The sequence below is a fragment of the Triturus cristatus genome, chromosome 6, assembly GCF_964204655.1.
Source record: "Triturus cristatus chromosome 6, aTriCri1.1, whole genome shotgun sequence".
Classification (NCBI taxonomy): Eukaryota; Metazoa; Chordata; class Amphibia; order Caudata; family Salamandridae; genus Triturus; species Triturus cristatus.
Window position 1 is genome coordinate 1,551,758,526 of NC_140589.1, and position 144,179 is coordinate 1,551,902,704.

Below are 144,179 nucleotides of genomic sequence, written 5' to 3' on the forward strand. Positions count from 1 at the left end.
TGGATGTCATTGAACCACCCCAGGCAAGAGCCTTATATATCCAATTTAGGTATGGTTCATTGCCTCTAAATTCAAGAAGAAGTATCTGGGAAAACGCATCCATATTGTCAGTATGTCCCATGTGTCAAGATTCCCCTGAGACCCTTATACATTTTTTATTCTTTTGCCCGTCTTATGTTGATCATCGGAAAAAATAGATTTTGCCTGTATGTCGCTCCTTAAGCTTCACACGCTCAAATGATGCACTAAGAATTTTTGTGTCTGAGTCCACTAGTTGGTTGGTCTTTGCAATTTCAAGATACTTATTGTTTGCTTGGTGGAAAAGATCCAAACTAATCAAAAATGCATCCGTGATCAACTTACAACCTTAACAAACGATTTTTATTGAATTGTCCTATGAATTGTTTTTAATATGGCAAAATATTCACTGTTTTTACAAAAAGCTATAATGCTGCTATCTATGTTACGGGATGCTTTAAATCAATTTTATTTTAAAAATGATGTATTGTACTGTAATTTTAATTGTTTTACTCATATGATGTGTTTTGATTTTACGATATAAATGATCATACATTTGATCGAAATAAAATATATATATATATATATTCACTGAAAAAACCATAGGTTTCAGGCATGTTATAGTTAGGAATTAGCATTTAAAAAAATTTAGAAATTCACTGAAAAAACCATAGGTTTCAGGGGTGTTATAGTTAGCTGGACTTTTCACTCATACAAAACTATTGAAATTCCCCCGTTATAGTTAGTTCAGCTAACTATAACTCGCGCGCCCGCAATGCACTGCTGATGACGTCACATATTACATCACTCATGACATGATCAGTGACATCACTCATGACATCACTGATGACATCTCAAATGACATCACTGATGACATCATCCAGTGAATGTGTGTTTTTCTGAAAATTACATATGTTATATATATATATATCTCAAGGTCGATGGAAGAATAAATGGGTATATAAGTGTCGAAATGGATGATTTGTTTTTTAAGAATTGATTGTATAACTGAATGATTAAGTGTATCTTAGTGAATACATGGCTTAGTGAGTAATGTTTAAATATCTAAATATCTGTATCAGTCTCTCACTTTGTGTATAAGTGACTGCATGGGTTGGTGAGTAGCTACATGAGTGTCTATATAGGTTATTAGTTGGTTTTTTGAGTATCAGTATGAGTGTCTGAGTGTCTGTATGGTTCGGTGGGGGGTATTACGTAGTGCATAGGTGCATGAATGAGTGACTCACTGTGTGTATGTGTTGAAGACAGCATGTGTGCAGGACTGTATGGGTGGATGAGTGTGTGCATGGGCGTGTTAGTGAGTGAATGACTGTCTCAATAGTGTCTTTATGAGTAACTACATATGTTTTAAACTAGTATATGTGACTATTGGTGTATATAAGTGAGTATATGTGAGAGTGAGAGATTGAAAGAGTTCCTGTATGAATAAGTATGTATTTCTATAAGTGATTGTTTAAAAGACTAAGTATGTGTAAGTTTCTGTAGAAGTAAGTGTGGTGGTGTGTGTATAACTGTATATGCAAGTAAATGTATGTTTGATTCTTTATTAGCATGAGTGACTATGTGTGTGAGTAACTCTATGGATGAGTGGCGTTGTGTAACAGGATGTATAGGTGTATGAGTACATATGATGAGTGAGTACATGTATGAGTGACTGTATAGGACTGTTGGTGAATGAGTGGATGTGTATGTGGATCTTAGAATTACTGAATAGGTTGTTGTAACTGATATTGGTATGTCCATTGTTTTGAAAATTTTAGTTTCTATTTTTTGAATGTGTGTATCAAAGGTTATATTAGGGGGAGAGGAGGTCTGCCACTCTATCACAAGGATGATGTCATCAGTGATGTCATTTGAGATGTCATCAGTGATGTCATGAGTGATGTGAGGAAATACCACCCAGCGATATGGATGTGCCAGCTGTTAACCTGAGGGCAAAAATTCAATCGACGATACGGGTCAAGAGATTCCCGGAAAAAAATATCGAAGGAGGAATATTAAAGGAAAAAGTTGAGCTTAAGGAAAAGAAAAACAAAGAAACGGCAGCCCTGGCGAGAAAAGTAGACAAGACCCGACATGGCGATGAAGTGACTGGTAAAGAAATGACTCTACGTCAGCCTACCTTGCAGGAATCTTTCGCTTCAACCCCAGCTCCGATGTCAACTCCGAGCCAGGGACTGATGTTACAGAAGCCTCATACAACTATCCCTGAAGAGACTGTTGGCGCGCGTGAGCAACGAATAGGCGAGATAATGATTGGAAGGTCAGACTCACAGGATGGGAGGCGCGAGACGCAGGCCACGGAGGAGAGCGAGGAGAGCGCGGCAAGCCGGATCCTGGATGGAGAAGCGGACGTGGGATTGAGCAAGGGTGCAATGGAGACACACCTAAAGGACCTTGCGGAGCCGACTCACTTGCAGAGCACGCTGCAGGCACAGTGGCAAGTAGCACAAAAAACGCAAGCACAGCAGATGATGCAGCAACCCACTAAATATTTCAAGGTATGCATAAATAATAGATCTGACACGGGCGAACATGATACTGCAATGGGAAGTAAAAATCATGGGGATGCTGTGCTGTCGGTGTCTACAGATTGTGAGATCAGAACAGAAAGCAGACTTGGAAATAATCATGGGCTAAGTAACAAGAATAAAGTGATTAACCGTAATGTAATTCATCGGGAGGGGGAGAGTGACGTGATGAATCTACAGATGAATTTGAATCTTGGTATGGCACAGCCTTTAGGGAATGAGCCAGTGACAATTGAAGGAACTAATATGAATCGTCTTAACCCAGGATCACCAAATGATGAGTGCTTCTTTTCAGTGAACGACGAGGAAGAAGAAGATGAAGAGGGTGATTTAGATATTAATCTGGACTCTGAGGTGGGCTCGCTTTCATCGACCTCGGAAAGTTGTATAGAGGATTCAGAGCCAGGATCTGAGACTTCGGAAATACCAGAGGTAGATGATAATACAGTAAATAAGAGACACTCACGAAGAAAGTTAAAGAGGGTGAAGAAAAGAACATGTACCAGTTCTGATCAAGTCTTACAAATCTCACACCCGGAGATTGTGAAGAAGCTGGACTGGGACTACTCTGCTACCTCACAGCTTTATCAAGAAGCAGAGGGAAGTGACCCTCTACAATCACCACAACTATATCAATCTCATCCCCAAGCTCAAATACAGACTCAACCCCAAGCTCAGAGTGAAGCTCGGACTGAAAGCCGTAGGGCCAGACTAAAAAGATACAGGGGTCACTCCGGAAGGTTAATAAACTCTATGCGGAAATGACTGGCAGGATCTCTGAGGTCGAGGAAAGAACTGGAAAACTTGAAGATGAGGTCGCCAAATGGAAAGACGACAGGCTTGTGCAGGAGAAAACAACAGTAGACGCTTTATGGAAGCTGGAAGATCTGGAAAATAGACAGAGACGGAATAACATTAGACTTTTGGGGATTGAGGAGGGGAGAGAAGGACAAGATGTTAGAGCATTTGTGGTTGAATTGCTTAGAGGGGGGGTTTCCAGAAATAACCAGATGGGATTGGGAGCATGAAATATATCGGGCCCATCGATACCCGGTGTTTCATAAGAAGGGGACTACAGTAGCTAAGCCGAGGGCAATATTGATAAATGTAGGGAACTTCTTATTAAGAGAAGAGATCATGAGCAAAGCAAAGCCAGACTCTAAACGTGTATATAAAGATATATCTTTCTTTGCTCGCCCGGATTTCTGCCACGCTACCGTTGAAAGGAGGTGGCGGATGAGGCAGTTAATTACACCATTTCATAACTTAGGCTGTGAGGCTTATCTGATGTTCCCATCCCGATTGAAAATAGTGGTAAACAATCAGGTTAAGGTATTTTATTCAGAAATAAAAGCCCAAGAGTTCCTCAATGAGATAAAGAAGTCCAAGGGGTAAGGGGTCAGGATCTCGCTAACTAGTGAGGAAACAAGGAATAATGGATAACAAGGCATTAACCCCTTGGATGCTCATGACGGAGCGGTTCCGTCATGAGCATCGGTTGGGCTGTGCTCATGACGGAACCGCTCCGTCATGAGGACAGCCCCTGGGGGAAGCGCTGGCGCTCCCCCCCTGGGGCATCGATCGTGCCCCCACAGACGGGGATGGCAGCGGAAGAGTTTCCGCTGCCACCCCCGAAACCCCCCACGCTTCCTGGTGACGTCAGCGCGCACAGCGCACGCCGGCGTCATCAGGAAGCGCTCGGACGCCTGGAAGCCATTTGCTTCCAGGCGTCCACAGAGGCAGGGTGAGTGTTGTTTGCTCCGGTGGGGCGGCGGGGGCCTTTTGGAGTGTATTGAGGCATCGGGGGAGAGGAAAAAGTATTTCCTCTCCCCTGATGTCTCAATACAGGGCATTCCTGCTCCACGATCGCGCACAGCGTCACGATCGTGGAGCAGGGATGCCCCACTAGACACCAGGGATGTGTGTTTTTTTTATTTTGGAAGCGACCCCTTGGGTAAGGGTCGCTTCCTGGGGCCATAAATTATTTGAAGACTTTTCTGCCCCCTCTGGGGGCAGATCGGTGTTTTCTTTTCGCCGTTTCTGCTCCCAGGGGGGGCAGAAAAGCCCACTTGACACCAGGGATATACATATTATTGTAGGAAGCGACCCCTTGGGCAAGGGTCGCTTCCTTTGGCCCATAAATTATTTGAAGACTTTTCTGCCCGGGGGCAGAACGGTGTTATTTTTTTGCCATTTCTGCTCCCAGGGGGGGGCAGAAAAGCCCACTAGACACCAGGGATATAAGTATTATTGTAGGAAGCGACCCCTTGTGCAAGGGTCGCTTCCTTGGGCCCCTAAATTTTTTGAAGACTTTTCTGCCCCCTCTGGGGGCAGATCGGTGTTATTTGTTTGCCGTTTCTGCTCCCAGGGGGGGCAGAAAAGCCCACTAGACACCAGGGATCTAATTATTATTGTAGGAAGCGACCCCTTGGGCAAGGGTCGCTTCCTTTGGCCCATAAATTATTTGAAGACTTTTCTGCCCCCTCTGGGGGCAGATCGGTGTTATCTTTTCGCCATTTCTGCTCCCGGGGGGGGCAGAAAAGCCCACTAGACACCAGGGATATAAATATTATTGTAGGAAGCGACCCCTTGGGCAAGGGTCGCTTCCTTGGGCCCCTAAATTTTTTGAAGACTTTTCTGCCCCCTCTGGGGGCAGATCGGTGTTATTTTTTTGCCGTTTCTGCTCCCAGGGGGGGGGGGCAGAAAAGCCCACTAGACACCAGGGATCTAATTATTATTGTAGGAAGCGACCCCTTGGGCAAGGGTCGCTTCCTTGGGCCCCTAATTTCTTTGTAGACTTTTCTGCCCCCGGGCAGATCGGTTTTATTTTTTCGCCGTTTCTGCTCCCAGGGGGGGCAGAAAAGCCCACTAGACACCAGGGAATTAGTTCAATTAAAAATAGAAGTGACCCCTCGCTTCCAGGGTGCAATTTGTTTTCTGCCCCACCTGGCACACAACCCGATTGACCATTTGGGTAGTGACATAGCATGTTATAATGTTTATTGTTATATTTTTTGTGAATTGCAATTGTAATGTTTTTTTTTTTTACTTTTTTGTTCTAGGTGAAGGCTTTTCCTCTTTTCACGTTGCCGTTTTGTTACTGGTGGTTCTGCTGTTTGTGTAGTTTGGTAAGAGACTTTTTTTTGCACAATGTAAATGTGTTTGATTTCTCTGCCTGTTTTTTTTTTGCAAATGGTGTAATAATAGCAGTATGTTTGGTTTTTGAGTGTCAAAAACTTTTTGCATTGGTGCTCGATGTGTATTTTGTTGTCTTGTGAGTAATTTGTTTTTTTTTCTTCTTTCTAGTTTGATATCGTTGGTTTTTGCTGTGTCACTGCAGAGTTGGTTTCTGGTGAGTGCAGCTGTCTCTTGTAATTGGATTGTATAGTTTTTGAGTACATTGATCTTTGTGATAAAGGTACACATTTCTTTACTTACTTGGTTTGCACATTGTTGGCTGTTGTTGACTTGTTTGTGCAGTCTTCTATCTTAGTAAGTATAATGGCTAGCCGCAGGATTACTGCTCAGCAGGTTGTTGGTTTGCTGTTTGAGTCTTCCTCTGACCATGGTTCAGAGACTGACTCTGCATCTGAGGGAGAGGAGGCAGGGGACGATTCTGGCAGTGAGTTGTCTCTCCGTATGGAGTCATCGGATGATGAAGATACTCTTAGTGCGGATGAAGTGCCTGTGTTAGAGGAGGAGACTGATGTGCCGATAGTGCGGCAAGAGGCATCTGGGCTGCAGCCTGGTGCTGCAAGGCTTCCCGTTGGTGTAGTGCGGCAAGAGGCTTCTGGGCTGCAGCCTGCGGCTGCAAGGCTTCCCGTTGGTGTAGTGCGGCAAGAGGCATCTGGGCTGCAGGCTGGGGCTGCAAGGCTTCCCGTTGAAAGTGATGACCTCTGGGTTGCCCCTGGCATGGTGCAGCCGGCATTGCCAGAGTTTACTGGTGTTCCAGGGTCTAGAGTGAATACTGAAAACTTTTTGCCGGGAAATTTTTTTCAGTTGTTTATGGACGATGTGTTTTTGGCAGAGATTGTTGAGCAGACTAATTTGTATGCCGAACAGTTTTTGAGGGACAACAGTGCCAGTCTTAAGCCACACTCTAGAGCTACCCGGTGGACTCCCACAAATGTTGAAGAGATGAAGAAGTTCTTGGGTTTAACTTTTTTGATGGGCTTGCTAAGGAAGCCATCAATGTCTTCATATTGGTCTAGCAGTCCCTTGATGGCAACGTCTATTTTTCCGGCAGTCATGAGTCGTGACAGGTATTTGCTTCTGCTTCGGATGATGCACTTTGTTGATAATGGTTTAGCGTTGCCACGAGATCACCCTGACTGTGACAGTCTTTTTAAGATTAGGCCTGTCCTTGATCACTTTGTTGATCGATTTTCTGAGATTTATGCCCCTGGTAGAGAAATTGCAGTGGATGAGTCTTTGGTGTTGTTCAAGGGCCGCTTGGTTTTTAGGCAATACATTCCTAGTAAGAGGGCACGCTATGGAATAAAGCTGTATATGCTGTGTGACAGTAGGACTGGATATGTCTCTAATTTCAGGGTGTACACCGGTAAGGAATCTAGGTTTAACCTCCCTGGTTGTCCGTCCACTTTTGGAGTGACTGAGAAAATTGTTTGGGAACTTGGTAGAGGATTTTTTTAAAAAGGCCACCATTTATATGTAGATAACTTCTACACTGGTGTGCGGTTGTTCACGGAATTGGCCAAAGTGGACACTGTTGCTTGTGGCACAATCCGCTCTAACCGTAAAGGTTTCCCGAAAGAACTTGTTTGTCAAAAGCTTGTGCGGGGACAGTGCAGTGCGTTGCGTTGCCAGGAGCTTCTTGCTGTGAAGTTTACAGACAGGAGAGATGTCTACATGCTGACTACCATCCATGATGAAAGCACTGCACCTGTGACTGTTTGGGGTCAGGTCGCTGAAGCGCGCAAACCTGTGTGCATTTTAGACTATAATAGGCACATGGGTGGTGTTGACAGAGTAGATCAGAGGTTGGAACCTTACACTGCTCTTCGTAAGGCTTACATTTGGTACAAGAAGTTGGCTATCCATCTTTTCCACTTGGCAATGTTTAATGCTTTTGTTGTGTTCCAGGATTCTTGCCCTGAGTCAAAGATGACTTTTGCTAAGTTTCAGGAGTCTGTAATAGGCAGCCTTGTTGTAGTGGAACAGGCAAGTGTTCCTAGAGTTGGAGTGGTGGAGGATGTTGCTAGATTGAAAGAACGCCACTTTCCAGATCACATTCCTCCCACACCCGCAAAAGATTTTCCCAGTAGGAGATGTAGAGTCTGTTGGCGAAGAGGTTCGCGGAAGGAGAGTCGTATGTACTGCCCCGACTGTCCCTCTCATCCTGCACTGTGTCTCCCTGCTTGTTTCAGAGCGTACCATACGCAAAAAAATTTTTGGGAGCATTCATGAGTGGTAAAGTGAACTGCCTGGTCTGTATTCTTTGGGAAATTTGATTCTGTTTCAAGGTTGGTGTTAGTGCAATGTATTTAGTTGCTGATTTTCTGTTAGAAGATTTGTATCTATTTGCAATTTGTTTGTGTTTTTATTTTTTTCTAAAAAAATCCTAAATGTGATGGCGGTGTGTGTAGGCTTGCGCTTGGCTGTTGGTGTGTGTGGACTGGCACTTGGTTGGTGGTGTGCGTGGAATGGTGCTTGGCTGGCGGTGTGCGTGGACTGGCGGTGTGCATGGACTGGCGGTGTGCGTGGACTGGTGCGTGGCTGGTGGTGTGCGTGGACTGGAGCTTGGCTGGCGGTGTGCGTGGAATGGTGCTTGGCTGGCGGTGTGTGTGGACTGGTACTTGGCTGGCGGTGTGCGTGGACTGGTGGTGTGTGCGGACTGGTGTTTGGCTGGTGGTGTCCGTGGACTGGAGCTTGGCTGGTGGTGTGCGTGGACTGGAGCTTGGCTGGCGGTGTGCGTGGAATGGTGCTTGGCTGGTGGTGTGCGTGGACTGTTACTTGGCTGGCGGTGTGCGCGGACTGGTGGTGTGTGCGGACTGGTGCTTGGCTGGTGGTGTCCGTGGACTGGAGCTTGGCTGGCGGTGTAGGTGGATTGGCGATTGGCTGCCGATGGGCCTGGACTGGCGATTGGCTGGCGGTGTGCCTGGACTGGCGATTGGCTGGCGGTGTGCCTGGACTGGCGCTTGGCTAGCGGTGTGCGTGGACTGGCGTTTGGCTAGCGGTGTGTGTGGACTGGTGCTCGGCTGGCTGTGTGTGAGTAGTGACTTTCTGCTGGTCACTACACACACTGCTAGCTGAGTGCCACTCCACGCAATCCATCAGCCTGTGTAGTTGCTGTGTCTGGATTGTGGGCGTGTGAAAGTGATGGGCCCTTGAATGGTGCTGTGTGCTGGTGTGAGTTTTGTTATGTGATGGGCCCGCGGCTGGCGGTGTGAATGGTTTTGTATGTCTCACACGTATGAAAGGTGTATGAATGGCCTGTAAAGAGGTTGGTGCCTTGTCGTGGCTTTACAGCTCACGAGCTGTGAGTCAATGTTTCAGTTTCTCGCCTTTTCAATTATTGCCAGTGCATTTCATTTCTGTGAAATCACTTGCTAATACAATTGTATCTACTGAACCATCACTCACCCTCGTGCCAAATCCAACCAGTATGTGTGTGTGCTTGCGGATTAGATGGCTGTGCAGTAATATTTGTCTTTCTGAAGCAGGGTGTACCTTGTCCCTTTTTGGTGAATTATGAAATGTGTTGCTTTTGTGCCTGGTGGTGCGAATTGGTCTTGTTTGTATCACGTATGAAAGGTGTGTGAATGGCCTGTAAAGGGGTTGGTGCCTTGACGTGGCTTTACAGCTCACGAGCTGCGAGTCATTGGTTTGGTTTTTTGTGAATTTAATTATTGACAGTGCATTTCATTTTTGTGAAATCTCTTGTTAATAAAATTTAATACACTGAACCATGACTCGCCCTCGTGCCAAATCCAACCAGTATGTGTGTGTGTTTGAGGAATAGATGGTTGTGCAGGAATCTTTGTCTTTAGTTTCTCTGCCAAGGTACACTTTCCATGCAAGAATAACCCACCAACTGTAGATATTGTCGAAAACCCATGGGAGTTCATGGTGATGTCTCTCTTGTGAATTGAAAAATATTTTTTATCCCCAATGTCCTGTAAACCTCAAAATGTCTGCCACATTTTCTTTGCAATATTATTCCAAATTTCTCACGCTGTAGTAACAATAGTTAATCTGGTTTTGCAAGGGGGGTCACTTTTTTCACACATTTTGGGGTGGGAAAGTTGTGGCATCACTGGGCTCACACAAATTTACCACCACCCAGCATTCCCCCAGGTCTCCCGGTAAAAATGGTGCCTCACTTGTGTGGGAGGCCCAAGTACCCGCGGCAGGCAAGGGCCCAAAACGTAGTGAGGCGACATCAAAATGGCCTATCGCCTCACTAGGTTTTTGGCCCTTGCCTGCTGCTGGTACTTGGGCCTCCCACACAAGTGAGGCACCATTTTTACCGGGAGACCTGGGGGAACGCTGGGTGGTGGTAAATTTGTGTGAGCCCGGTGATGCCACAACTTTCCCACCCCAAAATGTGTGAAAAAAAGTGATTTTTTCAGCTAAAAATGAGGTTTGCAGGGGATTCTGGGTAAGGAAACGTTGGGGGATCCACGCGAGCCATACCTCCCTGGAAGCGGCCGGGTGTCTAGTTTTCAGAAATGCATGGGTGTGGTAGGTTTCCCTAGATGGCCGCCGAGCACCGGTTCAAAAACCAAAGTGACCCCCCTTGCAAAACCAGGTGGTTTTGCGATAGGCCATTTTGATGTCGCCTCACTACGTTTTGGGCCCTTGCCTGCCGCGGGTACTTGGGCCTCCCACACAAGTGAGGCACCATTTTTACCGGGAGACCTGGGGGAACGCTGGGTGGTGGTAAATTTGTGTGAGCCCGGTGATGCCACAACTTTCCCACCCCAAAATGTGTGAAAAAAGTGTTTTTTTCAGCAAAAATTGAGGTTTGCAGGGGATTCTGGGTAAGGAAACGTTGGGGGATCCACGCAAGCCATACCTCCCTGGAAGCGGCCGGGTGTCTATTTTTCAGAAATGCGTGGGTTTGGTAGGTTTCCCTAGATGGCCGCCGAGCACTGGGTCAAAAACCAAAGTGACCCCCCTTGCAAAACCAGGTGGTTTTGCGATAGGCCATTTTGATGTCGCCTCACTACGTTTTGGGCCCTTGCCTGCCGCGGGTACTTGGGCCTCCCACACAAGTGAGGCACCATTTTTACCGGGAGACCTGGGGGAACGCTGGGTGGTGGTAAATTTGTGTGAGCCCGGTGATGCCACAACTTTCCCACCCCAAAATGTGTGAAAAAAGTGATTTTTTTCAGCAAAAATTGAGGTTTGCAGGGGATTCTGGGTAAGGAAACGTTGGGGGATCCACGCAAGCCATACCTCCCTGGAAGCGGCCGGGTGTCTAGTTTTCAGAAATGCATGGGTTTGGTAGGTTTCCCTAGATGGCCGCCGAGCACCGGGTCAAAAACCAAAGTGACCCCCCTTGCAAAACCAGGTGGCTTTGCGATAGGCCATTTTGATGTCGCCTCACTACATTTTGGGCCCTTGCCTGCCGCGGGTACTTGGGCCTCCCACACAAGTGAGGCACCATTTTTACCGGGAGACCTGGGGGAACGCTGGGTGGTGGTAAATTTGTGTGAGCCCGGTGATGCCACAACTTTCCCACCCCAAAATGTGTGAAAAAAGTGATTTTTTTCAGCAAAAATTAAGGTTTGCAGGGGATTCTGGGTAAGGAAACGTTGGGGGATCCATGAAAGCCATACCTCCCTGGAAGCGGCCGGGTGTCTAGTTTTCAGAAATGCGTGGGTTTGGTAGGTTTCCCTAGATGGCCGCCGAGCACCGGGTCAAAAACCAAAGTGACCCCCCTTGCAAAACCAGGTGGTTTTGCGATAGGCCATTTTGATGTCGCCTCACTACGTTTTGGGCCCTTGCCTGCCGCGGGTACTTGGGCCTCCCACACAAGTGAGGCACCATTTTTACCGGGAGACCTGGGGGAACGCTGGGTGGTGGTAAATTTGTGTGAGCCCGGTGATGCCACAACTTTCCCACCCCAAAATGTGTGAAAAAAGTGATTTTTTCAGCAAAAATTGAGGTTTGCAGGGGATTCTGGGTAAGGAAACGTTGGGGGATCCACGCAAGCCATACCTCGCTGGAAGCGGCCGGGTGTCTAGTTTTCAGAATTGCATGGGTTTGGTAGGTTTCCCTAGATGGCCGCCGAGCACCGGGTCAAAAACCAAAGTGACCCCTCTTGCAAAACCAGGTGGTTTTGCGATAGGCCATTTTGATGTCGCCTCACTACGTTTTGGGCCCTTGCCTGCCGCGGGTACTTGGGCCTCCCACACAAGTGAGGCACCATTTTTACCGGGAGACCTGGGGGAACGCTGGGTGGTGGTAAATTTGTGTGAGCCCGGTGATGCCACAACTTTCCCACCCCAAAATGTGTGAAAAAAGTGATTTTTTTCAGCAAAAATTGAGGTTTGCAGGGGATTCTGGGTAAGGAAACGTTGGGGGATCCACGCAAGCCATACCTCCCTGGAAGCGGCCGGGTGTCTAGTTTTCAGAAATGCGTGGGTTTGGTAGGTTTCCCTAGATGGCCGCCGAGCACCGGGTCAAAAACCAAAGTGAACCCCCTTGCAAAACCAGGTGGCTTTGCGATAGGCCATTTTGATGTCGCCTCACTACATTTTGGGCCCTTGCCTGCCGCGGGTACTTGGGCCTCCCACACAAGTGAGGCACCATTTTTACCGGGAGACCTGGGGGAACGCTGGGTGGTGGTAAATTTGTGTGAGCCCGGTGATGCCACAACTTTCCCACCCCAAAATGTGTGAAAAAAGTGATTTTTTTCAGCAAAAATTAAGGTTTGCAGGGGATTCTGGGTAAGGAAACGTTGGGGGATCCATGCAAGCCATACCTCCCTGGAAGCGGCCGGGTGTCTAGTTTTCAGAAATGCGTGGGTTTGGTAGGTTTCCCTAGATGGCCGCCGAGCACCGGGTCAAAAACCAAAGTGACCCCCCTTGCAAAACCAGGTGGTTTTGCGATAGGCCATTTTGATGTCGCCTCACTACGTTTTGGGCCCTTGCCTGCCGCGGGTACTTGGGCCTCCCACACAAGTGAGGCACCATTTTTACCGGGAGACCTGGGGGAACGCTGGGTGGTGGTAAATTTGTGTGAGCCCGGTGATGCCACAACTTTCCCACCCCAAAATGTGTGAAAAAAGTGATTTTTTCAGCAAAAATTGAGGTTTGCAGGGGATTCTGGGTAAGGAAACGTTGGGGGATCCACGCAAGCCATACCTCCCTGGAAGCGGCCGGGTGTCTAGTTTTCAGAATTGCATGGGTTTGGTAGGTTTCCCTAGATGGCCGCCGAGCACCGGGTCAAAAACCAAAGTGACCCCCCTTGCAAAACCAGGTGGTTTTGCGATAGGCCATTTTGATGTCGCATCACTACGTTTTGGGCCCTTGCCTGCCGCGGGTACTTGGGCCTCCCGCACAAGTGAGGCCCCATTTTTACCGGGAGACCTGGGGGAACGCTGGGTGGTGGTAAATTTGTGTGAGCCCGGTGATGCCACAACTTTCCCACCCCAAAATGTGTGAAAAAAGTGTTTTTTTCAGCAAAAATTGAGGTTTGCAGGGGATTCTGGGTAAGGAAACGTTGGGGGATCCACGCAAGCCATACCTCCCTGGAAGCGGCCGGGTGTCTAGTTTTCAGAAATGCATGGGTTTGGTAGGTTTCCCTAGATGGCCGCCGAGCACCGGGTCAAAAACCAAAGTGACCCCCTTGCAAAACCAGGTGGTTTTGCGATAGGCCATTTTGATGTCGCCTCACTACGTTTTGGGCCCTTGCCTGCCACGGGTACTTGGGCCTCCCACACAAGTGAGGCACCATTTTTACCGGGAGACCTGGGGGAACGCTGGGTGGTGGTAAATTTGAGTGAGCCCGGTGATGCCACAACTTTCCCACCACAAAATGTGTGAAAAAAGTGATTTTTTTCAGCAAAAATTGAGGTTTGCAGGGGATTCTGGGTAAGGAAACGTTGGGGGATCCACGCAAGCCATACCTCCCTGGAAGCGGCGGGGTGTCTAGTTTTCAGAAATGCGTGGGTTTGGTAGGTTTCCCTAGATGGCCGCCGAGCACCGGGTCAAAAACCAAAGTGACCCCCCTTGCAAAACCAGGTGGCTTTGCGATAGGCCATTTTGATGTCGCCTCACTACATTTTGGGCCCTTGCCTGCCGCGGGTACTTGGGCCTCCCACACAAGTGAGGCACCATTTTTACCGGGAGACCTGGGGGAACGCTGGGTGGTGGTAAATTTGTGTGAGCCCGGTGATGCCACAACTTTCCCACCCCAAAATGTGTGAAAAAAGTGATTTTTTTCAGCAAAAATTAAGGTTTGCAGGGGATTCTGGGTAAGGAAACGTTGGGGGATCCACGCAAGCCATACCTCCCTGGAAGCGGCCGGGTGTCTAGTTTTCAGAAATGCGTGGGTTTGGTAGGTTTCCCTAGATGGCCGCCGAGCACCGGGTCAAAAACCAAAGTGACCCCCCTTGCAAAACCAGGTGGTTTTGCGATAGGCCATTTTGATGTCGCCTCACTACGTTTTGGGCCCTTGCCTGCCGCGGGTACTTGGGCCTCCCACACAAGTGAGGCACCATTTTTACCGGGAGACCTGGGGGAACGCTGGGTGGTGGTAAATTTGTGTGAGCCCGGTGATGCCACAACTTTCCCACCCCAAAATGTGTGAAAAAAGGGATTTTTTCAGCAAAAATTGAGGTTTGCAGGGGATTCTGGGTAAGGAAACGTTGGGGGATCCACGCAAGCCATACCTCCCTGGAAGCGGCCGGGTGTCTAGTTTTCAGAATTGCATGGGTTTGGTAGGTTTCCCTAGATGGCCGCCGAGCACCGGGTCAAAAACCAAAGTGACCCCCCTTGCAAAACCAGGTGGTTTTGCGATAGGCCATTTTGATGTCGCCTCACTACGTTTTGGGCCCTTGCCTGCCACGGGTACTTGGGCCTCCCACACAAGTGAGGCACCATTTTTACCGGGAGACATGGGGGAACGCTGGGTGGTGGTAAATTTGTGTGAGCCCGGTGATGCCACAACTTTCCCACCCCAAAATGTGTGAAAAAAGTGATTTTTTCAGCAAAAATTGAGGTTTGCAGGGGATTCTGGGTAAGGAAACGTTGGGGGATCCACGCAAGCCATACCTCCCTGGAAGCGGCCGGGTGTCTAGTTTTCAGAAATGCATGGGTTTGGTAGGTTTCCCTAGATGGCCGTGGAACACCGGGTCAAAAACCAAAGTGACCCCCTTTGCAAAACCAGGTGGTTTTGCGATAGGCCATTTTGATGTCGCCTCACTACGTATTGGGCCCTTGCCTGCCGCGGGTACTTGGGCCTCCCACACAAGTGAGGCCCCATTTTTACCGGGAGACCTGGGGGAACGCTGGGTGGTGGTAAATTTGTGTGAGCCCGGTGATGCCACAACTTTCCCACCCCAAAATGTGTGAAAAAAGTGTTTTTTTCATCAAAAATTGAGGTTTGCAGGGGATTCTGGGTAAGGAAACGTTGGGGGATCCACGCAAGACATACCTCCCTGGAAGCGGCCGGGTATCTAGTTTTCAGAAATGCGTGGGTTTGGTAGGTTTCCCTAGATGGCCGCCGAGCACCGGGTCAAAAACCAAAGTGACCCCCCTTGCAAAACCAGGTGGTTTTGCGATAGGCCATTTTGATGTCGCCTCACTACGTTTTGGGCCCTTGCCTGCCGCGGGTACTTGGGCCTCCCACACAAGTGAGGCACCATTTTTACCGGGAGACCTGGGGGAACGCTGGGTGGTGGTAAATTTGTGTGAGCCCGGTGATGCCACAACTTTCCCACCCCAAAATGTATGAAAAAAGTGATTTTTTCAGCAAAAATTGAGGTTTGCAGGGGATTCTGGGTAAGGAAACGTTGGGGGATCCATGCAATCCATACCTCCCTGGAAGCGGCCGGGTGTCTAGTTTTCAGAAATGCGTGGGTTTGGTAGGTTTCCCTAGATGGCCGCCGAGCACCGGGTCAAAAACCAAAGTGACCCCCCTTGCAAAACCAGGTGGTTTTGCGATAGGCCATTTTGATGTCGCCTCACTACGTTTTGGGCCCTTGCCTGCCGCGGGTACTTGGGCCTCCCACACAAGTGAGGCACCATTTTTACCGGGAGACCTGGGGGAACGCTGGGTGGTGGTAAATTTGTGTGAGCCCGGTGATGCCACAACTTTCCCACCCCAAAATGTGTGAAAAAAGTGATTTTTTCAGCAAAAAATGAGGTTTGCAGGGGATTCAGGGTAAGGAAACGTTGGGGGATCCACGCAAGCCATACCTCCCTGGAAGCCGCCGGGTTTCTAGTTTTCAGAAATGTGTGGGTTTGGTAGGTTTCCCTAGGTGCCGGCAGGGCTAGGGTTCAAAAACTACAGCTAGTCACTTTGCCAAAAAAGGGTCATTTTTCACTGCAAAATTGAGGTGTGACCACGTTGCGTTTTGCGCCGTTTCCTGTCGCGGGCACTAGGCCGACCCGCACAAGTGAGGTACCATTTTTCTCGTAGGACTTTGGGGAATGCGGGGTGGGTGGAAATTTGTGGATCCACGCAGATTCCAGAACTTTCCATCACAGAAATGTGGGGAAAATGTGTTTTTTTTGTCAATTGTTTACGTTTGCAAGAGATTCTGGGTAACAGACCATGGTGGGAGGCAGTCAAGTCACCCCATCCTGGATTCCCCTGGGTGTCTAGTTTTCAAAAATGTATAGGTTTGCTAGGTTTCCCTAGGTGCCGGCAGGGCTAGGGTTCAAAATCTACAGCTAGTCACTTTGCCAAAAAAGGGTCATTTTTCACTGCAAAACCACGTTGCGGTTTGCACCGTTTCCTGTCGCGGGCACTAGGCCGACCCGCACAAGTGAGGTACCATTTTTCTCGTAGGACTTTGGGGAACGCGGGGTGGGTGGAAATTTGTGGATCCACGCAGATTCCAGAACTTTCCATCACAGAAATGTGGGGAAAATGTGTTTTTTTTGTCAATTTTTTACGTTTGCAAGGGATTCTGGGTAACAGACCATGGTGGGAGGCAGTCAAGTCACCCCATCCTGGATTCCCTTGGGTGTCTAGTTTTCAAAAATGTATAGGTTTGCTAGGTTTCCCTAGGTGCCGGCAGGGCTAGGGTTCAAAATCTACAGCTAGTCACTTTGCCAAAAAAAGGGTCATTTTTTACTGCAAAACCACGTTGCGTTTTGCGCCGTTTCCTGTCGCGGGCACTAGGCCGACCCGCACAAGTGAGGTACCATTTTTCTCGTAGGACTTTGGGGAACGCGGGGTGGGTGGAAATTTGTGGATCCACGCAGATTCCAGAACTTTCCATCATAGAAATGTGGGGAAAATGTGTTTTTTTTGTCAAATTTTTTACGTTTGCAAGGGATTCTGGGTAACAGACCATGGTGGGAGGCAGTCAAGTCACCCCATCCTGGATTCCCCTGGGTGTCTAGTTTTCAAAAATGTATAGGTTTGCTAGGTTTCCCTAGGTGCCGGCAGGGCTAGGGTTCAAAATCTACAGCTAGTCACTTTGCCAAAACAAGGGTCATTTTTCACTGCAAAACCACGTTGCGTTTTGCGCCGTTTCCTGTCGCGGGCACTAGGCCGACCCGCACAAGTGAGGTACCATTTTTCTCGTAGGACTTTGGGGAACGCGGGGTGGGTAGAAATTTGTGGATCCATGCAGATTCCAGAACTTTCCATCACAGAAATGTGGGGAAAATGTGTTTTTTTTTGTCAATTGTTTACGTTTGCAAGGGATTCTGGGTAACAGACCATGGTGGGAGGCAGTCAAGTCACCCCATCCTGGATTCCCCTGGGTGTCTAGTTTTCAAAAATGTATAGGTTTGCTAGGTTTCCCTAGGTGCCGGCAGGGCTAGGGTTCAAAATCTACAGCTAGTCACTTTGCCAAAAAAAGGGTCATTGTTAACTGCAAAACCACGTTGCGTTTTGCACCGTTTCCTGTCGCGGGCACTAGGCCGACACGCACAAGTGAGGTACCATTTTTCTCGTAGGACTTTGGGGAACGCGGGGTGGGTGGAAATTTGTGGATCCACGCAGATTCCAGAACTTTCCATCACAGAAATGTGGGGAAAATGTGTTTTTTTTGTCAATTTTTTACGTTTGCAAGGGATTCTGGGTAACAGACCATGGTGGGAGGCAGTCAAGTCACCCCATCCTGGATTCCCCTGGGTGTCTAGTTTTCAAAAATGTATAGGTTTGCTAGGTTTCCCTAGGTGCCGGCAGGGCTAGGGTTCAAAATCTACAGCTAGTCACTTTGCCAAAAAAAGGGTCATTTTTCACTGCAAAACCACGTTGCGTTTTGCGCCGTTTCCTGTCGCGGGCACTAGGCCGACCCGCACAAGTGAGGTACCATTTTTCTCGTAGGACTTTGGGGAACGCGGGGTGGGTGGAAATTTGTGGATCCACGCAGATTCCAGAACTTTCCATTACAGAAATGTGGGGAAAATGTGTTGTTTTTGTCAATTTTTTACGTTTGCTAGGGATTCTGGGTAACAGACCATGGTGGGAGGCAGTCAAGTCACCCTATCCTGGATTCCCCTGGGTGTCTAGTTTTCAAAAATGTATAGGTTTGCTAGGTTTCCCTAGGTGCCGGCAGGGCTAGGGTTCAAAATCTACAGCTAGTCACTTTGCCAAAAAAAGGGTCATTTTTCACTGCAAAACCACGTTGCGTTTTGCGCCGTTTCCTGTCGCGGGCACTAGGCCGACCCGCACAAGTGAGGTACCATTTTTCTCGTAGGACTTTGGGGAACGCGGGGTGGGTGGAAATTTGTGGATCCACGCAGATTCCAGAACTTTCCATCACAGAAATGTGGGGAAAATGTGTTTTTTTTGTCAATTTTTTACGTTTGCAAGGGATTCTGGGTAACAGACCATGGTGGGAGGCAGTCAAGTCACCCCATCCTGGATTCCCCTGGGTGTCTAGTTTTCAAAAATGTATAGGTTTGCTAGGTTTCCCTAGGTGCCGGCAGGGCTAGGGTTCAAAATCTACAGCTAGTCACTTTGCCAAAAAAAGGGTCATTTTTAACTGCAAAGCCACGTTGCGTTTTGCGCCGTTTCCTGTCGCGGGCACTAGGCCGACCCGCACAAGTGAGGTACCATTTTTCTCGTAGGACTTTGGGGAACGCGGGGTGGGTGGAAATTTGTGGATCCACGCAGATTCCAGGACTTTCCATCACAGAAATGTGGGGAAAATGTGTTTTTTTTGTCAATTTTTTACGTTTGCAAGGGATTCTGGGTAACAGACCATGGTGGGAGGCAGTCAAGTCACCCCATCCTGGATTCCCCTGGGTGTCTAGTTTTAAAAAATGTATAGGTTTGCTAGGTTTCCCTAGGTGCCGGCAGGGCTAGGGTTCAAAAACTACAGCTAGACTCTTCGCAAAAAAAGTGTAAATTTTCAGTGTGAAAATGTGGTGCGTTCACCTTAGGTTTTGAGCCACTTCCTGTCGTGGGCACTATGCCTACCCACACAAGTGAGGTACCATTTTTATCGGGAGACTTAGGGTAGTTCAGATTTGTAAAGCAACTGTTATTACCTATTGATTTTTGATGCATTTCTCCCTTCCAAATGAAAGACATTGTGTAAAAAAAAAGTCATTTTGAAAAATGACCAATAATTGTCATGCAAATATGAGTATTCCCAATTTCGAAAATGTGCAAATATGCACTGTTTCTAAACTCTGTAATTTGTTCCCATTTCAGAAATACATAGGTGTCTTTCATACCGATTTTTCCATGTATACATTTTCCCACAATAATTGCTATATACCCGGAACAAAAAAAAAAACATTACAAAATGCTGCTCAGTTTTCTACTCTGGGTTCGTTGGGCTCTTGGTGAACCTACAAGTCCTATATGTCCCCACAACCAGGAAGGTCCACCGGATGTAACGGTACATTGCTTTCAAAGAGATGTCATAATTCGAAGAAGTTACAGGTGAAAACGTTGACTCAAAAGGCTGCTTTTTTCCAACAAATTTTTAATTTTTCCTATATTTACCTGTAAGTTTCTATAAAGAAACCTTGATGGATCTACACAAATGACCCCTTGCTGAATTCAGAATTTTGTCTACTTTTCAAAAATGTATAGCTTTCCAGGATCCATTTTTGTTTTTGTACCCATTTCTACCATTAACTGGAAGGAGGTTGAAAGCACAAAAAATAGCAAAAATAGGGTATGTCCCAGAAAAATGCCAAAACTGTGTAAAAAATGTTGGTTTTCTAACAAAATTCTGTCATTCCCTAAAAGCTGGAGAAATGGTGATTTCAGCCCCACAAACCCTTTTTTGATACCATTCGCAGAGAAAAACCCAGAAGCATTCATTTGCAGCCCTTTTTTCCCATTTTTCATAAAAAAAACAAAATTTTGCTGTATTTTGACTAATTTCTGGGAACCCTCTAGGAGAATCCACAAACCCTGGGTACCTTTAGAATCCCCAAGATGTTGGAAGAAAAGGACGCAAATTTGGCGTGGATACCTAATGTGGTCAAAAAGTTACAGGGGCCTAAGCGCGCACTACCCCAAATAGCCCAAAAAAAGCTTAGCACAGGAGGGGAAAAGGCCTAGCAGCGAAGGGGTTAATTAAAGTATTAATTAAGTAAATTAAAGTATATTGATAGGCATAGGTTTAATACCTGGGTTTAATTGGGATCAAATGAGTAGCAAAGACTGGCAGAGTCAATGAGGAGAGACAAAAAATAAAAAAAATAGAAAGGGGGAGAGAGGGGGGAAGGGGGGGGGCAACCTGGGGTGTAGGCAGTCACACATAGGTCAGGATTGACCTATTTGCCAGTAAGGGGGGGGGGGGGCTCTCAGGGAGGGACTCTTGGGGGAGGGGTGGGGAAGGGAGGGGGGCACAGGACACGGCATATCTAGGAGAGGCACAACTACCACATTAAGGAAAGAAGGTGTGGAATGTACAACAGGAATGATACTATGCAGGAGCAAGAAGGTAGTTGGGATCAGTAAGGAAAGGAGCAGAGAGAGGAAAAAAGTGCAAAAAACTTGTAGGATTTTCTGGTATGGTCACACAATGGATATGGGATAATGGGCACTCGAGTGGTTACCTGGAATGTTTGTGGACTAAATGATAACCGGAAAAGGCAGTCAGTTTCTTTAGCGCAAAAAAAATGAATGTGGATTTTGTTATACTACAAGAAACACATATTATGGGGACACAAGGATATCTTTTGGATCAGTTAGGGTATCAGGTATTAGTATACACTAAACAGGGACCTAAAAACAGAGGAGTGGCTATACTAGCTAAAAATAAAAATGTCGTTACAAGGAGAAAACTGATAGACAAGAGGGGCAGATGGGCATTGGTCGAGTGCCTCATTAGCAGGGAGTGGATTACCCTTGGGGCCATTTATGGATCAACTGAAGATGACCCAGAGATCTTTGACTACCTGGATCTTGAACTAGCTACATGGCCCCCTCGTATTATACTTGCAGGGGATTTTAACATAGACGGTGCTAATGGATTGGGATTAATGAGTCATGGAGGGTATCAAGGCCGTAAAAAAAAGGTTTGTAAGGCGGTACTTAGTCTGGCAAGAAATAATGCTTTAACAGATGTTTGGGGGAGTATGAGACCAGAAGACAAGGGATATACATACTATTCAGCTCCTCATAGGATATATGTAAGACTGGATTATTTCTTTGTATCTAATTCATTAATGTGTAACTTAAAAATTGAAAGACTACCCAGAGTGTTCTCTGACCATAACCCCCTGATTTTGACTTTAGCCACAGCAATATCGGCAAGGAATGAGAGGGTGTGGACGTTTGAGAGAGGCCTACTAAGTGATGAACAAGCATATGACACAATGGATAGAGATTTTCTTTGAGATTAATAGAGGGACTGCGGCGACAGGTGTTGTCTGGGATGCCTTTAAGGCAGGCGTTCGAGGGGAAACGCTCAGTTATAGCTCTTTTAAAAGGAAGCAAGATCGGCTGAAAGATATGGAATTAACCAAGGTATTGGTTGGGGCTGAGGAGGAATTAGCACAAAGTATACTACAAGGGACATCGGTTGAACAGGTCTTAGTTAAGGTAGCAAAGGCAAAACTGCCGGCTGAAGAGAGTGTTGCAAATAAGGCTGCTAAGATATTCTTAACTAATAAAGAAAAATGCTACGAGTTCAATGAGACAGTGGGACGCACACTTGCCATCCGTACTAGGGAGAAGATAGCTGCAGGGGAAGGTAGGGAAATTAGGGATATTAGGGGCATGACCCATAAAGACCCAGAAGGGATTAGGGAAGTATTTAGGCAGTTTTATGTTAATTTATATGATGAGCAACAAAGGAAAGAACCGGTCTCAATTAACGCATACTTGCAGGAGGTACCAATTACAACCCTAAGTGATGAGGATGCGGAAATGCTAGAGACTTGCTTAGATATAAGCGAAGTCAAAGCTGCGATCTTGAATCTCCCTTCGGGTAAGGCAGCAGGACCAGACCAAATCCCGATGGAATTCTATAAAATGTTTTGGATTATAAATAGTAAGGATCTTATTAATACATTGCAGCAGGCGTAGTTAGGCATCTCGATACCACAATCTTGAGGTGGCGCCGATATTGTTATAATATTAAAAAAAGGGAAACCACCTGTCGAACCTGGATCTTATCGACCAATAGCCCTAATGAATGCTGACACAAAAGTTTATTCAAAGGTGCTGGCAACAAGATTTGCCAGTGTAATACACAAACTTGTCAGCAATAATCAGCATGGCTTTATTCCCGGTAGGGGTACTACACATCATACACGGAAGGTTATCACACTTTTCGACGCTGGAGAAGTCTCAGGAGATCCGACAGCGGTAATGCTTCTAGATGCAGAAAAAGCTTTCGATCGGGTCTCCTGGGAATATCTCTGGCATATTTTAGGGCGAGCAGGATTAAAAGGAGGATATGTCAAGGCATTACAGACCCTATATATTGCCCCGGTGGCAGTTATTCGAGTAAATACAGGCTCCACTCCCCCAGTAAAAATAAAAAGGGGAACACGGCAGGGTTGCCCCTGCTCCCCGCTTCTATTTGCAATGTATATGGACCCATTAATTCGCAGAATGGAGATGAATGAAAGGATTATCCCAATGACTACACATCTGGGGCATTGTAAGATACTTGCATATGCGGATGATGTTGCGGTCTTAACACCAAACCCAGCGGAGGCGATAGAACAGGTGGAGATGGAGGCCTTGAAATTCGGCCAAATCTCTGGATATGCTTTGAATGTCTCTAAGACACAAATAATAAAGAATAGGTACGTAAATTGTATGGATCAGCGAGTGGTGCACTCTGGAGTCTATTTAGGGGTTACCATCACACCAGTGTTAGAAACTTTAGTTGAAGTAAACATCGCACCAATAATCGCCAAAGTGAAGAAGGATTTAGATAGACTGCAGAATCTGCACCTTTCTATAATGGGACGTACAAATATTATAAAAATGTTAATACTTCCAAAATTTTTATATATATTCAGGGCAATTCCCCTCTTGTTTGAAGATAAGTGGTTTAAAATATTAGAGAATATGGTCAATAGATTTGTCTGGGCTAAAGGTAAAACGAGGAGAGCCTTGAGATTTATGGCACTCCCAAGAGATAGAGGGGGATGGGCGCTCCCGGATTTGAAGCTGTACTACTGGGCGGCTGCCTTACAGTATATGGTAGGAGTAATGGGGGGAGCAGAAGCAGAAGGACAAGGAGTGTTCAGTACAACAGCAATTTAAGGCCTACTTTTAGGCGTAGAAGCTGAGAATATATGTTTGAAACGGATGGATTCAAGTTACTTTAAACGGACTCGCTTTAAGACAATTATGGCAGTTTACAGTATTTGGAAGGCGTTCACGAAAAAATTCGGCCTTGGTAGATATAATCGTTATACTAGAATGAGCGATAACCCCTCCTTCCCTCAGGATATTACTTCTGGCTCTGTCTTTAAAGAATGGAAGAGGAAGGGGATAAAGAAGATCGGAGATATTATGGATATGCAGGGAATTATGCAGTTTTCAGATACCCAAAAAGTGTATGGTTAGATAAAAAACACTTCTTTAAGTATTTACAGCTGAGAAGCTTTATTGCGGCAAAGACGGGAGGGCGGATAGGATTCGAAGAAAATGCAATTATGGATATTATTCAGGAGGGATCTGATTGTACGATCAAGAGATTCTATTCTGAACTGATAAAGGTTAAGCCAGATGATCTGGAAAAAGGAGCGGACAGATGGGCCCAAAAGCTGGATATAGGAAAAGAAAGTTTTTATCTATCCTTAGATATGGGGCAAACTATATTGTGTTCTGCAGCTCTTCAAGCGCAACATTACAAAACCTTGTATAGGTTATACTATACCCCTGCTAGAATTGCGCGATGGGGAGGCACGACAGGAATTACTTGCCCAAGGTGTGGAAATTTGGAGGCTGATATAGTTCATATTTTTGCAACTTGTTCACAATTACAAGCTATAAAAAAAGACATTGAGGTTTTTTTTTCTAGATCGTTGGGAATTAACCTTATCTTATCGCCAGCAATAATACTATTAGGGGTGAATAACGATGATAGACGAATGAAATATGGTTATCTGGTCTTTGTTGCTATGGCAGTATTAAGATTATGTATAGCTTCGGATTGGCTGGAACATCTACCCCCAACCTTCCATCGCTGGCTAGCTAAATTAACAGCAATTTATAACTTAGAGATGGCGATCTATGCAAGAAAGGGGAAAAAAGGAAGGAAGTTGGGCATACAAATATGGGAATTAATAACTAGGTGGAAAGAGGAAGTTGTATAATCTATACTGTATATTACTAAACATCTTATTGTGTATTGCTTAGTATTGTACTCTATCTATATGCTCCTTAGATCGAGTCGGATATAATTTCTTGGTTTATTGTCTGCTGGATTAACTCTTGCTTACTGTATATACATATGCTGTGTCATGTGCAAATTTAAAGGGAAAAATACCTAATAAAAAAATTTAAAAAAAAGGAGTGATGTGGAAATAACTAATCAACCTTATTAATGAAAGAAATACATGTGGGATTTGCATCTGCATGGCCTAATTAATGACGTGAACTAAATTTCGTACGCATATTAATGATAGATAATTAGAACATTGCATGATATGTCGCTTTGGTGATGAAATTGTGATTCGTGCTTTATTTAGTAAGTATAAACCGCATTGAGTGTTGCTTTTGGCTGGATAAATACACACACATATGGATATTAGCGAGGGAATAACATTTAATTAGTCATTTCTATGTATTAATTACGTTTTTGTGTTTCTTTGAGAGTTGACTATTCTGGCCTATCAAATGATGGCTGCTTTTGGTGCCTAACCCAACTGCCGATGCTGAACCAGGCTTGCGCTAAAAGATGAGCAACAATGACCCTGTCTTGACCCCAGGCAAGCTGTACTTATCAAGGCCACTGGGAAAGGTGCCAGCGCTACAGACACAAGGCTTTATTAAAGAACCGGAACCAGCAAGTATGCTGACAACATGGACTAAACCTTATGGGAACGTAGAGGTTGACCCCTGATCAGCCAATCAGAACAATTTAAAACTCAATATTGTTACATTTTGCTATTGAAATTATTATAAAACCCATAGAATAGAGAGGTTGGAGGGTCGCTCCTTTGATTTCCTGATGATATGCTGACGAAGAGGACGGTGACACTGCAGGACAGCTGTTAGCCTGAATCTTTGACGGACTGAATTAATGCCCAAAATCCTGATGAACTTAACCTGCTAAATTGATGGGCATAGATTTGCGAGATTGCCAGATTTGACATAGAGGACGACTTTAGCCAGAATAGGTAAATATGAATGGCAACTTGATCAAATGAATGATTTAATCTGCAATATTAATATAAATTTGGATTTGAACATCTACAGAAATGAGTTGGGTTGTTTATTCATTGAAATGTGTTAATGAAAAGGTTAATTAGAGTATTAGAAATTTACTTAAATCAACAATTAACAGATCCATCCCGGTCATGAGGGGAATACCAAATGTAGAATCTAGGGCCTAATGAGTATAAGAAGGGTTTGTAGGTTTGTTGCTCATTAGGGTAAAGTGGTATCTTCCTCCCTCATTATCCAGCACTTGGAAGGATAATCGCCTCTCGTACGGACTGATGGTGAGTGTGTGTTGGTGTTATGGGCCCCACCAGCGAATGTATGGATAGTGTGCGTGTGTGAGATCTTTTGGTCCGCAACGGTAGGGAGGGATTTTGCACTCCGCGCTGAAGCACTGCCACTGCCCTCCATTTAGCATGATGTACCAGTCCACTCCTCCTGCCCTCCATTGCCCAATTCTATGGCCCATCATTGACCTCCTGATTAACCTCTGTGCTTAGCTTGCTGCCCCTATTCTCCTTCCCCCTGCCCTCCGATGTCTTTGTGCATGCCCCTGCTCCATCCTTTTTTGCCCACCATGTTCCATGGACCTGTCACTCCTACCTACTTTGAGTGTTCTGTTGACCTGCCACTCCCCTCCCACCTGCCTAGCATTGTCAGATGACTGTAACCTGTCCCTGCCACCTCCACCCTGCCTGTCCACATGCCATGCCCCTATCCCCTTCCTCCTGTCCTCCATGGTCCATTTTACTGCCACACCCTTCTGCCCTCCCTTGTCTGTTGTGCTGCAACTGCTCCTCCTGCCTGCCCGCGCGGTCTGTTGTGAGGCCCCTTCCCCTGAACTCTCTTGTCTGTGCCCAGGTCCTGACCCTCCCTTCTATCCTCCATGGTCCTTTGTGCATGCCCCTGCACACTCCTTCTTGCCCATCTTAGCCATTGTGCTGCCACTAACCCTCCTGCTTGCCATGCATGGTCTTCTGTGCTGCCATGGCCCCTCCCACCTTCCCTGTGTGGTCAGCTAGCTGCCCCTGACCCCCTCCCACCTTCCCTCTATGGTCTGTGTGTATGCCATCATAGTCTCATTGTTGCTCTCCACGGTGTGTTTTGTTTCTAGTGTCCAACCTGCCTGACCTCCATGGTCATCTTGCTGCTCCTGCCTTGCCCCCTTGCCCCCAGCCCTCTGTTTCCATGTGCAGACCCCTATTCCCTCCCTCCTGGCTTGTCTGTTCCATTGTAATGCCCCTGATCCGTCCCTCCTGCCCTTTATGGTCTGTTATGCTGCAGCTTTCTCTCCTGTCTGCCCATTATGGTCAGCTAGCTACCATTGCCTCTTTCCCCTCTGTTCTCTGTTGTCCATGTGCATGGCCCTGTCCCCTCCCTATTGCTTTCTATTGATTGTTGTGCTGCACTCCTGTCCCGCATGCGCTGTGTGGTGTATTGTGCTGCTGCAAACCCTGATGCCTGCCCTGTAGGGTCAGTTTGGTGCACCTCTCCATGTCCCTCCTGTCCTCTGTTATCCGAGTCCATGTCCCTACCCCAATTCCTCCTGCCTACCATGATCCAATGTACCATACTTGCGAACATTTTGAACTTGGTAAGAGGGAGATTTTGAAAAAAACTGGGGTATTGAATTTCCCCTTTGAGTTACATTGAAAAAGAGGAGATTGTAGACAGGAGAGAGATCAAATAAAGCCCATTTGAGCTTAAAAACATTGGACGTTTCCTAGCTGAAACGGGTCTGTTGGCATGTATGGTTGTACTACCACTGCCTCTTCCTTATGCCCACAATGGTGTATTATATTGCCACAGCCTCTCTTGCCAGTCCTGTATTGTTGGTTTGTTGCCCCTGCCCCCCTTTCCACTGCCCTCAATAGTCTGTTGTGCTGCCACTGCCCTTCCTGCCTGCCCAGTGTGGTCAAATTGTTGCATCTGCACTCTCTTACCTGCCTTCAGTTTTCAGAGTGCGTGCCCCTGGCCTCTGCCTCTCAACAGTATCCCAATGAACAACTAGATTGCTAACATTCGATATTTATTACAAAAGTGTGGAACGCCTGACGTCATCTTGATGTAATCCAAACTGTAATACCTAGAGTATTTCCTTTAGAAATTACATATATGAGAGGGTCTTATTTGCATCAAAATTATGGTTAGTGCTCTAAAAAACTAAAATGAGGACATATTTTCTGAGTTTTCAAATAGCGACAAAGAACTTTTACATTATTTGTATTCTTTATGTTTTTTTATCCAGTTGACCACTTGATTAAATGTTGCACCTAGGGGAGAGGATGTGGTGTGACTTCCAGAGCTGCAGACTTTGCAACTGGGGAACCAGGTTGGAGTTTCTGCCTCAGCTCAACATTCTGCGATTCTGGTCAAATCACTTAATCTCCCCATGTCTACAACCAAAATGAATTTGGTCTTGTGTGATGTAACCAATGCTCATGTAAAGCACTCCAATACCTGACAAGTCTGCACTATATAAAACTGCAAATACTCAAAAAATAAGTGTTTTGCACACTTCTGTCATTGGGCTACATGTGGGCTACATCTGGGTGATATTTGTGCTGCATTTGGGCTCTTTTGTCTCTGGTGGCCATCTTGGGAGATTTATTTGTTATGAAGTTTCCTAATTTCCTCATTTACTGCAGTCTCCTCAGTGGGAATACTTTCAGTTTTTTATTTTGGTTCAATCAAGAAGGCATTCAGATGTGTCACACATTTGCCATAAATTCTGAATGTTAGCACTCTAGTTGCTTATTAGATCACTGTAGTAAAACTACTGCTCACCAGGGAAGTCTGCTGCTGGTATTCAAAGTGCATGTTTCAGTCTGCATGTCAGAATTTTTTTATGAAATAGAAGAGGATTTGAGAAGTCAAAATGTGCCCTAATTTTTCTTTCTACAGCACTAATCATAATTTCTATGGCAAAATGAACCCTCTCATGGTGTTCCTTTGTAAATTAAATGTTTTAAGTGTTACCACTTTATTCCAATCAAGATGGCTTCAGGTGTGCCATACTTTTGTCTTAAGTAAGACTGTTAGCGCTCTAGTTGTTCGTTAGAACACTCTGGGACATTCTGTCATTGGGCTATACTTGGGCTACATCTGGGTGATATTTGGGCTACATTTGGGCTCTTTTGTCTCTGGTGGCCATTTTGGGAGACTTATTTGTTATGATGTTTCCTAATTTCCTCATTTACTACAGTCTCCTCAGTAGGAAATACTTTCAGTTTTTTACTTTGATTCCATCAAGAAGGCATTCAGATGTGTCACACATTTGCCATAAATTCAGAATGTTAGCACTCTAGTTGCTTATTAGATCACTGTAGTAAAGCTACTGCTCACCAGGGAAGTCTGCTGCTGGTATTGAAAGTGCATGTTTCAGTCTGCATGTCAGAATTTTTTAATGAAATAGAAGAGGATTTGAGAAGTCACTCAAAATGTGCCCTAATTTTTCTTTCTGCAGCACTAATCATACTTTCTATGGCAAAATGAACCTCCTCATTTTGTTCCTTTTTAAATTAAATGTTTTAAGAGTTACCACTTTATGCCAACCAAGATGGCTTCAGGTGTGCTATACGTTTGTCATAAGTAGGACTGTTAGCGCTCTAGTTGTTCTTTAGAATACTCTGGGAAGCTGCAGTAGAACACAAAAGAATCAACTGACAGTCTCTGCCCTTGTTGGATGTACATGTTTTACTGAGAATGTCAGACTTCATTCTCACATGACTGAGAAAGATAATGTGAATTTACAGAAAATATGCTCTCAGATTATCTTATAGATCACCTTCCAAACCTCTGTGGGAAAAGCATGAGAAAATAGTTTTCTCTCAAACATGATTCATGATATCACAGCAGAAGGCTTTTTCACATGGTAAAATCACCTTAGAACACACCACAATTCCTAAAATGAGTATGGTACCATCAACAAATGGTTTATAATGTAACTAAAGTCTTAAAACCTTCTATTAACTGCAATGCTTATAATGAGGTGCTATCATGTATATTGGTCCCAAGATGGCTGCCAACACTTCTTGGATGAAGTGCTGACAGCCAAACCGATCTCATGATGAGATGAGTGGTTAGGCTCCGCCCAGATATATATGTGAATTTACTTTTGATTTTCTCAGGAACTACTGAACGGATTTACACCATATATGTAAAAGGCACATGCCTGACCTGAGGACTACCTCTTTGCCAAATTTCAAGTAATTCTGTTCAGCCGTTCGGGCTGTACCTTCGACTAAAGGTCCTATGGGGAAATGCATGGGGAAAACGCGTTTTGGGACCCCCCTTTTTTCTCGGCCCCCGCTTGACAAATCACCCCGAGACTTTCAGGGTAGGAGCTGAGCGGAGCACCCCATTAGTTTTGAAAATTTCACGAAGATAAGTCAACCGGCGCCAAAGTTATTCAAAATAGAATTTTCAGATTTCCTATGGGAATTCAGTCCTAACTATAACTATCTACTGGCGACCGCCAGTAGATAATAAAAATATGTTGTGCAAAACGCCCTTGCGCTCGATCATGCACTCGACGCTGTGCTTCCCTTGCGGGCTTGATTAGTCTTGCTGCAGCTCGCTGTTTCTCCGTCCCAATATTTTCCTAATCCCGACGCGTTTCGAGACCACACGTCTCTTAGTCATGGGCAACGAACAGAGGCACAGGAAAGATTACCTGATAGTTTCATTCACTTTATTACGCAGAATCGCCATTAGTGGGCGTGCCTTGTAGTACAATGCATGATGGTCCTTGTAGTGAATCAGGTAAGTTTAGTGTTCTTCCTCTAATAGGCTCCGTGCCCCTGTTTGGTTTTTCCAGCTTTAATTTTTCTAAAGTAGGAGGACATCAAGAGTTGCAAGCTTATTGTGCATAAGCTCTACGTGCTTATAGGAGCAGTCAGTCAACATTTAATCAAGTGGTCAACTGGATAAAAAAACTAAGATTACAAATAATTTAAAAGTTCTTTGTCGCTATTTGAAAACTCAGAAAATATGTCCTCATTTTAGTTTTTTAGAGCACTAACAATAATTTTGATGCAAATAAAACCATCTCATATATGTAATTTCTCAAGGAAATGCTCTAGGCATTACAGTTTTGATTACATCAAGATGACGTCAGGCGTTCCACACTTTTGTAATAAATATAGAATGTTAGCAATCTAGTTGTTCATTGGGATACTGTTGAGAGGCAGAGGCCAGGGGCACGGACTCTGAAAATTGAAGGCAAGTAGGAGAGTGCAGAGGCAACAATTTGACCACACTAGGCAGGCAGGAAAGGCAGTGGCAGCACAACAGACTATGGAGGGCAGTGGAAAGGGGGGCAGGGGCTACAAACCAACAATACAGGACTGGCAAGAGAGGCTGTGGTGATGTAATAGACCATTGTGGGCAGAAGGAAGAGGCAGTGGTCATACAACCATACATGCCAACAGACCCGTTTCAGCCAGGAAACGTCCAATGTTTTTAAGCTCAAATGGGCTTTACTTGATCTGGTTCCTGTCTACAATCTTCTCTTTTTCAATGTAACTCAAAGGGGAAAATCAATACCCCAGATTTATTTCAAAATCTCCCTCTTACCAAGTTCAAAATGTCGCAAGTATGGTACATTGGATCATGGTAGGCAGGAGGAATTGGGGTAGGGACATGGACTCGGATAACAGAGGACAGGAGGGACATTGAGAGGTGCACCAAACTGACCCTACAGGGCAGGCATCAGGGTTTGCAGCAGCACAATACACCACACAGGGCATGCGGGACGGGAGTGCAGCACAACAATCCATAGAAAGCAATAGGGAGGGGACAGGACCATGCACATGGACAACAGACAACAGAGGGGAAAGAGGCAATGGTAGCTAGCTGACCATGATGAACAGACAGGAGAGAAAGCTGCAGCATAACAGACCATAAAGGGCAGGAGGGACGGATCAGGGGCATTACAATGGAACCGACAAGCCAGGAAGGAGGGAATAGAGGTCTGCACATGGAAACAGAGGGCTGGGGGCAAGGGGGCAGGGTAGGAGCAGCAAGATGACCATGGAGGTCAGGCAGGATGGGCACTAGAAACAAGACACACCATGGAGAGCAACAGTGAGACTGATGGCATACACACAGACCATGGAGGGAAGGTGGGAGGGGGTCAGGAGCAGCTAGCTGACCACACAGGGAAGGTGGGAGAGGCCATGTCAGCACAGAAAACCATGCATGGCAAGCGTGAGGGTTAGTGGCAGCACAATGGCTATGATGGGCAAGAAGGAGGGTGCAGGGACATGCACAAAGGACCATGGAGGATAGAAGGGGGGGTCAGGACCTGGCCACAGACAAGAGAGTTCAGGGGAAGGGGCCTCACAACAGACCGCGCGGGGCAGGCAGGAGGAGCAGTTGCAGCACAACAGACCAGGGAGGGCAGAAGGGTGTGGCAGTAAAATGGACCATGAAGGACAGGAGGAAGGGGATAGGGGCATGGCATGTGGACAGGCAGGGTGGACGTGGCAGGGACAGGTTACAGTCATCTGACAATGCTAGGCAGGTGGGAGGGGAGTGGCAGCTCAACAGAACACTCAGAGTAGATAGGAGTGGCAGGTCCATGGAACATGGTGGTCAATAGGGATGGAGCAGGGGCATGCACAAAGACATCGGAGGGCAGGGGGAAGGAGAATAGGGGCAGCAAGCTAAGCACAGAGGCTAAGCAGGAGGTCAATGATTGCCCATAGAATTGGGCAATGGAGGGCAGGAGGAGTGGACTGGTACATCATACTAAATGGAGGGCAGTGGCAGCACATCAGACCATGCATGGCAGAAGGGAGGAGGCTAGTCCATGGATTCACACAACAGAGGATAGGGAGGAGGTGGATGGGGCAGCAAGCTAACTGTTCATAGAAGGTGGGTATTAGGAACTTTATTGTTTTTAAAATGTGTGTCTGTGCGAACTACTTAAAATATGAACAAGTATGCAGCATAATCTCACTTTTATTCAGGAAGAAGAGGACGTTTGGGACTGTGACTCCGGGCTCACTTGGCAGAAACATCCCCTGACCTTCCACCCCCCATTGCAAAATGTAATGCCCGTGAAAAGGGTAGGTGGACGCAGTGTTATATAGAACATAGTCCTGAGAGCACGATTGAAAATGAAAACTAGATATAGTATATGGTATAAACTATGCACCAAAAAGTGTGATATAAGATGAACCGGGGCGTGAAATATAATATGCAATACATTGTGCGCAATGACAGATTCATTGGAGAGCGCGAGATAGCACAGGCACTAGCGCTTGCCTTGTGATATGCGCCTTGGAGTGTAATATGCACAGGGCAGTGTTGTGTAACCTAAGTAGTCTCTAAAGTTGTAATATAAAATATGTGCTGGGTAGTGTAACATTGCATATGCACTGTGACAAAGATATGGATCCCAGATTGTAATAAGTATGGCATAGCGCTGTGCTTTATAACATAGGCATCGAGGAAGGCACGTTAGATGAGGCAATATAACCCGTGCGAAGGCAAGTGTGGCATGACATATTCACGGGGTGGTGTTACAGTGCACATGGGCTAGAGAGTGTCATAGCATAAGGACTAGATGGTGGAATACAACACAGAGGTGTGTGGCACTCGGCAGGCAATGGTGGGTGTAACACAGCATTGGGCTCAGCCAGGAGCACGCTGTGACTCTCAAGTGAGGTTTGTCTCCTTTCCAGAGAGTAAAATAAAAAGTATTACACATCCGGCGGTGGATGTGTGTTTTATTAACCGTGAGGGGGTTTCTTGCATAGTTTGGTCGAATTTTTGTCAAATCCCCTTTGAATGGCTTGGTGTGCATGTGTATTAAATGTGCCTGTCAATAGCTACCCATGTTTGTATAAATAAACGACAAGGGTGTCTACTTGGAGAGTACCCACCAGCGGGGGCGCCGGGATTAGGCACGGTAGGGTGTCAGACATGTCAGAGCTTCACTAGCAGTGTGAATACATTCTACGTGGATTCATTGTATGCATAGTCGCCTTTTAATGAATATCACGCAAATCGTCATGGTGATAGGTACATACGGTTTGTCAGCAACACAGCCCCCCTCTGAAAGAATAAAAAAAAAAAAAAAAAAAAAAAAGCCCATGACCCGGGGGTTGGGGTCCCCGGGGCCGATTAAGGTCTTGGGAGGGCCAAATGAATTTTTTTCAAGAAAAAAATTAGGGTGCAGGCCCTGGGGGATGGGGTCCCCAGGGCTAATAAATTAGAAAAAGAAAGGGGGCCACACAACCCTCCTTCTTAAAAATAAATAAATAAAAGACCGGCATCGCGCCGGAGGCTATGCCCCCTTCTTGTAGCACTCTGCAAACGCGCCCCCTGGCCAGTTGTAAGTTGAGGAATTAATTCCCCTTCAATACTGAGGGTCCCTGAGGGCCAACTAGCCCAACAGGTATCTCCAGTATGCGCCAGGGAGCTGCGTTGCAGACAGGTGTTCTGAGGCCACTCCACTTTTTACACCTCCATGCAACGCAGCTCTGTGGCGCTTACTGGAGGTACCTAGTGGGCTAGTTTGACCCTAGGGACCCTTAGGATTCAAGGGGACTTAATCTCTCAACTCAGAACGGCCACAGGGCGCGTTTACACAGTGGTGAAGGGAGGGGACGGGGCCTGAGGTGACGTGTGCAAACACGCCCTGTGGCACGTTTTTAAGTTGGGGAAATAATTCCCTTTCAATCCTGAGGGACCCTGGGGTCCAACTAGCCCACCAGGTGCTACCAGTAAGCACCATTGGTCTGCGTTGCAGAGAGGTGGTGCAGGCCGTGCCACTTTTTACACCTCTCTGCAACGCAGCTCTGTGGCGCTTACTGGAGGTACCTAGTGGTCTAGTTGGACCCTAGGGACCCTCAGGATTCAAGGGGACTTAATCTCCCAACTTAAAATGGCTACAGGGTGTGTTTACACAGTGGGGAAGGGAGGGGACGGGGCATGAGGTGACGTGTTCAAACACGCCCTGTGGTGCGTTTTAAGAGGTAGTTTTAATCCCCTGCCCTATTATATACTAGGGGCTTACAGAGGAGGTCATGCTAATCACAGGGGGACCCCAACGCATAGTGTGCCCTAGTGTATGTAGGTGTTTTCACTGTATTCTAAGTGCCTTTTAACATAGCACTGGCTCTAGGACTGCTTAGGCAGACTCAGTTACCACCAGTATCCGTCTGAAAAAGTTGAGGGTACAGGATGATTTTGCAACAAGGCTTCTTTCTGCTCTTCTGTTTGTTCTTTCTGCACGTTATATTTCTTCCTGCACTTTTCTTCGTCTTTAAGGACTTCTGTTGCTTCTTTCTGCATTTCTTTTTTTTCTTTCTGTGCGTTTTTCCTTCTTTCTTCACATGTCCTATCTCTGTAGGCATAGTTAGAAATTAGCATTTAAAAAACCTTTGAAATTCACTGAAAAAACCATAGGTTTCAGGCCCGTTATAGCTAGGAATTAGCATTTAAAAAACCTTAGAAATTCACTGAAAAAACCATAGGTTTCAGGGGCGATATAGTTAGCTGGACTTTTCACTCGTACAAAACCATAGAAATTCCCCCGTTATAGTTAGTTCAGCTAACTATAACTCGCGCGCCCGCAATGCACTGCTGATGACGTCACATATTACATCACTCATGACATGGTCAGTGACATCACTCATGACATCCCTGATGACATCATCCTTGTGATAGAGTGGCAGACCTCCTCTCCCCCTAATATAACCTTTCATACACACATTCAAAACACCTATACTTTCTGTTACACAACGCCACTAATCCATAAAGTTACTCACACACGTAGTCACTCATGCTAATAAAGAATCAAACATCCGTTTACCTGCATATTCAGTTATACACACACCACCACACTTACTTCTACAGAAACTTACACATACTTAGTCTTTTAAACAATCACTTATAGAAACACATACTTATTCATACAGGAACTCTTTCAATCTCTCACTCTCACATATACTCACTTATATACACCAATAGTCACATATACTAGTTTAAAACACATGTAGTTACTCATAGAGGCACTATTGAGACAGTCATTCACTCACTAACACAATCATGCACACACTCATCCACCCATACAGTCCTGCACACATGCTGTCTTCAACACATACAAACAGTGAGTCACTCATTCATGCACCTATGCACTACGTAATACCCCCCACCGAACCATACAGACATCAGACACTCATACTGATACTCAAAAAATCAACTAATAACCTATATAGACACTCATGTAGCTACTCACCAACCCATTCAGCCACTTATACACAAAGTGAGAGACTGATACAGATATTTACATATTTAAACATTACTCACTAAGATACACTTAATCAGTCAGTAATACAATCAATTTTTCAAAAAACAAATCATCCATTTAGACATTTATATACCCATTTATTCTTCCATCGACCTTGAGATATACATATATAAAACATATATAATTTTCAGAAAAACACACATTCACTGGATGATGTCATCAGTGATGTCATTTGAGATGTCATCAGTGATGTCATGAGTGATGTCACTGACCATGTCATGAGTGATGTAATATGTGACGTCATCAGCAGTGCATTGCAGGCGCGCGAGTTATAGTTAGCTGAACTAACTATAACGGGGGAATTTCTATGGTTTTGTACGAGTGAAAAGTCCAGCTAACTATATCGCCCCTGAAACCTATGGTTTTTTCAGTGAATATACATATATATATATATTTATTGTCAAAACATAGAAAGCAGCTAGTCACCTTGCAGGACTGACCTGGCTGGAGGTGAAAGGTCAGAGATATCATGCATGTGATTTTGTTGCAGGAACTGCTGCCCAGCATCATCACAGACCCCATTCCACTGTGACACAAGGATGCAACCATTAAAACTAGACAGACCACAGTGTTCCTGTACTAGGAAAGGACAGGAATGCACCGCAAAGGTTGAAGACGATGCATTCCTTCCCTTTTACTTTGGCACAGCAAGGTGATTTGCTGTGTGTAATAATAATAAGTGTAACACTTGTTATATATATAACAGCCTTGCCACACAGACATACCTGATACCATGTGCAACGTGAATGGTGATATGTAATGTGAATGTCGCCGTAGTGCCAGTTTGTCTAACATAGTGTGCAGTTTTAGCGTCACCTGAGTGAGCCAAAACAGCAAGACATCGCAGCACAGCAAGTCACCTTGCTGTGCTGTGCTGCGTTACAGGGAAAGGGCTGGCAATGTGCCATATTTATCATAATATGGCACATTCCTGCCATTTCCCAGCACTGGTGCACAATGTGCAGACACCCTTGCACCATGGTGCAATGGTGCCTGAATTGCAAGCAGGATTGTTTTTGTGCAGGAAGGGGCACCTTCCTTCACAAAAATAATTCTCTGAGTCTGTTTCCTCTTTCTCTGTGTGCTGCAGAATGCCAATACATTCATCAGTGCAGGTTATTAGTAAATAGTGACCATCAATTGGGGAAAGGGCTGATTGGCATCACTGGCCCCCATGAGTGCTTGCTCCAAATAACGCAACACAGCAATTATGCCAGGTGTGCTGCTTTGTGTGACCATTTAATACATCGACCACTTGATGTCACTCTCTCTTTCCTTGTGTGTCACATGGCAGCCACACATTGCAGCTACATTTTGTGGTTAAAATTTAGCATAACTAATATAGCAACATTACTACAACCTGATGGTACATAAATACATACCTGCAGGCTCTCCAACCTCCAAACCCAGAAGGTCCACCATATCTGCCTCATGGGATATAACATTAGATCAACGATGTTTCAGCTGGGAAACAGTCTGGTCTTCATGGAACAACTGGGCCATGTGCCACCTCACCCGCTCCCATTGGACATTGCGATCTGTGGCAGGTAGTGCGTGGCCATCCAGATCAATGCACTGACCTCTCCCTCGGAATAGCTCTTCCATTTACCCTTCCCAGGCATGGCCCTATCTCTCCTTACAACCCTAAACAAAAAATATCACCCCTTAAACTCCAGACTATGCCTAGCTTACAAATATTCCAAATAGAACAAACACCTGACAATACAAAGTAAAAGACAAATACAATTGCAAATACAACACTAAGACACAAAAAGTACACAATATATAGGTTACAGGGACAGACCAGACACAGACTACTCCAAAAACAGCCAATATCTCTTCAAAACTCTCTCTCCGCTCGAACAACAACCAGCACCAACCAACAGCCACTGACAGAAAGTGAAACTAACTTTTACACTTCCTCGTAGGCAGCCTGCCACACCCATTACATCCTTTACTCGATGTAATCAGGATGTTCTTGACATTTACGTCAATTTTTGACATGCCTTGCCATGGAAATGTACATTGTGTGATGCACCGCTCAGTTGCACTTCTGCTGCATTGCTAAGGGCCACACAATGGCGGCGATGCATCGATTTTGAGCGCGCTACAGGGGCAATATGCCAGTTCCGACCAGAACAACAAAGGCAATGCACTGGTTATGACCCATGCAACAGAGGCAATGCGCTAGTTCTTGCCCGCACACCAGACGCAATACACCAGATGTACAGAAGATGCATGGCTTCTGCTGGAGCAAACACTTTAGGCCCACTTCCATGGGTCCAGGACTGGGGTGGCACCACTTTGCAGGGGGTACCAACAGATGGTAGAGTCCAGGTGTTGAAATATGTGGTTGGAAGTCTTTTATGTTCATAACAGGAGAACACGCAGATTGCTCTTGGAGTCACTCTGGATTCAAGGGATGCATGTGCAGTCTTTATCACCCAGCCAGGGGAACATCACGCAGCATGGAAGCACAGCAAGGCAGGAATCCAAAGCTGATTGCTCCCACATCAAGATTCATGAGTTACTAGGGTACACATCTGGATGTCAACCACAGTCAAATTTGCATTAAAAGTTTGATCCTGGGCCCTCTGTCCCGCTCTTTTCCCTATCCAGCCCAATCTTTCTCTTCTTGAGGTGTGTCCAGTCCCCTTTCTTGAAATGCTTTACTGATTTAACACAAACTTAGGGAAGCACAGAGACAGGCTGACTCTCCTATACTCAAGTGTATGTCCCACCCAGTTTGCAGCTTTGCTGGACTAAAAGAATCAGTCTCGTGGGATTCCTCTACTCCTCATGTTTTCACCAGGCAGCCGTGACCTAACCCACAAAGGAACCCACGTTCCTCCATGCAATGTATTAGTGCAGGCACTTCTGTGCTTAGGGAAATATATATGAAAGAGTGGTGCAGTAGAGAAAGTCACCTCTCTGCGCTGTATCACTCGGAGGGGTCAGGAATGCGCTGCAGTGAAGGCATATGGCGCATTCCTGACTTTTCCCCCTGGGCTTGTGCACAATTGGCTGCCTAGTGCCAATGTGCCTGCATTGCATGCAGGATTGTTTTGTGCAGGGCGGGACACCTTCCTGTACAAAAACAATCTTGAGAGGCATATTTGAATGATGTGATCAGCTAACTGAGATTTGCACTCAATATGTATGTAAAGTATGATACTTCTGATCAGATCATCTTCCATACATTGGAGCCTATGTAGATAGGTACAGTGCCAACATATTCGACACTCACACATAAATGTGTGCTTATATCACCTATGATGTCCTTGCTTGCCCACGTAACAGTTGGACAGCCTTAGATTAGTGTACATATATTAGAATGGGTATTTTCTTAGTAAATGTTACAAATTTTCAACATGTGACATGCATATTTTACTTTTCTTTATCAATACATCAGCTAATGCTTTTTGTATGGCAAGTTATCTACTAATCTTATATTGACACACAGGTATGGCAATGTAGCTCTTTTTCGTATAGGAAAACATGTTGTAGATACAAGTGACTTTAGACTACAGATCTGTAGGCAACATTTTCTGTCTTCCCATGTTTGTATGTTTGCCTTGCCGGTGAATCTGTACTTATATGCCTTGATTCTGACATCATTTATTTGGCATGAGAGGGTTCAAAATTGCATTATGTGTAGACTGTGATACCCCACCTTTTATGCATTTTACGTAGGTCATTTAGTAGTGTATGACACCTTTCACAGCCTATTTATTGACTGTGTCAGTTTTACATTGCTAGATTGAGGTACAGGAAATGTAGTCAACTTGAGGCACTTCTTTGTTCATCTATCACATTGATGCAGTCTGTCAATACGGCTGCTTATCTATGAGTATGTTTGGAAGTAGAATGTTGGAATGCCTGAAAATAGGTGAGCTTTGTATTTTTGGTATTACTGTGCACCTGGAGTTGACATCTACACAATATGTGATGCTAAACTTTCAGTGCATGACAAATGTGGAATTTAGAAGTGCTTATTCCATTTGTGCTTCTGATACTTTGATCAGCCTAAGGATATACTGGCATGTGTGGCACATGCTTAGAATCACATGATTTGTTAAAGGGCTGTTATTTTAGTGGAACTGTTAGACGTGTCCTCCTTAAGGTGGTCTTCCCCCAACTTTTTGCCTACTTATCTCCACTCTTTGCTGTATCTTTTTGTTGACCTTAAGACTCTGAGCACTTTACCACTGCTAACCAGTGCTAAAGTGAGTGTGCTTCTCCCATAAACATGGTGACATTGGTGTATACATGATTGGCATATTTAGTTTACCTGTAAGTCCTTGTAAAGTGGTATACCATGTACCCAGGGCCTGTAACCTAAATGCTACTAGTGGGCCTGCAGCACTAGTTTTGCCACCCACAGAAGTAGCCTTTCCATCCTGTCTCAGATTGCCATTGCAGGGCGTATGTGTGCCACTTGGACTTGGCATTTAAAACCACTTTGCCAAGCCTTAATCTCCCCTTTTTTGCACATAAGTCACCACTAAGGTAGGTCCTATGTAGCCCTAAGGGCAGGGTGCTGAGTACCTAAAAGGTAGGACATGTACTCTTATGTTTTACATGTCCTGGTAGTGACAAACAGCTGAATTAGTTTTCGCTACTGTGAGGCCTACTCCTCTCATAAACTAGCATTGGGAATTCCTTAAAACACCTTTAAGCTGCAATTCCTGATTAGAAAAGAGTTGCTAACGCATATTTCATATCGTTGCCTTGGTAATGATAAATCCTCTTCAGTGGTAAAGTTGGATTTAACATTAGTATGTTAGAAATGCCAATTTTAGAAAGCGAACATTTCTCTGTTCTTACTGCTCAGTGTGCCTTGCAGTCTGGTTCCAATACAAGTCTGTGGTGGGTGACAGCTACACTTTGTGCCTTTCCTCTAGATAGCCGCAAACACAGGAAGGTTGGATGTGACAGAGGACTCATCTGCATTCCTCTGCATTCAGATAGCCTTCCTGGGCAGGAAGGGGGAGAGGGAGTTGAGACTTACATCTGAATAGCCCACTCAAAGGGCTGATTACCCCCCACAGACATCCTGCCAGACAGGGCTGGAATGAAAGCAAACCTGTGCACTTCAAGTGTGTGCTTTGAAGTCACCCCCACTTCAAAGGTACATTTGGGTATAAGTACTGGGACTCTGACCCAACCAAGACAGTACACTACTGGACCTGTGAAGAACTCTGCTGGGAGTAAGGACTTTTGTCCTCTAGGATTGCCACTCTGCATGACTGACTGTTCTCAAGGAACTGCTTGACTACTGTGCTGAGCTACCATGCTGCCTGCTGATCTCTGCCCTACTGAGGACAAGGACTGGGTCCATCTCACTTGAACCCAAAGTGAATCTAAGGATTTGCTGGCTGGCTTCCTGTTTCTGAAGACCTAGGGTCATCAAAGACTTCCTACAACCCTGCTGGTGCTGCTGGAATCTGCCATCTGTGAGTCCTATCCTTGCGTGTGGGTCTGACTCCAAGCCTGGGCCTCAGAAGTGGGTTCTAGGGCATGGCTTGGCGCCGAACGAACATGACCACTTAGCTTGAGAGCTCAGTCAGACAGGCAGCCCATAAACCAAAACCTGTAGCTTTCTCCGAATCCCCACAGCGGACTAAAGAGTGGAAGCGAGTAGCCCTATGTGGAGGGATCATCCGGCACTTACTACGAGGTGCCGAGGGAGCCGGACGGACACAGCATCGATTGAACAGAAGGAAAGAAGGAGGTGTGTCATACCTAGGGCCGCGGCGAGCCCAGCCATAGCCGAGGTCCTGGTGAGAGGAAGAATGGTAGAGACACACTGATTGCAGAGGCGATGGTGATTAGTGAATTTGGAACCCGAAAGCGGTGTTAAAACCCACCGAGACATGAAAGAGACAACCGAGTCACTTCGGAACACTGTGGATAGTGGCCATCTTTGTGGAATTCCGCTGAAGTGACTTAAGACACCGAGACGAGTGCAGAAAAGCCTGGTGCTGAGGGTGGTCTTGAGTGGCCGACGCTGGAAGGAGAGTCTGGGCTGGAAGGGACCGGTCCCCTTAGGCTTTGTAAACGGCCTGAACAAATAACCCTGACTTGTTGACAGAAGGAGGGCCTGGGTGCAGAGAAGCACAGAAAGTGATGGCGGGTCAGTTCCTGCTCGGTACAACCAGTGGACCTAATCTCCGGAGCCGAGGCCGGGAGGGGGGACCCAGCAATCTGTATCTGAGGAACTACTGTTCCGGTCAGGAAACCAAAGGCAAATTCAGAACTGGAGATAGACTAGGGGAAGGCCTGTGAGTTAAACTCCTGGGGCAGGGAGGCTGGCTCAGAGGACTCAAGAGGACAGGCCCAAAGTGATTGAGGGTTTACCGGCCTCTATGTGCAGCAGAAACTGTGAGTAGTGAACTCCCCCTGCCCCCCTCGATGCAATAAGAGAAATTAGGGCCAAAGTGGTGGGTTGCCAGGTGGTCCTACAAGAGGCTCACCCCCTTCAAAATAGAACCGGGTCATACTGGTGTTGAGAAACAGAACGTAGGCTTAGCATCGTGAACCCCCTCCCCCTCCAGGCCCATGAAGGAGTACTTGATAAGGGGTCAAGTAGGGAGGAGAAGATGAAGCCCAAAGGGAACCCACAGCCGCAATGTAATAAGATAGTGAAATATGAGGTTCCCAGGTCCCATCATGAAGAGGACGCAGGAGCTACGGGACCAGCACCCGCAGAAGAACCCACCTTGGGCGCAATAATGGCCATGATTAAAACCCTCCAGTCCTCCGTAGAGCCCAAAATTGGCTCAGTAACAACAGAGGTGGGCCTCCTGCACACAGATTTCCAGATGATGTCTGAAAAAGTGCACACGGTGGAGGTGGATATCAGAGAGCTCCAGTCCACGTCAAAATCAGTGGAAGAACAGCTGCGTCAGTTAACTAAGCGGCAGAAGGTGTTGGAAGCAAGGGTGGAGGATCAACAAGGAAGATCTAGGCATAAGAACTTGCGCATAGTAGGGGTTCTGGAGGGGGTAGAAGCCCAAAGCGTGGACCTTTTCATGGAGGACTCAATCGTTACTCACCTAAAACCCAAATGCTTGTCAACATTTTTCTCAGTTGAATGGGCCCACAGGGCCCCAGTTCCACCTCCCACATCGGGGGCCCCACCGGGCACCATCATAGCCCAGTGGCTGAACTTTAGAGACCGGGACGTCAATCTACAGGCAGCAAGGTCCCAGGGAGATCTTAAATACGAGAATACAACAATCCGCTTCTTCCCTGTCTTTCCTGTCTTTCTATATCAGGTCCAAAAGCAACAGAGGGGATTTGAGGACGTAAAGAGGACCCTGAGGGAGAAAGATATTAAATATATGATGTTGTGCTAAGCATAAAATTATAGCGGATGGGAAGTTCTGGTTTTTTACTACACTAGAAGAAGCAAAAGACTTGCTGGAAGGATGGCGAGTGCAAGGATCCAAACAGAAAGGTCCAAGGAGGATTCATCCCAGCGTCCCAGCCGAGGGAGGCTCTCAGGCGAACGGTAATGAAAGGCGAAGTAGAGAGAGGTCTTAGACCGAGAACGTAACGAAGGTGAATAGGCCGATGCTCGAGGTCCCACACATCATGCTGTGGACATATGGATATAGTTGGGCGGCTATGAGAGGAAGTGACGACGCCAGTCAAATGGTGGGACTGCAGTGATAATTGGGAGTACAGAGACTCGAGAAGGAGGTACTAATCCGGCACTGACTGCCCAATGTGGGTACTGAGCACTGTCTGGGAGAGGGGAGGAGGGCAAGGAGAAGGGAAGCGGGAAGCTGTGAGGATATCTCAGACAAGAGTCTGGTAGTATTTGTGGGTCGCATAAGCACACGGAGCAAGGACGCTGGAGATGTTTATTGTGCAGTTTGGGGCTACAGGTGCTCTGCAAATTGGGGTAGTGGGAAGTTCGAATCATTGATCAAGACGTGGTGGGACACATGGGGGATGAGGCGATAGCCGCGGTATTCACAGATTGTTATGAGGAGGTATATACCCCCCGGTCCACTAGGTCTAGTGAAGAATGTGCAGGACTTCGAGCACTCGGAGATGCTAGAGAGCGACATTACAGTGGAGGAAATAGCGGGAGCCCTGGGTGATCTCCAATCAGGCAAGGCTGCGGGCCCAAATGGTCTACCAATAGAACTGTTCAAGAAAACAACTCAAATTGTGGCACCCCAACTACTCAATATGTTTTTAGAGGCTAAGGAGATAGGACAATTACCAGAAGATCAAAGAACCGCCACTATAGCCGTGATCCCAAAAAAAGGGAAGCCCCAGAAGGAGTGCTCATTATACAGGCCCATATCTCTGCTTAATGTAAAACCTAAAATATTAGCCAAGGTCCTTGCAAACAGGTTAGCAGGAGTACAACCTTCACTGATCCACCTGGACCGGTCAGGCTTTAACCCAAAGCGTAGTACACACTTAAATTTGAGAAGATTATATGGGGTGCTGCACCTGACAAAGGAGTAAGGGGCGAAGGATGTGGCAGTTCTGTCCCTAGATGCACAGATGGATTTTGATAGTGTGGGATGGAATTACCTGTTTATCCTTCTGTCACGATTAGGCTTCGGCCCCAACTTTTGTGCTTGGATACGTTTGCTATATCAGTATCCGAGAGCCAGGGTAAGGGTAAATGGTTGTGTTTCACAAGCAATAGACCTGCAGAGACGAATGAGACAGGGTTGTCCTTTGCCCCCAATGATTTTTGCTTTAGCCCTGGAACCGTTGGCGACCTGGGTTTGCAAGGGACCCACTTATCCGGGAATATTAGTGGATGATTATTGGGAGGAAAAATATTGTTGTACTCAGGCGACATCCTACTGTATGTAAGCAAACCCTGTACGTCCATTCCAAGAATTCTACATATCTTTGATCTCTTTGGTAGCTACACGGGGTACCAAATTAACTGGGATAAGTCCCTGATTTTCCAGTTGGTCCAGAGCCCCATATCTCTGCCGAATAGGTGTTCAGCCCCAGTGGGCACAGACGGATTCAAATATTTAGGAATTGAGATAACCAGACAGGAAGACCAATTTTTGGTGCACAATATTGTCCCCCAGATAGATCGTTTTCAAACAGATGCAAGCCACTGGCGTACACTCCCACTCTCGCTGATAGGGAGAGCGGTCCTCTCCAAAATGATGGTCCTCCCGTGAATCCTATATATATTCCAAAACACACCATTTAAAATTCCTGAGTTCCATATGCGGAGACTCGATGGTATCCTGAGGACCTTGCTGTGGGATGGTGGAGCAGAACAAATTCCGCTAGCAAAACTACAGCGGGGATTCTACGATGGGGGCTTGGCAGTTCCTAACCCCAGAGCCTACTACTGGGCGGCACAACTAGTGGTGGTGAATGAATGGGTGTTTGGGGAGAGACATGAACTGGTGTATAGAGTAGACCACTTGGCCATGGGAAGCAGAGATTACCCGGCACCCCTTTATGGCAGGAAAGGCAGGGACCAACTCCCACCCCACACATTGGCAGTGCTACAAGTTTGGAAGGCAGCCAACAGATGTCTAGGATGGGATGGGAAGCTTATAGCGGAAACCCCATTATGGGATAGTGACCTGTTAAGTGAAGTCAGGAAACTGAGAGCAAACACGAAGTGGCATATGATAGGAATTGAGAAGCTCGGGATATTTGGAGGCCAGGCACATTGGTTACTTTTGAGATGTTAGCAACTGAATTTGACCTGGCACCGTCAGAAATATTCTGATATCGACAGCCACAACACACCCTGAAAAGCTACCTTCCTGAGAAGGAGTAGATTCCAGACTACTCTACCCTTGAAGACAGACTGCTACTGGACCTGATGTCCCTTAAGGCAGTGTCCCTAACATATAAAAATATTATCAATAATATGACTGACAATCTCAGCAAGATTCGAGATGCATGGTCAGCCGATCTGGGTGAAATAGACGAGGAAAAATGGAGCAAAGCACTTCAGAGTCCGAGAGAAATAGCGATAAGGATTAGGTTTCGGTTAGTGCAACTACGAATACTACACAGGGCTTATTTGTTCAGGACAAGAGTGTTTAAAATGGGTCGGATGAATTCGGCCAACTGCCCCGGGGATGTAGGGAGCTGGGTAAATTTTTCCATACCCTATGGTCTTGTCCAGTCATACAGCAGTATTAGACCAAAACAATAGCAGTAATGAGAGAAGTGACGGGAGTACAAGTACCACTAGAAGCTAAGTGGCTACTATTGGGAATGTCAGTAGAGGAAAAATGGCCGAGACATGTTGGCACCTGGTTAGTAGTGGCGGTTGTGGTGGCAAAGCGTAGCATAGCTAGGCTGTGGGGAACAGGCAGATCCCCAACCATAAAAGATTGGAAGGAGGACCTGGACTGATGCCAACAAGCGAAACAGACAATTTATAGGGCCAGATGGAGTCCACGTAAATTTCAGAAAATATGGGCCTTTGGATGCAATACCGAAGGGTGCTTAATTCAATAGAGGAATGGGTGGGAGGTGTGCTTGAGGCTCTGGGAGGGAGGTAAGGGAGGGTATGAAGTTGGCCATTATCGTGGATCTTATCAAGAGTTAAATACGCTAGAACTGATGATGTACATACGATTTAGCCCCCTGCAATAGGGTTGGATAAGGAAATGTGTGCTATAACATTGCTATGTGTCTTGAATCAACTACAAATAAAAAGATGTTTTAAAAAAAAAGAAGTGGGTTCTAAAGCTGTTTTTAAACCTCAACGTTGATACAGGAACGATTTTACACTGATCAAAACTGACACATCATCGCACTCCGAAGCCGCTGCTGGACGACGACAGCATGTGCGGGTCTATCATGACACAGTGTCTACATCGCAAAAGGGTTCCATGATGAAGCTTCCATCGATGGCGTGGATCGACACTGATGCTCGCCTCCATTCATGGATCGACGATGATGCTACGATTCCTCGCAACAAATCTTCGACGTCGCCGCTTTGCTCCATGCACAATATTTTGTCAGTGGGACCTGTCTGAATCTTGTAACCGGCCTTCTCTTCATTGCGGCTGGCCTGTACTTTGGATTTTGCCTGGTCTAGCTTGACCTCGAGTAACCTTTTAGCGCTATTGACTTCTGAGCACTATTTTTGGTTTATTCTTCGAAAGTTCATATTTCCTGTTCTACTTATTGGATTTTTTCATTTTTGTCTTGATTTTTTCCTAAAATTATTCTTTATATTTCGAACCTGTGTAGAGTGTTTTTGCAGTGTCTACATTGTGTTACTGTGTGTGTGTGTTGCCCAAATATTTTACATCTTGCCTCTTTAGATAATCCTGACTGCTCTGTGCCAAGCTACCTGGGGCTGACCTCAGGTTATCTTTTAGTGTCTATCTAGCTTTCCCTGACTAGGATTGTGATCCCTACTTGGACAGGGTGCAAACCTCTGCCAACTAAAGACCCAGTTTCTAACAGAAGAATTGACAATTGAACCAAACATGCACCACCATTGCAAATACACACAACTCAAACTTTGCTAAGATTTATCCTTTCTATTCATATTGTATTTAATTGTGGACAGCATGAATTGTCTTTTAATTTGTTCAAAATTGCAGAACTTATGGCTCTCTGCTCACACGCTGTGGGATGACACAATACTTCTCAAATTGGGATTTTTGCTGCTTCCATTGTAGGATGAGAGAGGGAATCATGCAATGGAACATCATTGACTACTTGTAGGAGAAAGTTAATCCCACTATGTGCATGTGATAAGAGATCCGGACACAAACACAGAGATGGTTATTATGTCATACATTACAACTTCTTAGTTCGTATAATGTATATATGTGCTTTCCTTACCAATGAGTAGGCCATTCCCATATGTGCCATCCTGAAACTGCTCATTGATGGTACTGTGGAGGAAGATGTACACATCATGTGAACTTCCAAGAATTGATGAACATTTGCAGATGGTCCACTATCGCCTGGACAGTGATGGAGTAGGTGTGCTTGTGGTTTCTGTACAGGTGTGATGTTACTATAAGGGGCTCAAAGTGGACATGTGTGCAATCTATGAATCCAATCACATATGGAAATCCAGAAATGGGGAAGAAGCCTTGCTTGGTATCCAGTTGTTATTGGTTAGCTTTTTGGAAAAGAAGGTAGAGGGTGTGAGCTTTCATGATGGTGTCCAACACAGATGGGTGAAAAGAAGAAAATGCTTCCTGTGAAATGACTGCCATTCTGGCCATTGTGGTTTGGAAGGATCCTGAAGCCAACATGTGCAGTACAGCTATCAATTTCACATGTGGTGGGATTGCATTGGTCCTTGCATTTGCTGCCTGGAGACTTGGCACTATCTTCTCCAGCAATTCCATGATTGACTCCCTCTTCAGTCTGTAAAACTGTTTGACCTTCTCCTTCCTGAGGTGAACGAAGAATATGTGCTGGTGGAAAACACTCTCCTTTCTTCTTCACAGTCTACGTGGTTGTCTCCTAGTTATTTCTAGTTGCAGTGTAACGACCTGGGTTGCAGTTGTGCAGCAATTCTGGCACATATCTAGCTTTGTGTGGCGATTATACACAATGTGCGACACAGTGCTACACTTATAAATACCACTGCGTTAGGGTTGCATTTGATTTTGCAAAGGAACTCCTATATTGCATATATTAATTTCTTGCTTGAAAATTAATTTACCTTGAAAAAACAAATACAAGAGGTGTTTAGCAAAACAGGAACAGTTGGGTTAATCAAACACTGCGGCCGGGAGTACAGCATTCAGAAATTGATCTGAGGACTTACTCAAAGCACAATCGTTTTGAGCACCTTTATATACATTTCGTTGAGCATCATAAAACAATCCATATATCCTGTTTAGGGAGAGGAATATGGGCTTAGTCATGGAGTTATAAATGACTCCCACCTGATGACAAATGCAGGTGGGTCTCGATTTTGTGTGGACACAATGAGGGCCAGTGGGTAATGTGTCCAGATGTCTGGCATGGGGAACACTTGACCACTGCATGTACTGTGTGTGCTGTGTCCTGATTGGCTGAGTGCTCCTAACTTCACGTGACATCTACCTTTATGATGTTTTGGGAACACGCTGCCCTCCAGCCATGTGCATTTATTGGGGTCAGTCTCCACGGACCATTGTGGTGTCACTGTCTATCTGTGGGACTAATCTGGGGTTTTCCTGTTTGCGCATTTTTTCTGCTGTTTACGTGTCAATCAGTTGCCTCAGGCCTCGGTTACAGGGCCTGCCTGACCATGTATTTCTTACTCTGGGTTGATGAAGAGATCATCTCGGGTGATTTCGACAACAGTGATTCAATTTCGTTTTTCTGTACATATGTATCATTGCGTACATCAGCACCAACATGAACAAATTCCACCGTGACACAGCAGGATTCATGGCAGCTTTTGCACCGTGCGATCCTTAAAAAATGACATATTTGTGTAGATGCATCGTTTTTAAATATGACTTCCGGCTTGCGTCAGCTTTGCGTCACACTATGTGATGCAAGACCGGCGCAAACTTTTGATAAATATTGCCCTCAATTATGATCCCATCCATGTGAAAGTGAGCAGATTTTACCATGGCTATTCACAAATCTGCAAGGAAATTATATGAAGCCAAGGATGCCCTTAGAGGTGAACAATAAAATTATAGAGGCCTGGATTAACTGAGGCTTAGCCCTGGCACAGAGGTGCGAAGTGATACAGTGTCATAAGGGTATTTACTATGCAGCGCAAAGGGTATCTGACTCTAGAAATTGAGTGAAATTAAATCTGGCCTGTGGTGTCACACCCATCGAAACCAAAAATAATTGTCAATGAGAAGGGTGCTCATTGAAACTAAAAATAATTGCTTGCTCCTATCAGGCTGTGTAGGAGCTCCCGTCTGTAGTGTTGCGCTCTAGTGTTCCTACCGTGACGTGGCAGGGAACACTGGGAGCGCGGACGCCATGTTGGGGAGAGAGTGAAAATACCTGGTGGCAAGCGCACGCTGTTCCTGGCGCTCCAGCGATATATATAATAAATACTTCGCAAGAACGTACCGTGTCCGCCTCTCATTCCCCAAGCGCCTCTCTACAAATTGGCGTCGAGGCTGGGGGAGGAGGTCACGGCTGAATTGACTCCCGTTTCGCCGTCCATTCCCAAAACGGACCGCGTTACAGATAATTGCTGGAGCGTGGCAGAGGAGCGGCCGCGGAGCCCCGCCCACCGAACCCGGCACAAAGACAGCGCGGTACATCAGCGCTGGAAAAGGCTGGCAGATGCAGTGCACCCAACCAGCTGGAAGGTCGACCTCATGCACAGTGAGCGAAGCAGTGCCCCTCCCCCCTCCAGTGCAGGACTGGGTACCCACGAGTGAGAGGGCAGGCACAAGCACAGCAGATTGTTCCTCATCAAGCCACCACCTCACAGAGCGCCCCAGTACCCACTGCTCCTGAGCCCTACAGCGCCCATCTCAGCACCAAAGCACCAGGAGGGGACCAGAACAGAGCACGTTGCTGCAAGTCAATCCCAAGAGGATACAGTGAGCACTGCGATCAGCATCTTCTCACATTCCCAGAGTTCCCACAAGGGGCCACACACACACACCTCACGTAGCGCCACACGAGCTGGCGACTGGAGGAGCTGCACGCCTAAGGGGAAGAGTGATCCTGGCGCACCAAGGACAAGCCAAGGGTGGAGAGGACTTTGCGTCTCCGGCGAGGTCTGCGAGCTCGAGCGAGCATAGTGCACCAGGGAGCCCACCACCCCGCACGGATGAGGTGCCAAAGAGACGGCAGGCAGCCATGTGCGCCCAAGCCTTCTCCCTCCCGAATCCGGTTTCCCTTCTTACCGAAACCAGGAGAACCAGCCATGAGATGGGAAGACTGGAAAGATTACTTCCTGAACTACCTGTCAGCGCTGGAAGACGAAAGGGACGAGGTCTTTCCGAGCAAGCGGAAAAAGAAGATCCTGCTACACAATTTAGGCCCAGAAGGCATCAGGGTGTACATGAATCTAGTAAAAAAGACGAGGCCCGCAGACGACGACAACATATTTGAACATGCCATAGAAGACCTGGATAGCCACTATCAACCAGTGGTGTGTACAGCGATCGATCGATTCAATTTCTACCAGCGGAAACAGAATGTGGGTGAATCGGTAGATGATTACGTAGCGGCGCTGAAGAAGTTGGAGACCACGTGTAAGTTTGGGGGACTCCATGATGACCTAATAAGAGACCAAATCATCATCCACACGGTGAATACGTCCATACAGGAGAAGTTGTGGGTCAGCGGTGACGCACCGCTCAAGGAGATAGTAGCGATGGTCAAAAAAGCAGAACTTTCAAAGAGGTGCGCGGAGGCCGCTAAAAAGGATAGTGCCAGTAGAGCCACAGTAAGCAAAGTGACAGACACCGGCGCCCAAGAGCGGAGGCAGTCAACACAGGGAGGATCCAAACAGCCCCAGAAAAATACCACTAGAACGGCCACAAACCCAAGAACCCAAGGAGAAGACAAGAAAAGTTGCTACAGGTGCGGAAGCTGGGCACACGCTGCCAACGACTAACGGTGTCCAGCTTTCAGAGCCAAATGTCTATGCTGTGGAGTAATGGGGCACTTCGAGAAAGTGTGTAGGCGCAAACCCCGGAAGACGGTGGTCAAATACATGGCACCAGACTCAGAGATGGAGGAAGGTGGGGGCGAAGAGGACGAAGACAGTGTCCTCTGCATCAATGACCAAGTCTTAGGTATCAACTGCGTTAGGGCATGCAAACCGGTATGTGAGCTGTCCATTGGAGGTGTTCAGGTCTCCATGGTTGCCGACTCGGGGTCCCCATACACCATCATACAATGCAGCATTTGGGACAGAGACTTTGCGAAAATCATAGACACACCTTCTTCCTTCAGACATTCATCCCGTCACCTTCACAGGAGAACCTATCCCCATGGTGGGGTATTGCCGCTACAGTTCAAATTCAAAGGGCGCTTAACAGATGGAAAACTATACGTGGCAGAGAAGGGACCTTCAGTATTAGGGTGGGTAGATCAAGGAGAACTAGGGATCCAACTCAACCCAGGAGGCATAACGCCAGTGTTGATGACAGACCACCCACGAACGAATGAAAGCGACAAGTGGAAGACAAGCTTCCCAATGGTCTTTGGAGGCACCATCGGCTAGTTGACAAAGTTCACTCACAGAATATGCCTCAAGGAGGGTGCCCAGCCAGTAAGCCACAAAGTGTGGAATATACCGTTCTACTGTAGGGAGGCAGTGCAACAAGAACTGCAGCGCCTGGAGGACAATGGGGTAATTGAACCCATAGAGAGCGCGGAATGGTTGGCTCCACTGGTCGTAGCCCGGAAACCTAATGGGAAGGTGCATCTATTTATAGACTTGAGGGAGCTCAACAAAAACATAATAATTGATAAGTTCCCGCTGCCCAGGATAAATGAAATGTTGGCCCTCACGAAAGGCGTCAAATGGTTTTCCACCATAGACTTGACCTCAGCCTACCACCAAATTGCACTACACCCTACGTGCAAGAAACTAACATCGTTCATTACGCCGTTTGGGTGCTACCGATTCTGACGCATGCCCTTTGGTCTGGCCTCCGCGGCGGCAGTATTCCAAAAGTTGATGCACAAACTCTTCAAGGGCATGGAAGGAGTACAATATTTCCAAGACGACATCCTGGTCATGGGGAAAACAAAATCAGACCATGATGCCAAGCTAAACAAGGTCCTGCACATTGTGGCTAGGAATGGGTTCATAGCGGAATGGGACAAGTGCAGGTTCGGAGTGACATCAGTCACATACTTGGGCCATGAGATTAGCGACAAAGGAGTCACACCCAAACAAGCGAACGCCACAGCGATAAGGGAAGCTCCCACACCGAGAAGCAAGGACGATGTCCGCTCCTTCCTTGGAATGGCAGAATTTTATAGCAAATTCGTGCCTCACTTTGCCACAAAAATGCACAACATGCGGCAACTACTGAAGGAAAAGACTACTTTTGCATGGTCAGAAGCATCTGAGGAAGAATTCCAACAGATCAAGGAAGATATCTGTGACACGATGTCGCTACATGGTTTCGATCAACAAGCTCTGTCCATCCTCACCACAGACGCAAGTGACAGAGGGTTAGGAGCGGTACTGATGCAGCGGTCGGAAGAGGGCGAAATGTCGACAGTCAGCTTTGCGTCTCGTTCCCTGAACGAAGAAAAGTTTAGCGTGATAGAAAAAGAGATGCTGGCGGCGATCTGGGCAATGGAACGCTTCTGCCAATTTCTTTGGGGATCCAAGTTCCTACTTAGGACAGATCACAAGCCCCTAATGAAGGTCTTCACGTCCAGCGGACATGCGAATGCCACGCCTCGCATTGCGAAAATGACCTTGAGGTTGCTGGACTATGTGTACAACGTCGAAAACATCCCGGGTTCTAAGAATAAGGTGGGGGATTACCTCAGTCGGGCAGCGGCTATGGAAGAGGCGCCGACACCTACGGACGAGGATGATTACACCATAGCCTTCACAGATGACCAGAAAGCGGTCATAAGTGCACAAGAGTGGAAGGAGGCATATGACAACGACGTAGTCCTCACCACCTTCAAACGGTTCATAATTGCGGGATGGCCAGAGAAGAAAAAATTGGGGACAGAACACCGCAAATTCTATGAAGTTCGAGAGGAACTGTCAATCGGGGACAACAATGTATTCATACTGAGAGGAGACAAAGTGGTTCCACCCAGTCAGTTGGTGAAACGATTGCTCACAATACTGCATGAGGGACATCTGGGCATAGTAAAAACCAAGCAGAGAGCTAAGAAGGCATACTGGTGGCCGGCTCTAGACAACCAAGTGTAGAAGCACGTCAGGGAGTGTGTCCGGTGCAGCAATGCAGTTAAGACGCAGACCACTCTGCGACCTCCACTGGGGAAATTTGCCAATCTGGTAAATCCTTGGGAAGAGTTAGCCGTGGACATACTAGGCCCCATTCTGGATGAACAGAGCATACCCAAATATGCGATTGTACTCGTAGACAGGTACTCAGAGTGGCCGGAAGTAGAGGTGTGTGAAACCGTGGACACAGAAGTGGTTCTGGCATTCCTCACGGCCACGTTCATGAGAGAAGGGATACCAAGAGTCATAACCTGTGATAATGGGCCTCAATTTACGTCAGACAAGTGGAATGCATTCATGGAGAGGAACGGGATATAGATCAAGCACACCCCGGTATATCATCCGGCTGGGAACGGCCTAGCAGAAAGATTTAACCAAGTTATTATGGGGTCGGTACAGGCAGCGATCAATACTGGGAAGAACTGGAAAGCTGAACTCAAAAGTACCGTCTGGGCGTACCGAATCACGCCCACCAAGACAGGATACAGCCCGTTCAAAATACTAAGAGGCCGGGATCCCTTCACAAGAGACAATGTAGCATGGAAGCGATGAACGGTGCAGAGTAAATGGTCCCCAGCGGTGGTGCGGAGTAATTTGGATAGGGCGCAAAGGATCTACACTGACAACTACAACAAGCGACATAACGTCCAGGAGACATCACTGGAAAAGGGGGAATGGGTCAGAGTAAAGTTAGCTCAGCTGAGAAGAAAAGGCGACCGCAAGTATAGCACACATTTGCAAGTGCATGAAGTATATCTGAGAACAGCCCGTTTAAGCGACGGAAAAATATGGTCTTTGGACAGAATGGCACGGTGCAATAAGGTTCTTAATTGGACCCGGGTAGGAGACACGCAACCAGAAAGAGAAATTGAGGAGGACTTGGAGGGGGAAGAAATAACTACAGAAAGGGAAACAACCAACAACGACCTGAGGAGCACCAACGTAGAGGAGAATAACACCAATAGTACACCAAGGACTGTGGAGGACAAAAGTATAAGGGCGCAACGAGAAGTCCAAGGAGAAAGTGCAAGGGCAAGGGAAGACCAATCACAAGAGACACAATACCACACCATACCCAGCAGTGGCGGAGATACCAGAGTAGGCACGCCGGTGAGACACACTCGTGCTGGCAGGACAGTGGTGCTTCCCAAAAGGTATCAAGAGTTCGACATGAAGATATGATCACACGTTGCTGGAACTATTTTAGACACTGCAGTGTTTGGTTTGTTGTTTGTGCAGTGTTTATAAAGGGGGTAGATATGTAGTGTTGCGCTCTAGTGTTCCTGCCGTGACGTGAAAGGGAACACTGGGAGCGCGGACGCCATGTTGGGGAGAGAGTGAAAATACCTGGTGGCGAGCGCACGCTGTTCCCGACGCTCCAGCGATATATATAATAAATACTTAGCAAGAACGTACCGTGTCTGCCTCTCATTTCCAAGCGCCTCTGAACCCGGTCATGCTCCACAGCTGAATCCGCTTCCAGGTGAGGACGCACTCTGGGGCGGTCACACTCCCGATGCCGAGGAGCTGCTCCATGCCGTGAAAGCTACTGAGGCAGATGGATTGCGTAAAGTGCTGAGGTCGGGACAGTCAGGGTGTGCAGTGTGAGGCCCAAGTCTCTGATGCCCTGTCAAAGAGACATAGACAAAGGAAGCGGCTGCCTAATGGAGATCGCCGGACCTTCAACTTGCAGTCAGTGCTCCCCCTCGCCTCCTCCTCCTCTCTTCAGCCGGGCAGCCTAGCTGGTGTATTCTCTGATTTTCTGGTCTGAGACTGGGTTTGTGTGGTGTACGGTGCTGCTCTGTGTGGGCCAAGGGAAGCTTGTTCCTCACGGGCTGGAGTCTGAGGAGTCTGTGTTATCCGGCACATGAGTACGGAATCCCAGTACTCGGCCCAACGCGCAGAAATGTCATTTGAAAGGCCATTTACTAGTTGCCTTTAGATGCGTAAAACCAAGAAGGTGCTACCTGCAGTGACACCCTAGTTGTCTTTGCAGGGGGGTAGTAGCTGGCAAGATTACAGAAGTGGCCTGTTTAGTGCAGAGGCAGCATGCGGTCTTTCCTTACGAGTACCCAGCTCAAAGGCCTTTTGGCTAAATATACAAAGAAAATTACAAAGGGAATTCCAAAAAATGGAAAACCGAAGAAGAAGACAAAACATTTTTATAAGAAAGCTTCAATGAAACGCATTTCATGTGACACATCCATGAAAACACGCACTGCAAAGAGCTCAAAAGCTGGCAAGATTCGGGGGTCACTTGCTCCAGTTAGAACGACTGTCTCCCCTCTGGCAGGCATGCAGCAACCCTCGATATTGGAAGAACCATCTCAATCTGCATCCCTGCTATTAAGCTCTTTAAATGAGTCAATCGTGAGCCTCGATGACACGGAAGGTTTTCAGATGAGAAGCGATGCGCAACTCTCTCAATTGCTTGCTCATGTTGCAAATGTCCCTCAAGAACAAGAAAATAAGAACGTAACTGCTGCGAAGTCGGTGAAAGACTCATACCCCTTGTTTTTTACAGCCGGGCCTAAGGTGATCTAGAAAGAGCAGGACAATTATTCGCTAGGAGCTATGCAGGCTGACAGCGCAAGGACAGTGCGGATGTTGCTGTTTCACCAAGCGAAAACCCCAGGCAGGTAAATGCAACACCTAATATTTCTTTAAGCTCTCATGACAAGGCATCATCTTTATCGTATCCAGCAACTCTTGAAACAACTCAAAATGTAATCTTGAGTGAAATTCTCAAGATTAAACTTTCTCAGGAAGATGCTGGCAGGAAAAATAGCCAACAGCTGAGCCAAATTTCTGACAGTCTACAACTACTCACCTCGGGTATGACGATGGTGGAGCAGAGAGTAGCCATTCTGGAAGTCTTAAGTAACAATCAAGCAGGAAACATCTCAAAAGTACAATCTGATCTAGAGGAATTGCAACTAAAGGTGGATGATGCTGAAAATAGATCCAGATAGGCAAATCTAAGATTTATTGGAATTCTGGAGGATAGAGAGGCTGGCCGATCTGTCACTACGCTTATTTCAGAGTTGATTTCTAAGCATGTCCTCACGGATAAAGAATCACAAGGAATATATTTAACTATCATCCAGGCCCATTGGGTACCTGCTATTTGCCCTGCCAATTCCAAATACCCCAGAACGATTTTATATAACTTTGGAGACTTACGTATAAAAGAAAGAATATGATCCCGTGCAATAAGCCAGAAATCATTCACCACAGCTCAAAATTTCAGTGGAGCTAATAACCAGGTTAAACTGAATTCTACTATTGAATAGCTTGTAGCAGCCCAAGTGCAGATTATTTGATCACAAAAAACGCATCTCAAAACCCAATCTTCAGTACCAACTTGCTGAGCTGCATCTCCCAAGCATTCTTTGCTTCAGCAGGTGCAGCAATTAAAGGGGTGGCTATTCTATTACCGCAGAGTTTTAAAGGGGAAATTCTGTCAGTGCTTAGAGATCCTTGGGCTAGATGGCTCATACTAAAGGTGGTTATGGGAGCTCAGCTCTTGTGCATACTTAGCTTTTATGGTCCTTTGGAAGATGACATTGTGACACTTAAAAATAATGATCTATAATGCTTTACGGGGTTTTTCTGGCCTGCTGGTGATGGGGGGGGGGGTTGAGGGGGGGGATTTTAACTTTCTACAGGACGTTAGACTGGATTCATCACATTTAAATAAGGTGCAGAATAAACCCAGGGCAGCAAGCTTTTTGGCCAAATTTGCTAAGGATTTAGCTCTAGTTGATCATTGGTGCTTAGTTAATACTTATTCCCAGGAAATTACTTGCTTTTCCAAGAGGTTCATTGGGCCTCTAGGATGGATTTTTCCTTGCTCTCGTTTCTATGGGCAAGGAGGAATGTGGGCATATGGTCTAATCCCTTCTCAGACCACTCAGTTCGGTTTATTGAACTCACTGTCAATTTTGAGAAGGTAGAAAGACCTAGATGGGCCCTTGATAAAACACTGTTGACCAATGAAGGGTGGGTGGAAGTTATGAATGAACACCTCATGGATTTTTTCGAGGGATATTTAGGGTCGGTCCCCTCATTTTTTGTTTGGAAGGCTTATAAAGCCTTTATTCTGGGTGAGGCTATTGCATATAAAGCTGTTTCAAGCAACGCGGGTCCATCTGAGGGGGATGTGCCGGATTCTAGTTTCAAATTAGGTAACGCTAGACAGGCTCTGAAAGAGCATTACTTTGCACAGACAACCTTGATTCAGAAGTCCACTTTTCAACAGCTATGCGAAGAGACCGAGCAGACTGGACGATTCTTAGCGTGATCAGTTAAAAAGAGACAGAATAACTCCATTATTTACTCATTCTGATGGATCTAGTGGCCAGAAGGAAGATGATAGAAAACGTTTTTTTAACTCATTGTACGCAACTCTATAAATCCTAATATGTTATTATGCCCAAGGCCATCAATGAGTTTCTTTACGGTACTGAAATGCCTGCTGTCAGCCAAGAACAGCAGGCTAGTGCAGTGAGTTCCATAAAGCTTAGAGATGTTCAAGAAACAATTAAGAGCTCTTCGAGTGGGAAAGCGTGAGGAAACAATGGCTTACCGGTGGAGATGTATAAAATCTTCGAAAAGCAGTTGGCCCCCTTTCTTGTCACTCTTTTAAATGAAATATTAGAGGCCAGTGAAGTACCTACTAGCTTTTCAGAGGCGGTAATCATTAGTTTTAAAAAAAAAAAGGGAAGCCCTTTCAACTGGCTGGCTCTCTTCGCCCCATCAGCTAGCCTTCTGAACAGCGATTATAAGATCTTGCCCAGAAATATTGCCTCGAGAATAACTCCTTTCGCTCAAAAAATTGTCCACTTAGATAAATCAGGATTTTTACCCAGAAGGACAATTTCGTCGAACACCAAATTTCTTCTTCAAGCGACTGACTTCTGTGCCAATAATAAAACGAAGGCATCCATCATAATGATAGTCGCTAAAAAAGCATTTGATTTAGTTTAGTGGGAGATCCTCTTTGCTACCTGATCAGATTTGGGTGTCCATCAAAACTGGTGAAGCGCTTAGGCAATCTTTATGACCAAGCCCAAGCCAAGATCCTGATAAACTCACATTTGGCAGGAACCATTGCAGGTCGGGGCACTCGTCAAGGTTGTCCGATCTCTCTGGTGCTTTTTGCACTATTTATCGAGCTGCTAGCCCTATCTCAATGACTAAATCCCCAATTCGAACCTCTTATTTTGGGAGTTCCAAAACTGAAATTATTTACAGATGACCTGATTTTGTATCTCCATGCTAAGGAGCTTAACATCAAAAGAGCTTTTGACAAAATTCAAGCCTTATCCGAACTGGGGGAGGGGGTATAGAATTAATCGTTAAAAATTGGAAATGTTGTTATTTAACATCCCTAATAATGTATTGCCTACCAAATTACAATCTCAGGTCTATTCATCGCGACCCATTAGATATCTGGGAATTTTTATATCTCATAATTTTTCTGACCTCTATCATCTTAATTATGTACCCACGTTAGCCAAAGCCCAGAATGTATTATTGCATTGGCAGTCTTAGCTGCTATCCATTACTGGGTCAATAGCATTAGTTAAAATGATGATTTTACCTCTTTTTCTCTTTATTTTTTTCTAATGTAATCATTAAAGTCCCTCAGACATTTTTTGTTATAATCGATAATATGCTTCTTCATTTTATTTGGGTTGGCAAAAATCCCCAGACCAAGCTGGAAAAATGTCCAGCTACCAATTGAGGATGGTGGATTTCTAATGTACCATACGGTAAACACCTTCCCTCTCGTTAGGGCGGTAAGACTCTCTGTATTTGCTGCTATACCTTGAGCCCCTGTCTTCAATATCGATATACCATTCACGACCCTCTCGATAGTAATATGCACCTCTAAGTTCACTACCACCGCGTAACGTTGTTTTGGACCTACTTAGGGCACTAATTTCACTCCAGTCACCTACACCAGATGAGTTTGACAAAATCCAAGCCTTATCCGAACTGGGGGAGGGGGTATAGAATTAATCGTTAAAAATTGGAAATTTTGTTATTTAACATCCCTAATAATGTATTGCCTACCAAATTACAATCTCAGGTCTATTCATCGCGACCCATTAGATATCTGGGAATTTTTATATCTCATAATTTTTCTGACCTCTATCATCTTAATTATGTACCCACGTTAGCCAAAGCCCAGAATGTATTATTGCATTGGCAGTCTTAGCTGCTATCCATTACTGGGTCAATAGCATTAATTAAAATGATGATTTTACCTCTTTTTCTCTTTATTTTTTTCTAATGTAATCATTAAAGTCCCTCCGACATTTTTTGTTATAATCGATAATATGCTTCTTCATTTTATTTGGGTTGGCAAAAATCCCCAGACCAAGCTGGAAAAATGTCCATCTACCAATTGAGGATGGTGGATTAGCTGCCTCATTTTAAGAAGTATTTTCCGGACTCTTTCCTAGAATGGTGTGTACGGGCAGCATCCTTTAAAAATCCAGAGAATAATTTTTCATTGAATCTTCTGCTGCAAGAAGTGGGCAATAAGCTCTTCCTCTTTCTCAAAATCTAAAAATTGCCAAAACGTTGCAGGTATGGTAGCCTGGAGATTTTGCCAACTGAAGGAGGTTTATGACTTCCCCCAATATCACCTAGACTTGCCATTGAAAGATTGTGATGCGCTACATTTACATTTAGGAAAAATGTGTATTCAGAGTTGTGAAAATGCACGGATTTAGTACCTAAAAGACTTACTAGTAGCAAGAACTATGAGATTCTAGAGTAAGCTCCACGAAGGTAATTTGTCAATTTTGGATTTAATGTTTTTTTAGGTCTCGCCTACGCAGCGCGCATGCGCTGCTTAGGCAAAAGACCTTTAGTCATCAGCACAGCTTTATAGCCAAAAACGTGCACGTGTTCCATTGCCTTCAATGGCAACGCGTGCACGTGTGGAGAGTCCCTTGCGGAAGCGAGCTTTGACACCATATGTTTGTAATTAACTTGCAAACTTATGGCGCCCCTGCTCACTCCTGCAAGGGAAACAAGCGCAGGCCCCCTCCTCTCTCCCCTCCCCCTGCTGCCTCTCGTCACTTTGAGCACGAGGCGCACGCGCTTGACTTTTTTTTGTTCTTTTGTTTCGTTTTCCTTTTTTAGCTTTCAAAATAAATGTTTGTATCACCACCTGCATTTTTATCTTCTTAATGCACATTTGGTAGTTTCATTGGGTTCCACTTCCTGGACATCGTCTATTTCTTTTCTCATTCATGTCGTACACGCATTCGTTCTAATGTACCATACGGTAAACACCTTCCCTCTCGTTAGGGTGGTAAGACTCTCTGTATTTGCTGCTATACCTTGAGCCCCTGTCTTCAATATCGATATACCATTCACGACCCTCTCGATAGTAATATGCACCTCTAAGTTCACTACCACCGCGTAACGTTGTTTTGGACCTACTTAGGGCACTAATTTCACTCCAGTCACCTACACCAGATGAGTTTGACAATATCCAAGCCTTATCCGAACTGGGGGAGGGGGTATAGAATTAATCGTTAAAAATTGGAAATTTTGTTATTTAACATCCCTAATAATGTATTGCCTACCAAATTACAATCTCAGGTCTATTCATCGCGACCCATTAGATATCTGGGAATTTTTATATCTCATAATGTTTCTGACCGCTATCATCTTAATTATGTTCCCACGTTAGCCAAAGCCCAGAATGTATTATTGCATTGGCAGTCTTAGCTGCTATCCATTACTGGGTCAATAGCATTAATTAAAATGATGATTTTACCTCTTTTTCTCTTTATTTTTTTCTAATGTAATCATTAAAGTCCCTCCGACATTTTTTGTTATAATCGATAATATGCTTCTTCATTTTATTTGGGTTGGCAAAAATCCCCAGACCAAGCTGGAAAAATGTCCAGCTACCAATTGAGGATGGTGGATTAGCTGCCTCATTTTAAGAAGTATTTTCCGGACTCTTTCCTAGAATGGTGTGTACGGGCAGCATCCTTTAAAAATACAGAGAATAATTTTTCATTGAATCTTCTGCTGCAAGAAGTGGGCAATAAGCTCTTCCTCTTTCTCAAAATCTAAAAATTGCCAAAACGTTGCAGGTATGGTAGCCTGGAGATTTTGCCAACTGAAGGAGGTTTATGACTTCCCCCAATATCACCTAGACTTGCCATTGAAAGATTGTGATGCGCTACATTTACATTTAGGAAAAATGTGTATTCAGAGTTGTGAAAATGCACGGATTTAGTACCTAAAAAGACTTACTAGTAGCAAGAACTATGAGATTCTAGAGTAAGCTCCACGAAGGTAATTTATCAATTTTGGATTTAATGTTTTTTTAGGTCTCGCCTACGCAGCGCGCATGCGCTGCTTAGGCAAAAGACCTTTAGTCATCAGCACAGCTTTATAGCCAAAAACGTGCACGTGTTCCATTGCCTTCAATGGCAACGCGTGCACGTGTGGAGAGTCCCTTGCGGGAGCGAGCGTTGACACCATATGTTTGTAATTAACTTGCAAACTTATGGCGCCCCTGCTCACTCCTGCAAGGGAAACAAGCGCAGGCCCCCTCCTCTCTCCCCTCCCCCTGCTGCCTCTCGTCACTTTGAGCACGAGGCGCACGCGCTTGACTTTTTTTTGTTCTTTTGTTTCGTTTTCCTTTTTTAGCTTTCAAAATAAATGTTTGTATCACCACCTGCATTTTTATCTTCTTAATGCACATTTGGTAGTTTCATTGGGTTCCACTTCCTGGACATCGTCTATTTCTTTTCTCATTCACGTCGTACACGCATTCGTTCTAATGTACCATACGGTAAACACCTTCCCTCTCGTTAGGGTGGTAAGACTCTCTGTATTTGCTGCTATACCTGGAGCCCCTGTCTTCAATATCGATATACCATTCACGACCCTCTCGATAGTAATATGCACCTCTAAGTTCACTACCACCGCGTAACGTTGTTTTGGACCTACTTAGGGCACTAATTTCACTCCAGTCACCTACACCAGATGAGTTTGGCTTTTCATAAGCCCCAATCAGTTTCATCACCTGCAGATATCTTTCTTAATACTCAGAGTTATTTTCTCTTTTGTTTCACCCTTGGTTTTTGTTTGCATGCTTATCCACAGTTTGTTAACGCAGAACTGGTCTGATTTTCCCGCACTGATTTATCTCACCTGGATTTAGTACTCTGATTAACTCGTGGGCAATTTATTACATCCCTGGCTTTCCGTTTCATTATTTTCAGATCTAATTACCCCTGACGAAGGCTTCGCCCGAAATACATCGGGTTTGAACTACTTGACTCATTCATTTCTATGATACTATTCTTTGAAGGAATTTCAATTTGATCTCAACTATTTTTTGAATAAATATTACGCAATTCCAACCAACTGTCCATTTGCTGAATAACATTGGATTAACCTCCTTAGGGAATTAGGCTGTGGAATCGGGGAACGTTACCCGGTGGGATAATGCTTTCTATTTCCATTAGAGGTAGTGGCCACGGTCACACCTAAACACCACAAACCGGTGAGAGTAGGCATACAATGGCTCTGGTAGGATTTATTTTCGTTTGTGAATAGGTGCCAAAGCCAGGGTGTGCCATCCCATCCCTTGGTGGAAGCTGCCAGGGTGAGTGACACCCAAGGTCTCATGAAGAAGGGGCACTTGTAACAAAGAAGGTGGAGGGTGTAATATATAAACTGCATGAGAATGCTGCACAGCATGAGCGTCAATGATATTGTAGCTGTAGTATTTGTGTAAGGTGATGAATAAACCTTTTGATCATGGTGTGTTGCATAAGACAGAAGGGAGTGAGCCCTCTCTCCAACACGAGGCACAAGTCCCCTGGGAAGTGAAAAAAAAGAAAAAGAAAATAAAACAAGCATTGGCATAGCCAATAGGTCTCGCTTTTGGGACTTTATAAGTATTTAGTTATGCAGCACAATATCCTTGGTGCAACAACATCAACTGTTGCATGGCTAAACACTTATAAGGTCCCAAAGGCGAGACCTATTGGCTATGCCAATGCTTATTTCATATTCTCAGTTACAACATTTCTTTCATGAAAATCAGCTCCCTGGGGATCTACCACCTTCTCTAATGAGCTATGAGTTTTATGTTTCAGGGCTAGTTGGAGTTGGTAAATGGTATGACACCCTATTGAAACAACTGTATCCCAAGATCGTGCCCGCTGCATTAGAGAAAATTGCAACCTCTACTGGCCGCAGAATTAAGCCCTAATTATGGAATTCTTAAAACTTATGAGCCCAAAAAGCCATCAGAGGGGCTAATTTGAAGAGGATGGCCTTCTTTACAAAATGGATGTTATACTGCAAAAGATGTTTCCAACCGTGTCAGGAACCTGTTTTAGATGCAAGGCTGAGAAGGGGGACTTGCTCCACATAAGATTTACCTGCCCAACACTTTTCACCTTTTGGAGTAAGGTATTTCAATGGTTAGGGGCGAAACTCCTGATCCCAGAAGCACCAGCACCTATGGGAGCCCTTTTTGGGATATGCAACACGGCTAACCTGATGATTTACCAGAAACAGCTTTACTTTATTGTGTCTTTGGTGGAAAAATCACAGTTTTTACAGAAATGGGAAATCAGAGAAGCTCCCTCCTTTGAGCAATGGCTATCTAAGATGAGTCTGGTTAAAACAAGAGAAGAACTCTATGCCTTGCAACTTTAGTTTGTATTGTTGAAGGAAATGATGCAATGTTCAATTCTTTTTCTTTTTGGTTTATTCCTGAGTGAACTCTACTCTATGTATCATCTTCCTCTTTCTTTTGTGAATTATATATGCTCGAATAAAAAAATAAAAAAAGACTAAAAATAAATATTAATGAAACAGGCATTATTTTACTGATCCCGACCCTACCATGGCCTTTATAGAAAACGGGGGATGACAGAGCCTCAGATATTCTTTTTTTTGTTATTAGCTTTTTGACAAGGTTAAACATGTTAGACATCATACAGACATGTATATCCGGAGTTTCGTTCTGGTGAAAAGTTAACAACAAACCTGAGACCATAGCTTATTACACACAATTTGCATTGGATCCATTTATGGCAAGGCTATCCGGATCAATACCCTGTCTAGGTTGCGGGGGATCACAGAGTCCTCCCCTAAAGTCATTCAATTTTTCCCAAATATGCGTCCATTTATTGGGACACCCCAAGAATTTGTATACCGTCCTCTCTGTCACCATGCACCAATCCATGTCTTTCCCACATGCATCCAGTGTTGGTGGTTCTTGCACCCTCCACTTTCTTGCAATATTTCTTTTAGCTACCATCATTCCATGTGTACACCCATATTCTCTCTTTAGTGTTTAGATCTGTCGGGCCCCAGATATTCAGGAGACATAGTTTTATGTTACAGTCGATCTTGTTGCCCATTACTCTCTCCATACACTCCGTCACTGAGGACAAGAATCTCTGGATAATCGTACACTCCCAGGGTATGTGCACAAAAGTGCCCTCCTGCCCGCATTCCCTCAGGCAACTGGCCTCAGTGCCACACCCCATTTTTACCAACGTTGGTCCCGCTGGGTATATTCGGTCAAGGATCTTTAATTGTACGAGTCTAAGCCTAGAGGAGATGGCAGTCTCTCTAGGAGAGGCCAGGGCCTCTAGCCTTTCCTCATCCTCCAAACCTGCAACATCGTAGTCCCACTTGGTTCTAAGTCTGAGTTATCAGGTCCGTCATATTATTGCTAAGTTTTTTTATATATTAACGATATGGCTTTCTCCGGGAGATCTAAGACCCTGTCTTCTAGCGGGGAGGATTCTGGTGGCGTCTCTCCCTTTATTATCACTGCAAGCACGGCATGTCGGATCAGCAGGTACCTAAACTATTCAGTATTAGCAAGCTCATATTCCATTTGCAGTTGGGTGAAGGGGATCACTCCTCCCGCCTTCCATAGATCTCCAACCTTAGAGATGCCTATCAAGTCCCAACGGTCAAATCCACTGGTGTGTCGTAGATTTCCAAGTAAGTCGGTGTCCCAGAGTGGGGTGGCCAGTGTGACCCTACCCTCCCAGCCCAAGCTCCACGTGGCAGTCCACCACACTTGGACTGCGGGTCCCGACAGTTTCAGCTCAGGGGATTAATGAATAGTGTCCCTGCGAAACATCCCCTTGGAAGCAGCCATCTATTCATGTAAAATCCAAGGTCTCCCTGCTGCCTATATGTACACTGATTTATCGTGGTGAGTTGTGCCGCCCAATAATATTTCTTAATGTCTGGGAGACCAATTCCTCTATCGTACCACCCCCTGATAATGGGATCTTTCTGAATCCACATCGCCAATGGTTCGAGCACTAAGGCGAAGAGCAATGGGGAAAGGGGGCAACCCTGCCTGGTACCCCTGTCGAGTTCGAACATGGGAGACTTTCTATTATTGACTACTATTTGGGCAAGCGGTTCCATATAGAGGAGGGGAACCCACCCCAAGAAGCCCGGGCCAAATCCCAACTTCTTTAACACTGATAACATATAGGACCATTTGATCGTATCGAACACCATGGCCGCATCAAGGGATACCACCACCGTGTCCTCGCTGATCGTCTTGGCTTGATCAAGCACTCCCTTTAGCCTCTGCAGATTAAGAGAGGTATTTCTAGCTGGCATGAAGCCTGATTGATCCGGGTGCACTAATTTTGTTATTACACGTATTAAGCGAGTAGCTAGTATTTTCGCCAATATCTTGGCTTCTGCATTGAGCAGTGATATTGGCCTATACGAGGAACACAGGTTTTTAGGTTTCCCGCTCTTATGGATGACCACTATCATTGCCAACCTCTGATCAATGGGGAGCAAGCCTGCTTTGTTACTCTCCTGAAACATTTTATTTAGATAAGGAGCGATTTTACTCGGGACAAGTTTATATAATTCAATGGGCAAGTCATTTGGGCCCATCGCTTTGCCCACACGCAAGTCTTGTATGACCTTCTCTACCTCTGTGCTGGTCAATTCTAGTTCCAGGTCCGACCGCTCTTCATAAGAGAGCATGGGTAACAAAATGTCTCTCAAAAAGGAGTGTGCCTCTGTTTCTGTATGTGGCGTCTGGGACTCATAGATGCCACGATACTAGTTACCAAATGCATCTGCTATCTCCTGCGGCTCGGTGAATCTCTTGCCGGACTCTACCATGAGTTCCACCACCACTCTATTAGCCTGTTCTCTGTGTTCTAACCCGGCCAGTAGTTTCCCGGACTTATCCCTGACTTCATAAATTCTGCTGAGCATTGCCCTGTATTGTGTCTTGGCCGCGACAGTGGCCAAGGCAGTTTCTTTTGTTTTTAACTTTAAAGCGTGCCTCGTCTCATCTGAGTTCACATCTCAGAGGTTTCCTTCCAATTCCAGTATATCTGTTTCTAAATGCACTAATTCTGCCTGCTTATCTCTTTTAACCCACGCGATTTGAGAGATAGCAGCACCTCGAATAACAACCTTGTATGCCTCCCACAGTGTCTGAGCTGAATCAACTGAATGTTCGTTTTCTTGAAAGTAAAGTTCCGTGATGCGTATAATTTTCTATTTTATCTGGGGGATGTTAAGATACCATGGGCTAATCGGGCAGTCCTACAGATTTTGGGTTCCCCCACCTCCACCCGGACCCAGATGGGCGAGTGATCTGATATACCCCTGGCGAGGGGGTTTACCTCTCTAAAGCTTTCTAACTGATCTGCCGGTGTTACAATATAGTCTATCCTAGACATGCTGTGGTGGGCCCCCGAGTAGAATGTATACTGTTGTTCCATTGGATGGAACACCCTCCATGTATCCACTAGTCCCATTGCTCACAGAAAATTATCGTTTTGTGTACGAGCAGGTGGCAAGTCTCTTGGGGGCCACCGATCTAAAGAATCAGAAACAATTGAGTTAAAGTCGCCCCTGATCAGTAGTCTACCCTCTGGTAGGGCGAGAAGAAGGTCACCAAGATCTCTGAATGCCGTGGCCTGAAGACCCAGTGGTATGTAGACTGAGACTAAGTTTAGTGTACTCCCCTCCCAAGTCCCCAAGGTTGCCACAAATCTACTCAAGTTATCTGTCCATGTGCGATCAGTCATCATCTGGAAAGTTTTCTGAGTCATTATACCCACTCCCCGTGATCCAGAGCCAAATGCAGGGTGTGCTACGAGTTTGAATCCACATCTCGACAGTGCATTGCATCCGTTACCTAGTATATGTGTCTCTTGTAGTAAAATCTCATCAGGGGAATGTCATTTTATAAATTGGAGCACTACTACCCTTTTTATCTTGTCCCCCACATTCCAGGACAACAATTTAAGTCCTTGTTTCGATGTTGACCTCATCTTTGCATGAGGTGATAGTCTGCACTCTCAAGGGAAATCCTTTGTGTGTCCCATCGCTCTGTTCAGCGTGTTTCGCCCATCTAACCCTGCCAATCATCAGTTTCACCTTGTCAAGTTTACGAAGTGTAGTATCACCAGCTTTTTGTCTCTTATCAACCCTGTCCGAACTGTTCATGAACTTAACTAAACATCCCCTACCCCCTTTCCTGTCACCGGTGGGATCTACCTGCTCCTTAGCGTGTTTGATGTAAAGTGTATCAGAATTTTCGGTGACCGGAGTCCCACCCCACTTATTGTAATCAACCTTTCCCCCTCCCTGCCTCCCTGCATGGCAGTATCGGAACCTCCCGCCACCCCAAAATTGCAGAGTGCCTATTGCCCACTCCTTTAACTTGTGGTGCGTGTGCCAACCCCACACCCGTTCAACAATCGCATTAAAGAAATACTGGATCTATGTTACGATGCTCCGAGCGGCTTCATCATAAAATGACATTATTCAGTCTTGCGTAAAGCACACTTGGTTACATCATATCTCACCCTCACTTGTTTGTCATCTGGAGGGCCGAGTTAGTACCGGGCTCAGGGAAAGAGTTTCTGTGGGACGTTTGCAATAACAATGGACAATACAGACCAGTCCTTATTTGCCACCATCAACCACTGAGTTCTAGCCTGGTAGGGATCTCCCTCCTTGTTCCACTCAAGGTTTCCCTTGTCTGTCTCATTGGCTTTGGTGATTCTTCTTCTCAGCTAGTTGCCAGCCATCAAGCCAATCCCATGGCTCTTCAGGGGTGACGAAAAACCAAACCTTTCCCTCTGATTCCACTCTTAACTTGGCTGGGAAGAGCATTGCATATTTGATGTCCTTCTCCCGCAGGACTCTTTTAATTTCAAGTAAGCTGCGCCACTGACGCTGTACCCTAAGCGTAAACTCTGGAAAGAAAATGTACTATTGTCAAGGTCACGAGCCGCTTGTAAAATGATGTCTCTATCTCTGTAGCTGAAAGCCGCCACTATTGGCCTCAGGGGGGGGCACCAGGTTTCGGTCTACCTCTGGGCACTCTGTGTGCCCTCTCAATCGTGAAAAGTTTTGACAGTCTTGGGGGCTTTATATAGGCCGTGACCAGCTCCTCCACAAACAAGTCAGTTGCTTGTCCCTCCGCTCGTTCTGGAACCCCAAGTATTTGCACGTTATTGTGCCTTGAGCTCCCTTCGTATTCATCCAGCTGGGCTTCCATCCTTTCACTTCGGGTCTGGAGATCGTTCACCCTCTGTTGAAGGGTGGACATGTCTTTAACTAGGGAGCTTGCAGTTGATTCAACATCCTTGAGTCTGGTGTTCATAGATCGCATATCTGCTCTTATTAAGGAGACCTCTGTGGAAACAGTCAAGTCTGGACTCCAATGACGTTCTCACTGTTGTGATGCCCGTCATTATATCCTGAAAGGTCAGTTCTGGCGCACCATCAACTTCCTGCCGCTTCTTAGGCAGGCCTTCTGTGTCTTTATCTTTGGCGCCCCGCACCCTTACCCCAGGCGTACTTATCCAGTTTGGCCTGCAAGGTGCACTTGGTATTACGACCACCGGCCATGTTGAGCCCGCGTGAACACCCAAGACAGGTGGTCGGAGTTGGCCGGGTAGTCCCCTTACTTCACTGGCTCGGGATACCGAGATTCTGTCTGCCCACCAGGACAGCTCGGACGGTTGTGCTGGCCACCATGTTATTCGTTAGGCACTTTCAGCGAGCTTTCTATCCCTCTGTGTGTGTTGTCTCCTCAATGTCATACAGGCTTTACTTTGGCTGGCAGGCCACTGGAGTGTCTCTGAGCCCTCTTTGATCACTCGATTCCCTTGCCGGAAGCAACAAATTACCGCCCAGGCGCACCAGCGGCCATTGCAGCCTCAAGGTGAGAGAGCCTCCGGGTCAGTACCATCACTATGTCCCCCTCTAGGTGCAGAAGGAAAGGCAACCATTCATCCAAACTGCAAGGTAGTCCCGAGTGCCCTCGATGTTGGAAGGGCAGAATAATAGGGACGAGGTCACGCGGAGCAACAATATTGGTGCGGTCAGTCAAAGTCCCAAAAGGCTGCCTACTGGGAAGTGCATCCTGCTACTCCGCTGAGACCGGCCCCCAGAATCGCTGCATTATCAGCTGCGCAATGACAATACTCCGGCAGCGATTCATAGTAGGTATGTCCTCGCAGTCGTTCAGCGCTCCTAAGGTCACTCCTTGTTTCAACTGGGACGGCCGAACATGCGTCCTCTCTGGGAATGTATGCAGTGGGGCCATATAAGTGTGTGCCCAGTGCCGCCTCACCGTTGCGACAGCCCCCCATGAGCTCCGGGGTAGTTGTGATCGATATTTAGGCCGCCCTTGGCCCTCCCGCTCAGACGCCAGCAGCAGGGGTAGGCCAACGTTACTCTCGGCCTTGCGATGTAGGCCACAATCAAACCCACACCTGGGCCGCCCACTGCTCCAGGCGCTTCGCTATCCGGTATTTCATGCGCCACCAGGGCTGTCGGTACTCGGGCACCAAACTTCGCTGACTACGGTCAAGCTCTCCCCACGCCACACGTATCGCCAGTCGTTCCGCTCACCGCCACACCAGCTGTGTCGTCGAGTCGTTCTCAGTTGCAACTCGCTCAATCCACCCAGTTCTCGGCTCAAAATGTTCCCGCTGGGTTCCAGTGTATGAAACCGCTAACCTGCCATCAGCTTTCTCGGATCATTGGACGGATTTTCTTCTGAACGGGTGTGCTCGGTCGGAGCCGCCTCAAAGTGCGCCCATTTTACTTGGCAGTTGGCCACGCCCATGACAGAGCATCAGATATGCTGGAGAAGCAGGCAGTGAATCTGAGCTGAGGATTTTAACCTGACTGTGGAAGCAGGTGCCCAGAATGCTGACATTTGTTTCCATTTGTGGAACTTGGTGAGTCTGTGGTTAAGGGTTGGACTGCTGTTTTGATGAACTGTTTTATTTAAAGGAGGAGAGCTGGTATTAGCGACCACTGTCATGTGGAACTCAGCCATCCTCCATAGATGTACTATATGAATGTCCATCCACAGGAGTTTTTACTAGTTCAGAAATTTTAAGTGAAGTTAGTTGGCTGAGCATTCTGCAGGTTTGCACAGTCACTCGGAACCTTGGCTCAATGAGCATGTTTGGACTTCTATAAAAATAAAATAACAACATTGCAAAAACATCACCTGTGCCAGTCAAGTCGATCTGAGCTTTGTACCTCCTCTCTCTAGCCCTATATATATCCCTCGTCCCTATAATTCTTACACTACCTAGTCCCACATACAATTCATACCTAATATTGGACTACATTTCTAATAACCACATTTGAAGTGCCCTTTATGTGTTGGGACTTTTCACCTTCCACTTCAAGGGCATATCTGGTGACATTCCACGAACAGTCCGATCAAAAATACCATTATTTGCACTGCGGTTTTGATTGGCTGAGGCCCCCCTGAAAATGTGGGCAAAACTAACACCATAAATTGAGTGACCGGTCCTCTTTATTACAGTTCTATTACCTCAGCCTAGCATCAAAATTACAGAGGCTCTGCCATTACGTTTTTCCACCGCATCACGTTCCCTAAATTGGATAGGGAACTACAGAGAAGGTCTGGTAGAATATCAGTCTTTTATTGGCAAATGTCCCTCTTTTACATTAGATCCTCGATTTACCTGCTCCTTCCTTTGACTGTTAAAAGTCCTACTTAACGAATGACAAATAGTCTCTCTTCCATGCCAATGACCGTTAATCATTTTCCAATCAAAGATGTTCTGTGTCTCCTTTGCGTTCGCACCCAGTCTTCAGGTTGAGAGGTCAGTTGTCAGGACATTTCTTGAATACATCTAAAAAAATAAGAACTTTTACCCAGTATATTCAATAAAATATTGCACAAAGGAGCTTGTCTTCTTTTCTTGACATTTTATTTGGCTGTGCATCAGAGAAACTGAATATGTAGTATTGATTTTCATGCTTATAATATTACATGGAAATTGTTTGAACCATCAACGCCGAGAGGTTTCCGCCAGCGTTGCTTCTGTTGGAGTCAATGTGAAAGCGCTGCTGCTGAATTTCTTTCGCTATTAGTGTCAACATTTCTGCAAGAAAAATGTGTCTGCCGGGTACAGATTGCCATTACTTATGTACACCATATTTTATACTCTAGTTTTGCATCCATCAAAAAGTTACCTTTAATCCAGTAGAATTGAATAATTTATTAATTCATCTAAATGCACGACTATATAATTGCCTAATTTCAATGCTAGGAGAGCCAGACACAATATTTCTTGGACGTGTTCTTCTAAATTTCGTTATTCAACGTGAAAAAGCAAAAGGCTGAAGTGATAATAATTGATTAAAAATACAGATCGTTTTGTTAAGCCACAGCTAGACTTTTTCTGTAAGGACATCAGAGACCCTCTTGTATACCACATCATTTGGGTTCGAATTGGACTAAACTGGACAATCACTGGACACCAGCTTAAGAAAATATACCGTACAAAGCTGAAAAACCAGACAGGTGCCTGTTCGCTTCTGTAAAAAGTCCTTCTTAAAGTTAAAAGCCACAAAGGTCCAGCCCCCCAGTATAACAAGGCAGTATTTCTAGTTCGTTCCTGTTTGTTAAGAATTTCTCACAATCTGATTCCACCCCGGTAGAAATTTCTCTCTTTTGCGTGAGGTCATCCCTGATTGTTGTCTTTTCATGGACCTTACTTTTGCTCATATTATGAGCTGTGTAGTGTGATACTACCGTTTAGTTACAAAGATAAAGGGCCTTATTTATGAAGGCCTGGCGTCACTTTTCGTTATACAGCGGCGGCATAAACAATGAGCCACACTGGCCATATTTGCAAGGTGACGCATCTAGGCAGATGCTTCACCTTGTAAAGCCCTGCGCTACATTATACCTGCGTCAGGTATAATGTCTACAGGGTGGGCGTTCCCACGCAACAAAACTTTGTAGTAGTGGTGTAGTGAAATCAATCCGATTTTACTACACCACTTCTAGGATGCAACAGCGTCAAAACCTTACACCTTCCTCTAGCAGGCGTAAGGCTGACGCCTTGCTATGTGTAGAGGCCTGCCTCATGCATTGCTGGAGTTGCATCATGCTTGCGACACAACTCCAGCAATGCGTGACTTTTGCGCCGACAGATACGTCAGGATTCCTGACGTATCTGTCATTCCTTGCGACATGGATCGCCGTACATTAAATACGGTGAATCCATTGTGTAGCAAGGAGGGTGCAGTGAAACCTGTTGCACTGTTGTTTTGTTGCAGCGATGCAACAGTTTTCATAAATGAGGCCCTAAGTGCTCTGAATCTAAAACTACTGTGCACAAGAAATGCACCAGTGGTGTGGAAGTTAAATGTCATATGCAGACTGCAGTTTACATTTTACACCACCCACATCTATAATAAAAATAGCTCAAGAGAGCACCATTGTCCTCTTGTTGGGCTGTAGTTTAAGAACACTGTAGTGACCCATGTCAAAGAAAAGTGCTTTTATCATGTAGAACAATCTATTTTTATATATCAAATGGCAACTTGCATACCTCTTCCTATGATTTGCAAAAGTCATATGAGGCCGTGAAGAACTAAAACCACTGGTTCTAACATAGAGAAAGGGGGGACACTTCACCTACATAGGGGAGTGGCTGGGGAAGAAGGCCAAAGTTCCTTCAGGTTGAGTAAAACATGGATCATTTTGGCTGAGGGGCTTTGAGAAAGTTTGCAGTAAACTTAGATAAGCAGTGCTGATAAAGGAGGAGGGCATGCTGCAAAAAACTAGCCAGGATTAGGTTGTCAGGATTCATAAATGGTATCCAGTCTCTGGACAATCCACCATGCTCCCCAGAATGTGGTTCTGCTAGTATGTAGAAAAATACAACGGCAATCATTACAGGTTAGGCGGAATAGAATGAGATATTTATCAAATGGATAAATATCACACAACTCGATATTCCAATCCCTGTGCAAACACATGATTGAACAGGGATTGAAGTTTAGCCCTGTGCTTGTAAGTAGGGCCTAAGAGCAGAACGAAATATTGGAGGGAAGGAAGAATGGGAGTGAAGGAGAAAAAGAGAACAGCCAGGACTTGACAGCCTCTTCAGGGAGAGGTCTCTCTGAGTATGAATTTTCAGAAGAGATTTACACAAGCTGGCGTTCTCAGCAATCAGACCACACACAATAACGTAGATGAAGCACAGACATATAGTTGTACCATTACCAAGCATTTACGTGTAAGTAATTGATCTGCAATAACTAAAGCATTTGCTTACTAGCTTCAAGATTGCAAGGTGCTGGTAATCTAAGCCACTATAGAAGAAGAAGGCAGTGCATTCAATTATTTTAGCCCAGGAGGGAAGCCAAATCAGAATCTGTAATCGTGGTGAAGGTACAAGCTAAAGAGTTAGTCACCAATGAAACTGTCAAGGAAGAAAACAGAGATAATGAAAGACAAAGCAATGGTAAATTAACTGCTCTGGCAAGAGGTAAGTGCAATGCATTGTCAGTTGCCATGCACCTTCAGAAGGAAACATCAGGTCTCAATTAATACTGTTGCCTATAATGCCCTAGAAGTTGCACCCACTGACTTATATTCTGTCTAGCTGTCAAAAATCCCAGCAGCCACTGATTGGTCGCCCACATTCTAGCAGGAAAGCACCTCACAGCTCTCCTTTACTTTATTACTAAAATGGACCAGAATCTGGAAGGCTATTGCGTATTGCTGACATAGGTGTATTGATTTCTCCAATCACAAGTTAGTGTACAGGATAAGACTATCACCTCAAAACCACCTTCTTAAAACATTTCTTGACCTGGGAATTAAACATCTTGTAGAAGAAAGTCCCCGCTTTATTGCTGGAAGAAGAGGACTCAAGGACTTCTGCTGGTCCTCAGGGACTGTAACTGCCCTTAAAGGTTCAAGTGGTTAGCCATCTGTTACCTGCTACAGGAACACAAAAGGCAGAAAGAATCCCGACTAAAAGGAGGGTCCAGTTGGCAAGTGAGGTCTTGTCCCTGCAGGGACCCTTTTTAGAGAGAGATCTGGTACCTAAAGCATGTCCTTTTGAAGTGAGGGCTGTAGAAATGACCAGGAGCAGCTTTTCCAGTATTTAGGGAAAATAGGACCTAGAAGTTTATTTTTCACTTCTGGAGAGCACGGTACTGAAGCTTCACCAGGAAGCTGTACACTTGGTGTAAAAAAGATGAGGTTTGTTCCACTTGCAGCATTTTAACATTCTGAAAATGCATCAGTGACGCCTCACAGTAAAGGTGTCCAGCCATCTGAAGGGTTGCCAGACTACAGCTCCTAGTCTTGCCCTGCTAGTGGATTTTGAGAAAAAAGTGACTACGTCTGAAAGTAAAACATTGATCTGCGTTGAGGTGATAATTCTACGTCACCAGCCAAGTAACCTCGGCAACTACAAAATCCAGTTTTGTTCCTCTCTGAGCTTTTGGCTCCAAAACAAATGACTTTAGCTAGTGTCAACGATGGCGTAGCTGACATAGAGGGACACCCAGGGTGACACAATTAGAGAGAACAGAGGTTTTATTTATCACTAAAGCAAGTCCTCCTTACATTCATAAATCACACAAAGAATGTGATCATTGAACTGATATAGAAACCTTTTTTAGAAGAAAGGTAGGGTGTTTAGAGGATCATTATTACTTATAATGAACAAGAATCCTCACCCACACATCTGTGGCATGCTTCATCTTAGGCTGAATCAACCCACCATGATAAGGTGGTACAATCAGGCTGGTCTCAACCCCGATGAGATAGTGTTTTTGGATAAGAAAGTGATTCAGAGTACTGGTAAAACTGCCTGTGTGTGTAGCCCAAAGGAATTCCCTATATCCAAGGCTAAACAGGGTATGACTAAAAATCAAAGAGGGGATGAGAAATGAGAGTTTATCCCTCAGTCATCCTATGAGGTGCGAACATATTTTAGCCTTAAAACAGACCATGTAGGGGATCAGGCTTTCATCAGGGCAGATGGAATCCATATAGTAAATACTACTGGCCAGATTTACATTGAGTTCAATGAAGCATGTGAACTTGTTGTGCTAAGAGGCGGAAATATATATATATATATATATATATATATATATATATATATATATATATATATATATATATATATATATATATATATACATATATATTCACAAAAAAATCCAAAGGTTACACGTAAGTTATAGTTAGGAAATCTTTATTTTGGTCTGGTATGCAAACCCAAATTAAGCCTCACAAACATTAGAAACTCTACTGTAATGGTTACCTCTTAATTTTCTGATTTATGCACCAAGTAAGAACTTATTTCTATCTTATTTGTACCAAACACACCTTAGACCACACAACCATAAGAAATTCATAACTTATATGCATTTGTTGAAATTATCATTTACACACTGCTTTCACATTACTGTAAGTCATACTTCTAACTTACATTTACTCATCACCGTCCAATTAATATCACTCGTTCACTCCCGTTGCTTTTAATTTTATTTGCAAACTTGATATGTGGGCTTTTGTTGTACAGTTTCTGTTTTTATTTTAACTGCCATTTATAGGAGGAAATCTTATTCACATTTAGAAGCTTTACCATATGAGGCTGAATAATGATGCAACTTTGATTGTGTCCTGTATACATACACCATTGTTTTTCCTAATGACTGTTGATTTTATTCTTGTATTTTATTTCGAGTTTAGTCCTCACTGTTGTATTATTGCTCATGCCCTGTCCTCTTGATACTGCCCTTGGATTTCAAAGGTTTCCATTGATTGCGTGTATTGCGCATGCCATTATTTTGCACTAAAGATAGATGTCTATGCCCAGCTGGAGTTTGACTCTTGTTAGTACTGAGGCTGCTTATTTTAACCTTTTTATGTTTATGATGACTTTTTGAGCTGTATCTACCTGTATTTTATTTTGTGACTCTTTTATGTATTTATATTAAAATAAAGTTTTATACGACTGTAGTCACGTACAGTGAAGTGTGGTTTAGTGGAGTGGCATATAAGGTACTCTTGTTCAGGAAAATACCATACAGTTGATTGTGGTACTGTGCAGTTGCATGTAGTGCAATTCAGTACAATGGAGTGGCATAGAGTGTAGAGGCGGACACTGGCATTGCGTACAATCCAGTAGTGTACCATCAAGTTGACCATAGTGGAGTAGCATGTAGTGGAATAGCATAAATTGCAGTAGGGTAGAGTTGAATAGTGTTGAGTTGCTAGCAGTACAGTTTTGAAACTACATTTAAAGTGGCTTACATGAAAGTGTTATAGAAAACAGTGCAGAACAGTATATTAGCGAACAGTATAGTGGTGAACATTGCAATGGTGTACAGTCCACTTAGGTTGAGTAGAGTGGAGAGAGTGTTGCCATCTTTCAGAAGCTCCTCTTCAACAACTTTATGCAATAGTGAAGCTTGTTCTCCGTACTTCAGGCAAGATAGTTCATTTTTTTTTTATTTATCTTAATGCTCGCTCACTTCCTTGCCATCAGCAACATGTTTTAAATTTCTTAGTGGACCATGCCCCAGATGCCTTGTTCAGCACCAAAACCTGGCTTCATGAGGCTTCGCCAAATATGATAGCAGCTGTAGCTTGTATCTACTCCTTAGTAAGGAGAGATACATTAAATAGACCAGGGGGTGGAGTAGCAATTGTATTCAAAGATAAATACAAATGTAAAATTCATAATCTATCAATTCCTGCTTGTGAAGCTTTGTCATTCGCTTTGGAGTTATCACCTAAATGTACTCTCTAGGTGCCTTTGATTTATCACCCACTGGGAAATGCAGGTGGCTTGGGCAAGCTACTTCCTGATATGTTAGCCCCTTAATTCTAAGATCCGTTAATTTTGTAGTACTAGGGGACCTGAATATTCATCAAGCGGACTCTGGTTACAGCACTGGTCAGACCCTAATTGAAGATTTAGGTTTACTAAAGCTCAATCTTATGAGCCACACCCTTACCCACAAAGCAGGGCATTTGCTATATCCTGTCTTTTCTAATATCGACAAGCTTTTTTCCCTGCCTGTGGTCAGATCACTTGGCTGTACCGTTTTGTGTACCAGTACATCCTGATGCTTTCATGGAGCCGCAAAGAGCCCAGGCTAAGGCGAGGGTGTGATATAGGCTGGACCTTGGGTCCTTAATAGCATCTGAGAAAAACGGCTCCTAATCTGTTAGGTGAGGTTAAATGTGATCAGCCACAAATAGATTACTGGCTCTCAAGTTTGTTAGGCCATATTTTGCTTAAAATCTTGTCTCCCTACTAGGCTACACTCTCCAGCCCCATGAGGAATTACAAGCAGCTAAAACTGGCTGTAGGGGATTGATAAGGGCCTGGATGCTCAATTATGATTCCTCCAAGCTCAAATATAATACAGCTCTGAAACGTTACCATAGCCTCTACAGAATCGCTTGAGCCGCCTGTTCCTCTGATCAGATCTCGACGGCCCAAAATTGTTGAAGAGCGCTCTTTAGAAAGGGAGCTCTTGGAATCTTGCATGATTGCCCCAAATCAACATTAGCAGAGGCTCAATGTGAGCAATTGGCACTCTTCTTTGTGAGCAAAGTGCAGGTCATCCAACACTCCTTGAGGGAGGCAAGAAGGGAATCCTCTCAGCTTTATGCGCACCCGGCACCATTAGCTTCTGAGGACTTTTTCTGTCAACCCTCCTGTCCCTCAAACATTGGACATTTGGAATGCCCTTTATTTGTATCCCTAACACAAGCTATAAGATCTGGCTCTCCCAAAGACCCTCTTCCCTTGGCCAAGCTTTGCCTGGTCCCTGACGTTATGCTTCCTCTGGTAACTCTCCTCAACTGCTCGTTATGGGAGGGATGTCATCCCTTACCTTGGAAGCACGCCATGGTTCTTCCCCTTTTTAAGAAACTTAATTTGGACCCTTCCATGTGGTCCAATTATAGACCTATTTCTCTACTTTCCATTCTGTCTAAAATTTCAGAACAAACATGCATGTAAACAACTCTCCGCTTTCGTGGAATCTCTGGGTTCAGAGCTGGGCACAGTACCGAGTCCGCCTTTCCCGGGGTCACAGAATATCTTAGATGGCTGGTAGATGAGGGTGAGACAGCAGCGCTGAGTTTCCTCGATCTTAGCGCTGCTTTCAATACTATATCTCATGATATGCTGCTGCTAAGACTGGCACAACTGGGGCGTCAAGGAATGACACTTGCCTGGCTGTCTTCCTTTCTAAAGGGCTGAACCTTTCAGGTGGTCACCTCATCTACGTGCCATGTTCTGACCTCCTGGGCACCGCAAGTATCTGCCTTAAGCTCGGCACTTTTTAACATTTATGTTTGCCCCTTGGCTGACCTAGTGGACCATTTGTGGTTTACTCTTTTCTCGCACGCAGGTGATGCCCAAATCATCTTTTCTCTATCATCCGCACAGGATCATGAATCTGGGTCATTGAACTCTTGATTGACTCATGTAGCTTCTTGGATGAACAACAACTCACTAAAATTGAATGGGAGACCAGTTGCTCTAGGTGATACCCCTGTCCCTGCCCCCAAAGAAAAGAACCTTGGCTTTTTAGCCGATTCTAAGCTCTGTATGAAGCCTCAGCTGACAAAGGTAACTGCAACATGTTTTGTGACCTTGAAATGGTTGCACAAATTTATATGGATTCTTCCTGAATCTGCCCAGAGAACTGTCGTCCAGTTAATTATCTTGTCCTGACTGGACTATTGCAACATTCTGTACCTCGGGGCTGATAAAGCCTCCATGAGATGTATGCAGGTGGTGCAGAATGCTGCTGCAAGGCTGATCTATCAAAGTCTTTAAGCATAGGATTAGCACAGTGCCATCCACGCCGAGATAGAAAGGGACAAAGTCTTTTGCCATTTCTACAGCAAAGTCTTTAATCATAGGACTAGCACAGTGCTGTCCATGCCGAGCTGCAAAATGACAAAAGCCATTTACCACTCTAAGCACAGTATTACAGTGTTGATAGATAAGCAGACATTTGAGGTGAGCGGATCTAGAGTGTCGCTGGTGTTGAGAGTGCTCTACACAGGAGTTACTTTCCACCTAAACTTGAGAACTACCCAGAGTTCTATGTTTGTTTTTTGCATAATTTATACATCACTCTATGCCTGAAAGGGTAGTGTTTTGACTGATACTGGGTGTTCCCTTGTGTCTGGACAAAGCTATACCTCTCTGAAGAGCTCTAAGTAGAACACCCCATTGTCCTACAAGGATAATGGGATGCATTTAAAAAAGAAAATTAAAATGTTTACAAACTTTAAAAACATTTCCTCATCATTCATATGAATGGGATACAACCTTATTTGAGTCCGTGGTAAAATGTTAATGATATGCAACCGGGTATCTGACACAAAACAATAACGCATACCTAAAGGAATCTGTATTTGGAAAGAGCGCCTATAAAATGCCTCTTATAAATAGCAATTCCTTAATGATTCTTAAACCTATTTGCCAACTAGTTAAAAGGGTCAAGTGAATTAGAAAAAAGTGTTTCACAGGATGCAAATCCTCAGATTTACAGAATCTGAGGGCTTGTAACCTTTAAATCACTTTTACATGAGGGCCTTAATTTTGCAATAATTCATTAATTAATTTAAATATAGTAGATTAAAGATTTTTTTTTTTTAGATAACATTGTTAAGATTTATTAAAAAGCAATATCCCTGTAAAGTAAAATGTTTATATTAATTTATTATTTATTATGTATTAAAAATTACAAAACATTATGTATAGAATTAATTTAAAATAATTTTAATAATTTAAAAAATAGTTATATTGATTTGCAATACCACTTCCCTCTGTAATGTGGCGTCCCCAGGCTGCAGTCCTCCTCTTCCTCGCGGTATTGGTAATCCTGGTGAAAACTGGGCATGCGCATTTCTTGCGAGAAATGCGCATGCGCGGGCACGCGGGCATGTTCAGTTTTCACCAGGATTACCGGTACGACGAGGAAGAGGAGGTCAGCAGCCTGGGGACACCGCAGCACAGAGGCAAGTGGTTTTAAATGTATTTTTAATTAATGTTTACTTACTTGTAATAGTGGGGGTGGAGGCGGGGGCTGGCCAGCTCTGCTCTGCTGCGGAGTGTGCGGAGATTTGCCTTCTCCGCATTCTCCGCGTAATGTGGAGAAGGCAAATCTCCACACACTCTGCAGGCGGAGCGGAGGTCTCCGCCCGGGGTTAAAAAAAACTAGATCTAGTGTAAATTTGAATATCACATTACCCTTAGAAACCTAGCTCCCACCAGCCCTGGATAAAAATTGAACAATTAGTGTGAACCTATCACAGAACATATATCAAGATACCAAAAGGCACAATCTTGTTAATTTTGAGTGTTCTGAACATTTGAATGCGAAGACAGCACATACGTGCAAAAAAGCAATGTATTATCCTACCGATACCTTCTCTCCAACAGGTTAAGTGGAAATAACCACGCATTAAAATAGTTTACCAGAGCTTTAAACAATGTGCTCACATTATTTATATGTCATTCCTTAATCTGTAATCCACAGTTTCAGCCTTCTTTTCTAACAAGTAATCACATCCTTTCCATTCATCTCAGTAAAAAGAAGAAATACGAAAATAAAAGTGTTCCTGGCAGCTTGCAATGTTGTGCGAATTCCCCCTCCTTCCCTGTCTTTTTTAAATTATATATTTTTTTAATTGTGCTTGGATTAGCAAATTAACAAACTCAAAATGACTGGTTGAAGAGTAGCATGGCATGTATCTATGCGCACGTTCTCCCTCCATGGTAATCCATAAATTAGTCTATTTCTTGATCTATTGTGGCATGAAGATTGACTCCTTACACAAGTCTTTTTACGAGGCCAATGACAATTTTAGGATTTAGAACGACTATTGATTTAATACTAATTTTCAAATAATTGATCAAAAGATGATGTGGAAAGTGTGAGCTGAGATAGTAAAGGAGGGGTAGGGGGAGGTTAGCAAGAAAAAGCGAGGCGGTAATGATAGAGAAAAAGAGGTAGAGATAGTGAAAGGTAATCAGAAGTAGTCAGGCAGTGAGAGAGTTGAGGTAGAGGAACAGAGGCAGAAACAATAATAGGGGAGCTGGAAAGAGAATAATGAATAGGGAGGTCATTTGCAAGTTTGGCTAGGGAGGGAAGTCTAGAGGGGTGTGTAGAGAGAGATGAGTTAGTGAGACTTAAGTGAGGAAGAGAGTGGAAGGAGGTAGCGCAAGAGCTGATGTAGCAAACGATTAGATTGATGCGTGGCTGAGCGAGAAGTAGAGCGAGGTGAGGTATAGGCAGATGCAGAGAGGAATAGAAAGGTGAGGTGAAGAGAGAGATGAGTTCGAGAGAGGTGAAGTAAGTGAAATAGGAATACACAGAGGTGAAATAGATAAAGAAAAGTTAGTGCAGAGAGGTGGATGATTTAATAATAGACTTGAGGTAGAGAGAAGTAGTGGTGGCTGAGCTGTAGAGGTATTCAGGGAATAGTGGAGAGAAAGATAAGCTTGCAAGAAAGAGACAGAAAGAGACAGAGAGAGGTGTGGAGAAGAGAAGGGTGTATGGAGATAGAGGAGAAATATAAATAAATGAGAGAGTTGAGAGAAAGGAGGTAGGTACACCAAGATGCACAGATAGGTACAGCGAAAGGTAAAGAGAGAGAAGTAAAATAGAAAGGTATGGAGAGAGACATGAGACCAAAATATGTTTTTTAATTAAATTGCCACTAATTGCTTGAAAGCACGAGGGTGTAATTAAAAAAGAATGTTTTATGAACACCTTTAAATTGTAACTTCTGAATGTCTCATTATGTAGCAAATTGGCTCCATGGTGTCTGGGGGCCCTGGGCAATTCGCCCACTTTGCCCATGACTTAAATTGTCTCTGCATGAGGCTCGAATCGAGTTTGAATTGGATAGCCAATATGAATATGAAATCAGCTAGAATCTGGGAGTGCTGAGTAATGGTACTGAATAGTTTTTTAAAACTACATTTGTTGTGAGTTAATGTAAATCTGTGTTCAGGTAATTATCTTTAGTTATTACATCTTCATGATGACAAAATATTACCCATGCGTCCATCTTCCGTGTCGCATTTATGTTCTATGTGAGGAATAACGAAGCACACCACAAACACACCAGACCCTCGAAGTTATGGAGAAAAATATTTTATTGCAGAATACAAAAAGAAATTAAAACAACACTATCAAATCCTGAAACATCAGGGTGAGAGTGTGAAAACAAAAGTATGTGAATTAGCCCATGAGGCAGCGCTACATTTCTCAGCCTAAGAGATCCCACACACTTCTACCCATGAAGGTGCTATTCCCCTGGTGCAAACTCCCTGAATTCCTTCAAGAACAGAATGAACCATAAATATCTATGATTGAGAAGTGGCAACATAGAACCATCTAGTGAAAGTGGCATTGGCTTAATTTACCCTCCCTGGCTTTCCTAACTCAGTGATCATCTAAAGAGGGAAGAGACCCTGAATCTTTCTCACTTTCAACATTAGAAACAATCTAAATAAATCCTTGAGAAATGTGAAACTGTGAATTAACTTTCGAATGAAACCCACCCTAGGTTTAAATATCATACTATCAGGAAAGAATCGGAGATAGCGAAAAGTTATCACCAGGGATCCAAACTCTTACAGTAAGCGTGCAGCATTTATGGTAAAAATGAAATGTTATGTTACCCAAGAACATGGTGTAGATGCCAAACGTTCAAAAGGAGAAATCTGTGCACCCTTCAGAACTGTTGGTATATTCCATAGAGGAATAGAGTCATAAACTACAGGACATTTGTTTTTATTTTTTATAATTTCTTTATTCATTTTTGCAATATAAATATTGCCCATTTTGCGTTTACATCAATATTATGCATGTCCAGAGTGACTCAAACATTCTGTTACTGCAGTGCGTTCTTTAAAAATGTATAACTAAATAAAACAACGGAGACCACAGCCCTTTGTGCCAAGTGTACTTTGGCTCAGTTTTCAATCAGTAGGCTACTACACCATTCTATTACCCAAATGTATCAGTTCCCCACCGGGGGCAACACTTAACATCATAGCATGTACTAATAACTATTAGTAATTTAAAAGCTATTATTGTGTTCTTCCAAAAGCTAACTCGCTCCAGCTTTTATAGGAGAGGGAATTGTTAAAGTTATGACTTGATGATCTCTAGTGTCTACAACAGAACATGTTTACAAACCATTATTGTGCTTGGGTCTCTGAGAGTCAGTGTAATTGTACTTTTTAATTCATAGTTCTATCTTGCAGTATGTGCTCAATTTGGGCTCTTCTAACGTGGTGTCACAATTTGTCACTGTTACTGGTTTGTTTTGTTGTTTTCGTTGTTTGGCAATTACTTGGCTTTCTTCTTCAGGCCACATAATGAGTTCCTGGTTCAGGGGCGGCTCCTCCATTAGGGTGGAGGAGCGCCGCCTCACTGCTTTCTCGCAGTGCGAGAAGTAGAAACATAAAATGGTATTTTAAATACCATTTTATGTTTCTGCTTCTCGCACTGAGAGAAGGCAGGGGTATGCCGGGTTGGGGGCGGGAGGGTATGCCTGGGCGTTGGTGAGGAGTGGCTTGCACTACTCTGAGTACCCTGACTGTTTGGTCGGCACCCTGGGGCCGACCAAGGCAGTCATGCGCACTCTACATTTTCTCTATGTAGGCTGTATGCAGCCTACATAGAGAAAATGGCCTCCCTACAGGTGCCCGGCTGGGCACTGTCCGCACAAATCACAACACTGTCATTGCAGCGTTGTGATTGGCTTACAGGAGGGGAGGGAGCATGCCTGTTCCTGTTCAGGAGCAGGAACACGCAGAACCCGGCCCAGGAGCAGTGGCGGCGCGGTACCCAGTCAGGTAAATTTTCTTTTTATTTTAACCTCCCCCCGCACTGTAACCCCGCGCAACCCTCCCGCCCCCACCGGCGAGTATTGCGAGCAGCGACTGTCCTGGTTCCAATGTCTAATAAGCTGAGAGGAATTGGGAACAAGCGAAAAGAGCAAAATCAGCCACTTATTACGAATGTTAAATCGAGAAATTTGGTTTCATATTTGTTTTTCTTTGTTCGTGGAATTAGTCCTAGTAAGCAAGATTTTGGGTTAATTTCAATCCTAATATTAGTCCCTTTTACAGTTATATCCAGGGGTGGCTCCTCCATTAGGGCGGAGGAGCGCCGCCCCACTGCTTTCTCGCAGTGCGAGAAGCAGAAACAAAAAATTGTATTTTTATGTTTCTGCTTCTTGCGCTGCGAGAAAGCAGAAGTCAGGGGTATGCCTGGTTGGGGGCGGGCGGAAGGGTATGCCTGGTTGGGGTGCGCGGGTTGGGGAGGAGTGGCTTGCACCACTCTGAGTACCCTGACTGTTTGGTCGGCCCGCCCTCTGTGGCCGACCAAAGCAGTCTTGCGCACTCTAGATGTTCTCTATGTAGGCTGCATGCAGCCTACATAGAGAAAATGGCGGCCCTACACGAATCACAATGCTGCCATTGCAGCATTGTGATTAACCTACAGGAGGGGAGGGAGCATGCATGTTCCTGTTCAGGAGCAGGAAAACACGAGACCTGGCCCAGGAGCAGAGGTAGCACGGGACCCGTTCAGGTAAGTTTTCTTTTTATTTTAATCCATCACCCCCCCCCCCCCGCAGTAACTCGCACGCGACCCCCCCCCACCCACGAGTATTGCGAGCCACGACTGGTTATATCTTTGTGTTCCACCCCAGAATAGTCTGATTTTGTCCTAGGCCCAGAGCATATGTATCAAGCCAGCTTGGTTTGCCGAACATTTGGGATGTTCATCACATAGTTGCATACTTTTGTAGAGTCTCTCAGGAGTCACATATACGCAACATAAGATGTTATGATGCATACGTTTAAGTATAGTGATACGTCTGGACATCTGTTACTGAAGCTGTTGGGAAGCCATTAAGTAGAATCCACCACCTCATCTATAGAACCTTACGATTCTCTGAAACTTCATTTATTCAGTCCACTGAGCATCTACGCTTTTAGAAATTAACTTCTAATGGAATCTAAAATGTGAAATGGATTACAAGATGTGAAGTTAATGACCATGTCCTCTACACCAGCTTTAGCAATGGAGTCATTACTTAACATAACAAGTGATCATAGATAGACGTGGGAGACTTAGATGTTTAGAGTTACACCTTTAGAACATATCTCTTATTAAAGATAACCTTTCAAACTCCACGCTACGAGGTGAAAACAGTACAGATTCTGAAGGGAAGGATAATGAAACTGATGAGAAGGACACAGAGGAAGATGGAAGATAAAAGGAAGGAGACAAAGCTTACTGGAGAATGACCGGAAACTAAGGTCGATGTGGCCAAAATGGAGCAATCAGGATTATCTTCACTGCTTCCTGACCAATCTTTTCCACCTATTATGTAATCAACAGACAGAGGGAGAAAGAATCTGTGATCCATTCAGCTTCCTGTAGAAGGTAAGTGATCAAAGGGGAATGGATCACGTGTATCTGTAATACCAGGGTCAGGTATGGTAACCAACTTAAAAACCCTCATTCGCGTACAGGAGTGATTTAGCAGTATATCTTGGTTCTCTGCTTCTCTTAAAACATGAAAGCATAATCATTGGGTCTTTTTTAATAGTATGCTTTCCTCCACCTGGAGGTTGACAAACTAGTTTTGACAGTAGTGGTCAGGAATAGAGCGAAAAAAGTAAAAAATGTGAATTGAGAAAAATTCAAATTGCTTAGCTCTTCTTTCCAAACTAACTTTATTCGGTAGAAGAGGTGGCAAGGTTAAAAATAGGGTGGTGCGTGTATCAATGTGCTACTGTTCTATAGCACCTTATAGTCCATGAAATGCCCAAAAGGTCGGGGGCTTTCTTCAGGACCTACTTCAAGTGCTAGGGTGCTATTCTGTAAACATCCTATTAAGGTAGGTAATTAACTCAGTCTTCTTTGCTGCAACAGGTCAATAGTACCTATAGCTTATGGTCAGGGTAAAAGAAAGGTTGAGCTTGTAGGATAACATGGACAGGTGTGCTTAAACATCATATGGAAGCGAACAATCTATGACAGTCCATCCTATTCTATACCATACTTAAGCAGAGTGTTGTCAACTTCTAAACAAAATCAGCAAATCTAGAGACAAAGGTCACGCTTTTGTGGTTTGGAGAAGTTAGGGTGTTCTTTAGCATGGCCACGCCAGAAAAGTTCCAGCTACAGATCGATATTTTTCATCCTTTTTAAATGGGAAAACGGTGACATAAAGCCTTAAAATATTGGTAGAAAGGAAAGACAGAGATTTGGCTAGAGATCTATTTTCCTGTTTTGCCTTGCCCAGCGTTTCAAAGTCTGGTTTAAATTCACTGATGGTTGGGCCTTCTGAATGCTTTATTTCAAGTCCATCTGCAGGACCATGAAAGATCATTGAGGTTCTTCAGACCTTTGATAAAAATCTGCTACTCAGTGAGCCTGATCACAGCTAAGAGGTAGAGCTACCAGGCGACACCCAAAGAGGATTGGGCAATGTCTGGGCATAAAGCCTGTTTGCAGAAGAAAGAGACACCCAACAGTGTTTACATTGCTTGTCTGACAGTTGCTTTGGAAGGATGGCCAGCTACAAGTTGCAAGGGTATATAACCATGGCCGAAGGGTAGTATTGATCGGGCTTTGGAGAAGAGTAATATTTGCTTACTAGCGTTGGGAAACAATGCTACTTAAAGAATGGCAAACTATTATACTTAGGACCTGGTTATGAATGCCTAAGAACACTGTGATCTATTCTAACACCCTGTACTTACTGGATTCATTACAGTTCGCTCCACCCATTAACTTTCATAAGGTCAAGCCTGCCAGATTCCAATGGTTGAAAAATGCCTGATAAATACAGAGACATGCACATATTGGTCCACTAAGCACCAAAATGGACATTCTATTCCCATTTTTTTCAAGGCAAAACTCATGACAGATGGAATTTACCATACCTGATAAATACCAAACCAAAGGATATTGGATTTTATTGTATGAGACATATTCCATATGTCTCTCATGGTCACTCATATTCAGGTCAATGGTGTCCTGGGAGCTGTGGTGGGAGTGTTGTTATACATTTGTTAATTGGGGGGGGGGGGGTGGCCTCCACTTTCCTTGCGCCTTAAAGAACAGAAGGACATCTCAGGACTATTTTGCAATATAAACGAAATACTGTAAAGTTTTTGTGTATGAGGCCCCTTCTGGAGGAAAGGGTCCTGGTAAGCAACTTTGTGCATGGTGGCTTCAGCAACTGCAGTATTGGTTTCCTAATGGATCAGACTACCATCAGGTCAAAATCCTATTGCAAGCATCTGTGGTTATTTGCTTTGTGGAAAGAACACCCTGCCTGACTTATTAATCACCCTTCACTAATCTCAGACAACAAGCGAATCCCTTGTTTTGAAAAAGTAACTGCTTAGAGATGAGAAGCATTGTTAGAGCCCTTATGCATCACCAGCACAGAAACCTGCTGACTTTACCAATGCTTTTTAGACTTATATTGCTGTCCTGATTGTGCGTGTGTCACAGTAGCCATCTCTGATCAGGTTTCAAAAAACAATATAATATGCCTGAAAAGATGGCTTCCGTGGATTCATGTGGATCCATGACGACCATCTTTGAATGCATTTGTAATGTTTTAACAAATGTATTTCAAATATGGTTGCAGTGGCTGCCCTTAACCAGGGTGGCCATCTTTGAAGGACGTTTCTCAAAATAAAGGCAGTGTATTAATAGGTGCATACTGCACATTTATAATTGCAGTCGGCCATCTTGCAAAGGTTAAAAAAGTATTAATGTGGCCAAACACTGTCAGCAGTCAAAGAGTTAGGAAAAATGCTTCACCCAATATTAAAGCGTGAAGCAAGTACACATATTTGAGCATCAAGAATTAGGAAACATAGGCCAGAGCAAAACAATACCAAATAACCAATACATAATTCAATGGAAACAGAGAGAAAGAGACTGGGACTCAGGGATTCGAGGCTTTGGATGACAGGCCACTGCCATTTTGTGAAAAGACTAGTGTGTTCCAGCAAGTAGAAGCTCCAGGTGGTCTGGCTCTCTAAAAAGCAAAGGTCCCACAGTAGTTAAGGGTCAGACTGGGCAGTAGTAGTGAAAAGAGGCTAGAACCTTGAACATGGCAGCTGGAAACATTGTTTATGGGTTGTTATGGCTCCCACTACTCACTTTAGTTAGTTCACTGGCTTTTACGTTCCTAAACATTTATTGTTCAATCTCTCTTGTTTCCTGTTTTCCAGTTTCTTTCAATTCATATATTTGTCGATATTGGCTTGATGTGTTTGTGCCCTTGTTTTGTTCCCTCCTAACCCCTCAGGCCTGCATGAATGAGCCTATAGATATTTAGTAGAGAGTCTTGAATTGGAGGGTAGGATTTATATCGAATCTTCCTGCCAATTTGCTCATGTATTCCAACTGATCATGACAACCATCAATAGCATGGTAGGCACAAAAACTGTAAAACAACTAAGGGGCTTGCGGGGCACAAGGATGCTAGGTGGGGTGAGGAGAAGTGGGGAAGAGAGAGTGATGGGGATCTAAAAAGGAGGAGAGCAAATATTCCCTCCTGACTCTGCAGAGAAAGGTCTGATGTCAGCAGTGAAAGGATACATAATCTAATCAGAACATTTTGAGACAAAACATAAGGATAGGGAGGAAAGCCATCAAAGCAGGGAAGTTAGACAGACAGCAAAGCTATCTAATCATGAGCAAGGTGCTGGCCTAAAGCCAGCTGTAGGCATATGTAATTATGTAGAAACAATTTAGCGCAGCCAAAGTCGCGATAAATTTATCACCCCATTCACAAGCTGGTGCTAACAGCCCATAGCACCAGTTCCGTTCAAATACTTTATTCGACAAATTAATGTCATAAAAGTAAACAATTCAAACAATCATATAGTACAATTACAAATAAAAATACAGGGTATCGTCTACCAACTCATGGTGAATTACTAGACAATTAAAAACAGAATTTCAAAGATAAAAACAGTGCATTTCTAAGCATAAAAAATACAAGATACGAGCAAGTTCTAAGGGAAATTATGCACAATAACAGTCACATGATACATAAAGTGCTTAATGCATAGTGCAAATGTCGCATACGGATTAAAGTGCAAACATATCAAACAGTACAGTTATAGGATATACTGAGTGCAAAGCGTCAAGCAAAGACAGGACCAAGGAAAGTACTATGTGCAATGTGCCGAGCATACAAAAATACAAAACTTAAAATAACAATATAACCTTTAAAAATCTAGACAGTCAGAAAGCGGAAGTGTATTTCTCAACTTTTTAGAACGTGTGGCTGAGACCAAAAAGCTGGCAATGTTAAAAATATCCCATGGTGTACTTAGTAACTGCAGGTAAAGTAATGCTGGTCTAACCTGCATGAAGCCCTTCCCTTTCAAAATTGGAATAAAGTACTTATTCCGCATAGTGGAATAAAAGGGACAAAACATCATAAAATGAAGGGTATTCTGGGTAGAAAAATTATCACATTTGCAGGGTGTTGAAGACTCTGGGTTACTCCACTCCTGGAAATCGCCTAACAGGAATGGAACTAGATTAAAACGGAACCTAGTTAAAAGCCAACGATGGTATGGGATATTAACTAATATCAAATAGGGTTCGATACAGATGTTAGTTTTTGTTAGAAAATGAGCCCTTACAAGTGGTTTCTGCAGCTCTGTAACCTCCCGTTCTGCAGACAATATCTTTTTAAAATTATTTTTTACCCATATAACATCCTCCTTCCGTATCTTTTCGGGGGATTCAAATAGCTCAGACCGCCCCAGCTTAGTTAGCCCGCTTTTAACATAGGTCAACCACTTAATTTTGTTAGAGTTGTCCAAACGTACACAGTCACTTAGGATTTTATGGTTCAAAGTTAATTCAGAATTTAACCACACTTTGAGCCAGCAGAGTAACGGAGCTAGGCTCAAAGTGTCTGAGATGTAACCAATTCCAAGTTCCTGGTGTATAGAAAAGACTGGTGTTGATTGTGGAACTGATAAAAGACTGCGTAAGAATTTATTTTCGGCTATTTGGATGCCTGGTTGATCCTTATAGCCCCAGATCGAAGAACCATAAGTTGCAATTGCGACGCACTTGGCGCTATATATTTTCAGTATGCTCTTAATTGGTCTTGCCCCCAAGCGTTTGGCAAACCCCATAAGTCCTATAGCAGAACGTGTGACAGAATTCTTTTTAATTTTCTGCTGCGGGATCCAGGAAAACTTCTCATCGAAGACTACCCCTAGGTAAGTAAAGGAGGAGACCGAGGTCACCTCTTGGCCATTACAAAAAAAGGGGTGGGGTTTTCTTGTTTTACCACCAATTGACAAGATATGAGACTTACTATTATTCACAACTAGGTCCAACGATTTCATGTGGGCCCCAAACGCATCCAGTAGCCGCTGTAAAGCAACCGCAGTGCGGGCAATAAGGACCGCGTCATCCGCGTATAGGAGGACCGGGATGGAATAGTCTCCTACACGCGGAATATCCAGGGTTGCTGATAAGAGTGATCTGTCTAGGTCATTAATATAAAGAGTAAAAAGAACTGGTGCCAAAATACACCCTTGCCGAACACCACGGGCAGATCTAAAAGAACTTGTACATTTTCCATCCCGTGAAATTCTGACCGAGGCGAAGAGATCCTGGTGAAGATCGGACAAAAAATGCACCAGGGAAGGATCAAGACCTTTTTCTAACAGAATAGTCCACAGCTTAGACCTGTTAACCAGGTCAAAAGCTGAGGATAGGTCCATGAAAGCCAGTCTAATACAGCCTTCCTTCGCCACAGTATATTTGTTGATTAATAATGACAGGTTAAGGCACTGATCAATGGTACTTCTGTTTTTTCTAAAACCATATTGTAGGTCTGAAATAATGTTCTTATCAACAGCCCAGTCAGAAATTTTCATTAAAATTACTTTGCCTAAAATCTTCACGGAAGAATCGATCAAGGATATAGGTCTGTAGCACCGCGGGTCCCCTCTCTGGCCTTTCTTAAAAATTGGAATAATTGTAGAACAGGACCATGATGCGGGGAACCCTAGGGAGCCAGAGACGTTAAAAACTTTGGCCAGGATCTTCGCCCAAAATATAGGCTTTGATTTAAATACATCAGCCGGGACTAAATCAGGGCCAGGAGCCTTGTCACGGATAGATTCTCTTATAGCTTTCTCCACATCTGTTTCGCAGAACACAAGTGTAGTTCGTGACTCAACAAATGGGACGCTAGGGCAGAGATCCAAATTCTCAGGAGAGGCGTATATTGCCTCAAAATGAGACAACCATTGAGCCTCAGTGATATGGCAGTCCTGAATTTCATTGTCCAAACCGGAGAAAAAAGGAGTATTGATAATCCCCCAAAATTTTGAGCTATCCCTGATGACGTCTACAGATAGCAACGCGTGCCACGCCTCAGCCTTAATCTCGGATTTCCGCTTATAAATTGCCAACTTATACTGTTTGCGTAGGACCGCTATCAGGGATCTATCTCGAGGTTTTGTTTTCAGCGCTTCGATTAATAGGCGATGGGCGAGAGAGCAGTTGCTGTCAAACCACTTAGGGCCATGTGCTGGTCTCGGTATATGTTTGACTGTGAGATCACTGGCAATTTGTTTACAAATACCCTCGAAAGCTCTAAGTATTTCATCTTTTGAACTCAATAGATTATCACAGATTGAAAAGTGCCCCTCGCATTTCCTGCGAAGTTCATTAAAAAAGATATCCGGGATCACCTTAGGCCACCTAAGCCGTCTCCCTTGGTCACAGGTGGATACGAAACAAAGTGCAGTTTGGGTCTTGTCACTAGATCGTGAACTGCAACATATATTGAGTTACAGAATGACAGGGTTATGGTCGCTAAATGGCGATTCTCTTGCATTGTAAAAAACAACTTTATCCAATAGCCCTGGAGACAGAAAAAAGTAATCAATAATGGTATCTTTAGTATTGGATTTGAAAGTCGGGCACCGCTCAAGCTTATTAGCGAAGCCCGGTTCAAAAAGATCAGCATCAAGACAGGAGGGACTCTAAGGCCTCCCCCTCCCCAGTGTGTTCAAAATGAGGCGATGAGGCATAATTATGGCCAAGATCATCGACAATAAGGCAATTTTGTTGGCAAGGATGAATATTAAAATCGCCCATGAGTACGACATAGAACGCAGTAGTTAGCGAATCCCTATATTTTTCTAAAAACAAATTCAAATTAATCAAGTGTTGATGCCTAAAATTAACTTCCCCAGAATTATAAAAGTTCACCAAAAGTATCTTAGGTTGAGAGGTAGAGCAGATTTCAATTGCCAAACAGTTGAAAGAATCTACATGAATCCTATTAATAGGTCCCTGTATATTTAGAGATAAAAGTACCAAAAGCCCACCTTTTGCTCTACCGGCTACGGTGGCTTGAGCTGGGAGAAAAAAAGAACTGAAACCATCCACCCAGAAATTCTCCTCCTTATCCCAAGATTCCTGGATGGCGATTATATCAAAAGTTTTTAAAAACGCTAGCCACTGAGGATTATCTCTTTTACTTCTTAAGCCCGCAATGTTCCAGCTAACAGCTCTACAAATTGGGGCATTTACCACGCCAATGTCTATTTCCAAATTAATTGGACGGGTCTAACAGATAGGCAGTTGATACTCTCCAAGCCTAATCCCTCCAAATCATTGGGAGCAGAAGGAGGCAAAATTACATCTCGTTCCATATTAATTGTGCAGGGGGTAACAGATAGGCAATTATTATTCACGAGGCCTAGACCCTCCACATCATTGGAAACAGAGAGAGACGGTGTGGTGTCAGGTTCAAAGAGTCAATCATTTGAGTCCAACGTGTTTAAAGGAGAAAATCTATTAGTCAGTGGTAGGCCCACCTCCTCACCCCCTGACTGGGCAGTTATAGTATTAACGGATAGAGAACCAACTCCTCCCGATCTATTTCTATGCCAATACTGGGGTGGATAAAACTTAATATTAGCATGTGGCCTGCTAGAGGTCACCCCCAGATTTGGGGGAGGGTAAAAATAGCCCAATGGTACAGCCCTTATACCTTCTGAATTAAGGGCAGAAGTATCCCAAAACAACCTATCTGCTATGTCAGGTTTGTTAAAATTTACAATTATGCAGTCCCCTACAATATTTTTAGGCTGGTTGCCCACCCACGACACTCGTCTAGCCATAATAATGTGGTCTGAAATATCATGCGGACCCGTACAATAGTGGTTACACCAATTTCTTGTTTTACGTAACAAACCATCTGTAGATTCCTGAACGGTGTGGTCAAGGGAGGGAACCCCAACAAGGACCGCAACAAGAGGGGTAGCTTCAGGGGGGAGATCAATCCTGTTATAGTTGTTAGAGGTAGAACTATTGTGTGACACAGGACTCTCCCTTGTTACAGAACCCAAACCTCTAGGTTGCATTGGAACGGCGCCATGAGGGGCTATGGATACATTTTGCCTTATAATAGGGGAAGGAACCATCCTACCCTCCAAATTCATATGACCACCCGGCCCCGATGAATTCGACTGGACACATGTTTGAATAGACCCTCTGGTAACTGATCCAGTCACTACTGGTGTCGCATTGCTAGTGTTAGTAAACGGCGGACAGAGATTGTCTTTTAAGCGGGAATCCAAAATGGAGTGTAAATGATCACACTTTTTTTTAAGGTCAGCGACACAGCAGTTCATAGTGTCAATAATATCCTTTGCAATGGAGGACAGCATGGATTCAAGTCTTGTGCTAAAAATATCCTCAATGAGGAGCCGTAAGGACTGCTGGATAGAAACATCAATTCCTGGGAAAGTACTAATTGGACCAGCTTTAGGTCCTTTGCCACGCTTTACTGGATTTTTCTTTTGTGACCGTTTTACATCAGCCGGCCCAACCCTAGGGACCCCTGGACACAAGGGGCTATGATGTCTCTGTGGGCTGGTCTGGTCACCCAGGTTGTCCATAACAGGTACTGGGACATCCTGAGGTAAATCTGGGGCAATGATCACTACCTCGGGTTCCAAACGGATAGGAGCCGCAACCAGATCCGCCAGCCCAACTCTGGGCACAACATCTGTGTCCAATCCTAGCTCTTTTTCGGCATTAGCGATTTCTTTATTCAAAGCACCCACAGCAGAGGTCAAATAAGAGATAATAGAGGGGGATTGTCTAGGTATTTTCGCTTTTAAACCCCCTTTATCAGCGTCCCCCATGAGCTTACGCTTACCCATCTTAAGGCGTTAGAGGGGAGGCCCAGTCCAGTCTTCAACGGGCTTGGACGGGCGCGGATGGGCCCGCCCTTGGCCCGGGCTTTGCCCGGGCGCGTCCCGCGCTGCGAGAGGTCACTGCTGGTTAAATGGACCTCCGGCGCCCTCTGATGATGCTGGTAGAAGGCGCCTTGCAGGGAACTCTGGGAAGTGTAGTCCCTTCGCTACCCGGTACCGTTTCCCTCACGGCGGGAGCAGGGAGTCTTGTTGCCGTTATGCCGTTCCCCTCACGGCAGTGGAAACTCAGGAAGTGACAGAAGGCAGCCCAAAAGGTAATAGTGCCGCAGTAGAGCGTCCCCATAGCACCAGTTTGCCTGCAATTGCAGCCGCAAAAAATATCGCCACAGATGACCCCGGCAACTATCGCTAATGAGATGCAGAGTAGGCGTTCCCGAGCAAAAAGCCGCGACAACACCACTTCGCAACATTCTCAACGACCAGCCACATCGGCGATACGACCACAAAACATGCGATAAGGCACGTTAGCAGAAGGAAATCAACACCTGCTCTGACCTGGTGTAAAGTCGGACGGCAGCCGGTACCAGAAAAGAGAGCCCAGCCCACAGCCACACCTGAAGAACAACAGATGCCATGGAGCTACTCATCATGCAGCTCGGAGCTCCAACAAGCCCACAACACCCACTGCCACCACACCCAGGCCCGCCTCCACCCCCCAGACCACTCCCGCACCACCCCCCGGACCACCACAGAGGCAGCACAGACACAGACCGCGGACCTTCAGAAAACGCACCAGCCTCACATACATGACATCAGAGTATGTCATTGCCCACTACGGGCTGAAAAGGACAACCATTCTCCGCATCCTGAACATCATTGCCCACAGGCTGACGGTACCAACACAGCGGATAACCAACATCCCACCTCAGACAAAGCTGCTGGCTGTGCCACACCTGTTGGCCTCTGGGACCTGCCAACCAACAACCGCCAGAGTCCGAGGAGTCTCACAGCCGGCCACAACCAAGCCCCCCAACTGTCTTGGATGCCGTCATTAGCTTGGTACCACACTACCTATCCTTCACTCACATTGCGCAGGAACAGCTGGAGACTAAGCAAGGCATCAACTCCATAGTTGGAGTCCCTCACGTGTCAGGGGCAATTGAATGTACATATGTCTTACTTGTGCACCCTGGTGACACTGCCCACAAGATCCGCAACCGAAAGCACATGCATACCATCACTGTGCAGGCAATAGTGGACCACCTGGGAATCTCCACCAACCTCGATGCCAACCACCCATTCTGAGTGCATGAGTCCTACATCTTCTGACAGCCCATCATTACCCAGTGCTTTCTGGCTGGCACCTACATAGATGCGCTGCTCATTGGCAAGTACCAAATGAACACACCACACACCTGAACTCCACAACTATGCAACTCACAACACTGGGAATGCACACATCACAAACTCACATACACCATTCCAAACAACATGCCCACCCACCAGACATGACAGCACAACTCACTCTGGCAACCTGGGCCAGCCATGCACAGAAGCCATTAACTGCATGGCACCTCAGCCACACGATAACAGTGGGAAGAGGTGGGGACCAGGTGTGTGCAGAGGAGGCAACTGACCAATGAATGACAATGTACACAATGCCAAGTGTGGCGTTGAAGCGATGGCCAGATTGCAGTATGCAGACCACACACATATCCATGTTGACATACACCGCTGGTGTATGGAGTGCAGTGGACAGTGGATGCAACCATGTCACCCCAGCCTGTGGGGAAGATCCCGGCAATGTAGCTTGTGACGTCCCCCCCTGTAAGCGTGAGCGGAGTGGACTGGCCTGGCATACGCTGGGCATGCATAGGGGTGTGAATAAAAAGCACGTAGCTCTGGGCGTGGTCCTCTTCCGGAACGCCCAACGATGCTGCCAGTGCGGCGCCCCTCACCCCGCCACGAAGCTGACGCCGTCTCCGTGAACGATGTTGTCTGCGTTCCTGTGCGCCTGCTGCACCCCGGGCCGCAGGGCCCCGTACCAGTTCTGCCAGGCCCGGCGCACCCACGCCTCAATGCACACCTGCCGACACCGGCGTGTGTCGATGAGAGCCCACCACATGCCGGTGCAAGCTCCAAGCCAGAGTGCCGCAAACCTGGCAGCCCCCCCAGACCATCACGGCCTCCGCGACACCAGCCCGCTGTACTCCCTTCTCGTTGAGGTACTCCACCTGCATGCACAGAGGAAAAGTAGGTCACACATTTGGAACTGAGCCTTGATTACACTATGGCAGAGAACATCAATTATGGCAGATTTAATCTCACTATACTCCCATCGATGTGGTGCCACCAAATCTGTGCATAGCAGTCCATCCACAGGTGTCCGTGGGCCCACGCGGACTACTGCCCTCGGGCTAGCTATGTTCGAGTCGTTCGCATGTGTGGGGCTGTCTTGATTTGTCAATGACAGAGTACATATCATTGCACCCAAGGAGAGGTGTAAGAGGATGACGCTTTTCAGTCCAGAGGGTAAAAGCATCATCGTTACGGAGGTGACCGAACACTACCGACAACTGCCCTGGTGTCACTAACTCTGTGCATCGCGAGCCAACGAAACATGGCTGTGGGCCACTGCTGACAGCTGCCTCCGACCTACACTGCGGTCGAGTTGGTCACACAGTTGGAACTGAGTCTTGATCCCACTATGGCCGAGAACATCAAGTATGGCAGATTTAACTTACTAAACTCTCTTCGATGTGGTGACACCAAGTCGGTGCCTGGCATTCCAACCACACGTGTCTGTGGGCCCTTAATAACTACGCCGTCCGCCTACACTGCGGTCCAGCAGGCCTCACGCCAATCCAATCCAGTCCATACCAGGCAGTACACTTCATCGTCGCTGACTGAACACCCGCTCGGCTCTGGTGCTTTTGCCTCCGTCAACCACAAGTCACCCCAAAATGTCATATCAATGTCGTGTGTTAGAGTTCCAGGAGGAGCTCGCTGGCCCGCGCTGACCGCTGCCTCAGGCCTCCACTGCGGTCAAGTAGGCCACACTATTTGAATTCAGTTTTGATTTATTTTTGGCTGACTTGTTGTCATTGTACAGGCCTCAACGCAGACTGCATCCCCTTTCAGCCCCGGTGCCACTAAATATGTTCCCCGAGACCCATGGACACTTTCTGGTTGAACTTTGGTGGCGACTGAGTCCATGGAATCGGGGTTGTCGTCTCCATCATGTCGGTGATACTGACTTTGTGGCTAAAACGATGCTGTGGGATTCCACTCCTCCATTTGCTGCTTCCGGACAGCTTCCACCCTCTGCATCATGCCCTGTAGGACACCTTCCACTGTCCCCCGCAACTCTCCGCCACATACACCTCGAACTTGGATGAGGACCGGCTCAGCTCGCATGGCCCATCTGACTGCACCACAAGTCACCGTCCCGTGGCAGGGTGCCTGTGTCGGCCACAGTGCATCCGGGGCCACTAACTCTGTGCTGGTCAGGTCTGGGACCCCTTATTCTGAGATGTTGGATGGCCTCTGAGGCGATTGCCTTGGGGTCATCAATGCCATGTGTCTGTGGCCTTGCTCTGTTCGCTGCCTCTGGCCTCAAATGCGGCCCACCAGGGCTCACACATCAAATCGAGTCCTGACCGGCCTGGACGTCGCATCACCGCAGGAGGAACATGCCACCACTGCCAGGACCAACTCCAACCGCCAACTGCCATTGTCGAAACGGTCGTACTGGCAGACTGACCGAGTTGCCCGCACCTGTTGTGGATGCCATTTTCTGCCTGCTCCCCTGCTCAGGTGCCACTAGCTCTGTGCACCATGAATCATTGTCCATTACAGTTTTGGTTATGTGCTGCGGAGAGCTCACGCAGCAATGTCACCTCAGGCAGTGTGTGAGACCTGGGACGGGGATGAAGAAGATAATGCAGGTGTGACACCCCCCCACTGCAGCTGCATCAGGAATGTCCAGAAGGGACACAATCATAGACATTTTCTTCACATGAGCACACCCCAGCTCTGGGGAGCCAACCGCAGCTCACTGCGACTCACGGACACTTCTGTTTGTATGTTGGGTGACCTCTGTACTTGCTCCGGCTCCCTCCATGTTGCTCAGCAGTTGACTCTGGTATGCAGGTGTTTCCTGTTTCCATTGCACTGGTGTCCACTGTTCATGTTGTTGCCAGCACCAAGCACTCTGTGCGGACTGCCTTATACTCACTCCACACACATCCAGCACAGGCGTCACTGTACAAGTGGCCATGCCAATAAAGGGGCTGGGCGCAGGTCCCCATAGCCAGTTCAACATGATATCTGCATTTGTCCCTATCGTCTTGTTGTATGGATGAGGGCCCTGGGCCCTAGGACATTACATTGTGCTGTGTACAGAGGATGCAGACATGTCACCGCAGGCAGCGGGTTAGAGCTTGCACATGTAGCTTTGTCGTCACCCACACAATTTGCAAGGGCAGTGGACTGTGCCATCGTACGCAGAGCCAACGGGGGTGTGTGACTGATATGTGCGTGCCCCTGGGAGTGGTTCTATACTGGGAATGTGCATCTGCATGTGTCTCTATGGCAGTGTGGGTCTCCTTTGCGGGGTGTAGGTGGTCCCTGTAGGGTAATAGACACTCACGTATGTGATCTAGTTCCCCTTCCATGGGTTCGGAACACACCCGCACCTGTTGGGTCACCTCCTTTTGGCATTCTGACACCTGGCATTGGGGTGCCATGTGTGGGTCGGTGAAGTGTTGAGAGCCTGCTATGCTTGCGGGTGCTTCATGCTGTGTGGTCTGTTGCAGGGGCTGGGTTCTCCTCTTAGTAGCTTGGCTGCCCTGGTTCTGGTGGGGGGGTTGCGTGGGATGTCCATGGGCTGTTGTAGGGCGTCGGTGTCAAAGGTGTAGTGGTCCTCTCCAGCATCACTGATGTGTGGTCTTCTGTGCTCTGCTGGAGGTTTTGTGTGTCCCTCTGCAATGTGGAGGGGAGATGCATGTTGACATTGTGTTGACATGTATGTTGACGAATTGTTCTTGTTTACATGCAGGCTGTATGACAATGTACATTGTGACTGTTTTGGAGGTGCAGGATTTAGATGCGGGACAGTGTACATTTGGACTACATGACGGGTGTGAGGTTTTACGCGTACATTTCCATTTCACAGTTTCCAGCTCTGTCAGATGTAGTGGGCCTGTTTCTGCGCGTGTGCGGAGCCAGTTGTGTCCTCTGTTCTGCAGTGTCGGGGTTGCACACTGTAACACATTGTCGTCAATGTGGATGTGCTGTTATTGCTATGTGTGTGTGCTGCAGTGTGGCACGGGGATGAGGGACATGATCCAGGGTCATTGTGGGTGTGCAGTGTGCTCTGCTTATTTGTGCATGTGTGCCATTGTGCCCATCTTCCCCCGTCCCTCCAGTCCCTGGTCTTTACTCACCCTGTTGATGTTGTGTCAGGTCCTCCCGAGCTATGTCCTCACTCCCGACTCCTTGCACCGTCTCCGCACTGTTGACTGTGGTCTCCGTTTCCTCCAGCTCCTCTTGTGGCGCAGGACTCCCACCTTCTGTCGCGGTTGGTGCCTTCCTGTTTACGGCATCTTTGTGCCTGGTTTAGGTTTTCACGTCATGCCAGCGCCTCTTGGCCTCCTCCATTGGCCTCGTCAACACTCCGGCTGCATTCAAGGTAGTCTGATTGTGGGTCAGTTGCTGGTTGTGTTCTGTCACCTCCGTGACACTGGTCTTGTTTTCCTGCGGACTGCACCCTGTCTTCCTCTCCCTCTTCTCCTTGGCCTTTGCTGGTCGTCTGTGGGGGTTGTGGGGTTTGCGTTGGCCTCTGTGCTCGGTCAGGGTGCATTTCTGGAAAACGAACGGGGCCCCTGAAAATAGGATACTACCCTGACAGAGAAAATACTTTTTTGAAAAACAAGAACCCGGTCAGGGTTCATTCATGTTGCTACGCACTTTGGCTTCTTTCTGGTGTGTTGTTTTTGTTGCTTTTATAGTGCATTTTCCCTCCAGATGCGTGGGATTTGCAGGCCTGCCACTGGTTTTCGCTGCTTTTTGTATCACGATTGGCCTCATCGAAGCTTTTTTGGGGTTCGTGTTTCACGTTATGGCGGCGTGGCGTTGATTTTAATGCGGTCAGTTGACGCATTATCTGGCGACTATCGCATGGTATCGCCGTGTTGTGAATACCTGGTTAACACGGTGTAAATTTCCCGCGATGGACTGCGATGTTGAGGGTTGAGTGAAGTAACTTTTGCGATGGTTATCACACGTTCTTGAGAATATCCCCCACTATGTCTTGCCAAAAGACAACTACTGTTTTCTGTAGCCAAGACCTCAAGAAATAAAAGTGTATCATTAATTTAAAGTACCTAGACTGGCAACATTGTGATATGGTTCTATCACCCCAAAATAGTCAGGGATGTGTAGATATCATATAACAAAACCCAAGGGCCCAGTGATTTCCATTTGTACAATTCCAAAGATGCAAATGCAGAAGGTCTTGTGAGGAAGTAAGTCTGGAAACAGTGCTTACTGCTTAGTGTGGCGGCTTGAGCACTTGCTGAGCTGTAATTCAACCTTTTTATGCTAAGTTCCTTTCAGAATAGGAATGGATGGCATTCATCACAGAGTATTGGGGCTGTCTGGATTGGGCAAACACAAGGAGATGATGGACGGAGCGCTGAAACTTTTCAGACACTCACCCCCAGTCACAGATCTGGGTTGAATCCATCATCGTTCTTTGGCTCACTTCGCCACCTCAGTTCAGACCCAGCTATATGCAAATCAGATTCTAACCCAGATCTGTGACTGGGGGTGAGTGCCTGAAAAGTTCCAGTGCTCCGTCCATCATCTCCTTGTGTTTGCTTTGTCTGGATTGAGACCAGCATAGGTTTTGTACTGGAATGGTACCCTTCTAGAACAAAAAGCTATGCCTAGACTAACTTTAAAACTTCTCAAACATGGTGGGTGTGCTATAGAGTACAACTCACACGCAAAGTTTGAACTGTTTGGAGAAATTAAAACACTTCTCCAAGTTAACGTCTGCCTCAAGCGGCATTATTTTTTGGCACCAGGCTCAGTCTACAAGCGTTTAAAGAATTATCTTTGAATCAAAAACCATGGATGGTTGTGTGGAAACACTCATGTACCTCCCATGGGACACCACCTTGATGCTAAGCAACACACTGTGGTTCATGGAGTTACATTGCTCTACTTTTAGGCACTTTCTAGTTCAAATAACGTTTTGCATTAATAAGTAAACAACTAATTGCAGGTTTACATCACTTTTTGTGACTTTCCATTGGCACCAAACCTTGATAAGTCTGGCCCTGTTGGCTTGGAAATTTACATGTGTGTCTTTTAATAGGAAATGACCTGATAAGGAAGTCACAGCATTGAAACTCAAGCAAGACATCATGTATTGACTAGCCAGTGGAATTTACAGTTCCAGAAAATATTTTGCCTCATTTACTTTTCACTGGGAAACACACATTAGATGTTAATAATACATTGATCATTATTTTTCTATTTATTTTAATGTCCCTATTTGCAAGTGTTACATTACGATCAAAATGACCAGTCCATTTTCACATTTTCTAGTTTCAGCTCGCCAGGTCCTATCAACCTCATTAGAATTCCCAGAATATGCAGCTGTTAACAGTAATTCCATAATGACAGAGAAGTATTGAAGTAAATTTTAACAGTCCATCAGTTAATCATTAAAATTACCCAAGCTCGCTGAATATAGATTCTACTAATGTTTTAGTGAAACGTAATTTCAAATAATAGATGAGATAATGACAGATTTTTTTAAGCAGTCACATTGGAGAGCAAAATACTGCTATCAGCATCTAGTGTCAAAACTGGACTACTGGGGGATGCACAAACTAGTTGCAGACTTAACCTACGTTATAGGAGAATCTAATTGTGATATCCAAACTAAGGGACATGTGTGCTAAGTATACTCAGGCTTTTTGCAATCGCAAAAAAAAAACAATTTCAGATGTACAAAACATCAAATTATGATTCAGTAGCATGTTATGGAATCGCAATTTTTGTTTGCAACCAAATACCAATTCGATATTTGGAAGAGGTGTCTCTCACAAATACTAAAGCAGAATGGTGCGTATTAATCCTGGTTGCAAAACATTAACAATCTCCCAACTACAAACATGTAGTGAGAACCCATTTGTAAATGGAAAGGGTTCTCAAGGGGGCCTCGGGATCCCTGCATCTTCTTAAACAAACCAAATGCAAACAAAGAAACTTTTCTTTTTAAACGCAGTCCAGTTTCCATTAAGGGAAATGGGCTGCATTTAAAATGAAAACAATATTGCTTTATTGAAAAGCAATCACTGACATGGTGGTCTGATGAACCTAGGAGGCCACTATCCCTATGATGATGGCCATTCCTAGTGGGTCACAAATTGCAACCTACCTCATTATTATTCATCATGAGGTATGTCAATTTGCGACTTACTAGGAATCGCTCAGTCAGTTACAAGCCAATGATGCAGTAACACAGGTTTTGAGAGGGAGAAGACATGAAAGTGTAAGAGTATGGCCCAAAAACTCATGTAATCAACTTGCTGAAGACCAGCAACTTTTGGTGTGTGGTCAGCTGATAAAACTGAAAAATTGTTGTAGGTGGGAAGGCACCTGCCCATGGAACACTTTGTGGGTTAGGCACAGCATAACGATGACAATATTTTGATGGTCTGAAACCAATATAAAACTTTAAACCAAACAATAGTTTAATTTGAAAGTTAGATGTGTAGTAAAAAAATGCCATGTAAAAATAAATTCAGTTTTTTTAGAGACAGAAGGTCAGTCGAAGAAGGTCAGAATCTGATTGCTGATATAGACTAATGTGTAGCCTTATGGCGATAAAACTCCTGTATCCGAAACCCTTTTGCACAAATTGGATCATGAGTGGCTAGCAAGAACCCTTTACCATATTAGGGTCAATGTACTCAACTCTACTTAAGGGTCTATACAATTTTGTGTTGCTAGAAGTGCTAGAACGTGAAAAAAATACATTGATATCTAGTTAGTTAACTAGGTATATATGTATTGGTATTTATATAACTTGAACCTAGCTGTGAAGCAACACAGCATTGCACATGATGTGAGTGGTTGAGAGATCATCTACAAGACATACATTAAGTGGGGATTACACAAATGCATTTTACACACATTTAGGCACAGAGAGACTATGGGCCTAAGTACTATGTCAGTGGACCCGCCACAGACAGGCCATCGGTAAAGGGCCCACCAACATGCAGGCCATCGGTCCGATACAGGCTGTCAGACTGCAGAGGTCGGGGAAAGACCGCTGCCTCTGACAAGATCCACGATCACATCAGAGCAGCAGGCAAAATCTCATCCCTTTAATGGAGGCGGTGCCTGGGCAGGCGCCACCGTAGGTATTAGGATGTCACTTTTCAAGGGGATCTGACCGCCATGAAAAGGCAGTCGGAAATGGACTTTAGGGGCCCCAAGCATGGGTGCCCATCCTAGTGGGCCACTGCTAAGTGACCATTGGGACTCATGTAGTGCCCTCTCACACATCCATGCACATTATGACAGACACCACATGGTCCCTGGCACACGGTGCATGGATGTGCACAAAGTGCTTTTTTCCACTGCGGCTTGTGCTGGGACCCTTTTCCTGGGATGCAGTGCTGGCGGTCTCATCCTAACTGGGAGTATCCGACTGCCGACTCATTGTCGGGCGGTCTCCTGCCCACTGCGATGGCGACCGCCATTGTAATAAGGACCTAAGTGATTGGGCCCAGAATCATTCAATGTCGAGTTTAGCCTACTCTATCTTAGTGCAGGTGCTGGGATTTGAACCTAGATTTCCAGGTTACAAAGGCGGCAGATGGAGCTTCTATCCCACATCTCCTACCTAGAAGAACTAACACAGTACAAAGCAGTTTTTAAAGAAGCTTTCAAAGCAACCAAGAATCTTCTGCCACATTTGCCATTCTATGAAATCTATATAAAGTAACACTGAGCTTTGAAGAGAATTGCAAAGTCTATCAGTCGTCACAATGTAGTTATAGTTCAGACACACTTCTCATTGAAAAGTCCTTTTTATTGCCTATAACTTCTGAGCCCATGGATGGATTTTTACCAAAATTGGCATTTGTTTGGCATAGTTAACTAGAGTCCAACATGAGTTTTTTTATGTTTGTGAAGGGAAAAAAAAGTTAAGGGGATTAAAAAAGTTGTTTTTTTCTAATTCAGGTCCCATAGGATATTTTGCTGACGACTACAGCAGAAGCTGTTAAATTTATTTATGCCAAAGTTAGTATGAAAGTAAAACTTTATTGAGAAAGTGTGCTTTCATTGGTTTGGGGAACAGCCATTCAGTAGTTTTGGTGATAAATGTGTTACAAACAGTTGCCTGGTGGGCTTGACAGGGTTATCACTTTTGTATAACTTAGGCATTTAAAATCACAATTCTGAAAATTGCGAATCCTGTCAATCGCGTTTGAATTTTTTTTTTAATCAAATGTAATTGGCTAATGAAGAGCATTTATAGTTTTTCCTGCCATCTTGAAAATTTGGACTTAAAAAAAAACCAGAATTTCCTGTTGTGGATATCGATAAAAAAGTCTACAGTCATGGGGCTAGTTGGTGTGAAAGGACACCATGAGGGATGCCCAACCCCAGGATAGTGCAGGAAAAATGTCCCAAAAGTTACATAAAACAGGTTCACTGTTGAATAAAAATAGGAAAATATGGAGAAATAATTACCCATTAAGAAAATAGGGACAATCCACTGCTTGTTGCCAAAGGACATGCATAGCATATGGTGGCTACTAGCATTGGCAACCAGTGGTGTGGTAGCACCCCATTGGAGGCAGTACCTAGCCTGAGGCCAGGGCCTACAACCAACCACTGGTGCACATAGGGTTTGCACAGCTGAGATTGGGCACAGGGCCTAGCTGCAGACCCCAACCCTTGGTGTGCATGGCACAGCCCTGCATGGCTGAAAGCGTTGCACAATAAGTGTTGGCAACCCATGTTGGTTTGGTTGCTGGACCTTCTTTGATTAGGCTCCATTCTCTGATGAGATCTGTTTGTGCATAAATAGACCGTTTCCCTTGATTCAATCACGCCTGAACATTATACCTTGAGTCTCTGTATGTGAGTTTGGTAAACACCAATTCATGGGTAGATTGGTCATTTTTAGGTCAAGCATTCAAGACCTCTTGTATATACTTTAGTATATACTCATATGTGTATGTACTTCGTGGGCTCTGGAGATCAGCCCTAGGACTTGTCTGCTTCCGCTTAGGGACTTTTTTCCTGTTCAACTGCCTCTATTTAACTTATTTCTTGATAGAAAACGACCACTAGCGGTCAGAAAAATACCAGAATTGCTTTCTGCTGAGGGACTTTTTATTGTTATTTTTCTGGCAACTGCCTCTATTTAACTTTCTTGATAGAAAATGACCAGCAGAGGTCAGTAAAATACCAGAATCACTTTAGCATTCTCTAGATTCCCGTCCATAGAAATTGTCTTCTACGAGCACCCGTAGACAGTAATATTTTTTTTAAATCTTGTATTTACAGTGATATGACCACTGAAGGCCCTGATTTTATATTAAAAACAGAGCTTTGGACTATACCAATTCCTGCTAAAAGGCAATACTTCTCTCCGTGTGTTCCCATACCTGGCGTGTCACTCAGTTTGGTTCTTACTTTCCCTCCATGTTAAAGAACAGTAGATGTTTCAGCACCCAGGCTAATGTGCTGCATAGCTAAATACATATAAGGTCCCAAAGGCGAGACCGATTGCATTGCAAATGCTTGTTTTATTTATTTTACCCATCTAAATTAATTGCCACATGTTCTAATAGCTGCACATAATCTACTGTCAGGACCATTTGGGAGATAACTGTTCTCTCTAGATACTCACTATTTTTCAGTTGGAATCCAATGGACCTTTTCTGTCCCACTACTTGACAGGTTTCAATTTATCTATCTTCTTCTTGGCAATAGGGACCTTAGTATTAGTCCAAAGGACCGAGTTCTGATACTGTTTCTCTTTCTCTCCTTCAGAAGGCTTCTGACTGACTGAATGTCATTTTAAGTAGTCTCAGTTGATTTCTTGCCATGCCTTGCTGTTGATTTCTCAAAGGGTTTTCTTGATCGATCTGCCTCCTGTTGGTTTAACATGGTCCACAGTAGTAAAATCATTTATTCTTTCCAGGATTATCTTTGCAAATTCTTGTCAGGTGTAATTTCAGCCATGAATGTAAGTTTACATCCGAACAATCTTTGTGAATTAGGCCCTGCCTTCCCTCAGAGCAGTCTTTTCATCAGTAAGTGACATAATTCTAATTTGTTGCAGTCAGAAAGGAAATCCTGTTTCTATGGGCCATTGCCAAGGTTGATTACCTGAATCAGCTCACGTAGGAGAGATGTAAGGGGTGGGCTCTAGGACCTTCAGTACTCCCTGCACATTCTGATACAAAAGTGTAATTTGCTCCTCCTAATTTCTCATCTTGGCTTCAGACTTTTGGAGCAGAATGGATCTGTTTGGCTCTTCCCACTGAGTGAGCCCTTTGTAATTCCCTCCCCTTTAGGAAATCAGTAAGTTTGCAATACACCAATAAATAAGTAGTCACTCCCATCAGATTGCCTGAGTTCCAATGGAACCTGTGGCCTTTTCGGAGAATAGGAGAGCTATCAGGCAAATTTCACTCCTTTCACTCAGTTTTGCTTTTCTGTGAATAGGTGTTTTTTTAGTCAGATTAAGATTTTAGAGGATCACATATATCTGAAAGTAGTATAGCCGGCCTTCACCCTGCCTCATCAAAAAAAGTATAAAACCGATTGATTTTAATGATTTAAAATTAAGAATCTCTTCGACAAATAACCTAAGAATTAACATCATCACAAAAAATAAAAACCTCAGCCATTAAAAATAAATCCCTAGCTATATTATGCTAAACTGCTTTGCAGCTTCAAATAATATTTCATAATATTTGCTGAGTATATAAAGCCACCCATGATTATACATGGCAGTATGTTAGAATCTGGGTAACTGGCTGACTGGGGTGTGCACCCTGGTCAAGCTGCAACCACAACCCTCGTCAGGGCAAGGCACATGCAAGCCTTAAATTAACCTGTGCTCACCCCCTGGTATCATGGCATAGAGCAGTCAGGCTAGCTTAGCGGCAATGTGTAAAGTATTTGTGAAACACTTCAAACAGTAAAACAGTGAAAACACCACACAAAAAGATCCCACACCAAGTTAGAAGAATAGAGCTTAATTTTATAAATAAAACAAGACCAAAACAACAAATATCCAATCAGTAGAACTGGAGTTATGAATGTTTGAAGAATAAAGTGTAAATTACCACCTAAAAGAATGAAAGGGCCAATTGGAGATATCTATCGTGCTGGACCGGGTCAAAGCCAAAAGTTCAGGCCGACTGCGATGGAGCACAGATCGGATCCAGTCCCAGATAAGTGAAGTTGAAGTTTTACGTTCTCAAGTTTTGTGCCCAGAGTCCCTTTCATGTTGGATGGAGAGGGCTGCAAGGAGAGCGCCACATGCTGTGGTCAGCGTGGTGCAAAGAGCTGATCATTGCTGGCAGGCTGGATCTTTGTTTTGGCGGTCCTCCAGGGGCGATTGATGCTTGCTGTGCATGGACAGACTGGCGCCGGCTTCCACTAAATTTTGGTGCAAGCAGCATGATCTTGATGGGAACGGGCCTGTTTGTGGTTGCGAAGAGCCCAATAGTTTGATTTAAATAGCCTGAGAGCTACACTAAGGGCACAAGACCTGCAAGGCACCACTCGGGAGTCATGAACTCACTACAGCTGGGTCCAGGAGCTAGTTGGGGAGACTTTTATGTCTCTGAGGCTGAGATCAGGGGGGCAGTAGACTAGCACTTTAAGTCAATCTAGGGTCCTGGGCTCAAGATGAAGTTGCAGGCCCAGTTTTTCTTCCCCAGACAAGAGGGCAGCAGGCAGCAGGTTAGCACAGCAGGGTAGCAGTTCCTTTAGAGCAGCAGTCTGGCTGAGTGTCAGTCCTTGTGGCAGCACAGCAGTCCTTCCTTGCAGAGTATCCACAGATTCAGAAGTATACTAAAGAGTTGGTGTCTGATGCCCTATCTTTATTCCCTGGTGCCCTGGTTCTGCTGTGAGCATCTACACAGTGTCTTTGAAGTGTATGGAATTCCCTGCCTTACCTTCCCTGGCTCCAAGGTGTCTGAAGTGACAATGCTTGGTTGTTAGGTCGTTTGCATTATGGCAGAGCACATGCTATTCAGTTGTAAATGGGGCTGTGTTCAGCTCTGCCCCCATCCTGACAGCAGATGAGCCATTCAGGCACACCAAATCCTACAACTGTATGACTGTCTGGGAGAAATTCACCAAGTCTAACCCACAGCTACACCCAGCCATGTGATCCAAGACAGGCAACAGGCACAAAAGAGCAAAAGGCAGGAAAATGCCAACTTTCTAAATGTGGCATTTTCAAAATTGTTATCATGATTACAATTTCATAAACACCAAACATGACACAGCCACCATTGGAAATTACAGCTTATTAAATGTAATAGGGAATTCCCAGTGTTATCTTATGGGAGGGTCTCACAGTAGTAAAAACGAATTTAGGAGTTTTCCACAACTGGGACATGCAAAAATTAAATGTACATATCCACCGTTTTGAATAACCAGCACCCTTCTCTATGGGCTAACTAGGGCCTACCTTAGTGGTGACCTATATGTAAAAAAAGGGGTGTTTAAGGCTTGCTAAGGGGTTTCTATGCCACGATGACATGGCTGCTTAAAAGTACATTCAGGCTGCAGTGGCAAGCCTGGGACATGTTTTAGGGGGCTACTTAGGGGGGTGGCACAATAAGTGCTGTGGGCCCACTATTAGCTTTTAATTTGAAGGCCATGGGTATATGATATACTGCTCTATAAGGGACTTACAAGTAAAGTAAATAAGCCAATTGGGTAGACACCAATTTAACGATGATTTGGGGATACAGCACAAGCCCTTGTTAGCAGTGTTAAAGTACACAGAGTCTTAAAGCCAACAAAACAAATTTGGCACAAAGTACAGGGTAAAAGGCAAAAGGTTTGGGGGTAACCCTGCAAAGAGTGTCAGGTCCAACACAGTAGGTCTCAAGGCAGGTCATGTTTGACAGCATTTTATTCCCAGTGGCCGAATTAACTGCTTTGCCTTATGGAATCTATGGAGAAGTTGAAGGCTCACAGTGCTCAGATCCTACATTTATTACTCATGAGTGAAAACAATGATTTCATTTATTATTGAGCCTGTGGAAGCAACAATTTTTGTATCTCGTCAATTCCACCATCATGTAACATGCTAAAGGTCAAATCACAAAGCACACTTGTAGCTAACGAACACAGTAGCAAAGAACAGAAATACCCTTCTCTATTTAATACAACATTAGCAGCAGCAAATATGTGATAAACTCTGAAAATTAGGAAGCCATGGTATTAGAGGCCTACTATTTAGCCCTCAAAAATAGTACAAACGGTTCTGTCGGGTAAACAATATTACTTCAAGAAACAAACTTCATTTGTATGCATATACGAACACACATAGAGACCATAAGTAGTTTTTCAAAAAGGCTTTATGAATTGCATCATTCATAAATAACTAATGACAATGGCTGTCAAATGTAAAACACAGTTGTGACAAAGTGGCATAAAGTGACATAAAGTGCTCAGTGCTGTGGTGAAAAGTGCGTAATATATACAGTGTGATTTTTGCAGATACTGATAATTTACAAAGGCCAGTTTAAGCGAATAATCGAAACAATCTGCAGATCGATTGAATCAGTCTTTTGTGCAGAGTATTTCCAACTGATCCTTCAACAAGTGTCGACGTTTCAACCCAAGGTAGCGTTATTCGCTAGTCAATACGGGTCTTCATCAGGACAGGGAGTGACAGCCTATGAAATAGTAAGGAATATGGTCAGGTGCGTTCGAAAAACTGAATGCCGTCTAAAATTGTGCATGCAGGGTGGAGACTCACCAAAAGTAGGAGGCCCAATGTAGCTTGTAGGGCGATATGAAAAGGGGAGGCAAGAGCAGTTGTATCCTGTTCTCCCTGGTTAGGAATCAATTCAAGAAATTAGGATTTAGTAGCCCTGTCGTGGCTAATAAAGTGATCGCGTGATTGAGGAAAGATTGATAGACTCACTTGGTAAATGCGTGAATTCTGTGCAATTGTTTGAACAAATCCGCGTTGGGGATTGATCGTCCTGTGCGGGAATGCGTGAGCATAGACAAAGTTTTGTCCTTCAGAGGGACGATTCACTGTCAAGATAAAATAAATGAGCTCAGTCAAGATTTCAAGTTCAACCAGGCAAGGCGGCTGACTCAGGGAGGGGGGGAAGATTTGGCGCGCACTCACCATCTGAGTTAGTCTCGATTCCAGCAAATGCTTCATAATCAGCAGCGCGCAGGCAAGCGTCCTGTCATTCGCGAAGTCTGTCAGCGAGTGTGACAGGCGCTGTCAGTTAAATCGAGAAAAGGGGCGCGTTGGAATTGGCGCGTGCGGCCGCGTCATGTGCCGGTTGCTAAGAAACGCTCGTGACTCCGACCTCTGAGTCCTGATTGGATGTAGTGGCGGATCCGGATTGGCTAGAATGTACGTTGCTAAGGTAACAACGTCAAGCTTTCGTTGCTAGGGGCCCCGGTGTGTGTACTCAGATTGGGGCGACGTCGAAGACGTCAAGCCTTCGTTACTGAAAATTATTAACACAGCGCCGTCCATTTAAGCGCAACCGGTGATAATTAGGAGCGGTCTCGTGATGACTCGCATGACACATAACTTGACAGATGCTGAGAGAAACGTTCTCACTAAAGGACTGTCCTTTGTGCCTACTGTAATACCTGATTCATTTCAAGTAAAACTGGAGCTCCAACAATTCTTTCGCAAAATCAGGCTGAAATATTACTTTAGCAAAAATTCTTTCAACCCAGCACCATCAGCGACGAACTTTAGGCCGGCTTCAACTTTCACCCCAAATGCTTACCAAATGAGTGAGAAGATTCTAGCATTTGAAAAGATTGTTCTCCATGAAACCATGCAACTTTTGGATGAGAGAAAATACATCCAGTTTAACATTGACAAGGAAGAAAAGCAGGCACTACGTTCCCTGAGCGGCAACGACTCAATCATTATCAAAGCAGCAGACAAGGGTGGAGCTGTGGTACTACAGAACACCAAGGATTATGTGGATGAAATTGAACACCAACTAGAAGATCCAGAAAGTTACCAATTAATCAGAAAAGATCCAACACCGACTATACAATCAATGATTCAACAGGTCACCAAACATGGACTGGACTGCGGCTTCCTGAGCAAACACGAACATGATTTCTTAAACAACAAAGAACCTCGTATCCCCACAATCTATACGTTACCTAAGGTGCACAAGCGACTAGTGAAACCACCAGGCAGACCAATTGTCTCTGGTTGCGGCTCAATCTTGGAACCACTGAACAAATTTATCGACCATTTCTTGCAACCATTGGTACCCAAAACAAAATCTTTTGTGAGAGACACTATGCATATTATCCAACTTTTGGAGGGGCAGGAATTCGATCCACAAGCACAACTGCTCGTCACATTGGATGTCTCTTCACTATATACCTCAATCCCCCAAGACAAAGCTTTGGCAGTTATCAGAACTACCTTGGATGAACGAGAGAGACCCCACTGGATCCCGACCGATTTCTTGATTACACTCTTAGAGATCGCAATGAAAAAGAATTATTTTATTTTTCAGAAACATTTCTACTACCAGTGTAAAGGAGTGGCGATGGGAGCCACATATGCGCCGAGCCTGGCGAATATTTTTATGGACAACTACGAAGAGGAACATCTATACAGTCTCCAAAACCCATTTCTCAACCAGATTACAATTTGGAAACGTTATATTGACGATGTCATCATGGTGTGGTCCGGGGATAGAATGGAGCTTAATAACTTCTATGAGTGGCTCAATGCCAGGTCCAACGATATACAATTCACTATGACTAGTAACAACGAGTCAATTGATTTCTTGGATCTTACTTTTCGAGTGGAGGAAGGGCTCTTGTATTGTGATCTCTATCGCAAACCCTTGGAGCGAAATACACTATTAAGATACAACTCACACCACCCCCGTAATCTGAGAGACAACTTGCCCTACGGACAATACCTGAGACTAAGAAGAAACTGTACTCGTAGAGTGGACTACTTTAAGGAATCTGACGTCCTCACGAACCGCCTGAGGGAGAGAGGCTACCCCATGGGTCTGCTGAAAAGAGCGAAAAAACGTGCTTGGTACTGTCCAAGAGAACAGCTGTTAGAAGTCAAAACTAAAGACACCAAAAACAACAACATCGTTTGCGTCACAACATTTAACACGAGGAGCAATGACATCAAAAAAATCGTGAAAAAGTACTGGAACCTGGTAGCGAGTGAACTGATGATCCAGCAAGACCCTATCTTTGCATTCAAGCGGGGCAAAAACATTAAAGACTCGTTAGTACGAGCCTTTCTTGAACCACCAAAACAACCAGATCTGAGGAACTATTTTGGACTACCACCATTGTCGGGACACCATAAATGTGGGCAATGCAAAGCATGCGACCTCTGCCAGGAGGGGAATAGCTTCAGTTATGAAAATAAAACATACAAATTGCCCCAGTTTACCAATTGTAACAGTTCACAGGTTATCTATGCCATTATTTGTCCCTGTGGCCTTATCTATGTAGGTCAAACCATCCAAAAAGCAAAAGCCAGAATTCTCCAGCATACAAGCAGGATTAGGTGCAAAGTACAAGGGGCGCCTATGGTCGAGCATTTTGTGACACACAATCACCCTCCTGACAGCATCAAATGGTGGATCCTAGAGAAAGTCAGCACCAATGTTAGAGGTGGTGCAATTTCCGGGACCCTAAACTACAAAGAGTGTAGATGGATCCATTTGCTCAACTCTGTACAGACCGGGTTGAACGAAAATGAGGAGACTGCAAAACAGATGGGGCAACTTTAGCCTTTAAATATCTCTAGTGCTATGGGTCATACTGCAACATGATTCCCTCGTGCATGCCCCTGTGTGCTGCTTGGGACACAGACCACGCTGTGCCTTGCTTCGACACAGACCAGGTTGTGCTATAAATTGAGGCAATCAGATATGTCTTAGAATACTTTGCATAGACTCCTATGTTTTGAAATCACCTTTAATCTGATCATATGTATATCCATACAATACTTCAATTATTGAATTGTGTATTTAAAACGCTTAAGATGGTTGGCACACTAATAGATAAGAATTCGAATTTTAATTTTTAATTTTAATTTATTCATTTCACAAATACGGAAATAACACAGGTCAGATGTGTCAAAACCACCCGCAATTCTGTTGAACTTTTAAATGTACATAATCTCAACATTCCCAAATGTTCACATGAACCAAATGTTTGCAGAAAAGCCATTGGTGTATTTATTATTCGTTTATTATATCATCTTCACTAATGCCTCTTAACACCCGATGTATGTAAACAATTTGAATACATTTAGACAAGTCCTCACTGTGCCAGCTTGCCTTGCCTGTTTTCGTTTCTAACGTAAATTCTATTAATGCAGGATTTGTTGACATTATGTTCGTAATCCAATTGATAAACCATGGATTGACACTCAATTCCCCCTTTGATTTTAATCATGCGAGTCATCACGAGACCGCTCCTAATTATCACCGGTCGCGCTTAAATGGACGGCGCTGTGTTAATAATTTTCAGTAACGAAGGCTTGACGTCTTCGACGTCGCCCCAATCTGAGTACACACACCGGGGCCCCTAGCAACGAAAGCTTGACGTTGTTACCTTAGCAACGTACATTCTAGCCAATCCGGATCCGCCACTACATCCAATCAGGACTCAGAGGTCGGAGTCACGAGCGTTTCTTAGCAACCGGCACATGACGCGGCCGCACGCGCCAATTCCAACGCGCCCCTTTTCTCGATTTAACTGACAGCGCCTGTCACACTCGCTGACAGACTTCGCGAATGACAGGACGCTTGCCTGCGCGCTGCTGATTATGAAGCATTTGCTGGAATCGAGACTAACTGAGATGGTGAGTGCGCGCCAAATCTTCCCCCCCCTCCCTGAGTCAGCCGCTTTGCCTGGTTGAACTTGAAATCTTGACTGAGCTCATTTATTTTATCTTGACAGTGAATCGTCCCTCTGAAGGACAAAACTTTGTCTATGCTCACGCATTCCCGCACAGGACGATCAATCCCCAACGCGGATTTGTTCAAACAATTGCACAGAATTCACGCATTTACCAAGTGAGTCTATCAATCTTTCCTCAATCACGCGATCACTTTATTAGCCACGACAGGGCTACTAAATCCTAATTTCTTGAATTGATTCCTAACCAGGGAGAACAGGATACAACTGCTCTTGCCTCCCCTTTTCATATCGCCCTACAAGCTACATTGGGCCTCCTACTTTTGGTGAGTCTCCACCCTGCATGCACAATTTTAGACGGCATTCAGTTTTTCGAACGCACCTGACCATATTCCTTACTATTTCATAGGCTGTCACTCCCTGTCCTGATGAAGACCCGTATTGACTAGCGAATAACGCTACCTTGGGTTGAAACGTCGACACTTGTTGAAGGATCAGTTGGAAATACTCTGCACAAAAGACTGATTCAATCGATCTGCAGATTGTTTCGATTATTCGCTTAAACTGGCCTTTGTAAATTATCAGTATCTGCAAAAATCACACTGTATATATTACGCACTTTTCACCACAGCACTGAGCACTTTATGTCACTTTATGCCACTTTGTCACAACTGTGTTTTACATTTGACAGCCATTGTCATTAGTTATTTATGAATGATGCAATTCATAAAGCCTTTTTGAAAAACTACTTATGGTCTCTATGTGTGTTCGTATATGCATACAAATGAAGTTTGTTTCTTGAAGTAATATTGTTTACCCGACAGAACCGTTTGTACTATTTTTGATAATCCGCCCAGGTTCTGAGGGATACTGGGTTACCCCATTTTGATATTACTATTTAGCCCTGGCACGTTATTAAGTTAATCAACCTCTCAAATTCCATTCAGTGCACGAACATGGAATACGTTAACATGAATAAAAACCTGTGACACATGCAACATTGAAAGCAGCATGTATATGGGTATGGCATTTTTTTTTTGTTTTGTCTGAATTATATTTTGGATTTTAAATAAACCAATTCCTTCCTCAATCAACTAATTTAAAGGGCTGTCGTTTTGAAGTCTTTCATTAGATGTGTTTGAGTATTCCTGGATGGCAAAACAAATGCAGATCTATGCTTGTGACTGTCCAAGTGTACCCACTAGCTCATCAGTTCAAATACCTTTCTAAGAGAGCATAGGAATTCTCAATAGCTCTGATGAACAATTTATCAAATACGTAGCCCCTACCACCTGCAGAGTATTGAAATAGCCCTCCATTTTGTGAGTCGCAGTTCCTATCTCTTCAGCCTAATTTTGCATTCTTGGGGCTTTCAAAGTGGAGATATAGCCTGTATTCCTCACTCAAAACAAAAGGGAATCTTTAGATGGGCCACAACATTCTACTGCACTTTTAAAGTCAGTGCTGAGATTTGGTGTTTGCCAAACACAGCTTTATCTTCCAAATTCCCCAGGGGGCAGGTTCAGATTCCATATATATATGGAATATAAACTCAATTGCAGCAATTCCTTTTCTGTTTATCCTGTCATACAGTGTGGGTAGTTTATTATTTGCCAGGAAGTAGTGTGGCTTAGGCACTTCTTCAGATCTCACCTAGTCTGCAAAATGCCTTTCAAAATGATTCATTTGTTCTCTTAACACACGGTTGTTGATATTTAAAGTGCACCATGCTATGTGTGTGCCCCACATTCTATGCCATCATTCATTTTGGTTGTAGGTGTCCTGGTTTGTTACAAGTGCTCAGCTCCACTCCCATCCACCTTTTACTCAGGGCATTGCCACTCTTGATGTTATCTGCCCTGGTGTAACAGGAGTCAGGATGCCCAGGATTGGAGCTGCCACATGTGTGCTGCCCAGTTATGGCACCCATCAACAGTGCAGACAATCCAGCCCCATGCAGGCATCCCAAAGTCCACAAAATGGTGGACTACAGAGGGATTCTAGGGTTTCCCCTAGGACTCGAAAATCTTCTGCGGGATTCAAGAATTCTGCAGTCAAGAAAAGTCACTCCCAGAGCATGCCTGGATTTAACTCCATGTTGATGAGAGAAAGCCTCTACTTGGGGTCTGCTCTTCATCTGTGATCGTTGAGCTCCATGTAAGACAAATACTGAGATCATTTTCTCAGATGATTTCTGCTTGTGGCATCTTTGAACTTCTTTTACAGGGTCACTTCAAAGAATTTACTCACACCCTTGGAACACTTCACAGAATTCCATTGCACCTTGGTGACTCTTCATTCTATTCTAGTGCTGTCTTTGGAGGACTCATATTAGTGATTAGCTAGGGAGCAATAAAGTGGAAATTTTGCATTTCATTTTATCCATTTGTAGGGGTGCATCATAATCACATGTAGAGTGCACCAGCATATACTTGTATCTTGTGTACATGTAAGTGTTAGAATTGTGATCAGGGTTAATGAATCTACTTGACATATTTTACTTTATTGACAAGCAGTAAATTGAGTTAACGTAGGAAATAAATGTAACTGACAGAAAATGCTAACATGAAGAAACCGTGTTATGGAGTTTAACCTCACTCATGTACTAGATGTGTTTAATAATAATACTTTATATATATTGGTATATGGATTTAAATGAAAAATAGGTATACAATTTGTTATGTTTAAATGATAAGTTCTTATGTTAGCTAAAGCTGTAGGCTTGAAATGCAAACCCCTGACAAACTCTTGCTCAGAATTAATGTTCTGAATTTTATGTGCACTGTGGAAGCTGTTCTTTCTCACCTTTTGGATTAAAGGTGGAGAAGCATTCTTTAGGCGAAATAATGTCTTTGTTTTAGCAGCTAGGCAAGAGGGAAGAAGTTACAATCTAATGACTTGGGTCGATAAAGGACAGAAGTTGGTTTCACACGGGAGAAGGAATGAGAACCAAGGACGAATTGTTGCAAAGGGAGTATATGGAGAACTCTGTAAAAACGTACGCTCATGGCTGTACCCAGTGTGGATGGCGTGTGCGAAGTGCACTATGGGAATTTTACCTGTGGATAAGTGGTTGCTGGAATTAGGGATAGTGCCCACATCTTCCTTGCCTTTGGAGAGGGAACATCTCCGAGCGAGCTCTTCCTATTGGGATAGTGGCTTTAGGCTGCTTGACCCATCTAAAGAGTGGAGAGACTTCTTAGGAAGACTCCACGACTGGCACCTTTCCTTTTGATTAGAAATGCTTACTCATTAACGTAGGGATGTCACCTTAGTGATAGAGTAGGGATAGATTTAAATGCTTTTCATTCACCAACCCTCGATGCAGGGAAATTTGGACTGTTGCTTTTTGATGCTTTGCATACTTCTTCTCGAGCTAATAGTTCAGCAGAGGAGTGAGTATTAACAGGATGTGTGTAGAATGTTAGATTGCGGGAATGGTTTGATTGTGTTATGTCTTTCAGAGTTAGAGTGAGAGTTGAGTGAATGTGGTTTGAGGTCTGAAGTGGACCAAGGATTGAGATTTATTTGAGTTGCTGGTCCCAAAGTGGCCTAAGATCCCGAGATATTAAAAGGTGTAGAAGACACCGCGATTGTGATTGTCTGACTGGAGAATTGAGAAGTTATTGTGAGACGTCATTGGTAGTTCCACCTAAGACAGGGAACTTTGTGTGAATGGGACATATGGGAATCATCTAGTATACATTGTGTATAGAGGTTATACTGATTAGGGTGAGCCATGCTGGTCGAGGGTTACCATGTGTGAATGCTCTTGAGTGGTTGAACTCTATCGATCTTTTAGAATGGCAGACAATTACGTACTTAAGAGTGAGGCAATGCGTACGGAGAAATTGTGAAGGAGGGTGAGTTGCTGCAAAGAGTGAGAGTCACGTCAGATTGTGCTGCGCTGCGATAGGTCGGTTGGTGTAACGCCACACTGGGATTGGCTGGCGGTCAGTGGGAATACACTGTGACTGGCAATATCATTTTGCCGTATTAATTGAACAAAAGTGTATTCTTGTTGAGGAGAGTTTTGGAAAAAGTTAGAACTCATGCAAAGCTTTAGGGTGTTGCGGGATCTTTTCAGAGGCGATGATGGGTTGTTACTCGAATGGGTAAAGACGCGCCACCCGAGGATACTCCAGCTCATTATATGGAGACAAAGGTTGGGATTCACACTATAATTTATCTCCAAAATCAGCACAAAATCAATGAAAAGGAGGGGTAATTGTCATTTCCTAGCTTTGGCCCATTTAGACTAGATATACTGAACCAACTTTGAGGGACAATATTTGCAATGCAACCGTTGCCCAGACCCACAAAGTTTGAGGCATTCGATGCGTGGATGCGTGTACATCATGCTAAGCTGGGGGAAAAATATTAAGGGAGAATGAAGAAAACCATGAAGGCATATCAGGATGCACAGTTGGATGCTAGGCTCAAGAGGTGGAGAATGGATACCATTGAGGGAGAAAGGTTATTGGTGGGAGTCTACCTCTAGATATAATAAAGACCTATGAGCCATAAATTTGTTGTTTATGGCTAAGGATGTCACCCAGAAGGCAAGAAAAGCACATGAGAAGTTGTCAGATTTAGCTCAGAGGTATGGAGTGGATTTGTCTCGAACGAAGGCATTGCAGGGAAATCACAGGCTTACCTATAGTGATCAAGAGTTAGAGGAAAAGAGAGTGACTGGATTGAAGACACACATATGGGAATGGGTAATAGGGATGAGGACTTGGAGTATGTTGGATAAGTGGGAAGAGAGGTGGTCGAGAAAGAAGAGCACAAGAAAGATAACAGGAGAGATGCCTCCTCCAGGTGGGGGAACACAAGGAATAGAGGCAAACCCGTTGTGGGAGGTGCCTAGCAGGTTGATCTTACTGCATTCATGAACAATTTCCCAAGGTTAAAAGAGAAACCTGCTGAGTGGTATAAGCACGTTGATCGCTTTCTTAAGATCTCAAAAGTGTTGTGGATTGATTTAAACACCTTGTTCGAAATTGTGGTTCCTGGTGATCTGTTGTCTGCTTGTAAGATAGTTGTTGAGTGGCCTAGTGCTGAGCCAGAGAGGGACTCAGTAACTCATGGTCCTTCACTGTTGGTCATAAAAAAGTAAGGTAATCACATGCAGTCCAAAATAGCCTCACAGGACATTGTTTGGGTTAAGATAGATCGAATGACCCAGGAGCCTAAAGAGATAGTACACGCCTATTATGAAAGGCTGTTACAAGCCTACAAGCAGTACAGTGGGTTAGATACCCTTGACCACAAAAACATGGGACAATTTGTGTCCAAGTTTGTGACCAGACAAAGACCAGAGATCAGCCTCATGATCCAATAGCATCTGATCTGCTGCTAAAATAAATCTGTGGACGAAATCCTACGGTATGCTAGATACTGCAGTGATGAGGTGGATTCCAAACATAGGGGGATCAAAGAGAAATTGATGTTAGTTCAAATGCTTAATGCCTAGAATGGAGAACTGGTATAGGGAATGATCTGTAGCCCGTAGTCAGGGGAAAGCCCCAGGAGGCGTACAAGTTGAACAGATTGGAGGGTTTATGGGTCGGGGAAGAGGGAGAGGTGTCCCTTAGATCCGAAGAAAGGGATAGATGTAGCCACCAGTGAAAAAGTCCACTGCATATAACTATTTTAACAAGCTCCGACAGTGGAAACACAAGTGTGGCCTCAATCCTGTGAACCAAGAGCAGGGACGAGAACTTGTGCAGTTGGCAGATGAGGTAAATCAGTTTCCGATCGTGACCAGACCAACATCATTTAATGCAGAATCAGAACCAATTAGTGGCAGTGCCTCAGCTTCTGAGAATTCCACAGGGAAATCGGACATATCACCAGATGCCTTTGATGTAATCTGTGGATGGATTTGGTCTGGAACCGTCCATATGACGGTGCCTAAGGAGGAAGGAAGTGTTGTAGGGATTCTGCGTATGCACAGAACTATGCGCAGGAAACCAGAACCTTAGAGAATTGTGGTGTACCAGAAACTCCCCTCAGAACTAAGAACCCCTTATCCGACTAGCTTAGTGTCACATTCGTTATCCGAGATTTAGCTCGGCGGTCCCAATGTATAGACAACCCAGAACATGCGACTTAGTTATTCTCAGGAATGGTGGGAACCCGAAATACCCGTTTGCACATATATATTAGTCCACAACAGAATAACTAAGACACAGTAAAGTTTAAAGAATTTATTCATAAACCTCGAGTCCTGTTATACAGTACTTTGGCTAACATAAGTAGACAAATGGTTAAGATCATTACCATTAGCATTGTTACAATACCATAGAAAATGAAAGGAGCGATCATATTACTAATGACAGTGGAAAACAACCACCCTCCTTTCTCTAGCAACTAATAAAATATTATTAGACTATTAGAAGGTCTCATAGGCTTGCATAGGGGACCCCATACCGTATAGATCAGCTTTGGTGTATCACATCACAGGATCAGCTCAGTGTTCTCTGCAACAGCTCTTCTATCGAATGCCCTAACAATATGCTGCGCTGTGTTATTAAAGCCCACGACATTCTGGTATTTGCGGCTGCGTGCATGTTGTGACTAAACAGTGGTACGATCACCCTGAACATAATCAGCCGGCACCGTCTAGTGTCCTAGAACAGTTCTTTACTCGATGTACAGACCAAGGGCACTAGCAACTGTTAAGGATGTATAAATAACATTCACTTGAGACGAGTCTGCATTTCTCAAATGAATAACATGTAACAACAGTGTCGGGTGCAAAGGCAGCAAAAGCAACAAGATGTTTTTCCAACAGCTAACGTGATTGAGCTAACTTAGCACTGTAAATAGGGAGTGGCCTAAAACCACGTGACATCCCCCTTTGATCGAACCACTGTACAACCAGGGGTGAATATTCCAACAGAACGCAGAGTTCAAGATCAACGATGCAGACTAAAGAACTTGAAATGTGAGTTCAGAAAATGAGAGGAAGAAAAAATTTCGAAGAAGAGAGAGAGAGAGAGGAGAAAAAAAAAATGTAAAAACACAATCCATCGTCCATAGAGGCCAACGATCGTTCGAGAGAAGATAGAAAAAAATTCACTCCATTGAACTCGCCATCCGGCAGTCAATTTAGGAAAGTATAAGCAGCATATGCAGCTGCAGCTTCCAGTAGAAAATCATTGGAGTCATCCGCAAAATTGGCTGTCATCCAATTCAGCAAAGAAAAAGAACACACGTGTTCCACAGGGAAATGAGCATCAAGCACTCCACGTGGACAAGAAGCAGGCATCTCGATGTAACTTCGTGCCAGGAAGTCAACTGCTGCTTTCTCGATATCCCATAATCCAAGGACTCCATGCGCCGCACCCAAGGCCATAAACCCGACTCCAGAACAGTCAAACTCATGAACCACTAAGGGATACATCAGTCGATCAAAATCCAGGTCAGATGACACCAAGTTTGACAGACACATATCCAGAGCCCATTGGAACGGACATTCGAGACAGTGAAAAACAGGCTGTACACAAGTGAAAAACGGGAACCGGAAGGATAATCCATAAGCGACACTCAAGGTAGCCAGTGGTAAAGTCCCATAAGATTCCCACATCTGGCTACGCAGATGGAACAGGCTGAATCCGTGGTCGAGTAGCGCAAGTCGTGCAGCCATAGCGTAGTGCGCAGACCAACAGGAGTATGCCAGCAATTAATGCGAGTATCAGAGGAAACCCTCCGAAAACACCAGAAAAAATAGAATGAAAAATAGCTGGTATTATACCAAAGATAGACTGGAAAGACGTCACAAGGCCAGAGCCTACAATTTTAAAAAAATGGACCAAACCAGTCGTAGAAGAAGCATTGAAGATAGTGTGTATTAGTGTGACAAAATGTAGGGGGAGGTCAGTATTCAAAAGCGCTTGAACTTACGTGCGAGTGTTCGCCACCTGAAGGAGAAATGTTTCACGTGACGAAGTCAACGCAACCTCCTTTTGAGACAAAAGAGCCCTTATTCTGCTCATCCTATTGAACTCTGCTTTCAAGGTTGGAATCGTCGGCCAGATGGATATATCCAGTCGGCCTTGCGGGGGTGGGAAAAGCACGTTATTACAGCAAATTACTCTCCGTGAAACTGAAACAATATAGGGAATTCCAGCTAACATCCCACAGCAAGCCTCACTATTTAAAAGCAAATAACTACCATTAGCAAGCAGCGTAAATGACGGCGTTATAACTGGCACAGGAATGCCCTTCAATACGCAAGCTAAATTAGGGGCATTCATATTACATGATCCATGTAATTGGATATGTCTACATACTACAGAATGATCAGGAGCAGACGTACACTCCTCACCTTTCAAATAAACTTCTTTGCCGTCTCTCTCACATCGATATGTAAATGGGAGAGACCAGACCTCATGCAAGAATGCAGAGCCAAGTTTTTCGTATCTGCCTAAGGCATAATGTTTCATGCACGAACTAAACCTATACATAGAAATTGGTAGAGTGACCATCCCATGGATAAGCCACACAGCATAATCCGACTCAGCAACAGAAAAAGGCAAAGGTTCTAACTTTTCTATATGCAGTAGTGAATACGTAGCATTTTTCATGGACATGAATTGCTGCTTTGCTGTCAGATTAAATGGGCGGAATAAAGAAGAAATATTCATGTAATCCCACGGCACTTTCCCCGCCTTTAACGTCTGTAAAGTCCAAGCAAATTGCATTATCGAACGCAATTGATTTTGACCATGATACAACACAGACACATCGTCCTGGACAATATCTACAACAGATGAAACAATGTTATCCAATGTATATATTCTTGAAGATAAGGTATTAATACTATTATCTATTACTGCCAATACTTTTTCCATATTGGCTTGGTCAATAGCACGGAGTCTGGAAGCAGCCTCAATCTGCGACAACTTCCATACCTCGTTGTAAACAGCATACACCCATCTTTTGGATCTCCCCAATGCAGGACCTTTAACAAAATCATTGAAATCAATTTTGTCATGCAAACGTGACAAGTGAATTTTAACAGAATCTAATGTGGAATGTTGCAACCATGCCTGGCACAATTTACCTACTGAGTAGGTAGTGACAGTGTGTGCGGACAGAAAACGTGGGTCTACTCTATCCTGTATGTACCCGGGAATTAACCCCAAAAATCTACGTTGACAGGCATCCGAACTTTTCTGCCATACCAACCAACCTTTAGGGTCTAATGCACTAATATTGAAGGTGGAATTGGATATAAAAGACTGCAACATAGTAAGGGACAGATCTGTGTGATTCTCCCAACCAGGATAAGCTCTCAGATCCGGGATCGATGGGGAATTTAATTTTTTAGAAAGAGCTAATCCAAAACAGGTTGTCTGAAAAATTGTAGAATTTAAAAATAACATGTGGTTTGGGATGAGGCAGGCACGATGTAAAGCTTCTGTACCTTGTACTTGCCAAGATTTAGTTCCCCAAACCGATTTGAGATCAATAGTATGTTTCCAATCGTCATACCCTCCAATTGCCAAATCGTCCATGAAGGACTTAGAAAACAACAATTTAGTGTGGGTCAAACGCACCTTTGAAATAGGTTCGTCTCTAAGCTTAAAATAAAAAGATGCATTATTGGATACACTGAAATCCGAAAAATACGAACATTTTTCGATCAATGTTTTTGAACTACCAATCTTCGGGGCTGGGCAATGTTCCCACTGCGTAAAGTTGACTAAACTACGAAATGTGTTCGCCCTATGAAGAAAATGTGTGCCATAATGTTGATAACAAAACTGTTCTGCATAGTTTTCATTATTCAAATACAAATCCTCAGCATCAAATGCGGCATAGTATTTCAAATCAGAAAACAGTGTCTCTATAGTTTTAACATCCCAATCATCAGATCGAATGTCTTGCTTCACCACATCACCCATAGAAACACGATATACAGATGGCACATTAATCACTTCCGTGGGCCCATGAATTTGAAATTTAACTGCATCCCATGCTATTCCATCACGGACAGGCCAGGCGGTGATATTTACAAAAATCAGGTCCCTCTTCATGATGTGCGACGATGAATGAGGGGCCAAAGTTCCATTAATTAATCTAATTGTAGAACGTTCATCCAGGTAGTGTCCATTTATCAGCCTAAAAAACACTACCACAAAACCAATGGACATGAACAAAAAAATGCAAATGAGCATCAGCCAAATGTAAATCCAGGGGGGAACCAAAAATTGTCTCTTGAACCAGGCAAAACATTTTGAAAATTTGGAAGGGGCAGTGGAAGTCAATGATTCAGTTCCAAAGGAAGAATTAGACTGGACAATGTCAGTTGAATGCAAAAGGGACAAAGGGACATCAGCAGGATAAGAATACTCAGCATCATCAGGCAAAGCACCATCCGCAGGTGAAACAGCAGAATCAGAAAGTACTTGCATTTCAATGGCAACCTCAGGCACGATGTCAGATGGTGGAACCACAACAGAACTGCGCATCATCGAAGGGCAAGAAACTGAAGGTGTCAGACTATGGAGTATCGGCCACCCTGTGTAGCTTGACATTGTCAACTGAAATGTACCTGTTGTCTCTGTGACCAGGAAGTGGAGGCAAAACAATTGTGCGGGTACCCTCAACTCCAAGCACCGGCACTGGTGCACGATAAGAGGGGCCAAACTCCTTCTTCTTCTCCACCTTCTCACGGACCAGATCACCAACTCTGGGTAGCCAGCCGACTACCGGAATCTGAAGTCCAGCTTCGGTCGCAGAGGATATGTGCTCTTTTGCTAGAGTGTCTCTTGTTTCTTGAAGATTCTGTAAGACAGTACAGTGGTCATCTAAGTCAAAAGGCGCGGCTGCCACCGCCATGTCGAGACCCTCAAGGTCAGGGACAAACATTCGAACTCCGAAGAGCATCATGTACGGGGTCCTCCCACCCAGAGACCTTCTAGGGAGATTATTAAGTGCACGTTGGACGTCATACAAATGGGCTAGCCAGTTTTTGCCAGTACCTAACACCCTGGCTGTCAATGATTGCTTTAGGTCACGGTTCATTCGTTCCACAACACTATTGCCCTCAGGCCGGTATGGAGACGAAAATTTGACTTGGACCCCCAAACTTCTCATAGCTTCTTTGTAAGCCTTAGAGGCGAACGCAGGGCCCTGATCAGAGTGAAGGGTGCCGCATGCAAAACTCCCTATAAAGACACGCAATGCTTTGATGACAGTCCTGGCATCAGCACTCCTGTGTGGCCACACCCAAAGAAAACGTGTGCACGAATCTACTGCAACCAAGATATACTTGTACGCAGTGTCCGAGGAAAAAGGACCGCAGTGATCTAAATAAACACACGCTAGTGGTTGATTAGATATATGCAGCTGCGTTTGTGGTGGACGCGCCACCGTAGATGGCTTTATTTGTTGGCAAATCCCACAATTGAGGACATAAGTCCGTGTATGTTTGTACAAACCGTACCACCAATAACGCTGTTGCAACAGTGACACAGTTGCGGACACTCCGGCGTGCGCAGACGCAACACCCTCGTGCGCAGCTTGTACCAATGCAGGCCTGCAGTCCGAATTGGGAATAACCCTATCCCCAACATCATTAATCCTCACTAACGGGACGTTATCAGGACTTAAGTGATAATGGTATCGAGAAGGGAAACCTCTAGGGAAGTTCGTCCCAGTCTCTGATGCAGCAATAGCTGCCAAGATGTCATCATCGATCTTACTTTTGGATCTTGTAACTGCTGCTACTAAGTATGTTGCCACTGCTGTTTTAGCTGCCTCATCAGCCAAACTGTTACCGACAGCATGGATGCCAACTCGTTGGTGACCAAGAGTGTGAATAACATTCACAAGGGGTCGACTGCATTTTAGTTCAGCCACCCTAGCCCAAAGCGTTTTATGCTTCACTGTGCTACCTTTTGAATCACGAAATCCATTCGCGATCCAAAACATCAGATTGTCGTTGTAAGATTGTACACAATAGTAAGAATCACTCACTATAAGAGTTGTGACTCTGTAATCAGCAAACTCCAGTGCAAGCACCAGAGCTCTAAGCTCCGCCAATTGTGCGGTACAATCACCCAAAGTCTGCGTATGCACCGCATCCTGTATGAATTCTCCATTCACGAAAGTACCAACAACAATTGCGCAAGCCGCTGAATAAGCGTGCCTTGATCCAGTTGCGGGCTGCGCGGACCCATCAGTGTATATGACACAATGGAACTCCTCCAACGGGCGCAATGTAAGTGGAGCTGGATGAACTAATTCATACTCCAAACTCTCCTGAGTCTGAAGTCCTGCGTCAAAGATGTATTCGACATCAGGTGAGGCTAAGGAGGTCGCCCATTGTATCCACCTTGGATGCAAAGCTTTAGAATTCGGCACACTTGCTTTAGTGACTGCCTCTAAGGCAGGAAATGGTGTTACCACCATCATGCGCTTCCCCTGTGATAGCGCTCGTTCTTTCAGGATTGCCATTTGAACTGCTGTCAAAACTTTTTCGACAGTGGAGAAACGCATTTCAGCCGAAGTATATAAATGAGATTTGTAAGCAATGGGGACAGTGTCTCCTTCATTGTATGTTAAATACGTGAACCCCTCCACACCCGGTACAATTCTTATGACCAGGTTCGTGTGGTTATCACGAGTTTGTAAATATTTCGCAGTAAGAAGGTCAGACTGCAAAGAGTGTAATGCAGCCGAATGTTCTGGCAGCCAGCAAGATTTGGTAAAATTAGGTTGCACCAAGGCATATAGTGTCTTGATACGCTGGGCATATTCAGGAATGTAGGTACGACCGAAATTCAGAAAGCCCAGCAATGATTGTAGTTGTTTCAGTGTCGTAGGGATACGAAGGCGTGCGCATTTCTCAAGGAACTGCGGAGCCAAGCCTCGACCCTCATTGTTGAGTTCGTACCCCAAGAATAAAACTGTGTACTCGGCAATGTGGGACTTCTTAAAGTTAAATTTGTAACCAAAGTCCGCAAACATAGTAATTATGTTGTCCACGCGAGCAAGGTGTGGAAGCAATTCGTCGTCTGTTAAGTAGATGTCATCAACGTACGAGTACGCCTCCGGGTCTACCATCTCTGAGAGAGAGACCACACGGGCAGCAAATACCCCAGGACTATTCTTATAGCCCATTGGTAGCCTTTTGAACACTTTTTGTTTACCACCCGAAGTAAAAGCGGTCCACTCATAACTATGAGGGGATATGATATGGCAATAAAAACCATTGGACAAGTCGAGTGTGGTTTTGAATCTTTTTCTCACAAGACTATCGACGAGAGCTGAACTATGGGTATTTTGCACCGCACAATTCCGGCAGTGCGAGTTTAAGTGCCGGTAATCCAAAACTAGGCGGTACGATCCGTCAGGCTTCGTTACAGTGAATAAAGGATTATTCATGGATGACACACACGTTTCAATTACTCCCTGATATTCCAATTGTTCAAGGATAGCCGCGACGTGAGACCTAGCCTCACGACGCATAGGGTATTGGGGCTGAGGCTGGGGGTCGGACCGCAATGGAAATTCGTGGAGGGTAGAACTTTTATCCCACCCCACCTGATTACGATACAACGCAGGTGCAAGCACCCGCGCCCACTCCTCGGCCAACTTCTTAGACTCCTCCTTGGGCACTACGTGTCCAAAAGAAGGAAGAATGACTTCTTCCCCCCTTGGAGCGTTTAGAACGAAAGCCGGGGGCCAATCTTTCTCCGCCAATAGTATATCATAGGTGGTCGTTAGATTATCCCAAAATACCGCGTTAATTTTTCGTTGTATGTCACCCTCAATATTGAGGACTATGTCAAATAATCTCTCAGGGGGGGCTACGCGAGTATCAGCAGTTTCTACTGTTACATAGATTTTAGTTGCTGTCGCCTCCAGAAATGGACGCAGTGCTCCCCGCACTACTGTAACCTCCGCCGCGCTGTCTAGCAGCGTCAGCGCCCATTTCATGTTCAGAAGCTGTGTCCGCACCATCTGAGGCATACTTCGCTGAGATTGCAGCAACCTTCTTTTTCTGAAACGGAGGACGTGGACGTGCAGAATCCTCCTGCTTGCCTTTTCCGTCCGCCTGTCGGGGCTGGTCTCGACCTTGAGCACCCCGGCCTCTCCCACGGTCTCCTCCACCAAAGTGTGAAGCCGCCGTTTCCTGTGAAGAACGAGGAGAGCGCTGGTCAGGAACCTGAAACCTATCAGGTGACTTAATACGAGAACGATCACGCAAATCATAAGCGCGTTCAACATATGCCTGAACTGGGGACGCTGGACGAGTCTCCTGTTTCTGTTGCTGTTTATCTTGTTTTTTAGCTCGCCAATTTTGTTTTGGAAAGTTGGGTTTATCGTCTTTTGTAGACGAACTCACTTTAGTGTGCTGTACTACATCAGGAATTTTGATGACGGGTTTCACGCCTAGGGCACTACGTCCAACCATCCTATAGGCTTTCGCAATAACTTTTGCAAACTCCCTCGGCTTATCGTCATCCGCAATAAGTGCCATCATGTTTCCCACTTGAAACTGCATGGCATCTCCTTTGAGATTTCCCATTATCATGGAACATACTATATCGAAGCTGTCGATAAGCCGCATTCCCAATTCAATAGCTGCTTCCGCCCCATGGTCCTCCTGGACTTTCTTGATAACGGAAGGTAGTACCGACATAGACGTAGTGCCGAAGCACTTCGAATAGGTCGCGGCAAAGACTTTGCCCCAATTGTCACAATCGACAATGTCCGGGACTAGTTCTTTCGGCAAAGTAATAGTGAGTATCCTGTGTTTATCCACAGGACTAGTGTTAGGAAACACGGCTTCCAGTTGATCGAATTTCTCTGCAAGCCAATAAGGATACTCATCCTTACTCTGGGGGCGCTTGCCAACAACCGCGTTTACCATTACAGGACTGATCACCACCGCATGATGGTGATCAGCCCCGTGTCCCGCAACTGCAGGTGCCCCCACCTGTACAGTGCGCGACACATACTGCACTAACGCCCTATGGACCGTAATCAGGGTCGTGTGTAATATACGTAAGCTATCCACTCCTACCGTCAGGTAGCGTGGATGAGGCGTATGTCCGGCCAGCACCGGCCAAGTAGCTCCTTCAATTGACAAAGGACCCAGTCTCGCCGGGGTGACCGTGTGGGGGAGGGCGCCATTAAACCAAATAGTGTGCTGCCAGGTTGAAATAGGAATTTCTAAAGCCATATATGGGGTATAATGAAGAGGCACCTGCGTAGCAGTGTATTTGTGGAACGTTTTATCTGTATCTTCCACAGCCTCAAAGGTAACCCAAGAGTAAAACAACTCATAAGGGTAAGTGGCACTTGCACTTACGACAAACACCACTGCCATCCCGTCATCAGGCACCCCATACGTCCTCAAATGAGCACGCAGAGACACCCTACTATGCGCGGGAATATCTACCGCCATTAGGATTAAAAAGAAGATACAACGAGATCTTCAGTAGCACTTGGGCTTAGATTAGTGTAACCTTTTTTATTATCAAGCTTGAAAGAACCTATAGCCTAAAACCTAGGTAGGTTAAACCATCACTCCCGTTATCCGGAAACCAGAGTGAGGGCGTTGTGGACTAAATAAAAAGCACTACTAAGGCATCTCAGATATTAAGACCAAACGTTAGGTGCGCCATGTTGTAGGGATTCTGCGTATGCACAGAACTATGCGCAGGAAACCAGAACCTTAGAGAATTGTGGTGTACCAGAAACTCCCCTCAGAACTAAGAACCCCTTATCCGACTAGCTTAGTGTCACATTCGTTATCCGAGATTTAGCTCGGCGGTCCCAATGTATAGACAACCCAGAACATGCGACTTAGTTATTCTCAGGAATGGTGGGAACCCGAAATACCCGTTTGCACATATATATTAGTCCACAACAGAATAACTAAGACACAGTAAAGTTTAAAGAATTTATTCATAAACCTCGAGTCCTGTTACACAGTACTTTGGCTAACATAAGTAGACAAATGGTTAAGATCATTACCATTAGCATTGTTACAATACCATAGAAAATGAAAGGAGCGATCATATTACTAATGACAGTGGAAAACAACCACCCTCCTTTCTCTAGCAACTAATAAAATATTATTAGACTATTAGAAGGTCTCATAGGCTTGCATAGGGGACCCCATACCGTATAGATCAGCTTTGGTGTATCACATCACAGGATCAGCTCAGTGTTCTCTGCAACAGCTCTTCTATCGAATGCCCTAACAATATGCTGCGCTGTGTTATTAAAGCCCACGACATTCTGGTATTTGCGGCTGCGTGCATGTTGTGACTAAACAGTGGTACGATCACCCTGAACATAATCAGCCGGCACCGTCTAGTGTCCTAGAACAGTTCTTTACTCGATGTACAGACCAAGGGCACTAGCAACTGTTAAGGATGTATAAATAACATTCACTTGAGACGAGTCTGCATTTCTCAAATGAATAACATGTAACAACAGTGTCGGGTGCAAAGGCAGCAAAAGCAACAAGATGTTTTTCCAACAGCTAACGTGATTGAGCTAACTTAGCACTGTAAATAGGGAGTGGCCTAAAACCACGTGACAGAAGAATGTCCACTTGGCGCAGTCTTAAAATGGACCATATGTAGAAGCAGACGTGAATGGTCATCCCATTACATTCTTGATTACTACCCATTTTTCTGTGAGATCTCCAGTAGTCCCAAACCTCCCCCTCTCAGGAATATCTATCCAAGTTGTGGGAGTTGCTAACAAAAGGATGACAAACCCTTTGACGTAGGAGGTGACGGTGAAAATTGGAACCTTCCAGGATCACCATTAGTTTGTGGTGTGTAATTCCAGTCCAGTGTGTTTGTTAGGGCGTGATCTATTGTGCAAACTGAATTTTACCATCTACTGCACACCAAAGGGAATTGAGTTGCAGACCAATGATGAGGATATTGGTTTCAAATTGGCAAACCAGAACTTTTGCACTACCAGGTTTCCCATAGTAACAGTGGAAGACATGCCACTAGATCTCAGAGACACCGTTTCGGCAGTGGTGTGGGACTTTACAGGTGAGGAGATCAGACTTATTTGAGGAGTCGAGCCAGTCCGCATACAAGTGTAGACAAATGCAGAATTTCTGAGACCGACTCAATACAATCTGACTCCAGAAACAATGGCAGGAATTACACCTGTAATTGAGTTTATGATCATCCAGGGCATCCTAAAAGAGATCATGGAAAATCCGTGCAACTCTTCTATTATGAGTTTACAGAAACCTAATGTGAAATATTGCATTGTCCAAGACCTTAGGAAAATCAATAGCATAGGGATTGCATATTGTCCCGTGGTACCGAATGCATCTGTGATTCTATTCCAGATTCCTTGTGAAGCTGAATGGTTTTCTATGAATAACCTTTGTCAAGCATTTTTCTCTGTCCTATTCCACGTGGAGAGCCAATTGTCGTTTGCTTTCCGTCTGGAAAATCGTGTCTTAACATGGTGCTGTATCCCCTGCGGGTATACTGAAAGTCCATCCATCTTTAATCAGATCTTGAAACAGAACCTTGAAAGTCTGATTCTGCCTCAAAACTCACTGCTGGTCCAATAAATCGATGACCTTTACATTACATCTGAGACACGTAATACTTGCAGGGATGATACCAATGCCTTAGTGAATCACCTGGCTGAGAACATGCATAAGGTATCCCCAGGTAAGCTTCGGTACTGTCTGAATGAAGTACAGTACTTTGGCCATCAGATAGAAAAGGGCAAGAGGAAGGTGTCACCAGAAAGAGTGGAGGTGATCATGAAGATGAATCTGCCTAGTACCCAGAAAGAGGAAAGAATGTTTTTGAGAATGGTCCGCTACTGTCGACAGTGGATTCCCAACTTTTCACTGTTGGCTGATGTCAAAACCTTTACAGATGCTGACTCACAAGGATGTGTGTGATCCGGTGCCTTGGGATAACGATTGCCTACTGGCCTTCCTGGAGTTGACAGAATGCCTGTGTCTCGCTCCAGCTTTTGGAATGCCTGATTACAGCAAAGCGTTTTTGCTGTTCTACCATGAGAGGGAAGTTTGTGCTCTATCTGTACTTAGCCAGATACATGGAGGTGCCCACAGACCAGTGGCCTATTTCTCAGCTACTCTAGATCCAGTAGCTTCAACGTTGCCCGGATGTCTCAAATCCATTGCTGCAACAGGTGTTAGTATTGAACGATGTGGAAACATTGTGATGAGTCATACTTTTAGGGTATACATGCCGCACTCAGTGGAGCTTCTAATGATGAGAACCAAGACACAGCACTTGACAAATAACAGATTGACAAGGTACGAGCAGGTGCTTCTTGCTGCTGAAAATATGACCCTGAAACATTGTTAAGTTTTGAATTCTGCTACCTTGTTACCCATTCCAAGTGCTGATGGGAAAGAATTTGAAGACCATGACTGTCTGGATGTGCCTGAACTATGTACGTAACCACGACCTGACATTGTCGATGAGACATTTTCCGATCCAGATCAAGTCCTTTTTTGTTGATGGCTGATGCTTAAGAGACAATGAAGGAAATCTGAGAGCAGTGTTTGCTGTATATACTATCTCTGGAGCGGTGGAAGCTGCGTGCTTGCAGGAAGTACATTCCGCAGAAGTGGCCAAAATCATTGCCTTCGCACTCGCATGTCGAGTCTCTGAACTTATCTGAGTCATGGTCTATACCGATAGCCAGTATGGGTTCGGTGTGGTTCATGATTTCGGACAGCTATAGTCGAAGAGAGGGTTCTTGATGTTATCAGGTTCTCCTATAAGAAATGAGGAGTATGTGAGACAACTGTTGGAAGCATTACAATTGCCAAGGAAGGGGCTGTTGTCAAGTGCGCAGCCCATGGAAAGGGGAATGATTTTGTAACAACTGGAAATCGATATGCTGATGAAGTCGCATGTTACTGTGCTTTTAATACATGTGTCTTTAACAGAGAATATACTGGCGATAGTGCCGAGAAGACCGAGCTCAATATGATGCTAGCAGCTGTAGACGCTTGGGATGAAGTGAGGTGTTTGCGATGGAATTTACAGCAGAAGAACAGAGCATGTTGTGAGAAAGGAAATTATGACATTTGGGTGCCAACTGATTGTAGGGCAGTATTGCAGGGTTGTTGGTTGCACCCAATAGCGAGGCAAATTCATGGAGCAGCTCACATAGGAAGGGATGCAATAGTGAGATTGTTCAAGGCAGACTTTGTTCAATCCTAGGTTTTGAGTGATTGCAGAAGTGGTGTGTCATCGGTGTATCACATGTCAGCAAATGAATGCAAGGAAAAGCACTGTTGTTGCTTTGAGCCATATAGGTAGGTCAGGGGGTCAATTTAATCGGATCCAAATGGATTTTGTCGAGGATGCCTGTGGGTAATGGGTTGAGGTACATTCTGGTTGTCGTGTGTATCTTTTCTTGATGGGTTAAAGCTTAGGAGGTGTGATAGCCTTACAGTAGCAAAGGTATTGCTAAGGGAGCTCATTCCTAGGTTCAGATTTCTGACTACATTGGAGTCGGATAGAGGCACACATTTCCATAATGAAATCATGAAGTTACTGTGCACAGCTCTGAATGTGGATCAAAGACTACAGTGTAGTGACAAGCCAGAGGCTTCTGGAATGGTGGAACAAATCAATGGTACCCTGAGATTGAGGTTGGCTAAAGTGTGTGGTTCGACATCTTTGAAGTGGCCTAAATGCTCTACCACTAGTGCTAATGAGTTTGTGCAGCATCACCGACAGGAGAACTGGGTTGTCATCCCCCACGAAATACTTATGGGGAGAGCAATGCGTTTGCCTGCCATGCCTGCCACAGTGTGTGTGAACATGTCAGATGATTTGGCCTTTGACTACTGTAAAGGATTGACTGACATGGTTTGTTCTGTGTCTTATTGGGTTAAAGCATCGACTGCGCACACATCAAAGGATCTTTGTAACAACCTGCACCCAGGAGATTGGGTTCTCATCAAAAGGCATATGAGAAAAAACCGTCTTGATCCTCATTGGCGTGGCCCATATCAAGTGATACTGGTGACTATGACTGTTGTGAAGTATGGCAAAGTGCTGAACTGGGTCAATGCCTCTCACACACGTTCAGTTTTAGGTCCCTCTGATGAAAAAACGCCTCTCCCAGAAGAGATTCCACCCATGACTGAAAGGTCATGGGAGGGGAAAGCCAAGCTGTAGAGGTACCTGAAGAAGCTGGACACACACCAGGCCAATCTGAGGGGGGACATGCTGCACACGACCCTGGCATTGACTCAGAGGGAGATGGTACCGTTTCGATGGATAGAGAGTCTGACTCAGTGGAAGAGGCTGGTATGTCAAGAAGCTTGCACAAATAAGTGGAACTTCAGAATCGGATCTGAGTGAGACCGAGCAGAAAACAGAAAGGGTGACAAGGTCCAGAAGAGATTGCCTTGTTGAAGGTACTCCTCTCTCGAGTGGACTTATCTGGTTGCAAATACCGGTGAGAGCGAGGTCCGAGATCTCGGTGCTAGTGGTTGAGATGTTGCTGAGCGTTCCTGGGCTTGAAGTAAATACAATTCTGTCATTGACTGTTCCTTTTCTAGCAAGTCTAAGTGACTTACGGATTCTAATTCTAGTGGACGTGGAATGTCCAAGTTTCGGAGCACCAGAGTCTCCTCAAGAGATCACAGCATTGAGAGCTGAACTGCTACGATGAGTTATTAAGGAGATTGGCTCTGACCTAATAAGGGATTTGTTTGGAACTGGAAACTGTAAATAATTTGTTTGAAGAAGATAACCAAGGCCTGAGTGGAAGAAGAATACATTTAGGAATTCTATCTAAGAGAAGAAGGTGAAGGAGGGCTAGGGAGGTCGTCTGAGCTGTGTAAATACTGTAAAGAAGAGACTGTTGAAAAATAACTTTCCAGGGCTTCAAAAGTTGCTCAACAACTTTGTCATACGTGGAGAGAAATAGAGAAAAGAGACTCTTTGTACTATTCTACTCCCTGAACAATGATTCAAACAACCCTTACATGGAGAGTGGAAATTCGAATCGTAGACACAAATGTATTGTAGGTGCACTCATTGTTGGGGTGATTGTAGTAATAGCTGTAGTAATTATAGAGTCAGTTTCAAGTGCACACGAAAGTCAGGAGCATGGGGTGGGAGTACCTGGGACATCCACACCTACTAATGCTGTCTCAAAGGAGAGTAAATTAGGATCTCAGAAAGGCTTTACAGAGCAAACTAGTCCCTATCTTCATGTAGATCTGTCTAAGAGAGAATATAGATTGAATGCTTCAGCTAATTTGTTGTATGAGTATGTCAACACTATGGAGGTGAGAGATTGTTGTGTGTGCATGCAATTACCTGCGTCCGTTGAAGAGGTGATCACCTACCATCACTTGATTTATGGTATTAGTTGTAGTTTACTCCTTAGTATATTCTATGGGAAGGGTCATTATACGTAGTGATCGAGCTAGTTTTCATGAAGATTAGGCATTGCTTTAATTTTTGTGCTTCAGACAGACTGCATTTAAAATGACACAGATTTTGGTGCAAAGTGGAAAACACATGGCACATGAGCTTATGATATGAGGCCTAGTCAAATGCTTTTTAAAAGGTGCACTTTGGTGCATTCAAAATGAAAGACATGAAATGAGGCCTGGTCAATGCTTTCAGTCTGAGATGCTTGTGCTGAATTAACATGTGTTTTTGCAGTGCAGAGAAAACTCGTGATTTTAGTGGCCTCTTTATCTGTGAAAATAATTATTGAATGTGTTCTCTCTTCCCAGCTCATTTTCCTGGTAATCCACACTCCCTATTCTTGTCTTAAGAGACTTTGGCTTTGTTGCATATTTAGACAAATATATTCAGTTCATAACACATCTTATAATGTGTGTTAATTAACCATGCACCAAACACTACACGCGGGGCTGTAGCATTTTGCATGAAAAGCTATCTAAAACATTAGAGCATGTTGCTATGAGTATGTATTAACTGTGTGCGCTTTGAAAATTTGCACTAGTGCATGTTTTATGATGTGTTGCACATGTTTGCATGTTGTGCAGAAATAATTGAAAAGCTGCTTTAAACTAATAGCTTTTGCTAGGAAAAATAATACAAGGTATTAGTATGGGGTTGGTAAACAGAACGGGTTCTATTTCGAGAATGAATACTGTTTTGTGTTTGTTTTATTTTTGGGCCTAAGATAAAATGGCTGCCTGTGAATCCAGCAAGGTTGTGAATATTATTGAATGAAAGAGCATGCGCAGAAAACAGCTATATACTGCCAAGTGCCTCGAGTGAAGACCTAGTTCAAGGCCACTGTGAACTCGAAAGTCTTGCTATTCTGCCAAAGTACCAGTGTTTGTGGAATGTGCTTATCCTGCGTGCGATATCACAGGATGCAGGAAGCTGGATTGAAACATTTTTCCTAGTAAATGTTGCTGAAATATATGATTATACTTATCATTAACGCTTCTTTTGTTAAAACCGGATTTGCAATGAGAACATGATGGTGAGACCCTCATGTCATCTATGGTAGCCAATCAGTGCAAGCTTTACTGAAAACTGCAACAATTATTAGTGTAGTCAGCCAAGAATTAGAGTATAAATAATGACCTCTTAGGGGGCGTGTTTGCTTTTGGCCTTCTCTTTAAGCCTTGGGCCTTAGTCTGAGAGGGAGGAAAAGGAGAAGAGACAGACGAGATCAGACATCAAATGGGTTAGGTACGAGAAACGTCGCGGGTGCAGCCTGGGAGGAGATTGCTGCAGCCTGGGAGGAGATTGCGTCCAAAGAGTGGTGGGGGTTCTTGCTCATATATTTTTTTTAGAGAAGTCCTTGCACGTCATATTTTTGGCAAGGCAGATCACAATCCTCTGTGGACTTGTGAAGGAGGGGCTGTCTTACTCCTTGTGTAGCACAGAGACACAGAGGATCAGACCAGGGCAGAGAGTGGTGCTGGATAGAACAGGTTCATGCTTTGACTAATTAATTTGTTTTTTTTTTAAAGATTTGTCTTATGCATTTATTTCTCTTTATGGGAGATTGTTGCCATTTATTAATTATTGATTAGCCTTGCAAGACTCACTCTTTTCTTAGAAACTCGTTAAGAGTTTTGACTGACATTTTGCACCACATTTTCTTTTCTGCATGTGATGCTCATATGCAGACTGTAATATGTTCTGTATTAATGATATTTTTCCTAAATTCCAAATTCTGTAACCTGATTGATATTTAACTAATGAATAAAGGGTCAGAAAAACTTCACTTTTAACTACGAAAATAAAACCCTTAAAAATATACTCACAACTCTCTTTATTGGCTTAAATATTAAATGCATTTTTGATTTTTCATGTTTATATAAAGTCTCCTGAAGGTAATATACAGTGGGGAGGGTCCAGTACCTTTACAGCTGTAAATTGGAGGTAATGAGGTTTTGCATTCAGAAAATACCGTGAAATTACTGCTGCATCAGTACTACTTCTCCAGTTACGATATGGTACTTTCAGAATTACCTGTATATAAACATCTGAATAAGTACGATACTCAAAGGAGGATAGAAAGAATGGAAGACTACTGTGCACCAATTGTAACACTAGACACTGCTTACGCACATAGATATGATTTAACTTGTATACTAATCACCATAGAAAATAAATGTATAGATCAGATAGGAGATAGACGTAGGGGATTAGTTAACAAAGTCGATAGTATAGAGAAGGTTTCTGATTGGACCAAGGAGGAATTGGCTCATAAGGCTAAAGGGAGTTCTGGTCCTATAGCTTTAGATTGGCAACAGCGAGGTAAGCTTTGCATACAACAGGCTGAGAATAGTTACAATACCTTAGTTGTATGACAGAGTGTATGTGATCATATATTTTTGGTCAATGGCCCTTGGAAGACATTTTTGCAAGAGTCAGGTCGCATGGTACCGGAAGCATATTTTGCTTGTTGAAAGAATGCGTATTTTTGTTTGCCGAGCAAATGGTATGGTACGTGTTATTTTGTGGTTGTGTTTCTGAAAATATACCATGTTGATGACTTGGAGAGTTCAGGGTAAGGATCAAAAAGCAGGGAAAAACGTGGATTGTGTGCTGGAGAGGTTGTCAGAGACATTATTGGAGCGATAATACCTAGTTTGGGAGTGGTGCTTGGTGATGTCAAGGTCAAAAGTTTGTCTAGCACAGTGGGTAAGTTGTCTGTTAACACAGCTAAGTTTTTGCTACTCATCGACGGGGAGATGGTCTCGATAAGGGCAATGGTGATGCAGAATAGACTTGTGTTAGATGTCCTACTCATAAAAGAGGGGGGAGTCTGTTGGATGCTGAAGGTTCAACAGTGTTACATATATCCCTGATAAAAGTGAAGATCTGAAGGTATATATTAGTAACATCACTGATATACATCAGGAGATACAAGATTTGGCAGCTGACGGAGTTTGGTATAAAAATGGAAAAGGATTTGGCACAGTTGGGAAGTGGTTTACAAATCTGGGAAGTGGAATCTTTGGATATATCCTGAAACCGATACTGATTATATTAACCTGTATCATTGTTTTGGTTGGAATGATGAGCATTACAACAAACAAATGATGTACGGAATGCTGACAATGCAGACATTCTCCCCCAGTCAAGAGATCTGGGTTAAATCCATCGTTCTTTTGCCCACTACGCCACCCCAGTTCAGACATGGCCATATGCAAATCAGTCTTGACCCTGTGCCTCATGGGAACAGTCCAGTCCGAACTGCCAAGCCATGTCTTCCCTGGACCGGAATCAAGCATCCTAGGACCGGTTTCTGGCTATCAGCCGTCATCAGCCAGGATAGCTTGACTCCAGTGGCGTAGTGAGCACGGGACCCACGTCTGGGCATACCCATCCCACTTAGGGCGAAAAGCGTTACAACAAACAAATGATGGACGGAATGCTGACAATGCAGACATTCTCCCCCAGTCAAGAGATCTGGGTTAAATCCATCGTTCTTTTGCCCACTACGCCACCCCAGTTCAGACATGGCCATATGCAAATCAGTCTTGACCCTGTGCCTCATGGGAACAGTCCAGTCCGAACTGCCAAGCCATGTCTTCCCTGGACCGGAATCAAGCATCCTAGGACCGGTTTCTGGCTATCAGCCGTCATCAGCCAGGATAGCTTGACTCCAGTGGCGTAGTGAGCACGGGACCCACGTCTGGGCATACCCATCCCACTTAGGGTGAAAAGCGTTACAACAAACAAATGATGGACGGAATGCTGACAATGCAGACATTCTCCCCCAGTCAAGAGATCTGGGTTAAATCCATCGTTCTTTTGCCCACTACGCCACCCCAGTTCAGACATGGCCATATGCAAATCAGTCTTGACCCTGTGCCTCATGGGAACAGTCCAGTCCGAACTGCCAAGCCATGTCTTCCCTGGACCGGAATCAAGCATCCTAGGACCGGTTTCTGGCTATCAGCCGTCATCAGCCAGGATAGCTTGACTCCAGTGGCGTAGTGAGCACGGGACCCACGTCTGGGCATACCCATCCCACTTAGGGCAAAAAGCGTTACAACAAACAAATGATGGACGGAATGCTGACAATGCAGACATTCTCCCCCAGTCAAGAGATCTGGGTTAAATCCATCGTTCTTTTGCCCACTACACCACCCCAGTTCAGACATGGCCATATGCAAATCAGTCTTGACCCTGTGCCTCATGGGAACAGTCCAGTCCGAACTGCCAAGCCATGTCTTCCCTGGACCGGAATCAAGCATCCTAGGACCGGTTTCTGGCTATCAGCCAGGATAGCTTGACTCCAGTGGCGTAGTGAGCACGGGACCCACGTCTGGGCATACCCATCCCACTTAGGGCGAAAAGCGTTACAACAAACAAATGATGGACAGAATGCTGACAATGCAGACATTCTCCCCCAGTCAAGAGATCTGGGTTAAATCCATCGTTCTTTTGCCCACTACGCCACCCCAGTTCAGACATGGCCATATGCAAATCAGTCTTGACCCTGTGCCTCATGGGAACAGTCCAGTCCGAACTGCCAAGCCATGTCTTCCCTGGACCGGAATCAAGCATCCTAGGACCGGTTTCTGGCTATCAGCCGTCATCAGCCAGGATAGCTTGACTCCAGTGGCGTAGTGAGCACGGGACCCACGTCTGGGCATACCCATCCCACTTAGGGCGAAAAGCGTTACAACAAACAAATGATGGACGGAACGCTGACAATGCAGACATTCTCCCCCAGTCAAGAGATCTGGGTTAAATCCATCGTTCTTTTGCCCACTACGCCACCCCAGTTCAGACATGGCCATATGCAAATCAGTCTTGACCCTGTGCCTCATGGGAACAGTCCAGTCCGAACTGCCAAGCCATGTCTTCCCTGGACCGGAATCAAGCATCCTAGGACCAGTTTCTGGCTATCAGCCATCATCAGCCAGGATAGCTTGACTCCAGTGGCGTAGTGAGCACGGGACCCACGTCTGGGCATACCCATCCCACTTAGGGCGAAAAGCGTTACAACAAACAAATGATGGACGGAATGCTGACAATGCAGACATTCTCCCCCAGTCAAGAGATCTGGGTTAAATCCATCGTTCTTTTGCCCACTACGCCACCCCAGTTCAGACATGGCCATATGCAAATCAGTCTATGGCATAGAGCGAGGCAGTTGGAGAACTCCTTGAGGGAAAGGGAAAGGAAGATGGAGAGACTGCAGGACAGTTACTTTGGGAATTTGAAGTGGATGGAGGAGTTTAGGTAGGGGAGACTCGCTACTACATCTGTTTAGGTCAGTCCACTCTACAGGGGACGTTGGAGGATTTATGATAACTCAACATCATCAGATGTGGAATTTATGGAGTGGAAATTTTGCATTTAATTTTATCCATTTGTCGGGGTGCAGTAGAATTAAGTGTAGAGCACACCCACATATACTCATGTCTTGTGTACGTGTAAGTGTTAGAATTGTGAACCGTGTTAATGAATCTACTTGAATATTTCACTTTATTGACAAGTAGTATGCAGAGTTGATGTTGGAAATATATGTAACTGACAGAAAATGCTAGTGTGAAGAAACCGTTTTGTGGAGTTTAACATCACTCATGTACTAGATGTGTTTAAAATTAATACTTTTTATGAATTGGTAAATGTGATAGTTGAAATTAAAAATAGTTATACGAATTGTGATTTTTAAATGATACATTCTCACGTTAGCTAAAGCTGTAGGCCTGAAATGCAAACACCTGCCAAACTCTCGCTTAGAATTAATGTTTAGAATTAATGTTCTGAATTTTATGTGCACTATACAAGCTGTTCTGGTGGAGAAGCATTCTTTTGGCAAAACAATGTCTTTGTGTTAGCAGCTAGGCAAGAGGGAGGAAGTTACAATAGAATAACTTGGGTCGATAAAGGACAGAAGTTGGTTTCACACTGGGGAAGGCATAAGAACCAAGGACGAATTTTGTAAAGGATGTATATGGAGAACACTGTGGAAAAGTACGCTTATGGCAGTACCCAATGTAGATGGTGTATGCGAAGTGCACTATGGGAATTTCACCTGTGGATAACTGGTTGTTGGAATTAGGAGTAGTGCCCACATCTTCCTTGCTTTTGAAGAGGGAGCATCTCAGAACAAGCTCTTCCTCTTGCGATAGTGGCTTTACGCTACTTGACCCATCTAAACGGTGGAGAGACTTCTTAGGAAGACTCCACGACTGACACCTTTCCTTTTGATTAGAAATGCTTACTCATTAACGTAGGGATGTCATCTTTGTGACAGAGTAGGGATAGATTGAAATGCTTTTCATTCACCAACCCTCGATGCAGGGAAATTTGTAGTCTTTTTTTTTAATGCTTTGCATACTTTTTCTCGAGCTCACAGTTCTGTTTATGTTGCACCGTATGAATTAGGTGAGCAGATTTGGCTTTGTTGCTGTTTGCTTTGTATTTCTATACCCTCATGTTGAGGTGTGTTTATGTTCAGTTCTTTTTGGCTTTGAAATACTTTACTAACCATCATTAATTGTTCTTCGGTTATTATGTACCAGAAAACAGTGTATTCATTTGACTGTATTTGAATGATTTTCTCCCATTCACTTTTACATGCTGCAAAAAGATTAATCGGAGTGTGTCTCTAGAAGAGTTCCAGAACGATTCAAAACGGCCCCTTTCAAGAGTTAGATATAATTGTTTGTATAATTAAACTACTGTTGGATTCTTAAACTGCCCTTTGCACTGACATACTGGAACTGTACTTCTCCTTCCAAGTTGGACTATAACAACTGTCTTTTAGGCCTCTTCTGTTCAGTGCCTCAAGTTGTGGAGCTTTAAAAACTGTGTATAGTACATTGGCATAAGACCAGTCTCATGACACTTCCCTTATCTCTAGCAGAGATAAAGGTACTGGGCAATTGATATGTTGAGTGTTTACTATAATATACTTGTTTCTATAGTGATTTTGGGGTAATTTGCACTTTCTGATTAATGTTATCATTCGTGTAAAATCCATCTAAAAGACAAAACTGCATGCAATTGAAGCTGATGTAAGAGCAGAGAGTAACAGTAATATTATGTTCTGTTTAGTATAAAAGAGCTCTTGCTCTT